General features: G+C 57.7%; 4 protein-coding genes and 1 long non-coding RNA gene across 10 annotated transcripts; 3 read left to right on the top strand and 2 right to left on the bottom strand.

Annotated features, from left to right (window-relative positions):
• The first annotated feature begins 1,575 nt into the window (after positions 1 to 1,575).
• Cbarp (CACN subunit beta associated regulatory protein) lies at positions 1,576 to 10,745 on the top strand. Its single transcript, XM_052165875.1, has 10 exons — positions 1,576 to 1,848; positions 3,488 to 3,587; positions 3,693 to 3,832; positions 3,932 to 3,996; positions 4,379 to 4,523; positions 5,653 to 5,824; positions 5,953 to 6,081; positions 6,429 to 6,636; positions 8,011 to 8,191; positions 8,943 to 10,745. The coding sequence occupies exons 2-10, from the start codon at positions 3,495 to 3,497 to the stop codon at positions 9,907 to 9,909; spliced, it is 2,100 nt and encodes a 699-aa protein (XP_052021835.1). The 5' UTR covers positions 1,576 to 1,848; positions 3,488 to 3,494; the 3' UTR covers positions 9,910 to 10,745.
• On the bottom strand, positions 10,490 to 25,815 carry Stk11 (serine/threonine kinase 11). Of its 3 annotated transcripts, none has more exons than XM_052165876.1 (10): positions 24,686 to 25,814; positions 16,143 to 16,226; positions 15,549 to 15,638; positions 14,969 to 15,101; positions 14,765 to 14,901; positions 14,355 to 14,482; positions 14,027 to 14,084; positions 13,076 to 13,272; positions 11,163 to 11,367; positions 10,490 to 10,939 (listed from the first exon to the last, which is right to left on the bottom strand). In XM_052165876.1, exons 1-9 carry the CDS (start codon positions 24,973 to 24,975, stop codon positions 11,174 to 11,176), a joined length of 1,311 nt encoding a protein of 436 aa, XP_052021836.1. In that variant the 5' UTR covers positions 24,976 to 25,814; the 3' UTR covers positions 10,490 to 10,939; positions 11,163 to 11,173. The 3 variants fall into 3 exon arrangements, with proteins under 3 accessions (XP_052021836.1, XP_052021838.1, XP_052021837.1); XM_052165878.1 differs by having other exon boundaries at positions 24,837 to 24,919; XM_052165877.1 differs by lacking the exons at positions 10,490 to 10,939; positions 11,163 to 11,367 and adding an exon at positions 12,615 to 12,803 and having other exon boundaries at positions 24,686 to 25,815.
• A 15,664-nt stretch (positions 25,816 to 41,479) lies between these two features.
• On the top strand, positions 41,480 to 87,681 carry Sbno2 (strawberry notch homolog 2). Of its 4 annotated transcripts, none has more exons than XM_052165862.1 (33): positions 41,480 to 41,596; positions 57,988 to 58,158; positions 59,726 to 59,799; positions 61,523 to 61,634; positions 64,632 to 64,802; positions 72,464 to 72,625; positions 74,956 to 75,039; positions 75,232 to 75,328; positions 75,487 to 75,641; positions 75,733 to 75,866; positions 75,952 to 76,042; positions 76,253 to 76,396; positions 77,595 to 77,712; positions 78,045 to 78,150; positions 78,378 to 78,531; positions 80,435 to 80,611; positions 80,694 to 80,791; positions 81,137 to 81,216; positions 82,234 to 82,434; positions 82,660 to 82,829; positions 83,310 to 83,441; positions 83,659 to 83,794; positions 83,878 to 83,990; positions 84,082 to 84,153; positions 84,237 to 84,345; positions 84,500 to 84,574; positions 84,659 to 84,802; positions 85,785 to 85,879; positions 85,951 to 86,046; positions 86,137 to 86,268; positions 86,348 to 86,424; positions 86,537 to 86,727; positions 86,819 to 87,681. In XM_052165862.1, exons 2-33 carry the CDS (start codon positions 58,078 to 58,080, stop codon positions 87,265 to 87,267), a joined length of 4,230 nt encoding a protein of 1,409 aa, XP_052021822.1. In that variant the 5' UTR covers positions 41,480 to 41,596; positions 57,988 to 58,077; the 3' UTR covers positions 87,268 to 87,681. The 4 variants fall into 4 exon arrangements, with proteins under 4 accessions (XP_052021822.1, XP_052021823.1, XP_052021824.1 ...); XM_052165863.1 differs by having other exon boundaries at positions 85,954 to 86,046; XM_052165864.1 differs by lacking the exon at positions 64,632 to 64,802.
• LOC127671175 (uncharacterized) lies at positions 66,262 to 72,267 on the top strand. The gene is made up of 2 exons (XR_007974679.1): positions 66,262 to 69,632; positions 70,762 to 72,267. It is a non-coding gene; the product is annotated as an uncharacterized LOC127671175 (long non-coding RNA).
• A 725-nt stretch (positions 87,682 to 88,406) lies between the features above and the next one.
• On the bottom strand, positions 88,407 to 91,474 carry Gpx4 (glutathione peroxidase 4). Its single transcript, XM_052165881.1, has 7 exons — positions 91,358 to 91,474; positions 90,462 to 90,556; positions 90,228 to 90,372; positions 89,805 to 89,956; positions 88,685 to 88,709; positions 88,540 to 88,599; positions 88,407 to 88,463 (listed from the first exon to the last, which is right to left on the bottom strand). The coding sequence occupies exons 1-7, from the start codon at positions 91,439 to 91,441 to the stop codon at positions 88,431 to 88,433; spliced, it is 594 nt and encodes a 197-aa protein (XP_052021841.1). The 5' UTR covers positions 91,442 to 91,474; the 3' UTR covers positions 88,407 to 88,430.
• Between the last annotated feature and the right edge of the window lie 9,715 nt (positions 91,475 to 101,189).

Raw genomic sequence — 101,189 nt, forward strand, 5'->3', positions numbered from 1 at the left:
TTCAGACTAGAGACTCTGGAGCTCAGACCTGCTCCAAAGCCTTCAGTCCTGGCCTCAATCAATTTCTATTTGAGGCACCTTGTTCCCAGTCTCTATAACCTAGACAGTCTCTCTCTGGGCATTGGGCAACTAGAAACCTCATTCCCTTTCCTACTCCAGCTCTTAAACGCACATGTACACAGACACACACGCACACGCTACCCGGGATCCCATACCTACTCAAATGCTCCACGGAACAAGAACTCAAACCTAGAAAGCCCATGTTCGACCCGCGTTAAGGTCCTCATCCCACCCCATGGCCACTGTTTCTTACCAGACAAGTCTTTAAAAAACAAAAACAAAAAAAGCTTAGGGTGCTGGAGAGATGGTTCAGCGGTTAATAACGAGTGCTGTTCTTCCAGGGTACTTGAATTTTATTCCCAGTGCCCACGTGGGACAGCTAACAGCCTGCCTGTAGCTCCAGGTTCAGAACATCTGACGTCCTCCTCTAGCCTTCAGAGGCATGTGAATTCAGGACCCCTCCCACGACAAGAGAATATTTACTATTTGAGAAATCCAGGTATGCTGACAAACTCCTGAGCTTGAGGCCAAGCAAGTTGGAAAGTCTGTCCTGGAGGGGCGTGTGTTAACCCCTTCACTGAAGCAAAGAGGAGGATGGTGTCTTAGAGATCGGTGTAAACGACCCAGCCTCGCGATGACACTTTGCGATGACTGTGGCCGAACAGGGGAGAAGCAGGTAGGGCCCGGGAGCATAGGCCCTTATAATGGGACAGACCACAAGCACCAGTGGAAGAGAACTGCCCGTAAGGGAAAGGGGCCATCAGGTACGGATCGCTCCACAACACACCGCTATGGATGCAAGCTTCAGTGTCACTGCATTCATTTAGTTAGTGGGCAAGGGGACAGCAAATTTTTGGGTGTCAAAGGACAACGTTCAGAAGAGGTGCTCTTCTTGTCCAATACAGGGCCAAGGGATGAAACATGGGTGCTTGGGCTCGGTCGCAGGTACCGTGGCTTGCTCAGTCCTTTTACTACAGTTCTCTTGTTTGAGAAGGGGTCTCATGCTGCTCCAGCTGGCCGAGAATTCTGTGTAGCAGAGAATGACCTTGCTCTCCTGATCCACTCGATTTCACCTTCCAAATGCAGGTGTGCCCCATCACAGCCAGTTCTGACGCCAAGTTCTGAGTAGGTGGGACAGCATTGACTATCTAGTGGATCCATAAACAAACCCGCCAGAGAGCAGCATAGGAAGAACAGGCACTGCGGGGGTGGAGGGAGGTACCTAGATCTCACGGCTTGTAGACCAAGGGGATCTGCAAACTGGAATTGCACATCTGGAATGGTAGGTGACAAACGAGATAGTCCAGGGTTCCCAAGACCTGAGAGACCCTTGTTAGCTTAGGGGCGTAACGCGCCCCGCCCGCATCGGGTTCCAGGACACTGCAGCACCAGGTAGGCTGAGTCGCGAAGGGGTGAGAGGGGCGGGGCTGCGCGGCCGCGGGAGGGGGCGCGGGAGCTCAGGCTCCGCCCCCGCCCCCGCCGGAAGGGAAGGGGAGGCGGTGGCCATCGCTGTGCCAGCCAGACGCGGCGGCGAGAGCGGCGGGGGCGGTCAGGCTGCGGGATCGGGCGGTTACCGGGTGCACAGAGCCAGGGGCCGGAGCGGGCGCACCGCCAACGCGGTCACGTGCAAGGCCCCACCTCTCCTGCGCGCCTCCCCCGCGCGCTGCTCTCTCCATTCATAAATTCTCCGTCGGCTCCGCGGCCACCGAGCTCCAGAGCCAACCGGGAGAGCCGTGTATCTGCCGCCCGCCCTCCCGCCGCCCATGGGCCGCACGCCCCGGCGCTGAGGTAGGCGCGGCGGGCCCTGGCGCACGGGACCGGGCGGGGACGGGCGGGCGGATGCGCGCGGCCAGGGGATAGCGACCAGCTCCTGGGCCCGTCTGGCCCACCGGTCCTGTCGCGTGCGACTCCGGGAAGGGAGCGGAGCGTGGGAACGGCCCGAGCCGCCCTGCACCCGCCCACCGCCCGCAGCCCGGAGAGGGAGCCCGCCCATGCCTGCCCTTGGCCTCAGTTTACCCTAGTGACAGGGCGAGAGTGATGTCGCCTTGGCCTCCTGGATCCTCGCGAGCCTGGCATCGCGTTCTCTGCGCTTTTCCGCACCGTATCCTACTTGGGGGGCCTGGTGGAGGTTCTGTGGGGACTCCATGTCTAGGCTTGCGTTCTCGCTGGCCCTCATGACCCCGCCTTCCTCGCCTTGGGTCTCCAGCCATCTCCCTCCCCACCTCCATTACCATCCTCGCCATGCCCCACCCCCTCCAGCCTGAACTCATTTCCCGACCTACATATGCGCCCCTTGCCACCCACCAAAATTGATGTCCGATGTTCTCTGCCTGGGAGCACTGAGGAAACGTAGACTTCTGGGGAGGGGTACATCGTTTATTCAGGTTCCCCCCACACACAACTCCTCCACCATCCAGTCTGAAAAACCCTGGTGACGTTGGAGCCTGTAGGTTCTTCCATGGGAAAGGGGTTTGCATGCTCACGCTGGTGTGGGGACTAGGGGCGGATGGCCAGAGCGGCCTCTACTACTCCAGAACCATCTTCATTCCCGGACTGAGTTAGGTGCAATTTTAACAGCCCTTTCCTGAATCCACCCCACCCCATGATGTGCCCTAGCCTCAGTTTCTCCACGCTTCTGGCAGAGGCCTGGTGAGCAGCCATCTTGGCCAAGCCTTGGGGCGCCCCTGTGGGCGGCCTCCCCCGCGCCCCCGCCCGCCTCCCTCTGCCTGGCAACAGCCCCCCCTCCTCGCGCGGCCCTGCGCACTGTCGCCATGGGAACCAGATTTTTCAGGCCAGGAACAGATGAACGTCTTTTGTCCTTTTCACTCCCACCAGTGTGGGGAACAAGGACCTTTCCCTGTCGAGTCGTGACTGGGGGTGGGGAAGCATTGATACAGCCCCTCCCACACCTCAGGTGCACCACCTTCAATTCCTTTTCTGCACCATGAGACCCTGAGACCGAAGGACACCTGGGATGTTGCCTGAGTGTGCTGTGGAGGCGTTCCTCCAGGGTGCTTTCCCTTTCCTGAGCATGGCTGCGTTACCTTGCCGGTCCGGCCACTCCAGCCGGGCAGGGAGGTGGTTGGCATGTGGAAAAGCCACGCTTACACACACACACACACACACACACACACATACACAGACCTGCGCACGCGCGATGCCACCTTTTATATGATAAAGATGGCGAAAGAGAGGTCCTGGCGGGGGCGATGCCCTGGCTCCAGGCACCCCCGCGGGGATGGGGAGTGGAGGGGCGCTCACATTGTAAGCCTCGGCCCCACCTGTCCATGAGTCACCCCGGTGACGGCTGCTGCTGCTGCTGCTGCTGCTGCTGCACGGGGCCGATCGGGGCTGACTTGCAGGGGCTCCTGCAGGGAGGGGCAGGAGGCAGAGCTGAACCTGAGCTGGACCTCTGCCCTATTCGTAGCCTCAAAATGCAGCCCACGGCCACCATGGCCACTGCTGCCGCCACTACCGCCACCGTAGCCCTGACGACTGCGTGGGACAATGCCACCAGCCGCCCCACGGTGGGTTGGGTGACTCCTGGAGACCCGGGGTAGAGGTGGGATGGAAAGTCCACTCTGCGGTGGAGCCCTGACCCGCCCCGCCCTGTGCACCCAACCCCGACTCAGGCGGAGCCTGACCCCATCTTGGACAACTATGTGCTGCTGGTGGTGGTGATGTCGCTGTTCGTTGGAGGCACGCTGGTGGTGCTGTCTGGCGTTCTTCTGCTCTGCAAACGCTGCTGGGAGGTGCACCAGCGCTTCAACAGGTGCATGCCCTGGGAACCTCTTGCCACAAGCCCAGGTGCGCTTGCAGAGCCTCATAGCGGAGCGCGCCACCCTGCTCACCCCTTCCCTGTCTTCCCCAGGGCCATGGAGGAAGCAGAGAAGACCACCACTACATACCTGGACAACGGCACCCACCCTATACAAGGTGAGGGGCCCGCGCGGCCCGCAGCACCCCCTCGCTGCACTTGACCGTGCCTCCCGCCGCGCCCCCACCCCTCGGCCCCCTGCCCGCCCCCTCGGGCCGCCTGACGGTCTGTCTGTCTGTCTCCCCCACCAGACTGGGCGCAGTTCGAGTCCGACTCATCTCTGTTTCCTTAACGCCCAGGCGTAGGTGCGCACAGGCGCGTGCTGAGAGCGAGTGAGTGTGTGAGCGGATGAGCGAGTGCCCGCCGCCCCGCCCAGCCCGCCCCGTCCTGCCCTCACTCGGCCCCGTGCCCCCTGCCCAGCCCACCCCGCCCAGCGGCCCGCCTGGCAGCCAGACACGCGCGGCCCACCCCGGGCCCACCCTCTCTTGGCTCTCCTCACAGACCCCGACTGCAGGGGGGAAGACCCCGAGGGCCAGGACACAGAAACAGAGCGCTTCCTAGCCACCAGCTCCACCGGCCGCCGCGTGTCCTTCAACGAGGCCGCCCTGTTTGAACAGAGCCGCAAGGCTCAGGACAAGGGCCGCCGGTGAGGGAAGTCAGGGGGAGGTCACAGCTGCTTGCTGCAGAGGGCTGGGCACTCTGGCTCAGGTCTCTTGGTATGGGCTGGCAGGGTGGATGGTAGAGTAAGTATCGATATGGAGGGCTAAGCAGAGCTGAGGCAGGAGAATTACTAGAGTTACTTTTAAAGTTTTATCTGCATCTATATGTCTTTGTGTGTGGGGGGGGGGGGAGGGATGTCCATGGGAGTTCAAGTGGCCGCAGAGGCCAGAAGAGGGTGTCCGATCGATCTCTGGTTCTGAGCGCCTGGTATCGGTGCTGGGAACTCAACTCAGGTCCTTTGCAAGAGCTGTAGGTGCTCTTCACTCCTGAGCCCCGGCTCCAGCCTCAGTTGCTACAAATCTGAGACCCGCCTAGCATGCACAGAAAGTATACACTGAAGGTTCCAGGCCAGCCATTGATGTGTTTCAAAGATCTACCTTTAAAAAGAACCCCTGCAGCCGGGCGGTGGTGGCTCACGCCTTTAATCCCAGCACTTGGGAGGCAGAGGCAGGCGGATTTCTGGGTTCAAGGCCAGCCTGTTCTACAGAGTGAGTTCCAGGACAGCCAGGGCTACACAGAGAAACCCTGTCTCGAAAAACCAAATCAAAAAAAAAAGAGAGAGAGAGAGAACACCTGTGGGCTGGAGAGAGGGCTCGGCAGTTAAGAGCACTGCCTCACTGCCTGCTCTTCCGAAGGTCCAAATCCCAGTTCAAATCCCAGAAAACACATGATGGCTCACAACCATCCATAATGACATCTAATGCTTTCTTCCGGTGTGTCTGGAGACAGCTATATAATAATAAATAAATCTTTTTTTTAATTAAAAAAAAATAACACCTGCACACGGTGGGTAGAGCCAGAAAGACTGCTGCAAAGACCAAGGCCAAACCCAGTGAGACCTGGTCTCAAAACAACAACAACAACAACCACCACCCTGTTGGTCTTGGTGGGGGGCATAGAGGCAGGTGAGCATTCGGTGACTTCAAGGCCACCCTGGTCTCAGAAAATAAACAGAAACCTGTCACCTCAGCATTTGATAGGTGGAGGCAGGAGGATAGCGAGAGTCCTGTCAAGACAGGGCTGCCACAGGCTGACTGCTGGGGTCCCCACCATAGGTACACCCTGACAGAAGGGGATTTCCATCACCTCAAGAATGCCCGCCTCACTCACCTCCACCTGCCGCCCCTCAAAATCGCTACCATCCATGAGTGTGACTCGGGGGAGGCCAGCGCCGCGGCCACCCCCCGCCCAGCTACCACCCCCAAGGACAGCTTGGCTATTTTCCAGGTGAGGTCAAAGTGGCAGCTACCCGTGGTCCTCAGCAGGGTCCTGGCGGGCCGGGGTGGGAAGGCGGGTCCTCCCCTTACCTCCTTGTACTCCCTGCCCCTCCTCCCTCACCCACCTCTGTTTCACAGCCCCCTGGGAAGACCCTCACTGGCCTCTCAGTGGGCCCCAGCTCTGCCCTGCCAGGCGACTCCTACAACTCCGTGGACTTCTCGGAGATCAGCCCCTCAGCCTCCAGTGACTCTGGGGAGGGCACCTCGGTGAGGGTTCCCTCTGGTTTCCCTACAGCACCCCAAGAGCACAGTGCCTTCTTTCTCAGAACCACTCTGCTCCGACCACAGTGCCCCAGGATGCCCCTGTAAGAGTCAGGATGGTGGGAACAGTGACCAGCATCACCTCAGCCCAAGGAAGAGAACTTGTAGGCAGGGTCCTTCCCCCCATGAAAGGCGGGATTCAGGGCAGGACGGCAGAGCCGGCCTGAGAAAGGAGATTACCAGAATGGGACAGCCAAAGACACGCCTAACGGGGATCCAGGTATTGGGTCAGGGCCAGATGGAGAGGAGATCCGGTGCCTGCCTGACAATTACCCCTACCTCCGCCCCTCCAGTTAGATGCAGGTACCCGGGGTGCCAAGGCTGCTGGGCCTGAGGCGGTGCCTGGGGAGATGGGCACAGGCTCCTCCGGGCCGGGCACCGTTTTGCAATTCTTCACTCGGCTACGCCGCCATGCCAGCCTGGATGGAGCCAGCCCCTACTTCAAGGTCAAGAAATGGAAGCTGGAGCCCAGTCAGCGAGCATCCAGTCTGGACACCAGAGGTAAGGTGTCCCAGGGGGACGACCACCTCCGGGGGCCATCGTGATGGAGGCCTTGCAAGAGGCCGGGGATTCCCAGGGCCTGACTGTCTCTAGGAAAGCCGTCAGTGACTGGTGCCCTGTCTCCTAGGCGACGGCCATCCTGTCACTGCCACTACAAGGTGGGGTGCTCAGGGCTCGTGTGGTACCCCTCATCCATCAGCACACTGACCCCCCCAGCTATCCCGGACCTCCGCCTGGTCCTTTTGCCTGCACGGCTTTAAGTTGTTGGAACAAGTCGTGGGGGAGGGGGAGGGCCTCTCCAGCCTGCTTGAAGCCCTGGCTCTCTCTCCAGTGCTCCAGTGCATATTCCCAGTACGTGGGAGGGCAGAGGTTGGAGGACAGGAACTCATTGCCAGCCTCAGCTATGTAGGTTTGAGGCTAGCATTGACTACATGAGAGCCTATCTCCAAAAAAGAAAAAGGGAGCCTTGGACTAATTTTAGGATTGATGAATGCCTCTGGTTGTTTGGAGTTGTCTCACCATGTGACCCAAGTAGACCTTGAGCTTGTACCAACCCTCCAGAGGTCCTGGGATCAGCAGCAGACGCCATGCCCAGCTGATCCCCAAACACTTTTATCTGATAAGGCCCTGGACTGTAACAATTTGGATTTCTGTGGCCACACTGTCCCATCGCAGCTGTGGCTTTAGGAAGTGACTCCTATATGCAAATGAGTGTGGATTGTGCCCCCAAAGCAATTTATACAAATAGTTGGCAGCCTGCTGGCCCTGGGAAACAGGACTGCTTAACTGTAGATGGGGGTGGTGCCCTGGCCTTGCTTGGGACACTGTCACCTAGATACTGGCCTTCCTGGTGGGGGAGGTGGTAGAGGACACGGTGTGAGCACCAGGGAAAATCTGGGTGACAGAGGGCTCACCTCACCTCCTTTCTGGGGTACTCCTGTGGGAGGGGCAGTCCTGTTGACTGCCCTGGTGAGAATCTGGGTTCTGAGATGGAGTCGTGATGTGATTCCTGGTGCAGATTAACCGTAGCCACTGGTGCAGCTCAGAACTTGTTTGTCCGGTGACTCCCAGGCGCCTGGAGGCCTGCCCACTCTGTCGGTTTTATTTGGGGTGAGATCCTGGCTACTGGCCAGGAGCTGGGGGCACAGGTGGTGCAGTTCACCCACGCTTCCCAGGGCATGGTGCAGTGGCCTGAAGGTGGCATCTTCCTCCCTGCTGTGCAGGCTCCTAACAACCCCAACTTGCCTAGGCCATGGCTTCAGCAAGAGCTGGGCCATTGGAGCCACCTGGCATCCAGTCTCTGCACTGCTTCCCCTGAGGTCTTTCAGCACACGCACACCTAATCGCTGGTCCTGGCCTGATCCTCAACTACAGGCTCCCCTAAGAGGCACCACTTCCAACGGCAGCGGGCAGCCAGCGAGAGCATGGAGCAGGAGGGGGACGGCCCCCACGCCGACTTCATCCAGTACATTGCCAGCGCAGGCGCTTCGGTGGCCTTCCCACACCCCCGCCCCTTTCTGGCCAGCCCCACCAGCCCACCCCCCACTCTCGGCAGGTATTTTTCAGTAGATAGAGGTGCTAAGGGTGGGCCTGTGGGCCCCTGCCCTGCCCCGTCCCCCATAGGTGGCCCGGGGACTGCCCTCCTGGCCCTGTGGACACGAACTCGAGTCTCCCTGGCCACTTCATGGGGGCCGCCTCTCCAGCGCAGACCGGAGGAGGGAAGCAGGGAAAGATGGGGTAAGGGTAGGTGGGCAGTTGATGGTCCCAGGGTTTCCAAGATGAGACATCCACCACAGCAGGGCAGTGGGCTTGGGCCTACCATGGCCCTGCCGATTTGTGCCAGGCTCCGAGGCCTGAAGGGCTCCTCCGTGGTGCCGGCGTCCCTTCTGCCAGCCTGCACACCTGATGTCTGCTTGACCCCAATCAGGGAGCGGCCTTGGTAACAGCTGCTATCAGGAATAACCTCCCTCCCCAAGCCAAAAGAAAAACTCCCAAATGTTAAAACCACTGGGATACAGGCTGAGGCCTTGCAAACTTGGGGCTGGCCGTTAGCTTCATTGATTCACACCGGGCCGTATCAGCCCGTGACCAGTGTGGGTGAGGTAACCACCTAGGACAAGGGGTTGATGATTCGGTGTCTGGTTCAGGGCCGTCCTCTTGGTACGCTTGCAAATCAAGAGGATTACATAGGAGAGGCCCAGACTCCAAGAAGTCCCTCCGTGTCCATAGTCCCTAAAGCACCAACGTGTGGCCGGCAGGGCAGGGCAATGCCTGCAGGCTCTGACCACGTGGGCCTGGCCTTGCAGGCTAGAGGCAGCTGAGGCGTCGGGAGGAGCGAGCCCCGAGACTCCTCCGGAGCATGGCATCAGTTTGGGGCCCGAGCATGCGCAGCAGCAGGACCCGCAACAAGAGCAGGACGCCGAGCATGCACAGTGCAGCTACCGTGACCTGTGGAGCCTTCGTGCTTCGCTCGAGCTCCACGCAGCCACTGCATCGGACCACAGCAGCAGTGGCAATGACCGCGACTCAGTGCGCAGCGGCGATAGCTCGGGCTCGGGCTCCGGAGGTGGAGGTGCAGCCCCTGCCTTCCCACCCCCTCCCGAGTCTCCACCTGCTCTGCGACCTAAGGACGGTGAAGCCCGCCGCCTTCTACAGATGGACAGTGGCTACGCGAGCATCGAGGGGCGCGGAGCGGGTGACGAAGTTTCAGAACTTCCTGCTCCAGCCCGCAGCCCCCCACGCAGCCCACGAGCCTGGCCACGCAGGCCGCGCCGCGATTACAGCATCGATGAGAAGACGGACGCTCTTTTCCACGAGTTCCTGCGCCACGACCCTCATTTTGACGATGCACCGCGTCACCGCGCACGTGCGCATCCTCACACTCATGCTCGGAAGCAGTGGCAACAGAGAGGCCGGCAGCACAGTGACCCAGGTGGTGCACGCGCGGCCACGCCCCCCGGAGCGGCCCGCCCTACACGCGCGCCCTTACGGCGTGGCGACAGCGTGGATTGTCCTCCTGAAGGCCGTGCGCTGCCGATCGCGGGTGATGACCCATCCATCCCTGTCATCGAGGAGGAGCCTGGTGGTGGAGGCGGTGGTTGCCCAGGCTCTGGGTTGTGCGTTGAGCCCGCCGGGGCACTGCTGGACAAGCTGGCAGCCAGCCTCGACGAGAGACTCTTCACTCCCGGCCTTGTTGCGGAGCCAGTTGCCTCATCCCAGGTGCTGATCGTCGCTGCTGCTGCTCCTACATCCCCTGACCACAGCCCGGCCTAAGCTCTACGTGCTGGACCTGCCTCTCGGCTGCTGCTCTGGCAGCACATGGGACTGCCGTGGGAATGGTGGCGACAGTGGGGGCAACCTGAGGTTGCCGTGCATGGGTCCACGGCCCCCAAATCCCAAGTGTGCACATATAGTGTCCCCTGGGCACTTAGCAGGACGCAGTGGCCTCTGGAAGCACGAGGCTCCAGGACCCAGGCTCAACTGCAGGGAGGACGAAGAGCTTGGACTCTCCGGTCCGTATCCGGTTGACCCCGGCCCCCAGCCTCTGGCCGCAGATGCAGATGGAGCAGGTTCTGAGGTGCATGTCCAGCCTCCCTCCAGGATCAGCCGAACCACTCATGGGCTGGCTCGTGCTGGCGGTGAAGTGACTGGGGCACTGGGATCAGAGAGGAGCGTGCCGCCCCAAATCCCCAGTCTATTCCCCGGCCGTCCCGTATGCGCTCTGTAGCAGCTGTCCCTCCTCTCTGAGCAATAACCCTCGCACCCGCTCTCTGCATGTCACAGGCTCCCGTCCCAGTCCTCCCTAAGAGCCTTGGGCTTTGGACACACGGACAGAACAGCCCAGGTGGCAGCGTCAAGTTTCCCAAGCTTTATTTATTGCCAAAAGATAGGGCGGCCTCACCATGAGTGCCCGCCCACTCCCCGCCCTGTGCCCTCTGTGGTTGGTCGTGTTGTCTGGTTGATCATAAATGTCTCTGCATATTTGTCTGCTCTGGGTTTTCTCCGCAGGCCACCCTGTGCACCGCCTGCTCCATATTTCCAAACACCCTCATAGCCACAGCTCAAATCCACCTGTTTTATTAAAAAAAAAAAAAAAAAGAAAAGAAAAAGAAAAACCAACCCAAAGACAGCGAGGCTCGCAGGGCGGCATGCAGGCGAGGCCGGCCAGTGGTCTCGACATAAAGTGCTTCTGGGGTGGCAGGTCCGCCCTCTGCTTCAACGTCCCAGTCCCAAAGTGTGTGGACAGGTAGGCCCGGAAACCACAGCCTTGCAAGGACACCTGCCCAGAGATTCTGGCGACACACTGTTGGTACAATAGGCAGTCTCTTAGTACCAGGCTCCAGGCACTGGCCACCCCAGAACAGAAAGGTCCTTTGTATGCATATACACATACATACATACACACATACATGTATGACCTCAGCCACCAGACCTCCCGCAGCCGTAGCCCCGCCCTAAGGGAGGAGCTAGGAGCAGATACCCACTGTGAACACCCCCAGGGCTCTGGGTCCTGGCCACATGCCCACCTGGAGGCCCGTCACTGCTGCTTGCAGGCTGAGAGCCGGCGGATCTTGTTGCTGGAGCACACCTTGCGCACAGGGTTGGCGGTGCCAGGCCTGCCTTCTGGCTTCACTTTGCTGCTGAGCTGGGGCTCTGTGCCATTCACACAGACAGCCTTGGGCAGGCTGTGGCTCTGTCCATTCTGACCCACTTCCTCTTCCAGGACCTGTCCTGTGGGAAGGTGGCAAGCACAGGTTGAGCAAAGGGGCAGGCGGCTCAAAGTCCCCGGGCCCAGCCAGCCCAACTGCGCCCGAGGCTGGGCAGGCTTATGCCTTCTAGCCTCTGGGGCCGCCCCTCACTGGCTCCAAGGCCACCGGCCCACTGCTTCCAGTGGCCTGCCCCGCCCCCTGCAGCAGGCCCATGCTCACCTGCCTGTCTAGCCTGGACAGCCCCGCAGCAGCTCACAGAGCTCTCCAGGGGCCAGGCTCTAGACCCTCAGACAGGCACAGGAGATGAAGCGCTCGGCCTGGGGCCTACTAGCTTCGTTGAGCATGGGATGGAGACCATGCAGCCGAGGTCTGCAGGCCCAGCTTGCTCTGCTGGCCCACCCTCACGGTGGGGCAGAGGTGACCTCTTCCGAAGCTTCACAGGCTCCAGTGGCCAGTGTCTACACTGCCCACGCTCCTGGATCCACATCTCTCTCCCAGACCCTCAGACTCAGCCGCACTAGCAGCTCCCAGTCTGGCTCTCACTCTGGACCGGCCTTAGGCATGGGGTCAGGTGACTCAGGAGGCGTCTGTCCCATCCTCCACACAAGGCACTGAGTAGAAAGCCCCTGTCCTGACGCTGCAGACTCCAGCCCTCAGGCCAGGTACAGAGGGTCACGCTAACCTCAGAGCACTGCCACTTCACTCTGCAACACGACCCCAGTTGACAAATGGGCCCCATGGCCACCCAGTGTGCCCAGACCCTTGCCTTCCTTCAAACCACAGCAGCCTTGAGGGTCCCTCATGCAACCAGCACCTAAGTGCTCCTCCTCCCTCGGGAGCCAGAGGAGGCAGAAGCGCAGCCTGTGGGACAGTCCAGGCTAAGGGCTCCAGTAACAGGGTGACAGGGCGGAAGCCACTCTCCCCACACCGGTGCGCCGGACCCCAGGACCGGCTGTGCCCAAGGCCCACGCTGGACACCACATGTACCCCTCCCTGACCTTGTGGGTCCCACCGGGCACCAGCAGCCATCAGAACTCTCAATGGCTACAGGGAACACAGTAGCCAAGGTCCTTCTCCTTCCCCCGAGCTATCTGAAAGGCCAAGAGCTGAGTGGGGCTGGCCTGAGGGGCACAGGGACAAAGGCCCCAAGAGCCCTGGTGCTGAGAGCCTGGCTCAGGCCCTGGACCCAGGCGTGTTCTCTGAAACCCTGGTGGGAAGCCTGTCGGGGCAGTGGCGGGAGGGCAGTCGCGGCAAGCATCCACCTGCAGACACAGTGGACAAAGCTTTATGGAGGACATGTGGTGGCCACGGGGGTGGGGCGGGGCAGCAGACAGAGCTACACTAAAGCCCCGAAGCCCTCCTCGGGCTCCTCTCCAGGAAGGCCTGCGCCCTGGCTCTTCCACACGCATGTGTCGCATGCGTCCTCGCTAAGCCCTGCCTCGGCCGCCTCCTCGACACCTGGGGAAGAAGGCGATAAGGTCAGGCATGGCCACGACTGAGGGTCACTGGACCCTCCCTCAGGTGGCTCAGGGTCCTACCCACTGCCCTCCAGGGTCCCACTCCTCCTAGATGCAGCCAGAGAGGCCGTGAGGAGCCATGGCCCCGGGTGAAGTGCCACAGCCCCAGGATGACTTCCTGGTGGATTGTGTCAGCTGGAGCCTTGGGCAGAGGACGGCCCCAGAGTGCACAGGGGCACTGGCTCCAGCGTGAACCGTGTCCAGCTAGCTCACCAGGCACTGTGAAGTCCTGGGTGTAGATGATGCCGTCCTCAATGTCAAACAGGTCCCCGTCATCATCGTCCTCCGCGCGGCCATGCAGGTCCTCCAGGTAGGGCACGACCGTCATGCTGCGCCACCGGTCCTTAGTGTCCGGGCTCGGTGGGATCGGCACGGGCGCCTCAGCCAGAGGGTGTTTCTTCCGGAACCAGCTGTAGAAGCCCAAGTGCAGTGGTCACAGCCGGACAAGATCCTCTGAGCCCATGCCACAGCTGCCCTTGTAACAGGCAAGGCCTCAGTGCTCGGGCTGCAGGCTTGAGGGAGTCTAACACCCACAACGCTGACACACCCAAACCGCCCCCCACTGATGGCAGCCACAGCACCCTGGACTGGGGTGGGCAGTCAGATCCCTGCACCTAGATTCCCACCCGTCTTGAACACAGGTAAGCTAGAAGCCCTCCCTGGGGGACACTCAGCTGAGCCGGTCTCAGTCTAGAATAGAGGTCCGGACCCGAGGGCTCTGACCAGCTAGTAAATGAACAAAGGAAGGGCAGAGGCCCCAGTGCCACAGAGAAGACTCTAACCTCAGGTGAGGAACGACACCAAGCCTCACACTTTCTGCTGCATCCCTAGACACTCCCACGTCCAGATGACCAAGGACCAGTGGGGGTCGAGTGACACTTCCCCTCTATTCCCTCCCCATCACAAGAGGATCCACCTTTAACTCTAGGCCCTGAATCTCCAGCCTCTCGGCCACACAGCTGCCTGAGCTCCTGAACAGAAAGATAAAGGTAGGGAAGCCTGGAAGGACTTCGTACCCCTGTCCTGCACTGGGCACCCCCTTTATAACCCAAGTTCACGCACAGCCCTCCCAGGACATGAGCGCACACAGCACAGCCTTTCTCTCCTGCTATGGACAAGCTGGCGTCGCTGCCCCTCAGCAGGCTGACGGCCGGCCACGCTCACCTGTGCTGCCTAATCTGTCGGATGGAGAACCGCTTGGCCGGCTCGTACTCCAGCATCCCTGCAAGACAGAAGGGATGTGTGAGAGAGTGCAGCAGGCGCCTGCTTGTGTCACAACCCTACCCCATCCATCTCGTTGGTGTTCCTAGGCCCCAGTGAGATAGCAACAGGAAGCAGGGATATGGCACTGAGACCCCACCAGCCCTCCCACCCCCGAGAGGGGGGAAACAATCTCAGAAACTCCCATCCTGGCAGTCGGGTCAGACCCCCTCCACAGACCGGGGCTCTGTCCCTAGCTGTCCTGACATTTGGGTGATCTAGAGATGCCCACCTCGGAGTAGGTCAGAGAGTGGTGGACCGCAGTCACAAGGAATGGTGAAGTCCCCTCTCCCAATGTTCTCAAAGAGCTTGTAGATATTGTCCCCTTCAAATGGGTACAGGCCTGTGGTGATGTTGTAGCTTCACACAGGAAAAGACCGTTAGTGCTGGCTACACTTGAGACCAGAGACCAGGCGCCCCAACTCCCAGACAGGACACATGTCAGTTGTAGATGTGCAGCCATGGTACCCCACACATGCAGGTAAGCAAAACCCTGTACGGTGGGGTGTGGAGGGGAACTACACCCACAGACCTGGAATGTCCAACCTGCTAGCCACACCCTGTGGGTCAAAAGGCCCAAGAACACTAGAAAAAAAAATCCACAGTCCCCCATCTGCTACGGGGGACATACAAGACACTCACAGTGTGACCCCAGCCGACCAGATGTCCACCTTGAAACCTGAAAAGGTGTCCAGTCCATTGGCAATCTCCGGAGGCTGGAAGGCCGGGGAGCCCTGGCTTGTCCGGCAGGTGTCGTCCACAGCGAAAGGGTGCAGGGCCTGCAGGGCAGTGAGAGTCAGGGCAGCTCAGGAGAAGCGGCCCACGGTCCCTGCACAAGGCGCCTACCTCGGCAACCCCGAGGTCGGAGATCTTGAGCGTGCCGTTGGTGGTGAGCAGCAGGTTGCCCGGCTTGATGTCCTTGTGAACAATGCCCTGGCTGTGCAGGTACTCCAGGCCGTCGATCAGCTGGCGGAAGTACCTGAACGGGTGGGACGGGCTCAGCCCACGGGGTCTCAGCCCACACCACGGTGCTACTGAAGTCTGCTAGACGCTTGGGAGACTCAGGAGGCCTAGCCCACAGGTGAGAGGTGTTTAGAGCTCAGGCAAACAGACTTGCAAGTCCGAGGGCCAGTGCCACCAACAGTTATACAGGGCAACTAACAGTTACGGCTGTTCAGGCCCAGGGAGCCAGGCCTCCCCTCTGTCTTCATTTCCTCTCCTTCCCTTCATCCTGTTAACCTGGGATGTGACTCTGCTGCACCTGGGAGGCTTGACCAGACTTCAAAGACACTACAGCTCTGCGGGGCAGTGGGCCCGTGGCCTACCAAGAGGGTAACCCCAGCACATTGGCTGGCTAAAACCTGGGGCCCAGAAGCATCTGGGTGTCCTGACAATGCCTCTCCTCCTGCACCCAGCGGACACTCACCCGTGAGCTTGGCACACAGGGAAGCGCTTCTCTGGCACACTGTCCAGCATCTCCTGCATGCCACACACGCAGTACTCCATCACCATATACGTAGGGCGCTAAGGAAAGCAGCACACAGGCCAGGAGCCCTGCTCCTAGCAACGTGGTCTGGAGGGCCCCGCTGCGCGAGCAGATCACCACGCTCACTTCCGGCCAGGTTGCGCTCCCTATCAGTGCTCACAGGGCCCACTCGCTGCCTCGGGCCACAGGGAGGGAGCGCGGCCAATGGCAGGGTGCTAGGCTCAGCATGCTCCCAGGATTGCCCAGATGCAACATATGCTGTGCAAGCTCTACCTCTGGGAAGGGACAGCATGAAAAACTCAAGAACCGGGGCACTGTCAGTGCACATAGGCCCACGTACCGAGGCCAGGCCCAGTTCCAGCTGCTCTGGTCACAGCAGGCTAGCACAGGCAGAAAGAAGCCCCCTGCTCGCTCACCCTGCCTGCCTGCCCAGTTGACAAGGTGGTACGCAGCACTCAACGGCAGCCTGAGGTCTTGCAGAGGGCCGCCACCCGCTAACACGGGACCTCCCCCGCCCACGCCATCCCAGGATATATCTTCTGCTTCTCCTCATTGTACAGCACGTCCACCAGCTGGATCACATTCCGATGCCGCAGCCGCCGCAGCAGCTGAATCTCCCTGCAACAGAGGACATCGCTCAGCTGACCTGCCTGCTGTGCGAGGCTACATCTAGTCATGGCGGAGATGCCCATCTGGGGGGACACTGGGCCATGGGGAAGGTGGGTGTGGAGCCTGTGACACCTGGCTTAATCCCAGGGAGCAGACCGTCACATGGGCTATGGTGGTCTCAGGATATGGTGGAGAGGACCCACCAGGATGCTAAAACTGCTTCATAAAAGCAAAGCTCTGGGAGGCGGCACAGGTCCTGCACCTGCTGTGCCTGGAGCGAGACGAAGAGGGTCAGGGGCTTCCCCCAAACACCGTGCCACCTCACAACCCAGAAACAAACCACTGAGGAAGGAGAGCCACTGTGGCAGGTTGATGGGGCCATGGGCCTACCAGAGGCTTCCCTTAGCTTAGGTCCGATACCCAGGTAATAACCCAGGTATCACCCCAATATCAAAGCTTGAAGACACGCACAGCCTCAGTGCAGAAGGCACCCAGCTGTTAAAGGGACATGCACTGACACGGACAGACACTGCGACATGACCCACCTACATAAGGAAAGAAAGGATCCCACAGGTGTGAACAGGAACAAGGCTCTGGCACTTGTCATGGCCTAGAGGGACCCTGAAGACATCTCAGCAAGGTGAGACACCCAGACACAAAAAGGTCACGCAATGTGGGCCTCCGTGATAGCAAATGTCCAGAACACGGGAATCCAGAGATGGAAGGGTTCCCTGGGGCACAGGCTGTGGCTGCAGTGGACAGCCCACAGGGGCTTTGCCACTCACCGAAAGCTCAGCTGGGCAGACGGTGCCCTCCCTGGCCTGCCTCACCACCTCGGACCCCCTTCTTCCTGTCGCCCTGAGCACAGTCCACTGGGCATCCATCCTGTACTCTGAGCGGTCTTCTCCTGGCCTGGTCACAGGCTTGGTGTGGAGGGGCTGCGGGAGCAGGGTCACTCCGGGGTCCGGTCAACAGTGGCCCCCGGCCTCGGAACATGGCATTATGGAGTAGTCTACACTGGGACAGACAGCCACCTTCCCTCAGTGTGTCGAGTAACGGAGGACTTCCAGCTTAACCCTAGTTCGCTTTCTGTCCCCAGGAGCCACAACCACAAAAGGAAACAGCAGGAAACAGGCTGCACACACACTCACTTGTGTCTTGGAGTTGGGGTTCTTGGAAAGCCAGCCCAGAGATGCCTGGACCAGTGCTCAGATGCAGCACGACCCAACCCCCAGCCCCTACCAGCCCCCTTCTTCCACAATGACTTTCAGGAGTTACTGTAAAAACCAAGGCTCCCATCCTGACAGCCCCACATCACCGTGGGACTGTCACCAAGGAGGGCTTGAAGCCTAGTGGGGGGGGGCTGAGGCAGCTGCCACACCAGCTGACGTCATGGTGGCAGAGACCAATGCTAATGCCAATACAGATGCCAATCCAGGCAGAGGGGTCATGAGTGAGTCAGCCGACAGCTGTGCCCACAGAGGCGCAGCTAAACAAGTAACTGAATGCCTAGAGCCGGCCACGGTGGCCACGCCTTAATCTCCACTCAGAGGGCAGAGGCAACAGATCTGAGTTCAAAGCCAGCCTGGTCTACACAGTAAGTGCCAGGACAGCCAGTACCATGTAGAGAAACCATGTCAAGAAAAGAAAGTAAGCCGGGTAGTAGTGGCGCACGCCTTTAATCCCAGCACTTGGGAGGCAGAGGCTGGCGGATTTCTGAGTTCGAGGCCAGCCTGGTCTACAAAGTGAGTTCCAGGACAGCCAGGGCTACACAGAGAAACCCTGTCTAGAGGGGAAAAAAAAAAGATACACCGCAGCTGTTTTCAGACACCCCAGAAGAGGGCGTCAGATCTCATTACAGATGGTTGTGAGCCACCATGTGGTTGCTGGGAATTGAACTCTGAACCTCTGGAAGAGCAATCGGTGCTCTTAACCGCTAAGCCATCTTTCCAGTCCCCATTTCCATGTTTTTTAAAGAAACCAAAATTCCAGCATTCTTAAAAATGTCACGACCCTCCTTGGCCGCGGTGTAAGCAATGAAGGCTGTGGAGCTGAGCGGCACAGACAACTGACAGCAGCCGACTCCCTGGAAGAGACTCAGAACAACCAAGCCGCCTGGAGGGCCACTCTCCAGCCTGTCAGTCACACTGCCTGCAGGCTGTGCAGTGCGTTCCAGGTTCCCAGCTTTGGGAGCCATCGCCCATGCTGGCCTTGGGATGCAGCTGCCTCCAAGTCATCTCTGCCCCTCCCTCTAAGTAAACCCAATAAACCTCACTGGTTAGCAGGGCAGTGGTGGTGCACACCTTTAATCCCAGCACAGAGGCAAGTGGATTTCTGACTTCCAGGTCAGCCTGGCTTACAGAGTGAGTTCCAGGAAAGCCAGGACTATACAGAGAAACCCTGTTTTGAAAAACCAAAAAAACCCAAAAACCTCCTCACTGGTTCACCACACTGGACCATACTTTGGTGGGCTACGTAATTTGGTCTGCTGTGGGCTCCCAGCCTACCTGGGCTGAGCAGACAGTGTGCAGAGTCTCCCCAGAAGAAGTTATACAGCAGATGACGTGGTGGTTGATGGTGATCACCTCTACAGGCAGTGGCCAAGTCTGAGGGAGTCTCCAGATTAGACTGAGCAAGAACATAGTCTTTCCCCCAAAAATGGGTTGAGGGGGAGTCTGCCTCCTGCCTGAAGATATGATGTGATGTCATCAGGTGCTGCCCAGTTCTGCCAACAGGGAGGAACTCTGCCTGCAATCGCTTCCTTCCTAAGTGGCCTCAGTCAGGTGTTAGGTGACAGCAAGGAGACAAGTGTATGAGACAGTATCACAGCATCCTGTAGTCCAACACTCAGAAAGCTGAAGCAGGAGGATCATGAGTTTGAGGTTAACCTGGGCTGCTGGCTCAACAGTTAAGAGCTCTTCCAGATGACCCAGGTTCAATTCCCAGCACTCAGACGATGGCTTACAACTATTTGCAACTCCACTTCCAGGGTTTCTGATTCTAGTTCCCCTGGTATGTTTGGAGCACAGTATACATGAAGTTTTCATAAAAACAAACAGAGAAAATCACCTTACTGAAGCCCCATCATGCAATTCTCCCCCATGGGAAAGTGCTTGAGGGAGCCCAGGCAGGTTCAGTCCCAGGAAGAGCCCCAACCACCTGACTTCAGAGCTTTTTTCCATCCTCCTGTGTCAGGATTTCTTATAGGTAACTAAGAAAAGCAGGCGAAGCCGGGCGGTGGTGGCGCACGCCTGTAATCCTAGCACTTGGGAGGCAGAGGCAGGTGGATTTCTGAGTTCAAGGCCAGCCTGGTCTACAGAGTGAGTTTCAGGACAGCCATGCTACACAGAGAAACCTTGTCTCGAAAAACCAAAAAAAAAAAAAAAAAAAAAAAAAAAAAAAAGAAAGAAAGAAAAGAAAAGCAGGTGAGGGGCTGGGGAGATGGCTCAGTGGTTAAGAACACTGACTGCTCTTCCAGAGGTCCTGAGTTCAATTCCCAGCAACCACATGGTGGCTCACAGCCATCTGTAATGGGATCTGATGCCCTCTTCTGGTGTGTATGAAGACATCAACAGTGTGCTCATATAAATAAAAATTCAAAACAAGAAAGAGAAAGACAGAAAAGCAGGTGAGAAGGAACCCTTGTGGTGCTGTGCACGTTGTCTTTTCCGTTACAATAAAACAGACCCAGCCTAGCCTGGGCTACAGAGCAGCCCCTCCCTTCCCCTCCCTTCAGAATCAACAGAAGATGATGCTTGGGTAAGCTGGCTGCACACTGGTGCGAGAGGAAGCAGGAAGCCAGCTCAGCAGCCCAGAGCCCTGCGGGCAGAGGAGGAAGCCCCTTCCACAGACACCCACCCAAGCTCCTCATGGCCTCACAGTTAAGGCCCAGGCAGGGTGCACAGTCCTGTTCTCTGGCCAACTACACAAAGCTGAGACCACAGACCCGCTGGAGCTGACAAACACCAGGCTCTCAGCCACAGGCATCCCACATCCCAAACAGACCCTAACTTAGGCGAGGGGACACTCCAACTCACTTCTCAAGGCAGCGGGGCAGTCCCAGGGTGCCTGCCTTGCACATGCCAGCCCCTGGCAATAGAAAAGGAAACGGAAAAGGGAAAGTATGGCCCACGGCTGATGCAGAGTCGTGAATTCTGCCCGCAGAGCAAATGCTAGACATCTCACGACGGTCCAAGGTGCGGGCTTCCTGCTCTAGACTGTGCACCAAGGTGGTTCTGTCATGGAAGCATTTCTCTCCTGCTAACCAAGGAGACCAGCTGACAGTGGACTGGGGAGACAGCAAGCAGGAGAACCTGAGTTTGATCTCCCAATACCCATAAAAATCCGATTGTGGGGCTGGAGAGAGGGCTCAGCGGTGAAGAGCACTGTTCTTTCAAAGGTCTTGAGTTCAATTCCAAGCAACCACATGGTGGCTCACAACCATCTGTAATGAGATCTGACACCCTCTTCAGCTGTCTGAAGACAGCTACAGTGTACTCACATATAATAAGTAAATCTTAAAAAAAAAAACAAAAACTGAGTTCAAGGCCAGCCTGGTCTACAGAGTGAGTTCCAGGTCAGCCAGGGTTACACAGAGAAACCCTGTTTCGAAGAAACCAAAGAAACAAAACAAAACAAAAAAATCTGACTGTGGTGGTGCACACCTGTGAGCCCTGTCACTTCCTTTAGTCACAGGTTCCAGGTCCCTGAGAGGTGACTCGCGAGGCTGACCTCTAGATATCACAGGCACACACACAACAGGAAGGAGGCCATGGCATAGGTGTGGCACCAGGGCCGCCCGCCTCCCCCCACTGCCCCTCAGGCAGGCAGCAGGTCTGCTTTGGATGGTCTGTGAGCTGAGGGCTGAAAACTGACAAAGTCCAGGCCCTGCTTCCCACAGCTCACTAATGTCCCAGCTATGCACAGTCCACATCACACAGCCTGCCAGTCACCATGGTATGGCCTCCAGCTGTCCCTGGAGAGCTGCCAGCATCTCCCATGGCCCCAGCAACCCAGACATGGCTGTAACACCCAGCGTTGCCACACGGCCTTCCCTCCCTGTCTCAGTGGCTGTGGCCATCCGGCACAGCCGCTCTCCCCAGGCAGGTGCTCCCTGTCCCTAAGGGAGATGGTGGCCAGCACGCTGCAAAGGACAGGCAACTCAGCTAAGCACAGGACACACGGCCAGGACCCAGCTCTGGACAGCAGGGCCTGCAACCCTGGCCTGCCTAGAGGGCGGGGCAACCATGGAGGGTGACAAGCGAGGGCAAGCGGGGGCCACCACCTCATGGGTCAGACAGCACAGGCACGGCTGGCACCCAGCAAAGAGCAAGCAAACAGGTGAGGCTGCCACGGTGGCCTTGGCACGCAGAAGAGAGGCCCGGACAGCTCAAGGGCAAGCACCATAACAAGACCCTAACGCACAGAAGACAGCTAAATGCCTTACAAGATGGCAGCCACCACCCACCGCTCAGGAGATACTGGATCAGCCATCACTGCAGAGCAAACTTGAGACTGGCCTAGGGTTAAATGAGACAGGTCTAAGCACCGGCGCAGGGATTCAGAGTTCCCAGTACCATGTTAGTCAGCTCAGCAGTGCAGCTCAGCTCCAGGAGACCCTGCCCTCTGAGCCTCCATAAGCCCCGTGCCTGCCCACCCATGGCACCCACCCCTGTACCACGGACAAAAGCAACTCCAAACGGCCAGGCAGTGGGGCTGAACTCCTGTCATCCCAACACTCAGGAGGCAGGGGGAAGTGGATCTCATAAGTTCAAAGCCAGCCTGATCTACAGAGTGAGTTCCAGGACAGCCAGGGCTACACAGAGAAACCCCGAGTGGGTGGGTGGAATATAAAATAATGAAGACATCAACAACAAAAACCAAAAGACACAAGAAAACAAAACATGAACAAGAAGCAAGCATGCAAAGCCTCCTCCCGGCAGTGGGGAGGGCATCACAGGCATTGAGGGTACTGGCCAGACAGGCCCCTGGCTCCCACTGTCCATACAGACAACGCAAGGCGGGAGAGCCTCATCCCTGCCATACTCTGGGGTGTCTCTGCCAACCTGTCCCATCTGGGGATCTCAGAAATATACCTACGCACAAGCAAGAGGCAACCAGGCCCATGCACCCAGGTGGTTCACAAGGGGCCTTAAGCACAGGAAGCCCCGCAGGTAAGGCAGGGCAGGACAACCATAGTGCACTTCAGGAGTCAGGGGCTTTATCGCCATAGAGCCGCAGAGCAGGCTGGTCGTTAGCAATTCCCTCAACTCTCCCCTCAGCTGGTACTTGAGGCTGGAGAGATGGATGCGTGGCTAAGAGCACTTGGCTGCTCTTCCAGAGGCCCTGGGTTCAATTTACAGCACCCACGGGGCAGCTCAGAACTGTCCCTAAGTTTGTTCCAGGGGATCCAATACAAATGCACATGCAGGCAAAACAACAATGTATATTTAAAAATAAACATTGGGGGGAAAAGATCTTGCTACTTCTCACAGTGGGGCTGACAGTAGCCAAGGGCATAGGTCCCTGCAGCCTTCCCAGGAACGAAGGCACCACACTAGGCACCACACTATGCGACGCTTTGGCGAGCAGCCACAGCATGGTACTGAAGGAGAAAGCTGTGTGCACACTGGAGGACCAGAGACCAGAGGCTCGCCCGGAAGGTTCCAGACACTTCACCATGAGAGAGACAACACGAGTGCAGTCTATTCAGCTCCTGCAGACAAAGGAGTCTTTCTGCCTGCACCAGCTGTCACCAAGCTGTCCCTTCCAGGCTGTGGCTCTGTGCGTGTGGTCACAGTAGCAGGTGCTGCAGCCTTAGGGTTTGCACTGCAGGAGCCACTCGGGCACCAGCACTCCCTGGGGACACCTGCCATTCAAGGACCTCAGTGCAGGGCAGTTTGCCAGTCTGCAGCTTTTGCCTCAGTTTCTCCTCCTGGCTTTTATCTTGTGTGTGTGTACATGTGCCACAGCACACACATGGAAGCAAGCCAACTTGTGGAGCTATTCCTGCTCTCCTTGCGGGTCCTGGGGCCTTCACCCACCGAGTAACCTACCAAACCGTTTTCCTTATAAACCAGGGTTTCCCACGCACCCCAGCTAGTCTAGAAGCAGAAGCATCCTCCTTCCTCAGTCTCGAGCACTGCGATGACAGGCGTGTGCCTACTTGCCCAGACCAACTCCTGTCTGAGGAGCAGTGCCTGAGTGTATAGGAGCTAGTGACCTCCGGTGCACTGTGTCCAGAGTCCCCTCACACATAACACCTGTCACTCCTGTACCTCCCCACTAACTCAGGTGGGGCCACTTCAGAATCTAGGGACCAATTTCTCTCAGCTGAACCTGCCTGGCTGTCTCTGCAAGCCACACCCCGACCTGGCAATATGAAGTAGAGATGGCACGAAGCCTAAAGCAGCAGGTGAGGACTAGGAAGTCGCAGGCAGGCGCACACAGGCTTGCCATGTGCACATGAGTGCTGCTGACCCAAGCCAGGATGCAGGCCTGGGCAGCCAGCCAGCCAGCCACAGTGGGCTTCCAAGGAACATGACCCTGAAGCCGAGGGGCCCTGCCTTGGAGACCAGCAGGCAAAACCCAGAGATGAGGAGCCTATGGCGCCTCCCTCCTAAGACAATGATTTCAAACCAGGGTTTCCCAGCTCAGACCTCTGGATTCCCCTGCAGGAACAACGGATGCTAGGTGCCCAGGTTCCCCGGTGCAAGGCTGACCTAGGACCACTCCTACAAACAAGGCCACGCCGGTCCTGAGGCTGGCTAGCCTGGGCCAGCAGCCTGCCCTGCTCCAGCGCTGAGTCCACACATCTGCTCCTGGGAATACGCTACCTTCCTGTGGGTACCACTCAGCTGGCAAACAAGAAGCTGCCAGCCTTTCCTGGGACAGGACCACAGGCAAGGTCAGTTAGGCAGAGCGTCACCGGTGCTAGCGCCAAAGATAAGGCCCCTTCTTGGAAGCCGATAGAAGTTTCCCAAGTTCCGCCAAGCCGGGCAGGCGATAAAGACCCCACTGGCCAAAGATGCCAACTACGCAGGGCACCGCAGGGACCCACCCCCCTTTACCCCAAGTCTCTCTTCACCATTATTTTTGGCCCCACCAGTTCCCTCTAGTTGCGTAAACAAACTAGCCACCCGCCTGGCAACGCCCGCCAAAGAAGCCAGGCGCGACTAGCGCCAGGACCTGGCCCAAAGGGGAGGGCTGGAGGCAGGCGCAGTCGGCCACACGACCTCCCCCTAGGACAGCCTGCAGGCTGCCCCAGCACACTGACCCACGAGGTGACGCTCGGGGATTAGATGGGGTAGATAAGATGGCGAAAGGAAAGGGAGAGGAAAAGGAGGAAGGAAACGAGAAGAGAAAGAAGGCTCAAGGCAAGAGAAGAGGCAGAAAGTAGAGGAGGAAGGGCTGCCTGCCCAAGGAGCTCAAGGCAGCGCCCGCGTCGGCCCCAGGCCCTTGGCACCTACTTCTTGACGTTGGCCTCGCCATTGGGGATCCTGCGCAGCTTTTTCTTCTTGAGGATCTTGACCGCCCTGCGGCACAAGGTCTCGGAGTCCAGCACCTCCTTCACCTTGCCGTACGAGCCCTCCCCGAGCAGGTCCCCCATCAGGTACTTGCCGATGAGCTTGGCGCGCTTGCGGCGCGGCTGGTAGATCACCTCGGTGGAGTCGATGCGGTGGATGAAGGTGTCCATGCCCACCGACATCAGCTCGCCCTCGGGGAACAGGCCCAACGGCTGGGGGTCCGCCACGTCCATCCTGGCCCACTCTTTGTCCTCGTCCCCTTCGGGAGCGCCAAGTCTTTTCAAGTTCGAATTTCCCCCCACCCGCTTCTTCCAAATGTTCAAGGAGGGGGGTTAAAAAAAAAAAAAGGAAGGGGGAGTAAAAAGGAACGACCTCCGCGACCCTCCCGGTCCCCACAACCGGGTCCACGTCCGCTTCCTGGGCGCCAATTCTTCACTTTTGATTTTTCCCCTTTTCTTCTAGGTGCTCGGGGAGGAAAAAAAATGAAAATAAGAATGGAAAAAAAAAAGCAATGAGCCCCCCCAACCCTCGCGTCCCCCCGATTCGGGTCCCCGGGGACGCTGCTTCCGACGGAGGCGACGGTCCGCCGTCGCGGCGCGCGGGCCGCTAGGTCATGGTCGCCACTCGGGCCCCGCGCTCAGGGGCCCAGGCGGCCGCGTCGAGGCCGGTCCGCGCCGTCCATGTCCGGCCCGCGCCGACACGGCGCGCGGACCCTTAGTTCCACGACTTCTCGGGCCGCAGACTCCACCCGGACGCGGGACACCGGGACACCCGCAAGACGCGGGCACGAAGTCCGAAAAGGAAATATTCCGGGGACCGAGGGGGGAAAAAACACACCCCGGGCGGCGCGTCCCCCTCGCCGCCTAGCCGCCGCGCGACAGGCAGGAGGCCGGAGCGGCGAGGGGGGAATCGAACTCCAGGCAGAGAGATGCTGCCCGCGAGAGAAAACTCTACGCCGGCGCCGCCCTCGGCGGCTCGCGCCTCACTCGCGGACGCCGTGAGCCGCCTCCCCTTTCCTAGACCGACACGCCGCCGCCATCTTGTTTACCGCCCTGCGCCGCGCCGTCGTCGCACGTCGCAACGGCGAACACGCCCCCTCGCGGAGCTGACGTGCGCGGCAATTGGCTGCAGCTTTAAACCCACCCCACAATCACCAACGCGGATTGGGTTATTTGGATCTGGGTGGGCGCCCGAGCTGACATTGGACAGCTCAAGTTCCACCTGAGAAGGCGTGATCTATGTTCTCATTGGTTGTCTCAGACGCCCGTCAATGGGACTTGGACTAAGCAGGCGACAGCTAGGGAGCGGCCGGAGGGGGGAGGCTGTGGCCTCAAGCCCCGCCCCTCAGTGGTTGGCGCTGTGCTGTGTAGGGGCGGGACTTTATCTGTCAGTGGCTGTCGCAGACGCCCGTCAGCAAGCGCGACGAGCGTCTTGGCCTGGCGGTGGTGACCTCGGAGTTTCGGGTTAGAGTTCGCGCGCGTCAACGTCCTCCGGGGAACGGCCGCGGCTGGAGGCGTGGGGGAGGGTGGAGAGAGAGGCTCTTGGATCCCGAAAGCGACCCGACCCGGCCGCGCTTGCTGTTAACGGCCTTGGGGGCGGGGTCAAAGGTCGAAAAGTAGCCCAAAGTTGACACCTCCCAACCTGAAGCCTTCACGTCGCGCCGCTGAGATCAGGGGTGGGATAGACTCTCGGGCCGAGCGCAGCTGGTCCCGTAGAGGGGAGCGGCGTTTCGTGTGCAAAAGAGCAGCTGAGCTGGTGAGAGGGCTCCGCGGTGGCGGGCTGACTTCACGGGTTCGATCCCCGTAAATTCACAAGGTGAACGGAGAGAAATGCCTCCTGCAGGTAGTCTCTGAGCCTGAGGGCTCCGTGGCAGGTGCGCGCGCGCACACACAGACACAAAGCAGAGTGTTAAATAACAGTTGTCAAAAACAAAAAAAACAAAAAAAACAACAACTGGGTAAGATCGACGTCTCCGCTGGCCTCGACTCACCTGCGCTGCAGTGTTTTGGGTGATTTGGGGTTGGTGTGTGTGTGTGTGTGTGTGTGTGTGTGTGTGGTTTTTTTTTTTTTTGTCATTTTCTTTTTGGTATTCTTAATTTACTTAGTTGTACATGCGTACCTTTTCTTTTTCTTTTTTAACTGAACGTATGAAAAATAAGGGTTGGGGGATGACTGAGGGGCGAATGCTCTCCCCGCGCGTGCCTCCCCTCCACGCGCAGGTTACAAGGCCCGTGGATCGGAGAGCTTCCGGTTCCCTCTGGGGACGCTAGGGGGCGGGGTGGACTGCCAGGAGAGACCAGGGGCAGGGAGACCTGGGGCAGGGAGAGACCAGGGGCAGGGAGAGACCTGGGGCAGGGAGAGACCAGGGGCAGGGAGAGACCAGGGGCAGGGAGAGACCAGGGGCAGGGAGAGACCAGGGGCAGGGAGAGACCAGGGGCAGGGAGAGACCAGGGGCAGGGAGAGACCTGGGGCAGGGAGAGACCTGGGGCAGGGAGAGACCAGGGGCAGGGAGACCTGGGGCAGGGAGAGACCAGGGGCAGGGAGAGACCTGGGGCAGGGAGAGACCAGGGGCAGGGAGAGACCTGGGGCAGGGAGAGACCAGGGGCAGGGAGAGACCAGGGGCAGGGAGAGACCAGGGGCAGGGAGAGACCTGGGGCAGGGAGAGACCTGGGGCAGGGAGAGACCAGGGGCAGGGAGAGACCTGGGGCAGGGAGAGACCTGGGGCAGGGAGAGACCAGGGGCAGGGAGAGACCTGGGGCAGGGAGAGACCAGGGGCAGGGAGAGACCTGGGGCAGGGAGAGACCAGGGGCAGGGAGAGACCTGGGGCAGGGAGAGACAAGGGGCAGGGAGAGACCAGGGGCAGGGAGAGACCTGGGGCAGGGAGAGACCAGGGGCAGGGAGAGACCAGGGGCAGGGAGAGACCAGGGGCAGGGAGAGACCAGGGGCAGGGAGAGACCTGGGGCAGGGAGAGACCAGGGGCAGGGAGAGACCTGGGGCAGGGAGAGACCTGGGGCAGGGAGAGACCAGGGGCAGGGAGAGACCTGGGGCAGGGAGAGACCTGGGGCAGGGAGAGACCTGGGGCAGGGAGACCAGGAGCAGGGAGAGACCTGGGGCAGGGAGAGACCAGGGGCAGGGAGAGACCAGGGGCAGGGAGAGACCTGGGGCAGGGAGAGACCAGGGGCAGGGAGAGACCAGGGGCAGGGAGAGACCTGGGGCAGGGAGAGACCTGGGGCAGGGAGAGACCTGGGGCAGGGAGAGACCAGGGGCAGGGAGAGACCTGGGGCAGGGAGAGACCTGGGGCAGGGAGAGACCTGGGGCAGGGAGAGACCAGGGGCAGGGAGAGACCTGGGGCAGGGAGAGACCAGGGGCAGGGAGAGACCAGGGGCAGGGAGAGACCAGGGGGAGGGAGAGACCAGGGGCAGGGAGACCAGGAGCAGGGAGAGACCAGGGGCAGGGAGAGACCTGGGGCAGGGAGAGACCTGGGGCAGGGAGAGACCTGGGGCAGGGAGAGACCAGGGGCAGGGAGAGACCAGGGGGAGGGAGAGACCAGGGGCAGGGAGACCAGGAGCAGGGAGAGACCAGGGGCAGGGAGAGACCTGGGGCAGGGAGAGACCTGGGGCAGGGAGAGACCTGGGGCAGGGAGAGACCTGGGGCAGGGAGAGACCAGGGGCAGGGAGAGACCTGGGGCAGGGAGAGACCAGGGGCAGGGAGAGACCAGGGGCAGGGAGAGACCTGGGGCAGGGAGAGACCTGGGGCAGGGAGAGACCTGGGGCAGGGAGAGACCAGGGGCAGGGAGAGACCAGGGGCAGGGAGAGACCAGGGGCAGGGAGAGACCTGGGGCAGGGAGAGACCTGGGGCAGGGAGAGACCTGGGGCAGGGAGAGACCAGGGGCAGGGAGAGACCAGGGGCAGGGAGAGACCTGGGGCAGGGAGAGACCTGGGGCAGGGAGAGACCTGGGGCAGGGAGAGACCAGGGGCAGGGAGAGACCTGGGGCAGGGAGAGACCAGGGGCAGGGAGAGACCAGGGGCAGGGAGAGACCAGGGGGAGGGAGAGACCAGGGGCAGGGAGACCAGGAGCAGGGAGAGACCAGGGGCAGGGAGAGACCTGGGGCAGGGAGAGACCTGGGGCAGGGAGAGACCTGGGGCAGGGAGAGACCAGGGGCAGGGAGAGACCAGGGGGAGGGAGAGACCAGGGGCAGGGAGACCAGGAGCAGGGAGAGACCAGGGGCAGGGAGAGACCTGGGGCAGGGAGAGACCTGGGGCAGGGAGAGACCTGGGGCAGGGAGAGACCTGGGGCAGGGAGAGACCAGGGGCAGGGAGAGACCTGGGGCAGGGAGAGACCAGGGGCAGGGAGAGACCAGGGGCAGGGAGAGACCTGGGGCAGGGAGAGACCTGGGGCAGGGAGAGACCTGGGGCAGGGAGAGACCAGGGGCAGGGAGAGACCTGGGGCAGGGAGAGACCAGGGGCAGGGAGAGACCAGGGGCAGGGAGAGACCTGGGGCAGGGAGAGACCAGGGGCAGGGAGACCAGGAGCAGGGAGAGACCTGGGGCAGGGAGAGACCAGGGGCAGGGAGAGACCTGGGGCAGGGAGAGACCAGGGGCAGGGAGAGACCAGGGGCAGGGAGAGACCAGGGGCAGGGAGACCAGGAGCAGGGAGAGACCTGGGGCAGGGAGAGACCAGGAGCAGGGAGAGACCTGGGGCAGGGAGAGACCTGGGGCAGGGAGAGACCAGGGGCAGGGAGAGACCAGGGGCAGGGAGAGACCTGGGGCAGGGAGAGACCTGGGGCAGGGAGAGACCTGGGGCAGGGAGAGACCAGGGGCAGGGAGAGACCTGGGGCAGGGAGAGACCTGGGGCAGGGAGAGACCAGGGGCAGGGAGAGACCAGGGGCAGGGAGAGACCTGGGGCAGGGAGAGACCAGGGGCAGGGAGACCAGGAGCAGGGAGAGACCTGGGGCAGGGAGAGACCAGGGGCAGGGAGAGACCTGGGGCAGGGAGAGACCAGGGGCAGGGAGAGACCAGGGGCAGGGAGAGACCAGGGGCAGGGAGACCAGGAGCAGGGAGAGACCTGGGGCAGGGAGAGACCAGGAGCAGGGAGAGACCTGGGGCAGGGAGAGACCTGGGGCAGGGAGAGACCTGGGGCAGGGAGAGACCTGGGGCAGGGAGAGACCTGGGGCAGGGAGAGACCTGGGGCAGGGAGAGACCAGGGGCAGGGAGAGACCAGGAGCAGGGAGAGACCTGGGGCAGGGAGAGACCTGGGGCAGGGAGAGACCTGGGGCAGGGAGACCAGGAGCGCTTGCTGTCAAACTCTACCTGTTCAACCCTGGGACCTGCTTGGAGGAGAGAACTGACCTTCGCAAGTGCATAGATTAAGTAAGAATATGGGAGGGGGGGGGGGAGACTGGAGAGATGGCTCAGCGGTTAAGAGCGCCGACTGCTCTTCCGAAGGTCCTGAGTTCAAATCCCAGCAACCACATGGCTCACAACCATCCTTAATGAGATCTGAAGCTTTCTTCTGTAGTGTCTGAAGACAGCTACAGTGTACTTACATATAAATAAGTAAATAAATCTTAAAAAAAAGAAAAAGAAAAGAATATCGGAGAAACAGATCCGACTACAGAAGTTGAGGGAAAACACAGGCTGCACAGACAGGTCAGAGGTGAGGGAGGAGCCAGCACCCACCCACGCGTTGGCTCCCCGCTGTAAATCCACTTCCGGTGGACTCAGTGCCTTCCTGTGGCCTCCGAAGGCTCGAGGTGCTCACACATACACGCAGCCAAAGCAGTCATACACACGGGAAAGTAAAATAACAAATTAACGAAAAAGGCAGGGGAGACAGATGAGGCACACGGCTAGGCTAGAGGAAGTGTGGCCCCCCACCCGGCTGCCGAGCCGCGGCCCACGCGGCCCCTGACAGGGAGACTCTGCGTTTTCACCTTGCATCTCTGTGGCTCTGGCACTGCCTCAAAGTACGGCAGCAATAGGTGAATCTCACACCTCCTCCTCCACCCTTCCAGACAGACACCAAGGGCACTAAGCAGCATCCTGGTCCCCACCATTCTGTACCTGGAGCTCTCCTGAGTCTCAGCCTCGAGTGTCCCCACGATGTTACTGTATTCTCTAAGGGGAAGAATTAACAGTCTGCTGAGATAACAGGAATAGTGTGTGTGTGTTAAAGTTGCGACTGGCCACGTGAGAGTGCTGGGAACCGAGCCTGCGACTTCCAGTAGAGCAGCCACTCTGTAGATGTGGGAGCTCAGTACCACTTCAATAAAGTGAACTATCCCCGAGAAGCCGCAGATTCCAGACCATTGAAGACCATGAGGAATGCGCTGGGAGCAAAAACTTCATTAAAGATGAAGCCCACAGCCGGGTGGTGGTGGCGCAAGCCTGTAATCCCAGCACTCTGGGAGGCAGAGGCAGGCGGATTTCTGAGTTCGAGGCCAGCCTGGTCTACAGAGTGAGTTCCAGGACAGCCAGGGCTACACAGAGAAACCCTGTCTCAAAAAAAAAAAAAAAAGATGAAGCCCACTGTCGCTCAGTGGCAGAGGACAGGATTCCTGCTTCCATCCCTGTCACCTCATAAATCAGACTCTCAGGAGGTGGCAGGAAAGAGTTCCAGGCCAGCCTGTGCTACTTAGTGATACTACTGTGTATTAGTCAGGGTTCCCTAGAGTCACGGAACTTCTGGGCAGTCTCGGTATAGTAAGGGAATTTGTTGTAATGACTTACAGTCTGTAGTCCGACTCAGCAATGGTCAGCAGTGAATGGAGTCCAAGGACATAGCAGTCCCTCAGTCCCACAAGGTCAATAGATTCCAACAGAACCATGCGTGCTGGCGAAATAAACGCAAACCAGCAACCGCAAACCAGCAACGGAGCCAATCCCCTTCTCCCAATAGGGCTCCAGCAGAAGGTGTGGCTCAGATTAAAGGTGCGTCCCACCCCGCCTGGATCTGGGACTTGTTTTGTCCCAGATGACCTTGAACTCAGAGATCTCCTTGCCTCAGTCTCCTGGGATTCATGAGCACTATGCCTCAAGATTTCCATGCCAAGATCCAGGTCAGAATCTTGTATCTCCCACCCTCAAGATCTGGATCACAGGTGAGCCTTCCAATTCTGGATTGTAGTATATTCCCGATATAGTCGACATTATTGTTTTTTTTTTTCTTTTTTGATTTGGTTTTTTTTGAAACAGGGTTTCTCTGTGTAGCCCTGGCTATCCTGGAACTCACTCTGTAGACCAGGCTGGCCTCGAACTCAAGAACTCAGAAATCTGCCTCCCAGAGTGCTGGGATTAAAGGCGTGCGCCACCGCAGGCCTATTGGTTTTCTTTTTTTTTTTTAGGTTTTTTTTGGATTTGTTTTTTTTTTTTTTTTTGAGACAGGGTTTCTCTGTGTAGCCCTGGCTGTCCTGGAGCTCACTCTGTAGACCAGGCTGTCCTCGAACTCAGAAATCTGCCTGCCTCTGCCTCCCAAGTGCTGGGATTAAAGGCGTGTGCCACCACCTCCCGGCGTAGTGAACACTTTTAATTCCAACAATGGTGAGGCAGAGGCAGGTGGGTCTCTGTGAATTTGGGGTGACTCACAACTACCTGTAACTCCAGCTTGAAGTGGGGTGTGGCTCTGACTCTCTCTCCCTGCCTCCACCATCAACCACCCACACATCATGTGCACTTTCCATACGTTATGTTCAGTACATCAAAACAAAGGGGTTTTGGTTTTTTTAAGATTTAATTATTTATGTGAGCACACTGTCGCTGTCTTCAGATACACCAGAAGAGGGCATCAGATCCCATGACAGATGGTTGTGAGCCACCATGTGGTTGCCAGAAATTGAACTCAGGACCTCTGGAAGAGCAGTCAGTGCTCGTAACAGGTGACCCATCTTTCCAGCCTCAAAACAAATGGTTTATGGAGCTGAAGAGAAGGCTCAGAGGTTGCAGGATTCAGGTTCAGTTCACAGCACCAGCATGATGACTTACAACCCAACCATACCTCAGGTCCCAGGGGATCGACACCCTCTTGCTTACCTCAGAAGTGCACGCAAGTGGTACACACACATGCTAGCCAAACCCTTATAGATACGAAAGAAGATAAATAGAATTTCAACAAGTCAAAAGGGTCAGGATACAACTCGGAAGCAGATGGATTCGCTGAGGTATGTGGCCAGGCCAGGGTACAGCCTCAGCACCACAACATGGATAAATTAGTGACATTAAAATAGGTGTGGTGGCAGGACCAGCTCAAGGTCATCCCACACTGCATGAAGAGCTGGATTATGTGGGGTCCTTGTATGTCTCTACTGTCCTATGCAGGGTCACATGCAGCTCAACCTGCCACCCCAGGCCCTTTGCATAGGCTGTGCCTGGGTTTTTCGCCCCATCACCTGACCTCATATGGTTCACTAATGCTTGGTATTCTTGACATGAACTAAATAATGAATGAGTGAAGATTGTGGTGAATGAATGACTCAGTCAATTGGCGAATGAATGAATGAGTGAACCTGCCAGGCAAGCAGCCTGGTGACAGGCAGCCTAGCAACCCACTGCGTTGGCCAAAATGCTTGCCTGCCTGCTGTTTGGGGGCCATAGCCTGACACAAACTGAACGGTCGATATGACCAGGACCCGGGTTCTGTTCCTCCCTGGGGTCCGTGAGGGAAATCTGTCTTACCTTGTGAGAGTGGGTCCCGTCAGAACTGTCACAGGGGCCTTGGAGAGCTGTCGCTCTGCCTGTGGCAGCGCGGGAGTCTGGGCTAGGAGACTCAGGACGGAGCTTCCATCCTCCGGTTGCTGAAGCAAAGGAGAAGGCTGCGCTGGGGAGAGTGGAAGGGCCAAGCCTGCTCCCAGTCCATAGCCAGCCCCCTGCCTCAGCTGCCTGATGTGGGTCCTGGGATCTCAGTTACCTGATATGCATCTTTTCCTTGGCCTAATTTCACTTCTAAGAGCAGGACTTTCTCTTCCAGGCCTCTGAGTGTTCGGCCCCACCCCACCCTGGCTACAAGCTGGTGCAGCAATCTTAGCTCACAGGGCAGAGACACACACCACACATGTGCAGGGAAGACCTTCATGGCTGCTTCAGTGTTTGCTTGTTTTGAGACAGCGTCACCTCCAGTAGCCCAGGCTGGCTCGAACTTGTAATGTAGTCAAGGATGACCCCCGCCCCCCACAACTCCACCTCCAGTGCTCAGATGACAGACTTACACCTTGTTAGCATTTTTTTCTCTTTTTGCTTTTCGTCCCTTCCCGTCTGTCCCTCCCTCCCTCCCTCCCTCTTGCTTCTTCCCTCCCCCTTCCCTCCCCCCCTCCCCTTCCCTTCCTTTTCTCTTTTCCTCTCTCTAAAATCTACCTGTTTGGCACAGGCTAACCTCAAACTTTCCCGGCTTCCTCCTCAGAAAACACAAAATGTCAGTGGCGTTCCTGAGTGGCCCGGGCTTCGTCCACACTGGGCGGGAGTGGCCCTGGCCCACTCTGCCTCACGTGTACTGAAGTGTCCACACACCTCTCTGCAAGAGGCACTGTGTGTCCCAAGCTTTGCTGCAGTCAGGTGGCGGGAAGACGACGTGGTCGGTCCCGTGCTTGCAAACACGCAGTATGAGCTCCGCCATGGAACCAGCATAGCTAACGCCAGGCATGCGGGACGCCTTTGTCCTGGCCCTCCTGAGGCAGAGGCAGGCAGACCTGTGTAAATTCAAGAAACCCTGCTTTGCACAGGGAGTCCCAGGCTAGCCAGGGCCACACAGTGAGAGCGCGTGATGATGAGTAGGGGCTGGGGAGATAATTTGTAGTCCGGGCACTTGTTCCTTACGACTGAACTCCAGTCCCAGCTCCCACACCACCCACAGCTCCACTTCCAGGGGATCCGATGGGTCCTTCTGATGGCCGTGGCCCCGGGCTGGGCTTCTGTGTGGTGCACACACATTCATACACATCAAACAAATGACTGACATGAACACAAACACTGCATTCTGCTGTGCCCCTCACAGTGGACTCCATCCTGAGAGCTTTGCAACCCAGGAGCAAGCATTACCAGCAGGATGGCTGGGCTCTCGTGAGTCTCCAGTCCTGGCCTGCCCTTCGTTACAGCCTGAGCGGAGAGTCCAACTGTACAGACTGTGCTAATCCGGGGGACAGTGACGAACATTTACACCAACTTCACTGCCATTTGCTACACAGCTGTGGCTAACGGACGCAGACTGGAAACTGGAACACAACCAACGAAGGCTATGCCTCCAGCTATCTACCGCACATCCTGAATACCTCTCTCTCTCTCTCTCTCTTGGTGGTGGTGGGGGTTGAGGATTGTGGTCCTGGCTGTTCTGGAACTCTATAGACTAGGCTAGCCTATAACTCAGGGATCCACCTACCTCTGCCTCCCGAATACTCGGGCTGTCAATGGTTTACCACTCTAGTTATCACAGTTTATTCTTACTCCATGTTTGAAGACAGAATGCCCTTGAATTAACAATAATCCTCCTGTCTCAGTCCCTGAGTGCTAGCATGACAGCCCAGTGCCTTCATGCCTGCTCTGCATGTGTTTATTGCGTTACTGTGTCTAACTCAAGCCTCTCACATGTATTAGACAAGCACTCTGTCCTTGAGCCGCATGCCCCATGTAGCCCAGACTGGCCTTGAGCTTGATTCCTCTGTCTCTGTAGAGATAGCCCGAGTGCTGGGTCACAAGCACATGGATCTCACCCACAGTTTCAGGGTCCCTCTCTCCAGTCACCTCCTCTCGTGGCGCCCCACCCTGGTCTTTTGTGTCCTCAACATTCCTCCATGTTTGGCTTGATTCAGAGGCGCTTTCCTCTTCAGGGTCACAGTCTGTGCACCTGGGGCTCCCCAACCCCTTGCCGCAGGGACTCACCCTCCAGTTTACTCATTCCTTACTGGAAATTTGTCACTGTAAGGCTGGACATATAGCACATAGCTTGGTGGCAAAACACTTGCCTACCACACTGGAGGATCCTGGTTCCATCCCCAGCTCCAAAAGTACAACAATGTGGGCTGGAGAGACCACTCAGCGGTTAAGAGCACCTTCTGTTCTTCCAGAGGTCCTGAGTTCATTTCCAGCAACCACAACCACGTGGTGGCTCACAACCATCTGTAATGAGATCTGACGCTGCCTTCTGAGGTGTCTGAAGACAGCTACAGTGTATTCATAAGCATAAAGTAAATAACTCTTTTTTTTAAGTACAACAATGTTTCCATCTTTATAAAACACAAGGCTACACTCCTTGGTGTCTATATAAACTCCTACACAACTCCTCTGAGTTGCTGACATGACTTTTTTTCTTTCTTTCTCTCATTCTCTTTCTTTTTTCCCCTTTTTTCTTTCTTTCTTTCTTTTTTTTGGGGGAGGGGGAGATAGTTCCTTTGTGTAGCCCAGGCTGGCCTTGAACTCACAGAGATCCTCCTGCCTCTGTCTCTGAGTGCTAGGATTGAAGGTATGCACTACCACTACCGGGTGAGATGACATTCAATTTTTTTTTCTTTTGAAATGGGAAGGGGGCTGGGGAGATGGCTCAGTGGTTAAGAGCACCGACTGCTCTTCCAAAGGTCCTGAGTTCAAATCCCACCAACCACATGGTGGCTCACAACCATCTGTAATGGGATCTGATGCCCTCTTCTGGTGTGTCTGAAGACAGCCACAGTGTACTCATATAAATAAATTAAATTAAATGATTTTTTTTTTTTTTTTGGTTTTTCGAGACAGGGTTTCTCTGTAGTCTTGGCTGTCCTGGAACTCACTCTGTAGTCCAGGTTGGCCTTGAACTCAGAAATCTGCCTGCCTCTGCCTCCCAAGTGCTGGAATTACAGGCGTGTGCCACCACTACAAGGCTAAATGATTTTTTTTTTAAAGTGGATTTTCCCACTGTTTTTTAAAAGATTTATTTATTATATGTAAGTACATGTACATATAATGTGGTTGCTGGGAATGAACTCAGGGCCTCTGGAAGAGCAGACAGTGCTCTTAACTGCTGAGCGATCTCTCCAGCCTGAGGACACTCATTTTAAAGATGGTCAGTATGGTATAACTGGACCCATCCTTGCCTGGGTCTCTTAGTAGCATGCAGAAGAGTTCCACGATCCTTGCTGTCGCTGGAGATCAGAGATCAGAGATGACTCATAACACAGATACCACCTGGGACGGTCCTCAGCCTTCCCTCAGACTGAGGAGTCACCAACCCTGGACACCAGTGGGGGTGCAGCTGAGCTGAGAGTCAGATTCCTGGCTGGATTCCACGCCCTTCTCCAATGCCCCTGTCCCACCAGGATGGGGAGTGGAGTGAGTCAGCCTTCCTGGAATCTCCCTTGGGCTGGGTGGCAACTCCCAGGCCAGGATCCAGGAATCCCCTGCTCGGGGCTAGTTATTACCACTTTTAGGACCATAGGGAGTAGCAGGAGGTGGCTTTGCCACCTCCAGGGACCCCTGAGGCCAATAGCCAGGGATTCTGCAGTTTCTCTCCTATTCTGTGCTGAGGATCCCAGTGCTGGACCTGGGGCCTGGGATAAAAAACCCAAATTCACCTCTGTCTGTTGGCAGCCTCTCTCCTATTCTACAGACCCCCGAGCTCTGAGCCCTAGCCTCAGGACCTACTATCCTTAACTGCTCCTCCCCTCTCTGCCCCCAACTCCTCTGCCCCTCCTGCTCCATGGTCCCTATTTCTCAGGAATGGAACCAAAACTCTAGACATGACATGGGAGGCCCTAAGTCCAGTCATGGTTTGGTACAAGGCTGGGGGCCCCTGAGGGTTCCTCTCTCCCCCACTTTATTACACATGTCTCCCTACTGGTGCTGGGTGGTATAGCCTCTAGCACTGGACTCCCTTCTCCAGGTGTGTCACTAGCTGAGCCTTTCAGTTTTAGTGTGTATGTATGTATGTATGTATGTGTGTGTGTTTATTTGTGTGCGAATGTGCATATATGTGCATATGTGTATGAATATGTGAATATGTGTATGAATATGTGAATATGTGTATTTATATGTGTATGTGTGTTTGTGTGTACACAAGTATACATATGTATGTGTACATGTGTGTGTGTACACATGTATGTGTATGTATGTTGACATCTGTGTGGGTGTCTATGTGTGTCCCAGGCTTTCAGTCCCTCACAATGGTGCTCGATGCATCAGCTCCACTTGGAAGCCGAGAGTCCGGAGCCCTCTTGACTTGAGAAACTTTTGTGTGAGCTGGGAGGTGGTGGTACACGCCTGTAATCCCAGCACTTGGGAGGCAGAGGCAGGCAGATTTCTGAGTTCAAGGCCAGCCTGGTCTACAGAGTGAGTTCCAGGACAGCCAGGGCTACACAGAGAAACCCTGTCTTGAACAAACCAAAAACCAACCAACCAACCAACCAAACAAACAAACAAAAAAAACAAAAAAACCTTTTGTGTGTATGAGTATTTAGCCCACATGTCTGTGTGGCTGCGACGGTGGGGGAGGGTCTGACCCCAGGGCCTCTGCAGGGGCAGCCAGTGCTCTTGGTTTCCTCTCCTTCATGGTTTAACGCCACTTAGGTTTATGTTTTAAATTACTTAGGCTGGCTTTGAACTCACAGTGTCCCCGCCTCATCCATCTCCAGTGTCCCGGGATAACACAGTACTATGCCACTGTGCGTGCATAGCTTCGGCTGACTTCCGTTTCTTCCCAGGCTGTACCCTGTCCCTTTCTCCACAGCCCTCACGGCTTCCCGTTGCCCCCAGCCCCCCAGTGAGTGCCATCATCCAGTCCTTCCCCTGTCCGCACGCCGGTGTCTCATTCCCCTGTTAGGATTCCCATCATTCTTTTACTGTCCAGCCTGCAGTTCCCCAACCTCAGGACCCACTGGAGACAAAGTGGAGGTGTGCGGATGAGCGTTTCCATGGAGGCCCCTGGTCCCTCAGCCGCTCCCTGTAGAGGAGGAAGGCCTGGGCTGGGTGGATCTCAAACTTGTCAGGCAGGTTTGCTCTTCCCCGAAGCCTTGGCATGGACTGCGGCCCTAGCAGGATCTGGCCGGCCGCATGTCCTGGGGCAGAGAGTTGGGCGCCCCAGGTCCTGGGACAGTGGCCTATAGACACCTGGGGACACCAAGGAGCTGGTTCCTGCAGGTGGGTCAGGCTCTGGAGGAGGAGGATGGAGGGTGTCCGCCCTGGGCTGTGCGCTGGCTGTGGGGTGAGGTTGCTGTGAGGAGAGAGACAGGGCGATGAGGAGGGGAGTAGATATGACCTTCTGCAGCTGCTCCTGCCTCAGTGTCCCCTTCTGCCCTGAGGAAAACCCAGCTAGCGCTTGAGGAAGGGAGATGGAAGGGTGGTGGAGGTGGAGGGGAAGAGGTGGTGCCAGACTGGGGGCCCCCACCAGGGGAAGTGGGTATAGAAAAGAGAAGTGGCCAGGGGGACCATGAGGAGGGGAAGCTTCGGTGGCAGCCTGGGAACACCGGGGCTTTCCAGAGTGTAGGGAAACAGGAAGTGAATGCCTGGGTTCAGCCTGGCTGGCCAGGCTGCCTCACCTGCTGCTCTGTACCTGCTGAGGTTGGGGACCTGGGAGGGAGCGCTGGCTGGCTGGCTGCTGGCTGAGTGGGAGATGGGCAGGGCAGATGTCAACAGCTGTCACTGAGGTGCGTCCAGTCTGAGAAGCCAGGGCTTCAGAAAGTCCTTAGGTCTGGCAGGGCTCTCAGTCCTTTGGTGATGACGTGGGCTGGCACAGCTGTTCAGTGCCGGGCGCTTTCTTATTCAGCCTGAGGTGCTGGGCTTTACCCCTCCCTCAGTATCTGCCCCCCACCCCTCTACACTAAAACCAGGTGGGGCTCTGAGGGTAGAATACCCAGCATGCTCCAAGCCCCGGGCTCCATCCCCAGCACCACATAAACCAGACATCGTGGCACATGCCTGTCACCCCCAGCACTTGGAAGGTAGAGGCCGGGCAGGGATCAGGAGTTCAAGGTCATTGCTGGTTACATTTTGAGTTTGGAGTTGGCCTGAGTGCCTGAGACTGTTCTCAGAACCAAAGAACCCGCACTTTGTCAGTGCAGTCGGTGGAACCACCTAGCCATGTAACTCATTAGTTTAAAGGCTCAGAGGAGTCAGGTGCCTTTCCTGGGGTCACACAGCCAGTCTTTGCTGCTGCTTCTTTAAAACTGGGCCATGAGCTTATAGCCAGGTCCCTGCTGCTCCCCGGCTGACTCCTAGATTTCCTTGGAAATCCCCAAATCTGACTAATTCCCCAACCGTCCCCAGCTTGGCAGACTCCCTCAGGCTGACGGGGCTGGATACACCCTGGGCTGGGCAAATTGCCCCCATTCGAGGCACGATCACCCATAGTGACCTCATGGCTTCCCGTGCCGGACGTGTCAGAGGTCACATCCTTGCCTTTCCTTAGGTGACCTGGGGCTAACGTCTGGATAGTCCTCTGCCTCCATTTCTTCCCCTGGGGAAGGGCGGGTGACACCCGTCTCCGAGGACTGAGGTGAGAAGAAACTGGATTTATGGGTGTGGGTCTCACACTTCCAAACTCTTTTATTCTGTGTGTGTGTGTGTGTGTGTGTGTGTAGTGTGTGTGTGGTCAGAAGTTAACCCTGAAAGGTCCTTCCCAGGAACCACCTGTATGGCTCCCTGAGACTTGGTCCCTCACGGACTTGGAACGTGCCCACTAGGCAAGGCTGGCCAGCCAGGGAGCTGGAGGAACCTCCTGTCTCTGCCTCCCTAGCACTGGGATGATACTATAGCTTGTGCCACCACACCTGGGTTTGGGGGAGAGAGCTCAGGTCCTTGGCATTTTACCCCAAGCTGTCTGCCCAACCCACTATACCAGGCTTTTTTTTTTTTTTTTTATTGTTGTTTGGTTTTCAAAACATTGTTTCTCTGTGTAGCCCCCGCTGGCTTTGAACTCACAGAGATCGCCTGTTTCTGCCTCCCCAGGGCTGAGGTTAAATTATAGGTGTCTGTCACCAGTGCCTGGCTCTATACCTGGCTTTTAAACAGCTTTTCTTTCACCTAGACTGTCTTTCCTTTTGGTTTATGTGACAAACTCCTGCTTAAACTTAACACCCGAGTTTCTGTAGCCTTACTGCATAAGATCCCCAGTGGTATCCTTATCATTATGCAGGGCTCCCTGCCTGGGTCCCCTTCCCTGAGGGCCTATGTGAGGATGTATAGTCCTGTTTTCCTGTCCCCTAGACAGGGTTTTTCTAGGGGCACAATAAAGAACCAGGTTCTCATTCTGGGATGGTGGCACATGCCTTCAATTTCAACACTCAGGAGGCAGAGGGAGTAAGACCTCTGAGTCCAAGGCCAGCCTGGTATACAGAGGGAGTTCCAGGACAGCCAGTTACATGGAGATAAAACAGCTTTATCCCCACTGAGGCCAGTGCCCTAGGCCTGGACTGAGAAGGAGACACATGAATTAGGTCTATAGTGGGGTTAAGACACTGGACAAGGCGTGACGGTTTATGCTTTTCACATCAGCACTTGCAGAGTACTGGTGTGGCTCTTTGTGAGTTCTAGGTCAGACAAGGCCACATAGTGAGACTGTAAAAGAAAAAGCAAAAGGAGCTTCTGGATCGTTTTCAGGGAGCTGAGGATGGCGAGGACGTAAGAGGTTGGTGGGGTCTGATGTTGCAAGTGTGCGAGGGCATGTGCAAAGACCTGAACGGGAAACTGAGGATCACACAGCCCAGCAGGGGCCAGTGAAGGGGTCCAGTTCCCCGAAGTGGCAAGATCCTGGCCCCGCCCCAAGAAGCCCCGCCCCCAAGGCCGCGCCCCCTCGCAGAAGCGGAAGTGCGCGCCGCCGCCAAGATGGCGGCCAGAACCCGGAAGTGAGCGGCGGCCGCTGAGAGGCTCCGGGAAACTGAGGCGTCGCGGGCTCAGCGACCAGATCTGAGGTGAGGCGCCGGCCCGAGACTCCACTGTGACCCTTCCGCGATCCCCACGCGACTCATGCTGTCAGGCCCTGGTTCCGGGGTTCTCGCGTTCGTTCTGGGGCTGCGGGGCGGGAGCGAACGCGGAGGAGAGCGAGCGCCGCACCGCGACCTCTGACCCTGCCCGCGACCCCCTGACTCCGCCTCCGGTCACGACCCCTGATCGCCCCTTCTCTCTCCGGGAGATGAGACCCCCACCTTCCGCGTGGACCTCAGACTCGGTCTTGCCCCGCGAGTCCTGACCCCACGTCCAGCCGCGACCCCTGACCCTTCCCCCCGGCGGCAAGCCCGTGGGAACCTGAACCCCTCCATCCTCGCGGACCTCTCACTCCGGCTTTGACCCTTCTCCCTGCAAATCCTGACTCCTAAAGCAGCCTCCATTGTCCATCTTTGACACTGACCCCAGTTTCCTATGACCCCCCCACCCCCTTCCTTCTGGCTGACTCGGATTCCTGCCTCTGGGGATGAGAACCCTTCCTTCCCTGGAAATCTTGACCACAGCCTGTCACTCCTGGCCTTGATCCTGGTATTGGGTCCTAGGGGGAGGTACCCCTTATTTCCTGAACCTCGAATCCCCGACCACCTACTCTGAACCTTGACCCTAACTGACCACTACCCTCTGTCTACAGGTGAGCCTTTCACCCTGGGAACCCCTGTTTTCCTCGTGAACCTTCACTTCACCTTGGGACCCCTGTTCTCCTGGTGAACCTTAACCTCACCCATGGGGACCCTGTTCTCCTAGTGACCTAGACCTTCCCTCCCCTGAGACTCTGGTTGCTCCCTGGGGGGAACCTTGAGCACTGCCTTCCTTCCCCATGACTCCTGCCCTTGACCCTGGTCCTGGGAGGGAACCCCAGCCCCCACCTTGTGCCATGATCTTTTGACCCCAGGCTCAGTTCCGACCTCTAACTGTTCTCTTCTGTTGTTTTCTATCAACTCCTATTCAGTGTTCTTTTTGACCCCTTTCTTTTTCTGGTGGTCTTTGACCCTGGCACCCGCTGAGGTATATTTGTCCCTTCCTACCACCCACTCTGCAGCCTCAGCACTGGGGGTTCTCAGGACCCCTGGCTATCCAGGAGTCTCCTCCCTGGGTTTCCTGGTTGGACGCTTAGGTCTGGCCCCACCGCTGGTCCCAGCCACGTCCCTCACGTCCCTGCTTTTCTGGTTTGGGGGAATGTGTCGAGAGTGACTTTGAAACTTAGCCAGGGAGCTAAGAGGGAGAGAGTGGATGCCACAACCCCCAGTACTGGAGGTGCACAAGAACTAGCCTGGTGGTGAGGTAGGGACCTCGGGTGTCTCCTTGGATGTCATGATTAATGCTCTGAAAAGTTAAAAAAAAAAAAAAAAAGCCTGAGTGTGTCAAGTGGCTGGGACAGCCCCGGGCTGCGCTTCCCGGAATGCCTGAGCGTCCCGCCTTGCTCAGCTCGGGAGCTGCCTTCCTGCCCTGGCTGTCTGGTACCAGCTACTGCACACTGTGAGTGGGGAGCCACCGGGGGCCTGGCCTTGGGGGTGGCACGGCTGCTGGCAGTTTGGCGAGTGGAGTGGTGAGTTCTCCAGTGTGGTGAAGGGCCCTGAGGTACTCAGCTGAGCTGGGACCCCAGTGAACCCCTGTTAGATGAGGCGTTGCCCGGAACCTGGCATGACTGGGATTAGCGCTCCTGTGTGGGACTGAGGCTTTTCTGAGTGGCAGCTGGTAGCAGGGGCCTGCACCGGTTTCCCTCCTGTGATTGGCCGTGCTAGGGACCTGATTCAATAGCAGTTGATGGCTGGAGTCTGTATCTGGGAGGCCTGACTGGCTGAGCCCCCAACCTCTCCTCGCCCCTCTCCAGAGGTGCCCAGCTTTGGATTTTCCCGGGGACTGGGGATGGGCTGCTGAGCCTCTTTCCGGTTGGGAATGATGAAGACAGGGACCCGCCAGCCCAGTCCTGTGTGTGACAGCCATAGAGAGGCTCTTCTGTGGCCATCGGTCGATCCCGGCAGACTTCTGCGCCCACAGAGAAACTAGGACACACACTGGAATGGGCAGCCTGGCCCTACCAGTGGCAGCTTCTCTGGGCTCGGGAGTGCAGGTAGTGTCCGTCCCTGGGTGGAAGTCGTTGCAGGCATAAGAGGGAACTGAGGCACTGAGAGCTCGCATGCCTGCTGTGCAGTCTGGACTTTACATACCAGGGCCCCATGGGCAGGGCCAGCAGGAAACACTGGCCCTGCTGCCTCCCCCAGGCCCCAGAGTGAGACTGACGGCTTCTCTGCTAGGGATGTGTGACATAATCTGAAATTATGACAGTGGGGAGGCTTGAATGCGGCTGAAGGGCCACATCATACGTTGGCAACGCGGCCCCAGCCCTGTGTCAATATGTGCCATGCACTGGATTGTGTGAGCACAGTCAAGTCTGTGCTGTGTGCATGTGTGTGCTTGCATGCCAGGTGTCCTCACTCACGTGTGAGTGAGGTTCACATGTTTGTGCAGTCTGAAGCTCCACTCACGGCTTCCATAGTAACTGAGGAACTATGGTAACAAGGTGGGGCACGGGGTCCGTCTGTCCTGACCTGTCCCCTGCACACTCCCAGCTGGAACTACCCCCACTCCCACCCCTGGAGTGCCGTGTCTACAGCCTGCAAGGGCTTGGGGGGGGGGTGCTGACTTCCTTGGGACCCTGTTGACAGTGGCTGCCACCTCTCTGGTGCCCTGCCTTCTCCCTGGGGGAGGCGGGCACCTGTCTTGGCTGTGGTTTAGGGATTGCAGAACCAGGGCTCCAGCTGAGGCGTTCGTCCTCGTGCTTAGGACAGTGTGGAGACCTCAAGGACATCATGTTCAGAGATCCAGACACAGAAGGCCACACATTCCCCAGGAGGGGACGATGCAGAGACAGGAGCAGGCTTTGTAGGGCCTGGGGCAGGGAGGTGGGATGAGGTGACTGCTGTGTGGACAGGCCTTCCTGTGGACAGGAAGGGGTGTGTGTGTGACATGTTCTGGAGCTACATAGAGGTAATATTTGAATGACTTAGTGTGTTGGAAACTCTGCAGATGAACTTGATACGTGGGCATTGTTTTCCAAAGCAAGGCAGGCTGTGAACCTCCGAAGCCCATGGGTGTGATTGCAGGGTTGGGAATGGGCCATAGGTCTGGCCCCTTGCCAGCTCACATCAGGAACACTGGAGAATGGCTGGAAACCTTGTCCTGGGCCCCTTGGACAAAGACAGGCACAGTGGCCCATATGGCCGCAGCTCAGCTCCTTCTTCAGAGGGCAGCTTCCGGGAGCCAGACACAGATGCTGTGGTGGGAACTGTGTGCTGGCAGTTGTGAAGGCGCACTGTGCCGACAGTGGTTAGCGGTAGCCCTGGTGTCAGCTGTTGGCCTGCCCTCTTGCTCCCAGTGGGGGATCCTATGTGGTCAAAGGGACAGAGGTGGTCCCACTGGTCTATGAAGAACAGCCAACCATGCCTGGGGCTGTGTGCTGAGGGTCTGGGGACAGCAGAGATGTCCTGTGTGCTGGGGAAGACATTGGCTTGGCCACTATGTGTCCTCCCTTCGCCCTATCTCTTGTCCCTAGACCTGGCTGCCTTGTCGCCGCACACACCTGTCGGCTGCTGCCTCTAGACTTGCCCCACCCACATCCATGTGCTGCTGGGCTATGGTAGGCAGACTTGAAGGCCTCTCTCAGACTGGCCCCATCCTGTCCCCAGTGGAAATCCAGTACGGAGTGAAACCGAAAGGGGCAGTGGCCTGGATGGGGCAAGGTCTTGCCACATTTCGAAAGTGACAGCTCAGGATCTGGAGGAAAGCTGCTCCTGTGCTTTTCCCGGAAGTCCCCACCCATGGAGGGTCAAAGACTGCAGATCCAGGCTGGGCAGGCTGAGGGTCCTGGGAGGGCGGCAGGTCTAGGTCTTTATGGTGGTGACTCATCATGACAAGGGTGGGGTCACTGTACTGGGCGTGCCAGTAGGTCAGAGAGAAAGTCCCTGATGCCAGAACAGCAGCCACGTACCCCAGTTGCTCTCGGACCATTCTGTAGCCCAGGGTGGCCTTCTGCACATCAGGTGAACCAAAGGCAGTGCGGTCCCCTTACTCTTCTGTCTCTGCAGTGTGTGGCGAGGGCCGTGTCTCTGGTATTTGCTACTTTTCCTACCCTTTATCTCCTCACCCCACTCCCCTGTTTCACTCCTTATCACCAGATAGGAGAGAAAGAAGAGAGAGGGAGGTCCCTGAATCTAATCTTTCCTTGGAGCATGACTACTAACAACCCTCCCCCCCCACCCCGAACGGCCACCAACCACCAACCCTGCCTCTCGGGGCACTAGCATGTATGCACCCTCTGAAAAGTTCCCAGAATCCCAAACATCACACACTCCCAGAAGCTGTCTGCAGCTGGCAGAACCACACCTCTGCTACAGCACGAGGCAAATCATAGTCAGCGGCTGTGGACAGTCCAAAGCAGCCACATCCCACACCTGGGGTTAAAACAAAAACACATTCTTTTAATACTTCTGTGTTTTATTTTGTTTTGTTTTTAAAGAAACTAGAATTCCACAATTCTCTGTATAGGGTGGGTGTGGTTTGGGCTATGAGTCCTGGGGAGTGGACACTGGGGGAAGGGGGTCTCATATACCTGCTGGGGACCCGAGGCCCCAGGTGGTGGCAAATGGTTGAGATCACCCAGAATGTTGGGTTGGGCTCTGCATGTGTCCCAAGTGCAGTGAACTGTAGTATCTGAACCCCTGTGTCCTGCCGTGTTCATGTCTAAGCCTGGTAGAGGCCAGCTGGGGAAACCTGTCCGTGTCACAGGCTTCCTGGGGGAGCCAGGGAGATGGCCTCTTCCATTCTGAAGCTTGGCCTTCTGAGCCCCAGGTAGAGGTTGGGGACTCAGGGATGCCATTAGGGGTGTCCCGGAGTTGACATTTCTACTCTGGCTTTATGGGAACCTGGTAGCACTCAGCATCAGGAGCTGGGTGTGATGCCCAGTTTCTCTCGCTTTAGATCGTCAGGGGCTGCCACCCCCAAACTCCAGTCCAGAGCTTCTCCGGAAAAACCAGCCTGTCTGGATGCTGAGCCACATTCCTTTCTCCTGCCCCCTCCTGCCGAGCCTAGGCCTCTCCTGTGGGCCTCACCCGCCAGCTTCCTCCCACTGAAGGGCGGGGCTAGGGAAAGAGCCCCCGAGAAGCCGTGGGACTCCAGACGCGCCAGCATCTGACACTGTGTCCTTGGAGCCCTGCTGGTCACTCAAGAGCCTCAGTCTGGGAACATATGGGTGGCCTGTGTAGCGTTAGGGTCCCAGGTGTGGCCTGGAGAGTCATCAGAATAACCGGCCCTGTGGGCATGCTGACTGGCTTCTCAGGTTTGGTAAGAATCCTGGGTGAGGGGCTGCAGCTCCAGGGACAGAGCTCTTGCCAGGCATGCATGCAGAAAGCCCTGGGTTCCACTGCTGCCACAGATAAAGCTCGTGTGACGGTTCACACTGTCATCCCAGCACTCTGGAGTTCTACTGCCAAAGGAGCTCAGGGTCAAGACTGTCCTGGGTGTAGGTGGGCAGCCACGGTGCCCCAGGTCCTCTCAGGCGGAGGCCTGTTTCCTTCACTTGCCGGCAGATGCCAGCTCAGGCCACTTAGTGCTGCCCTGCAGGCTGGAAATGGGCATTGCAGGAATCAGTCCTCTGGACCCAAGGCCTGCCCACTGACAGCACTGCAGGGGTGAGGCTTGCACTGACCACCAGCCTAGAGCCTACCTTGTAGGCCTGTGGGAACCAGCTGGGGCCCAGGCCCCTGAGCTTAGGTTGCGGGACCTGCGTTCTCACCATAGTGGAGAGAGATGGTGTCCCTGGGCCTACGTGGCCTGGCACGGAGTGCGGGCTCTCACTCACAGACACTGCTCCTGCGCCCACAGGAAACCCCAGGCTGGAGCTAGCTAGCCTCCTCTCCTCTGGACGTTAGAGAACCCTCATGCTGGGGTGAAGTTCCCTGTGCTGGCCCTGAGGCTGGACCCCAAGGGCAGTGGTCTCCAGCCTCAGCCACCATTCCGGTTCTCCACAGGCTCTGCGCTTCAGGTGGGATGGCAGCAAGTTCTCCATGGACCACGGCCGTGCCAGGTCCTCTGAGTGTCACAGGAGCAGCCAGGAAGCCAGCCCGGGTAGACAGTGGCCTAACAGGGTGACTTGGGAAGCAGAGATCGGAGCTCAGCACTGAAAGTCTCGCAAAGACCAGGCTAAAGCTTGAGACCCAAACTGGCGCCTCCCAGGGCTGGAGCGGCCCGGGGGACCCACTGAGGCTCTGTCGTGCTTCTGGGACAGGCAGCTGGAAAGCTATGCCCCCGTGCTTCTACAGGAAGCCAGCTCCTCAGATGCTGCACAGAGGTTCCTCCAGGTGTGCCTTCAGCATGAGCAGACCCTGCCCGAGGCGCCCCATTACTAACTTTTGTATTTTTAAATCATATATAGGCAAGGGGTGGACTAATGAAGGACTGGGGTGTAAGTAAAGGTTGCCTTCAGAAAATCTCTTCTCTTAATGTGATTATTTGTTACTTTAAAAGAGAATTACCTAGAAATACCTTTGTTGTAGAAAAAAAAAGCTAGGAGATACGGATGGCTGTGTACCCAAAATCGGGCACTGGGACTTTTCGTCTGAGCTTGGCCTCCTTCTTAGTCCTTTGGAACTGACATGGCCTGGGTGCCTTGCTTCCTGAGACTCTGCCTCGCCCTCCAGCCCGGAGAGGGTGTGTGAGCTCATGGGCTCTAGAAAGCCAGTTGACACCTCCAGCAGGGGCTGAGTCCTCCTCTGTGTGAGGAGGTGAGGGGGGTGATTGTCCTGGCCCTGGTGGCACCTGTGGGACTGGCGTCTCAGATGAGGTTCTCTTCCTGGCGGTGGTAGCCTCTACAGGACACTGTCTGCGAAGGACACCTGCTGTCCCAGAATTTGGAGGCTAAGTCAGGAGGACGGGTCCCAGGCCAGCCCGTGGTAACTGAGGCTGTCCCAAATGACAGAAGGCATAGCAGGTTAGCTTGTGCCCCACCCTGGCTCTGTGAGGGTGAGGGTTGCTGGCAGTTCTGTCGTTGACCTTGACTGTGCCTCTGCCCCCACTGGCCTCCAGTCCTGCGTGTACTCCCGGGGTCAAGCCATGGGACAGCAGCTAGTGCCCTCTCCTGTGAGCAGGGCTATGGGGTCTCCATGCTGAGCAGCCCCCACTCCCGCCTCTAGCATACAGCTGACACTCCATCCCAGCACGTGGGCCCTGGACCAGGCCTCTGTCCAGCTAGACCAGAAAGTTTTGCAAAAGAGGGTGGGCAGTTCAGACTCCGGCTCCTCCCTGCCTCCGGCATTCTTGTCTTCTAATGCTCCCCCCTGCCAGTCTCTGTCTCTCAAAAGGTCCTGGAAGGCAAAGGTGCTGAACCTCCGCACTGTGACCTGAGTAACCCTGGAAAGGGCCGTGATGGCCCTTTGACCATTGTCCCCAGGGCCCAGGAGTGAGGGCTTTCCAAGCGACGCTAGAGCCAAGCTCAGCAGCTATACTTTGTTTTTTTCCTAGATGCGGGGAGGAGGGTTTCTCTGTGGGAGCCCTGGCTGTGCTGGAACTCACTCTGTAGACCAGGCTGGCCCTGAACTCAGAGATCTGCCTGCCTCTGCCTCCCAGTTGCTGGGATTAGAGGTGTGCACCAGCACTGGCCACCGCCCCCACACTTTGTCTAAGGGGATCACATGAGATTGGTGGAGGGGCACCCTGGGATGAGGCTCTGCAGGCCACCCATGGCTGAGGTGTTAGCTGAGGGTCAGAACTAAAATGTGAAGTACAGCCCACATCCAGACCCCTGCGTCCTGACTTCTCTCCCGGCACGCTGTCCTCATTACACAGTGAGGCTCCTCCCACCAGCCTGTCATACACCCTTTGCCCGCGTCCAGAAGGACCTGGGGTTAGGGTAGCCGTGGCCTCTGCCTATGGTTGGCATCCCCATCGTTGTGTTCTAGAGGCCTCCAGGGAATGCTGGAAGCTCAAGGTCACAGCCAGGGCCTTCATATTCAGCCCTGGGAGTCAGCACAGGTCAGAGCTGCCTCGGGCACAGCGTGGGTGCCTTGTGAGTCTCCCAGGGCATAGAGACTTCCAGCCTGGGTAGTTTTTAACCATAGAAATAGAGAATCCTGAATTCTGGTGGCCCTGATGCCTCAGGCTGACATGCTGTCATCTCCAAGGCCAGAACCCTGAACTTGGGAGTGTCACCTAAACTGCACAAATCATTGTGCTTGGGATCAGCTCCTGGATGATCTCAGGATCATCCATTGCGTGCTCACAGACTATCTCCACATGCGGCTCCCGGTGCTGCCTCGGCCTGCTCCGCTGGCAGCGTAGACGCCCTGCCTTCTTCAGACCTAACCACAGTCGTCTGCGTACAGGGCAGTGGAGGGCATAGGCTGGTGCTGTCCTACCCCATCCTCCATGTAAGGAGAGGCCAGCCTGAGTCCCCTGTGTGTCAGGTGGAAGATTGACTCTGGGGTCCCTGTCGGGTGAGCTGAGGCCTGACCGTCAGGTTCTTACTTACCTGTTACACTCATTACTTTGCGGGGGACACGTGCACCCCAGCGTGCACGGAGAGTCAGAGCGCAGCTCGTGGCAGTGGGTTCGCGCCCAGGCGTCTGGGCCCCGGGGGTCTCTCGCAGGCCACCAGGCTGCTGGCCAGCGCCGTCTCTGAGCCATCATGCTAGCTGACCTCACTTGTCCGCCGGGATCCGCTGCTTGAGGGTGGGCGATGGGCTTAGGGCCTCTGTCTGGGCCACTGTACCAAGCCCCACAGACGCCTTGGGCGTCCTGGCTGTGATGGGGAGGAGACACGCGTGTGGGATCCTGTGGCCACCGGCACCGTCCCTGCCTTCTCTGGCCCTGACCAATGATTAAGACAGTTCTCAGCAGCCTCCGCCAGTGCTTCTTGCAATCACAGAGGGGAGAACAGACCTCAGGTCTTACCGAAAAAAGGAAGGCTCTGCTGTTCTCCCTCTGGGCTCTCCAGAGCCACTGCTGCCCAAGGTCATGTCTGGTTTACAAGAAACTCGCAGGCCTTGGAGACACCCAGGCTAACTGTCATGGAGGCGTGGGGGAAAGAGACGCAGCTGGCCTTGGGGAGTAAGTGGGTGCTGAGCTCCCGAGAGGGGCTCCTGGACAGCGTTTGCTGTTGCCTGAGTATCCTGGCATGCTGGGGCATTCTCTGCAACACAGCCTCTCCCACAGCCAGGCTGACCTCTGCAGAGGTGGTCCTGGGTTCTTGGCACCCAGGCTCACCTGGCCATTGGGAGCATGCCAGGGTGGCCTGGCTGGGCCAGACTGCAGGGCTGCTGTCCTTGGCCACGTAAAGACTTTGAGCTCTGGAGACGCAGCGCTGAGACTTGCAGCTCACGGCCAGCCCCGTGCAGGGGCCCAAGGTGACAACATGGCGCACGAGCTGTGAGGCAGGGCTGCTGTGGGGGGCCGGGTACTATGCCATGCTTGTTCTGCGGACACGTGAAGAGTGGCGAGTGTGGGGGACACAGCCTTCTGCCCCTCATGTCAGCTGTGCAGACATGAACCTGTGTGTCAGCCCTCTCTGGGCTCCGAGTGCTGGCTTGTTCCGGCTTTTTTCTTTTTCTTTTTGATTTTTTCGAGACAGGGTTTCTCTGTGTAGCCCTGGCTGACCTGGAACTCACAGAGATCCACCTGCCTCTGCCTCCCCTGGGATGAAAGGTGTAGGCCGATATGCTTGGCTAGTATTATTTTTTTAACTTTACCTCCTGTTTTTATTAAAGTTTTATAGATTTATGTTATTTTTACTTTATAAGTGTTTTGCCTGATGCCCATTGATGTCAGAATAGAGTGTCAGGTCTCCTTGAACTGGAGCTGGGGATGGTTCTGAGCCGCCATGTGGTCTCCAGGAACTGAACTCTGTAGGAACTGTCGGTGCGCTAACCACTGACTCTCCAGCCTCATTACAGTATTCTCAAAGAAGAGGGAGAGAAAGCAGCGAGGACGGCACAGGTCTTTGTTCCCAACACCTCATGAGACAAAACCAGGAAAATTACAAGTGTAAGGTCAGCCTGGGCAAGGTAGTGAGACATATTATCTTCAAAAAACCATTACTTTCGGTTAGTGTGCATGCACGCATGCGTGCTCGTGTGCATAGCCTGGGGCATGGGGGAGCAGAGTGTCAGACACGGGTAGGAGGCCGGCCTGCAGGAGTCATTCTCTTCCGCTGTGTGGGTCGTCAGCCTTGGCGGTAAATGCTTTACCTGCTGAAGCTTATCAGCGACGCTTTAAAAGCCAGGTTATGGCGGTGGTCAGACAGTCTAGAGCTCCCAGTGAGGGGCTGGGGGAGGCTCAGGAGTGGAGCCCGCCTAACACCTCCTGTTCCCCGGGCCCGTGCTCACTATCAGTGGGTTGTAGACTTCAACACACCCCGCCAAACCCCGGTGGGAGTCCAGCCATCTCAGCTGGGCCACTTCCATCCGTGAATGGACACACCTCTAAATATGTCTGCAGTTGGCACCTGTTCCAGCAAGCTCCCAACCGTTTAGACTCTTCCCCATGTATCTGGCTCCAAAGGTCCCAAAGAAGCCATTATCTGTCCAGAGGAAGGGCTACCTGACCCTAGTCTCTGTGAGCAAATGGTGAGTCTCTAGGACCCGGGAGTGACCGTGACATTCTCCGCACTAGACAGCGCTAGCTGGACAAGTCGGAACTTAGCTAGGCATCTGAACGGCCTAAGACTCCACCTCTCTGAGCTAAGCCTTGGGAACCTACCAGCCTCCTGCTGCCTGGTGAGGTCCCAGGGCCATGCACTCACTGGATGTGGGACCGTGAGGCCAGCCATCCTGACCCAGAGGAGGTCTGTGGGTCAGTCATGGTGAAGGGCGAGCACTACGGCTCTGCACTTCCTGTCTGCCAGGCCTGCTCCTGCCCCTGCACTGTCCCTGCTAGACAGCAGATCCCAGGCATCACTTCAGTGGGTGACGACAGAGACAGTAGCTAGCTCACAGCCGAAGCACCACCCAGAGGCACTGAGGCCCCTGGAGGGCCCGCAGCGGCTGCACAGCATCCAGGCCGGAGGGGCCGTTAGCGGCAGGAGGTTCTTGGCTGCTTAGGGTTGCGCTTTGTTTTCTGTTTTCTGTTTATCTGCTCTTGAGTAGCCCATGCTGGCCCACACTTACTCACGGAGATCTCCTTGGCTCTGCCTCCCAGGTAGTACGATTAAATGGGTGTGCCGCCACACCTTCCCAGCTCCTTGAATTCTTGGTCCCTTTGCTGGAATGTCAGGTGTGCACCACCATTGTGTCAAACCCGAAGCTTCACACACGCCAAACGGGGCTCTTCACACTGAGCCCTAGCCCCTGTCTGTCTGTCTGTCTGTCTGTCTTTGTTTTTTTTTTTTTAAGATTTATTTATTTATTATATGTAAGACACTGTAGCTGTCTTCAGACACTCCAGAAGAGGGCATTGGATCCCATTACAGATGGTTGTGAGCCACCATGCGGGTGCTAGGATTTGAACTCAGGACCTCTGGGAGAGCAGTCGGTGCTCTAAACCACTGAGCCCTCTCCCCAGCCCTCTTTATTTCTTATTTATGTTGATGCAGAGTCTCTATCTGAAGCTCAGGCTGTCTGAGAACTGGGGGCTCCCCCTGCCTCAGCTCCCTGAGTGCTGACCTGGGGGCTCCCCCTGCCTCAGCTCCCTGAGTGCTGACCTGGGGGCTCCCCCTGCCTCAGCTCCCTGAGTGCTGACCTGGGGGCTCCCCCTGCCTCAGCTCCCTGAGTGCTGACCTGGGGGCTCCCCCTGCCTCAGCTCCCTGAGTGCTGACCTGGAGGCTCCCCCTGCCTCAGCTCCCTGAGTGCTGACCTGGGGGCTCCTCCTGCCTCAGCTCCCTGAGTGCTGACCTGGGGGCTCCCCCTGCCTCAGCTCCCTGAGTGCTGACCTGGAGGCTCCCCCTGCCTCAGCTCCCTGAGTGCTGACCTGGGGGCTCCTCCTGCCTCAGCTCCCTGAGTGCTGACCTGGGGGCTCCCCCTGCCTCAGCTCCCTGAGTGCTGACCTGGAGGCTCCCCCTGCCTCAGCTCCCTGAGTGCTGACCTGGGGGCTCCTCCTGCCTCAGCTCCCTGAGTGCTGACCTGCAGGCACATTTTGCTGCCCTTTGACCAGGCTTCCGAGAACAGAAGAAGGGCCTGGCCTGGCCTCCTTGAAGCCCTGTGTCTTCAGCACCCTGGAGGTGCCGGGAGGCTGCATGTGGGTGCGTGGGTGGGACCCCCACATCCTCCCCACGTGTACCCCTGAGTCGGGCTGGGAAACGGGAGGAGCAAGGCAGGGCCGCCCCACCCCGTGTCCTCCGGGGCTGCCCCCTCACCTCTGCTTTGCCATCCTCCTCAGCTCCCTAGGTCACTGTTCCAGCTCTGGAAGGCGGTGGCAGGAGGAAGCCATGTGCTCCTGCAGACTGACTGGGGACAGGGCCTACCTAGCCTGTACCCCTCCTAACTGTCCACACGACAGGCCGCCGTCAGGAGGCGCTTCTGTGCCCTCGGACCCCAGGTGCTGTGTGGTGCCCTACCTGATTCTGGAATTTGCTTTCTTACATATGTTTAGTGTGTGCATCTACATGCACATGTGCAAAAGACTGTTCTTTGGGTCCAGATGGTTCAGTGGGGTGTGACAGCACAGCCTATAATCCCAGCATTTGGAGACAGATGTAGGTGGCGCTCTGTGAGTTCAAGGCCAGCCTGTTCGACATAGACACTGTCCATAAAAAGTCTTTACCCACTAAGCCATCTTGCCAGCCCCCACCTGAGTGTATTCTGGTAGTGTGTGCGGTTGACCGATGCCCTGTGATACATACGTTCAAGGCAGGAAACAGCTTAAGTGGGGGACAGACTGCAGAGAGAGCAAGTCGGTGTGGGGCGGGGTGCTGGGAGGATGGACGGCGTGGTGCCTGCTATGGCTGGTGCACTGCGCTGTGAGGGTGGCCGGAGGGGAGCGTGGCTGTGAGCAGCAGGTACCTCTGTCTCCTGCACGCCTAGCACTGAGGAATCAGCTCTGTGTCTGGATTTACCTGTTCTAGAGCCTTTTTAAATTCTTACTTATTAGTGTGTGTGTGTGTGTGTGTGTGTGTGTGCGTGTGCATGTATGTGTGTGTGCGTGTGTGTGTATGTCTGTGCATGCCTGTGTATGTGTACGCATGTGTGCATGTGTGCGTGTGCGTGTATGTGTGTGCGTGTGTGTGCGAGCGCGCGCGTGTGTGCATGCGTGCATACGTATGTGCGTGTGCATGTATGCATGCGTGTGTGTGTGTGTGTGTGTGTGTGTGTGTGCGCACGCGCGCGCAGCGTGCGTGAGCATGTGTGTGTGTGTGTGTGCGTGCGCCATGGCATGGGGCATGCATGGAGGTCGGAGGCCGGCTTGCAGGAACTCTGTCTTTGCGCTATCTCTTCTCATGGAGTCCCACGCTGTCTGTGTCGGGTTCTCTCCCCGAGTGGCCCTGTTCATGGCTGTATGTGGGTGGCACACACTGTGTGCATCATCCATCCGTGGAGCCTGGGCCGTGTGTATGGTGAGGCTCTGACTTTCACGCAGAGTTTGTGGGGACCTTAGCTTTGGGCACACAGCTAAAAGCGGAATTGTTGGGCCTTGTAACAGCTCTGTTTAACCCTTACGGAACCACCAGACTGTTCCTAGGGCTTTGCCATATTGCTGGCTTGTCTCTGTTGTGAGTGCCGGGCTTCTTCCTCTACAATCCATGGTGCTCAGTAACTGCCTGGGCAGGTACCCATGTTGTCCCCATTCCTACTGCAGGTCCCCGTGTGAGCCCTTTGCCTGGTCAGAGGAGCCAGTGAGGATTAGGGTTACAGAGCACAGACCCTCAGCTCCCCCTTGTTCCTGACAGACCAAGCATGGCCCCTGCCTTCCAGGACTGCCACTCAGGACAGGAGGGAGCACCAGCGCTCCACTCAGGACAGGAGGGGGCAGCAGTGCTCCACTCAGGACGGGAGAGGGAACCAGTGCTCCACTCAGGACGGGAGGGAGCACCAGCGCTCCACTCAGGACAGGAGGGGGCAGCAGTGCTCCACTCAGGACAGGAGGGGGCAGCAGTGCTCCACTCAGAATGGGAGGGAGCACCAGTGCTCTACTCAGGACGTGAGGGAGCACCAGTGCTCCCTGGTGGGAGAGGAAGACGCAGCACAGTGGGGCCCAGCCTGCTGCTGCGGGGTCCTAAGGACTGCCCGAGAGAGCCAATCTCTCCACATTCTAAGACAGCAGCCCGCAGCCCAGCACACATCCAGGGGTGGGATGGTCTCCTGGGAGCCTATGAGGACGCCACAGGGCTGGGCTCAGGATAAAGGAGGGTCTTCCCCACTTATCCTCAGGGAGTGTGGGGCTACACAGAGAGACCGTGTCTCGAAAACCAAACCAGCCAGGCAGTGGTGGCACATGCCTGTAATCCCAGCACTCTGGGAGGCAGAGGCAGGCGGATTTCTGAGTTCGAGGCCAGCCTGGTCTACAGAGTGAGTTCCAGGACAGCCAGGGCTACACAGAGAAACCCTGTCTCAAAAAAAAAAACAAAACAAAACAAAACAAAAACCCAAATCCAAACAAAACAGAATAAAACACAACAGTCTCTCAGGCTGAAGATACAGCCCAGTGGTTAGGAGCACTGTCTGCCCTTGCAGAGGACCCACATTTAATTCCCTGCACCGACATGACAGCTCACACCATCTGTAACGCCAGTTCTAGGGGATGCAGTGCCCTCTCTGGCTCTGCGGGGACCAGACACACACACGGTGCACAGACAGATGCAGGCAATGCTCATACACATAGAATTAAAATAAATATTTGGAACATGGTTTCATGTAGCACAGGCTAATCGTTCAGCTTGCTATGTTGTTGAGGGTGACCTCAGACTCCTGAGCATCCTGTGTCAGCCTGCCTAGTGCTGGGATGACAGGTGTGCACAACACCCTTGTGTCTGGTAGGCCGAGACTGCCACTGAGTCACAGTCCCCGTGTTTCCCTGAACCCAGAGGTTGCCATTGGTAGCATCTGCTGCAGTCACTGCTGGGGCTGGAAGTTTGTACCTGTGGGTGCGGTCATGCCCATGGCCACCAGGGCTCCAAGTCTGCGCGGTGAGCACTCCAGCCTGGGAGGCCACTTCTCTAGGTCCTTTTTGTTTCTGAGACATGGCTTCATGTAGCTCAGGCTGGCCTCTAATTTCCCATGGAGCCCAGGATGATCTTGACCTCCCAAGTCCCCTGCTTCCACCTTCCTAGTACTGGGATGACAGGTGTGTGACACTACAGCTTGTTTATGGGGTGCCAGGGTCAAATCCAAGGCTTCCTTTGCGCCTGGCGAATACCCAAGCCACAGCCCCATAGCTGATGTTTATTTTCGAGGCAGTCATACTCTATAGCCCAGGCTGGTCTTGAACTTGTTACTTTGCTGCCTCAGTTTCCCAAGTGCCATGGTGACAGGTTTGCAGAACTCAAGGCCACCTGGCTAGGCAAACATTCATCACTGAGCCACATCCCCAGTTGATCCCAAAATAGGAGGTCAACCCAGATCACATAGTATCCATCCATCATGAGCCTGTGAGTGCCATCTAGTTGTGACCAGACTCACAGGCCTGGGCTTGCCAGGCTGATGGCCTTCAGAGCTGGGACTGGTGGACAGCAGGACTTCTGGCCTCCCTGGCGGGCTTGCCTCTGGCGTTGGCCCGCCCCCCCCTGCCACCATCCCCAGGCGGGCGGGCCCTTCCCCTGCCTGGGTTACACAAGCCACTCTCTGCCTGCCACTGCGGCCTGGGCTGTGGGCAGTTACTGGAAGGCCCAGCTCTGCTCCAGGGCTTGGCTGGGCGGCGTCCATCTCCCCTTCCTGCCTCTGGTGACTAACCTTATGTGCTGCCTGCCTGAGTTCCACCACCCTCCTGGATGGTCTGGGGCTCTGCTCTAGGCTGGTGGGGAACCTGGGGACCTTGATGTGCTCCAGTCGGTCACAGACCTGGGACAGGGCATAGTTGTCTTGTGTCTGACCATATTGGGCTTAGGGTTCACCAACCTCCAGCCAGGGACAGACGACAGACACCCTGGGAAGGCTTTCCAGAGTCTGACCCAGAGGGAACTTGGGGTTCTTATGAGGTATTTAGGTCTCCTGATAGGCTCTGGGCATCTGTAGTGTCTTTGGAAGTCCTGCCTGACCCTCCCCATCGGGTCACAGTGCCAGCCTTAGTCTGTGTTACTTCAGCGGCTTGGCCCAATGGGCAGCAGCCATGCTGTGACCAGTGCTTATGGCCACGGCGGGCAGGAGCCACACTTCCCAGAGAGGAGCAGCAGGGCTTGGGGAACCCACACAGTCCTTTCATGATGGCCTCCTCTCCACCACAGGATATGACACTACAGCTGCTGCTGCCAGCACCACAGAGCAGGCAGCCCAGATAGCCGCCACCCGAGGGTCGCGGAGCCTCCAGCTGCCTGATGCTGGCAGTGGGGCCTGCCATGGACGGGGACGTCCCTGCACATGAGCTCCCACCCCCTGGAGGTGGCATCCAGCTACAGGTGAGACTTGCCCTTGATCTTGAAACCACCCAGGGGATGTAACCAATATCCCGAGGGCACTTGGACCGTGACAACACTTCCAGACCCCAGTTCCCAGCTCCCCCGAGACCCTGGACATGGTGTCCCCTGAGTAAAGAAGAGGGTTGACCTCCGGGTTGGTTTTGGCCCACAGCATCTTCCCCTCAAGTCTCCTGCCTCACAGTTTGCCATGGAAGGGATTTTGTTGGTCTTATTGATGGTTTTGGTTTTTTGTTTTGCTTTGTTTTTTGATGCTGGGTTTCCTGTAACCCAGGCTGGCCTCAAGTTTGTGTGTATGGGAAAATGATCCCGGACTCCATCTTCCGAAGGCCGGGTGACAGGCAGTACCCCCCGCTCCTGTGTGGGGCTAGGGACTGAGCCCAGGGCTCGTGTGCTGTACACCGAGCCCCTGCTCTAGAATGCAGGGTCTCGGTCTGTAACCCAGACTGGCCTGGAATTCATGGTCATCCTCCTGCCTCAGCTTCCTGAGTGCTCTTCAGGAACTAGCATCCTCTGCCTCTCTGTCTTCTCGTGCTGTCACAGGCCCTGAGGATGCAGGACGCCCACATTGTGCCAGGACACAGGAAGTGGGTGGTCAGACAGGATGAGGGTGAGCCCGAGCCGTGCTGTAGTGCAGTCCTAGGGACAAGGTGGGGTGCCCCAGCGCCTGCTCCTGTGGGGGAGCATGGAGGAGGAAGTATCATTAGTGGGGCTTCCAGATCTCAGGGTAGGGGGAGCAACCACGACCAGTACACAGAACATCACTCACAACTCAGAAGCCCTGGCCAGCATCCAGGACCTGCGGCCAGCGGCGAGCAGGCCATGCCCAGCTCCTGTTCTCTCTGCTTGGCCCTCTCTGTTCCCCGCCTACTGTTCCGTCATCCACAGCCCATAATTTACTTAATTATTTCCCTATTGTCGGGCCTTGGGAGAGAGTCCAGTTTCCTCTGCTATAAATAGTGCTGCCTCTCCAGCCATACCATGGTGTGATTTCACAGGATTCCAGAGACAGGACCGGGGTGGTCGACTGTCCGTGGACTGAGCTGGGAACACAGCGTGTGCCTTATGGTGACATTCCAGTGATGTGCACTTAAGGCAGGGCCAAAGCTGCGTTAGGATAGGGATATGTCCCTGTTGAGAGGTTGTAGGTGAACCTCAGCTTTTACCAGGGTACACTTTGGGCCCCAGAGCCTGGAGCCACACCCCCAGCCTAATGCACCCCAACCCCTCATTGGGGGATTCTAGACAGGGGCTCCATCCCTGAGCCCCACCCCTATCTTCTCACTGGGTAATTGAGGGGGAGGCTGGCTCTGCCACTGAGCTGTGTCCCCAGCCCCGCCCCGCAGTCTCTGGGCTGTCACCGGAAGGCCCGCACCCACACTCGCCTGTCTTCCTCTCCCGTCCACCTTCTCAGCTGTCCCCCATGGCGTCCTCATGTACATGGTGTCCTCAAGCTGCTGGCTGATGCCCCGGCTCTCCAGGACCCCTGCCCCTTGCACCCCATGCTCTGCTGTCCCCTCCCCTGATGCCCATGTTTCTGTGTTTTCAGAACCGACTCCTGCACTGTCCTTGGTGGGGCAGTTTCTCACCGCCATTGTACCCCACCTTCTCCAATGAAAACCAGTAAGTGTTGCTGTGCTGCGGGGCCTCAGCCCGGCTCTCCATGAGCCCTGCGTCTCCTCAGCAGCAGGTTGGAAGCGGAAGCGGCTGCTGATGGATGGGCTCCAGGGTACCCAGCGCCCGGGGTTTTAAAGGCTGGGAAGGAGTTTGCCTGAAGAGATGCCCCATGCAGACATCACAGTGCAGCTGTGTGTGTGCGCACCTGTGTGTGTGCACGCCTGTGTGTGCACGTCTGTGTGTGTGTGTGCATGTCTGTGTGTGTGCACGCCTGTGTGTGTGTGCATGTCTGTGTGTGTGCACGCCTGTGTGTGCGCACGTCTGTGTGTGTGCACGCCTGTGTGTGTGTGTGCATGTCTGTGTGTGTGCACGCCTGTGTGTGTGTGTGTGCATGTCTGTGTGTGTGCACACCTGTGTGTGCACACGTCTGTGTGTGTGCACGCCTGTGTGTGTGTGTGCACGTCTGTGTGTGTGCACGCCTGTGTGTGCACGTCTGTGTGTGTGCACGCCTGTGTGTGCACACGTCTGTGTGTGTGCACGCCTGTGTGTGCACACGTCTGTGTGTGTGCACTGGCACATGTGGAGCCAGAGGAGAGTTGCCTATGTAGTCCAGGCTGGCATGGAACTCACAGATCCTCTGCCTCTGCCTCCTGACTGCTAGGGTTAAAGGGGGACTGTCACATCCAGCTCATTTATAGGTACTTTGACGCACATGTGTACTGCACATATGTACATGCATGTACATAACATGCATGCCACAGAGGCATTGGATCTCCTCGGCTTGGTGTTTATGGATGGCTGTCAGCTGCTGTGTGGACAACAGCCAGTACTCTTAGCCACTTAGCCATTTCTAGAGCCCTATGCACCTTGGTCTTTTGTTACTTTGTTGTTGGGTTTTTTGTTTTGTTTCGTTTTGGAGAAGAGGTTCTTTGGTTTTTGACTGAGGGTTTCTCTCTGTAACAGAGCCCTGACTGTCCTGGAACTTGCTCTGTAGACCAGGTTGGCCCAAACTCACAGAGATCCACCTGCCTCTGCCTCCTTAAAGGTGTGGGCAGCAGTGCCTGACCTGCATCTTTCACGAGACCTAGAGCCCAGCACTTTTGGTTGTCTTTCCTCTCCCAGTGCTGTTAGAGGAACATGTGGCCACACCCTGCTCCTCAGGGTTCAGGTCCTCTGCCGCATGGGGCTGGCTCCCCCCAGGCTCTGGCATGTACTCTGTAAACTCAGCCTTCACATTAATCTTAGCAAACCTCTTCAGGTGAGAGGTAGAGGCCACTGCCCCAGGACCCAAGGAGGACGAGGCGTTGGAGCTCTGAGCAGAGGCTCTGTCCCCTCCCCCATCCAGGCGAGGCACAGCCAGTGGGTCCAGCCCTTCCCCTGCAGGACATCATGCCTCAGGTGGGACTCACTGGCCTGCCCTCTGGCCACGCCCTGCACACTATTCTTGGCCATGGAGAAATGGGGCAAGGTGCAGTTGGGCAGGGAGAGGGCCCAGGGTCTTAGGTTGTGCTTGTCTGTCTGTCCTGGAGTCTGATGGGCCGTGTCGGAAGGGCTGCTTGGCGGACCCTTTCAAGCCTGGCCCAGGATGCCCTGAGCTGTGTGTCTGGAGTACTGGGCTGGATGGTGACTGCCCTGCCCGCGACTGAGCGCCCAGCAGTTGGGAGAAGTGCTTCGCCCCTCTGTCCCTGCCTCGCCCGGCCGTAGTCACCTTCCTTACTTCTTCTTGCAGACAGTTTGCGGCTTCCACCCCATTCCTTGGTGGCCAGGCTTGCCCTGAAACCAGCTACCCCACCACAGCCACCGTCTCCAGCTTCTTCTCCAAGAGCAGCGACTTTCCTCAGGTAATGGTCACCTCTGGGCTCGCAGCGTGGGGCCCTGAGCTGTCACTGTGGCCACGGGTCTTCGGTGGGGCTGGCTGGGACAGGGATTTGAGGCTACTTTGGACAGGGAAGATCAAGCCAGCCAGACTGGCTGTGGCATCCTGGGATTGAGGTCTGTCCCTGGCCTCTGGGACTTTGCCTCAGGGTCTTGTCAGAGCTGTATGAGGAAGGCTGAGGGCTCCTGGAGTCTTTGCCCACTGCTAGGCCATCCTTGCCAGAGCCATGGGGTCTCAGGCCTGCCTCACACCCTCACACCGGCACTGTGGCGGGATCTTCCCACGGGCTCCACACAAGTGTTTGTGCTCTGTGCAGCATCTGCAGCCGAAAAGCTCACCCACAGGTCACAGGAAAGAGTTTGAATTCTATTCCCCATGGGGCACCAGGATGGCCGCCCCACCAGTCCCTCTCATGCCACCCAGGGACCTGTACCAGGGAACTGTCCAGAGGTCTCTGCTCAGCAACCAGACAGTGGCATCATCTTGTCTCTAGAAGTGTAGAGAGGCTCCTTAGACCACTGCAAGGAAGCCACGCCTGCCAGCCCCATCTCACTGTCCTGTCCGCCTGTGTCGCTGTTCTCTGTGTGTTAGATTTCTAAAGGACTAGAATTGATGAACGAATGTATGTAGTATGTATCACACACATACACATAGATACAACACGTGTAGGCACTGGTAGAGCGGCCTATGGTCTGTGCTCTGGGTGGTTCATCAGAGGTTGTCTTTAGTAACTGCTCAGTCCTTGAAGCCGGATGTCCCAGCAGTCTCGATTCAGTACTGGAGTCCTGTAGGACTCCTACGGAGTGCTGATCTTCGGTCTGCATTGGAATCCTAAAGAACGGGGGTGTGTGGGGTTCTGACACCAGCGGGCGAGTGCCTCAGCAGCAGAGTAGATGAACCTGCCAGTGAGAGTGAGGGCAAGCAGGCAAAAAGCAAAAGCTAAACTCCTTCCGTGCCCCCTCATGTGGGCTGCCACCGGAAGGTGTGGCCCAGGTTTGGGGTGGGTCCAGACATCACACACACACACACTCACACACTCACACACACATATGCACACACACACTCACATACTCACACACACACTCACACACACACATATGCACTCACACACTCACACACACATTCACACACACTCACACACCATATGCACACACACACTCACACACACATATGCACACACACACACACTCACACACACACTCACACACTCACACACACACATATGCACACACACACTCACACACACACTCACACACACACTCACACACACTCACACACACACTCACACACACTCACACACACACTCACTCACACACTCACACAGACATATGCACACACACACACACTCACACACACACACACACTCACACACACACACTCACACACACACTCACACACACATATGCACACACACACACTCACACACACACTCACTCACACACTCACACAGACATATGCACACACACACACTCACACACACACTCACACACACACACTCACACACACTCTCTCACACACACACTCACACACTCACTCACACACACACACACTCACACACACACACACACACACACACACACACACACACACGCACGCGCGTGCGTGTGTCCAGCGGCTTGGGTGAGTTGATTCCAGCTGTAAAGCTGGCGCCCAGGATCACCTAATCAGGCTGTGTTTCCGTGTGTGTCTCCCTGTCTGTCTCTGCCCTCTGCCTTGGTGTCTGTTGTCTCCATTTCTCTTCTGACGCCAGAGGCCCACAGCGGCCTCCTTGTTGTCAAAACTCCCAGAGGTGAGCTCCCCCAACCCCCTCCTGCCAGCTGTGCTCACATGATCTGCTTGTTTGAACCCCATTTGTCCCACACATCTGGCAATGTGGTGGCTCCCTGTTATCTTTGATTGGCAGATGGGCATCACCGTCCACTGGGTGAGCGGTTACTGAACAGTTGGTGTCTGTGTGTCCTGCACTTACTGCCCCCAGAATGCCTCTGGAGGTCCTCCCCTCATGCCTGTCCACAGAAGGCTGGACCAGGGGGTTCTATTAGTGCCTCTGGCTGTGGGGCCCGAGGTTGTCACCTGCTTCACCTCCCTATCGCCTCAGGCCATGGGTGGCCTCGATTCCACAGAACAAGGAGAAGCCAGACCGGAGCCAAGCCTCACGACAGGGCAGAAGGGACCTGAACTGGGGACATCTCCCTGTGGCCCTGAGTGAGGCAGGACAATGAGTCAGAGACCAGAGGCCGAGCCGTGCTACCCGGAGATGCTGGCCGGGGCGCCAGCCACCCCTGCTGGGCGGGGCAGGATCCATACTAGCTTCAGGACACAGTCCCCCCAGTTTGTTCCTGTGGCATGAAAAGCCAGTACCCCAACCCTTGCTCCTCCGTGCTCTGTGTGGACATAGTGCCTACCATGGTGTGAACCAAGAGTCAAAAGCCACCTCTGCTTGGACGCAGAACTAGGAAGTCAGCATGAGCCCCGAGTTTTCTGGCAGAAGGAGCAAAAAGAGAACCGAGTCACGTGCCTGGCGGACAGGAAGCAAGCCTGTGGAAGGTTCCCGCTGCTCTCACACTCCACCCAGGCCACCAGGCAGGAGGAAGGAGCCTGTAGGTGCTCCTGGGTTATACCTTGAGAGGCTGCCTCAAAGCAGCAAGAAAACTAACGGAAAGAAATAGAAGAAACCAAGTATCGTCTGCCATTCTGTCCGGTCCCTGTGGGTAGGAGCACCCTGTGCGCTTGCATCTTGGAAGTCGCCTCTGTCGTCTGCCATCTTCTGCTCTTCGTCCCTCTGCTGTGAACTGTGGGAGTCCCCTCCCCCAACACGCATTTCCCACGGTGCTGCATAACTTTGACCATTGGGGTCTCAGTAGCTGCTGACTGGACCTGACAGCACACGCTGGTCACTTCGGGATCCCAGGGTGTGTCTTGAGTCCTGGCAGCGTCCCTGGAGCCCCGCCTTCCTTTGCAGCCGCCCCAGCCCTCTGCCTGCTCCTACGGCATGGTAACAGGGAGAGGCCCGTGCACTCCTGCTCAGTCCGCTTCTCCAGGTGGCATGGAGCCTCCCCAGGCTCTGATAGCCTGCTCGGTGACCGGAACAGCACCACAGTCCCCTGTGGGAATGCCCACCCTGGGCGAGCAGGTGCGTGGCTGCCCCACACCTGCTCTTGTCTCCATTCTTGAGTTTTTTTAGTTGAGACATCATGTGACTCCCAAGCCACCATGTCACCCATCCCATGAACTGCCTGCCATCTCCCCCTCAGTCCCCAGCACCCAAGAATCCTTGTCCCGACTCGGGTTCTCCCGCTCTGGACATTCCCTGTTACGGCGTCCCACACAGTGTGGCCTTTGTGTCTGGGCCTCACTGTCCTGACGCCCCTCTGCACCCTGGCCTGTGTCTCCACCTCTATGGCTGAGTAGCACCGTGTGTGCTGCCCGCCGCCCATCTTCTGCAGACCTTGTTTATCTGTCTGACCGTCGAGGGTGGCAAGAGTGTCTGTGGGGAGTCTCTGTGCTTCTTGGGCGCATACGAGTTGGAGTGGGGGTGGGGACAGGGTTTCTCTGTCCTGGAACTCACTCTGTAGACCAGGCTGGACTTGAACTTAGAAATCCACCTGTCTCTGCCTCCCAAGTGCTGGGATTACAGTGAAAGCTTTTGTGTACTGGGTGAGGGAGGCGTTGGCTCCTACCTCAGCAGGGCGGGTGCAGCTTGGGGCAAGGCCTGTGTCAGTAGAGAGGGTGCCAGAGCCTGTGGGAAGGACCTGCCACCTAGGGCCATCTCTTCTGCGTTCGTTCTCCTCAGGCCTCCTGTGACCTGTCCCCTCCTGGAACACCCTGTGACTCCTCAGTGTCCCCAGGGCTCACCAAGCTCTGCTGCACCTCCCCTGAGGCAAAGCCATGCAGAGCCCACACTCTCAGCCATGGTCCTGCCCCATTACCCCCAGCCCCTGTGCAGGGAGGGCAGCCTCCAGGACCCCAGCATACACAGGCCTGCACCCCAGGCCCCCCACTCCCCTCCAGGTCCGTGTGTCCCGTAACACGCTCCCTTGGCCGGCTGCTGGGAAAGTGGATGAGCTCACGCTCAGGAAGCAGCAGTGCCCGCCCCCCCCAGCGGCTGCATCGACTGCTCCGCAAATGACGTTCAGGATCAGAGGTCTGGCCGCTGCCTGCCCAGCAGTTTACCGGCATCGGGAAAAGGGAGCCAGAGAGGGGCGCTAGCTTACAGGAAGCCACAGCAGCGGCGGCTGCTGCTGCTGCGCATACAGAGGCGGCCAGTGGGGACCCTGACATGGAATTCCACACACACTGTGGCCCAGGCAGTCTGCACAGTGCACCCCTGGCCACTCCTACCATCCAAGGCTCCCGTGGACCCCTGAGACTGTCTCCAGCTGCGCATCACCCCTCCTCTGTGTCTGCTTCTCACTCTTGTAGGGATGGATACTCCTGTAGTTCAGTAACAATTCACCCTGATCCTGTGGGACCTCACAGTAGCTCAGTATTTCTGCAACGATGTTCTTAGGAGCTGGGGCCACACATAGGCAGGGCATTTTATTTATTTATTTATTTATTTATTTATTTTTACCTTTTTTTTTTTTTTTTTTTTTTTGAGATAGGGTCTCATGTAGTGCAGGCTAGCCCTGAACTCATTATGTAGCTGAGAATGACCTTGAACTCCTGATCAGACCAGGCTGGCCTCAAACTCAGAAATCTGCTTGCCTCTGCCTTGCAAGTGCTGGGATTAAAGGCTTGCGCACCACTGCCCGGCTCAGTCCTTTTTTTTTTTTTTTTTTTAAGATTTATTTATTTATTATTATTTGTAAGTACACTGTAGCTGTCTTCAGACACCCCAGAAGAGGGCGTCAGATCTCTTTATGGATGGTTGTGAGCCACCATGTGGTTGCTGGGATTTGAACTCAGGACCTTCAGAAGAGCAGTCGGTGCTCTTAACGGCTGAGCCATCTCTCCAGCCCTCCTTTTTTTTTTTAATTTTTTTTTTTGTTTTTCAAGACAGGGTTTCTCTGTGTAGCCCTGGCTGTCCTGGAACTCACTCTGTAGATCAGGCTGGCCTCGAACTCAGAAATCCGCCTGCCTCTGCCTCCCAAGTGCTGGGATTACAGGCGTGCGCCACCACACCCGGCTTCTTTTTTTAATTTAATTTTATTTTTAATTGTTTTTTGGGACCGGCTGCCTTCCATTCCTGGTTTATCGGTGTCTGGGATGAAGCCCCAGGCTCTCTGCAGGCTGGGCACATCTGCCCACCAAGCTATGCGCCAGTTCCGAGGTTATCTCTGTTTGTTTTGTTTTTGAGAAAGGGTCTCTCTATAGTCCTGACGGTCCTAGAACTCATTATTTAGACCAGGCTGGCTTTGAACTCGCACTGATCTGCCTCCCAAGTGCTGAGATTAAAGACATGTGCTGTCGGGCCTGACTTATTTAATCTTTCTTAAGACAAAAGACTTATGTAGCCCAGGCTAGCCTTGACCTGGTGACGAGGCTCCCGCCTCAGCGTCCTGAGTGTTGGGATCACATGAGCTACTTTGTGACTTCAGTGGTTGGAGTGACCGGCCTGCTGGCTGCCTCACCTGTCCAGGCCAGGCCTGTCTCTCTGCACAGGTGCCTCACATGTTAGGCTAGTGGCCCGCCCCACCCCGCCCCGCCCTGCTCTGTCCCCTCGCTGTGGCAGGGAACCCTCTGCTGTTCCCAGCCTGGCCACACAGCCCTATGCTGTGGACAGGACGGGGGCCAAGGCAGAGGAGATGCTGCGGGGAGTCACCCCCAGCTCTGATAGTGCAGGCTGTCCCTCTGAGGGATGCCACCTCCTCTGTCTCTGCCAGATCCAAAGACCGGCCTGGGAGTCATAGGCGCCCACAACACTCACCCTGGCCATTGGCCACATCAGCCAATGTCCCACATCAGGCCTTGTGCCGTAGCTCAGCCCCATCCATCAGGGTCAGCACTGGCCACACACATGACTTCTGCTGAAGTCCTCGCTCAGGTCCCTCTTTCTAACGTCCCCAGCTCTCCCTCATCCCAGGCTAAGTGCTCCCAGCCGCTCTGAGTCCCTGGCTTGTGTCCTCTTGGCCCCTAGCTCTCCCTTGCCTGACAGCTCACGTGTCCGGCCTCCAGGGGCTGAGGGGCAGAGTGACCCCACATCTATGACCAGAGACCCCTCCTGCCATGCATGGGTGCTGTCTCCTCGCACCTACTGGACCTGACCCCGGGCCGCCCTCACTGCTGGGCTGTGATGGAACTTCAGTTCTTCATACTGGTTTCATCAACCCCTGTACACCCCCACCCCCCAAGACAGGTCTCTCTGTGCAGCCCTGGCTGTCCTGGAATCACTCTGTAGACCAGGCTGGCCTCTGCCTCGCAAGTCCTAGGATTAAAGTCATGTGCTACCAGCACACGGCCTTCAGTTCTCAAAATTCAGGCAGCTTAAAGATTGTCCCTTCCAAGTACATTCAGCACCCATGGGAAAATCAGGAGCTAGAGATTAGCCCTGGCTGCATAGTCTGTAGACGCAGGCAGCCCGCACCTCTGTCTAGAACATTCTGTCTCCTTAGGAAGATGTATCCATCCCGGGACATGGTAGATTATTCCATCTCCCCCACTGCCCGGAGCCCAGGCCGGGCTCTTGCGTTTGGCTCTCTAAGGCCTGGCTTGAGGTCCTTCCGTGCTGTTGTCCTGCTGGAGTCTCTCTCTTGTTCATGGCTGTGTGATACTCCTGCTATGGACACAGTGTGCTGTGTGCCCTGGCGGACACTCTGGTGTGGCGACTCGCTGCTGCGGGTGCTCCTAGTTTCCCTTCGCGTGTTTTGGAAACGCATTTGTAGAGTCTAATGGAAGCCAGAGCTTTGCTGTCTGGGACGCTCACTGCCTGCTTCCGCACAGGCCGCGCCTTCAGCCCGCACAGCCTCGCCACAGCTGCTCCTGCTGGCTTTTGCCGGCTTTTGAGTCAAGCCAGCCTCGGTGGTATCCTGCTCTGATTTCTGTTTTGAGTTTTTTGACAGGGTTTTGCAGTGTAGCCCTGGCTGTTCTCACAGTCCTCCTGCCTCAGCCTCTCAAGGGCTGTGTCAACAAGGATGCACCTCAGTGCCCGTGCCTGTCTGCACTACACGGGCCCCTGGATAGGAGGCAGGATGTTGCCTGAGTGCATAAGGGCAGCTCCAGCGGCTGGGTCTGGGGCGTTGTTCTGGGCTGCCAGGGGTGTGTGAGTCTAGTGGACCCTGCCCTCCTGAGAGGAGGCCAAGCCCTAAGAGAGCCCTGTGTGGGAGCAGAGCCCTGTGCTGCTGCCTGCCTCCAGGGAAAGAGCCTTCTCCCATCTCTCCAGCAGCTCGGCTTACTTGAGGATGCCAGGAATGAGCACTTGGGGCCCTGCTATGAGGAAACTGGAGCCTGTGGTCTGACGAAGGGAGATCCAGAAGGGCACCCAGGCCCCAGTTCCCCAGCCCAGCTTCTCCCAGATGGTGCCTCCCACCCTGATCCCTCGGGTGGGGGCAGGGTGGAGTCTGAAGGGGGCAGGCGCACACCGCAGAGCTTGGTGCTTCAGAGGCCCAGGGAAGCTTTGTCTTCTTCTCCCAAGGGGTGTCCCGGAGAAGTGGGGTCAACCAGGCTCTCGGCCCAGCAGGGTGCGCCGTTGTTGACAGCCCTTCTGGGCTGATCCGCCCCCTACAGTAATTCTCTGCGCTCTGCCAGTAACTGCCCTGACTTACCAGGCAGGCATCATTTCCTGAAACCCAGCCCAGCCTTAGGGGAAGTCGGAGCCGGTGACTAACCCTCATGCAAATGGGGCCGGCAAGATCGCTTCTGCCTCTGTCCCCCACGGAGCCGCTGAGCCTGCGGCTACCGTGGTCATGAGGCTGGTGCTCCCCGGTAGCTCTTCCAGGGGGACCCGACAGCCACCGCTCAGCGCCCCCGCACCCCGGCCATGTCACAGCTGCGCTTCTGGCTGCAGTTCGCCGCGCTCAACAAGGTAACCAGCCAGGGAGAAGCAGGGCCACCCAGAGCCACCTGTGGCGCCCCTGAGTTCCCACAGGTGGCAGGGCTGTGGCATGGGACACCCCCAGCCCTGCCCACTCTGTACTTTTCTCGGCAAGTCACAGTGGACGTGCCAGAATTTTTAAGCTGGAGCCTTGAGGCTCAGCACAGTGGTCGGCGTGGAGGACGGCTGTAGGAGGGAGCCTCAGGTGCAGGTGCCCAGAGCTGGCCCAGCTGCTCTGTGTGGGCAAGGGCGGGACTCGATCTCAGCATGGTCTGATGGAATAGGTAGAGCAGGAGCCGTCTTTCCTCTGGGTTTTCAGTCCAGAAGGGGTGGAAGGCGGCTGTGTTTCTGTGGTCTTTTCTGGGTTTGTCCTCCTGCTCTGGGGAGATGTCTGCCGTATGACCTGGGACAATCTAGGGCGAGTCCTGCCGGGTCCCTTCCACCTGGCAGGGCTGTCACCCAGTAACCACAGTGGAGACCCTTGCAACCTCACTGTGTGCCACCTAGTGCGCCCATGCTATCCCTGGAGGTGCAGTGAGGAGTTGTTACAGGGTATAGACCTACCTTAGAGGGACTTCACTGGGAACCCCATCCTCAGAGCATCGATCAGGGGAAGCCCAGGGCCTACAAGGGTCCAGGCGCCTAGCTGGGACTGTGTAGTTAGCTGGTGACAACTGAGTTGAGCCCTGAATTGTCCTGGAGCATTGCCAAATGCAGGGTCAGGCCTGGGCACTCCGGTGTGCCAGATGGAGCGTTGCCTCAGTGCCCGTGGGTGGCTGGACTATAAGGTCAGGAAGTTTATCCCCACTGGCCTGGTTGGTAAAAGTTTTAGACTAGCATTGAAGGTTCCAGGGGAGGTGCTTGCCTGCCACCCCAGCACTAAAGGTGGCGGAGGGAGGATTAGGAGCTCAAGGCCAGTCAGAGCGATGTGACTGCCTCAGAAAATTAGAGTCCCAGGGTTGCACAATGCAATCCTCCAGGTTCTCACTTCCTGTCCCTTTGTCATGCCTATCATATCGAGTGAGGGGCCTACCCTCCATGGTACCCTCAACCATAGTGGCCTGCTGTTTCCAGTACCTCAGTTTCCCCTTCCTTCCTTTCTCTGTCTATGACCCCTTAGGACATCAGCCACCCTCTCCCTTCAGGCCATCTCCCTGGGCCAGCTGTGACTGACATTGTCCCATCTTGGGCTGAGACCAGCGTGGGAGTCATTGGGTTTGCCTCCTGCAGCCACAGTTGTGGGGACCATCACTGGTAGCTGGGGCCATTGTGGGAGGGTGCTGGGCCCCAGGGAGCCTGAGACATGGAGCGCCAGTGTTCCAGGGCTTCTCACAACTCCTCTGCCTTCTCGCTTGTCCAGAGCTGGGTTCCCTCGGGATTTTCTCACCATTCGAGAGACCAAGGATCGCAGAGCTGTCCTATGCTGCCCGTCCAGGGTCTAGACTAGGTGTTTTGCTGGGGACAGGGCACAAGCTGTGACTGTCCAAGTCTGCTCCTTGTATACAATGGGGAAACAGGACTCGAGAGTCCTTTCCTGTCCCCCACCCCCCCATGCAGGCTGCCGCCTCAGCAGCAGGGTCATAGCCCTGTGAGGCAGGGATTGTAAAACCCAGCCCCATGACAGCCCAGGGTTCCCTGGGAAGTCACTAGGTTCTCAGACCATTGCCTCCCCTTCCCTGGGTCAGATCAGATGGCTCGGCATGATAACCCTCAGAGAAGGTGGGCAGTTCCCAGGACCAAGACTCTGGAGTCTAAGGAGATAAACCCTAGAGAGCGGCCTCATGCCGGGCTGGGTAGGCTGGGGGCCATACTCAGGGCTCTTCTCTCCCTCCCAACCTTGAGGCCTTGAAACCCTGTTGCCAAGTCACTTAGCCTTCCTGTCTCCTGGGAAAGAGAGACCTGTCACAGGTCCCCAGGTTCAGGGGCAGCCCCTTCCTTCAGCCTGGCCCCGTCCTCCCTGGGCTCGAAGCCCCCGATCTCCACGGCGGCTCAGCCTGGCGCCTGTTGTGCACCTTGAGTGCTCACTGTCACAGCAGGGACAGGATGTGTAAGGGACATCCAGCAGATCACAGCTGGCTCTGCTTATACCGCTAGAGGAGCTCCCGGCCTCCTGTCCCGCCCCACCCCGCCCCGCCAGGGAGATGCTCCCTGATGCCTCCTAGCAGGTCAGCAGGATTCTCTAGCTGGCTGATACTGTCTGAAGGGTGCTGGGCTGGGGCTGCTGGTCGCAGTGGAGCACGGGCAGGCACTGCGGACAGTGATGCTGCCCAGGCCTTCAGGGACATCACTCAGGCCTCCAGGCCCTTATGCAGCAGGATTGGGACATGGAAACTCCCAGCCCACGGGTGCACTCAGGGTGGAGACAGCACTCCTGTCTCTCCCGCATGGTGGCTCCTACCTGTCCTCTCAGGAGGCTGAGATTGCTGTGAATCTGAGGCCAGCCTGAGCTACGGAGTAAACAGACACTATTCAGTTTCATCCATCTTCCATATAGTTCACTCATTTGAACTGTACATTTCTGTGGTTTTAATGTAGTCGTGGCTGTATATTTATGACTTTTAGAACATTCCATCCCATTAAAAAGAATCCTGTCACCCCACCCTTCCCCAGCTCTGGAAACCCTGAACCACTTGCCATCACTGTGTTTTGTAGTCTGGACATTTTCTGTTATGGAGTCCCTGCTGTGGCCTTGTGTGTCTTGCTCTTACTGAGCACTGTGTTGTCATGGTCACACCATGCTGTGGTGTCCTGTTCCTACTGTGTGACACTCGAAACACACAACTGCTCACCTGGACACTGAGTCACCACTGCCTGTCTCCTAGGACCCCTCGTGCCTCGAGGACCTCTCCAATGCCTCCGTCTTCTCCTCATCTGTGGACTCCCTGTCAGACATCCCTGACACACCCGACTTCCCGCAGGCCGAAAGCCTCAGTGAGGTGCCCACCATCTGGGACGTCAGCACCGCCCCAGCCGCCCATGACAAGGTCAGCTTCAGGGCCTCCAGGGCCACTCTGGCGACACAGGCGGACAAGGGGGGCTGGCAGGGCTTGAGAATGGTGACAGTGTGATCAGGCGTCCTATCCGCCAGGCTGCGGGCCAATCCCCACAGCCCTAGAGGCCCCACAACCCTGCGCTGGGTCCCAGCTGTGGTCTGCCCGCCGGGACACAGCCTGTCCTAGAGAGATTGGAAAGCAGGGTGTCACATAGCCCAGGCTAGCCTCAACTGTGCTCTGTAGCCAAGGCTGTCCTTGAGCTACTGATCCACCTGTCTCAGCCCCAGAGTCCTGGGGTGACAGGTGTGCGCCAGCGGGTCTGACTCCAAAGGCAATTGGGGTCATGAGTTCTCACCCCAAGAACTCCGCCCTCGGTGGACCTCAGATGGTATCTGGAGACAGACTTGGGTGACTGTTGCAGCAGGGGTACGCAGCTCCTGGCCCAGAGTGGGTGATCCGCAGAGACCCCGCTAAGCTGCCTTCGTGGCCCAGGATGCCTCACAGGGAGCACTTGGCCTCGTGGCGGGGAGGAAGGGACACCTAGCCAATTGATGGTTTAATGCTGGCTCTGCTCCCCGACTCCACATTGAGGCAAGCAGTGTCTCTCGGGGACCCTGACTTCTCTCTGTCCACACACTCAGTAGACAGGTGGCTGTGGGCCAGAGGCTTCCGGGCATGTAGGACTCTGACCTAGGGGATCTTGGCCAGTGGTGATTTTGCCCCCAGGGGACGTTAATAGTGCCTGGGAGACTGTATGGTTAGTCCGGCCTCGGGAGGAGCTCCTGGCATGGATAAAGCCTCTGGGCCTGACCTGGTTCCCAATCCCAGTGATGCAAGGGCACCCTGCCCAGTGCCAGTGTCTTCCAGACGGAAGCGTCTAGGCTTTGAGAGTGTAAATTAGGAATGCTCCCAGGAGTCCCCAGGAAGGAGGCCTTGGTGCCATACAGCTCTCTCTGAGTTAAAGGCTGACAGTGCTGTTGGAGCAGAGCCAGCAGGACAGGCAGTCCCTGTGTGACCCCACCCCCTGTTGTGTGGAGCCTTGAGATCAAGGCCACTGGGTGCTGCCTACCCTGCCCAGAGCCCCAGGCTGCCATATCTGAAACCTGACACCCAACTCTGCTGCAGCCCGGAACATGACTCAGCCTTCCAGGAACCTCCACAGTCTGTTTGGGTTTGTGTTAATTTAAGAAAGAAAACAAAAAGGCTGGAGGGTTGAGTGTGGACTTGTTGAGTGTGGACGTGTGACCCTCCCAAGCTTCCTCTGGCCCCGTGCCCTGCAGAGCAAGGGACACGTGACAGTGACTGTGCCTGCCGTGCTCCAGGGATTCCTGTCCTCCCTCAAGGATGCTGCATCTCAGGCCAGCCCTGCAGGTTAGGGCTGCAGGCCGTGTTGTCTCATGACAGTGCAGTGGCCAGCACGGCCCAGCACGGCCTGGCTCGGCTGTTGAGCAGCTGCTCCCCATTCTGCTCTGCCGGTGCTCAGAGGGTAGAGCGCTTCCCAGTACGGTACACTCTGGGGAGCCCTGGCCCAGGTGCGGTGTTGTCCCTGTAATCCCAGCACTTAGAAGGTAGAGGAGGCAGGAGGACTGGGACTTCAGGGTCGTCCTTGACTACTTAGGGAGTTTGAGGCCAGGCTGGGCTATATGACCCTGGTCTAAAAAAACAAAACAAAAACCCCCAGGGCTATGATGCCTTTACAGAGGACACAAGCTATCCCCAGCATCTCCATGGTTCAGGGGTCTGGCACCTTCTTCTGGTCTCCGTAGGCACTGCCTTCACACAGTGTACTTTACATACATGTAAGGAACACACCCATACACACAAAATAAATAAATCTTTAAAATATATTTCCATGCCTCTAGATTGAGGAGTTGAGTCAGTGGTCGAGGGGAGCCATGACGCCTGCGTGGCCTCAGACTCAACACGTGGCCTGGCCACGTCTCCTACAGAGGAACATCTGGGGTCTGGTCACAGCCTTGGGGACATTCTCACCCTGTCAGCTCCCACCACAGGTGGTAGCGCTGTCCCTTAGCCCGGACTCTCAGTCACTCCCAAGGACGTTTGCCCAGCCCTCAGGCTCCAGTCCGCATCCTGAGACTTACCTGGCCGGCTTTCGTCCGCTTTTCCCTGGACAGGCTTCCATTTTGAAGTCTCCCGTGTCCCACAGGGGCACAAGCTGTTGTCGGCCCTCCCCACCAGGGTCGCCAGGTCCCAGGACAAGTCAGGCAGGGCTGTGACCCTGAGACTGAGCAGTCCTCTGTAAGGACACAGACACTCCAGAGAAGACCCTGGCTCACACCCTGCCCTGCTGTCCCCTGCAGTTGTTCCTACCTGGTGGGCCGTTCCCGACTCTGGAGGACCCGGTGACCTCACTCCCCAGCACTCCGCTTCTCATCAGCTATCAGGTAACCTGTGTGGCCAGCAGAGAGGCTCCAAAGGCTTCCCAGACAGCCTCAGGGCTAAGGGCGAAGCCACACCCAGCCCAGCCCACCCCAGTGTGTGTGTGTGGGGGGGGTACTTTGTGCAGCATCCCTGCTGCCCTCGGGCATGCTGGGTCACTGCAATGTGGACTAGACCCCTGAACTGTCCCCCCACAGTCACACAGCCAGCCTGAGGAGGAGGAAGGGGAGGAAGAGGAGGAGACTGAAGAACTGGGCCATGCTGAGACCTATGCCGACTATGTGCCGTCCAAGTGTGAGTGTCTGGGCCAGGGTGGGATAGACACGCCCACCAAGAAGGCAGAGGTGGAGTGCCTCCTCTACAGTGTGGTGGCCTCGGGAGCAGGCGGATGACCGCTGGCCACTCGTCCTTTGTCACATGCCAACTCTGCCCGCCCTCTGTCCGCTCACCAGCCAAGATTGGAAAGCAGCACCCAGACCGCGTTGTGGAGACCAGTACCCTGTCCAGCGTCCCACCCCCAGACATCACCTACACCCTGGCACTGCCCACCTCAGACAACGGGACCCTGTCTGCCCTACAGCTGGAAGCCATCACCTATGCCTGCCAGGTAGCTGGCCGTGCCCCCCGCCGCCTCCCAGGCTCACAAGGAGGGTGCCAGGCACACAGGCCTGACCTACCTCTCTTCACACTCACCACAGCAACACGAGGTCCTGCTGCCCAGTGGGCAGCGTGCCGGTTTCCTGATTGGGGATGGGGCCGGCGTGGGCAAGGGCCGCACAGTGGCTGGCATCATAGTGGAGAACTACCTACGGGGACGCAAGAAGGCTCTGTGGTGAGTGCCTGCTAGACCTAGTGGAGCAGGTAGGTGGCACGGGGTGGGACAGGGACAGGCATTCCTGACCAGGTGTCTCCTGTAGGTTCAGTGCCTCCAATGACCTCAAGTATGATGCAGAGCGGGACCTAAGAGACATCGAGGCCCCAGGCATTGCGGTGCATGCGCTGAGCAAGGTAAGCCAGGCATCGACGGCCTGCTGAACCCAGACCCGTTAGTAAGGACAGCTGAGGCAGGGGAGTGGCCCAGCTGTACCAGGTTTCCTTTATCAGGGGGAAAACAGAGGCTTGTGGGTGACTGGGCTATGCCAAGGAATCTTTCCCAAGAGGGAGACTAAGGCAGGAGAAACCCTGAACACATCCCTGTGTCTGAACCTGTGTCCACAGATCAAGTACGGTGACAACACTACCTCAGAGGGTGTCCTCTTTGCCACCTACTCTGCCCTGATTGGAGAAAGCCAGGCGGGTGGGCAGCATCGCACACGCCTACGCCAGATCCTGCAGTGGTGTGGTGAAGCCTTCGATGGTGTGGTATCCTGTTGCCAAGGATGGATGGATGTGGGTGGGTGGACGGACAGATGGATGGATGAATGGGTAGTGGTTGGATGGATGGATGGATGGATGGGTGGATGGATGTGTAGTTAGGTGGATGGAGGGTGGGTGGAGGGTGGGTGGAGGGTGGGTGGGTGGAGGGTGGGTGGAGGGTGGGAGGGTGGGCATGGAGAAGGACAGAGCTAAAGGAGTAGGGATGTTGAGTGGGTGTTGAGTGTGAGGGGCTCAGTTTGGGAGGAGCCCAAGAGCAGACAGAGGCTTTGGCGAGCACTGACCAGCGGGGAGTACCACATCATACTAGGCCTGTGTCTCACCCGTGCCTGGCACAGCCCCTTTCAGAGCCATTCTGATATTGGGGACAGAGCGTAGAGCAGGACTCGCAAGTTAACCCAAATCATCCTGGCCTGCTTCCAGTCAGCCTGTGGGCTGTGGGCACCCAGGTTCCCTGCAGTGTTAGGAGTGACTGTTGGAAACATTGCGGCCACTGTGCACACCCAAGGCCAGCAGGAGCTTGTCCACGCTGGGCTCCTTGACCCAATGTGGGCAGCCCACAGACCCAGAGCGGTCTGTGCCTATGGCGTGGCCCTCCAGGGATACGCCCAGGGACCCAGGGAGGTGGGCAGTGAGGCCGCAGAGAGTGTGGCCGGAACCTCAGCACAGCACTCTTGTATCTGCCCTTCTTGGCCCTCTGGCCTTGGGTCTGGAGAGTCTTTCTATGTCATCTAAGCTGCCTCCCTCCTTGGCGCCTGCCCCTCTTTTGAGACAGACTCTGTCACAGCAGGGTCTGTCATGGCATGGTGGCCACCAGGTCAGACTTATGTAGTGCTGAGGATGGAACACAGAGGTTTGTGCATGGTAAGCATGCCTGACGCTGAGCACCATGCCCCCCCACCCAGCAGCCCCTTTTTTGTGGTTTTTCAAGACAGGGTTTCTCTGTGTAGCCCTGGCTGTCCTGGAACTCACTCTGTAGACCAGGCTGGCCTCGAACTCAGAAATCCGCCTGCCTCTGCCTCCCAAGTGCTGGGATTAAAGGCGTGCGCCACCACTGCCCAGTATTGAGTGGTCCTCAAACTCCAAGTCCCCCACATTTTCCCAGTTCCCTTTGCTGCATTGTGGGATATTTGATTAGGGATACGTTCTGTGATTCTGAAACATTCCTTAACCCAGAGTGTCTCAGATTGTGTTTGATGAGTGTCACAAAGCCAAGAATGCCAGCTCCACCAAGATGGGCAAGGCTGTGCTGGACCTGCAGAGCAAGCTGCCCCAGGCTAGGGTGGTGTATGCCAGTGCCACAGGTGAGCTGTGGGGCGGCGGCTGGGCAGGCTGGGCACCTACACAGGGGTGCGGGGTGTCCTGCCGCACTAGATTAGACCTGTACCCTGTTTTTGCTTGGTACCTGGGGCAACCATGGAGCCTGCTGTCTCTCAGCCAGCCTCCCCTTGCTGATGGCCTCTGGCTGACCTTGATGGCACCCTTGGACATCTGCCTCAGAGCCTCAGTCCCTTCCCTAGGGCCCAAGTCCCTGGGACTGTGGTGGCAGTGGACCCCACTCGGCCCCTGCGTGACCCGCAGCACTCCCAGTTGCATGGTGAGCTGCTGGCCTCAGTTTCCTGCTTCCAATCCCTAGGTGCGTCCGAGCCCCGCAACATGATATACATGAGCCGCCTGGGCATCTGGGGCGAGGGCACACCCTTCCGGACCTTCGAGGAGTTCCTGCACGCCATTGAGAAGAGGTGGGTCCCATCTCTGCCTCTGGCTATCCTTGCCAGGTCTCCAAAGGCCCCGTGTCTCCCAGCACCTCCTGTCCCCTCAGAAAGATGAGCTCTTCTCCTCACAGTCCCTCTGCTCTGCTCCTCTCTGGCCTCAGCCGGCTTCCTCCCGACATGGGGCCTGTGCGTGCGCATGTGTGCTGCCCCGGGCTCCCACGGGACGGGGTGTCAGGGGCTCTGTCTGTCTGCAGGGGCGTGGGCGCCATGGAGATCGTGGCCATGGACATGAAGGTCAGCGGCATGTACATCGCGCGCCAGCTCAGTTTCTCGGGGGTCACCTTCCGAATCGAGGAGATCCCATTGTCCCCCGCCTTCGAGCAGGTCTACAACCGGGCAGCCCGGCTGGTAAGCTGGGGCAGTTGTCTGCAGGGACCCCGCTCCTCATTGGCACGTGTCACACAGTCACACTGTGGGGTGTGTGGTAGGGAGCGGGAGCTCCTGGGGTCACGTCAGCGCTACGTCAGCGCTACGTCAGCATCAGGTTACCTCAAGCCAGTCTTTGGGGCTTTTTGTCTCTCATTTTATTTTGCATTTGTTTGTTTGGTTTCTCAGTGTAGCTCTGCCTGTGCCCTCTGTTGCCAGGCTGGCCTCGAACTCACAGAGGTCTGCCAGCTGGGACTAGAGGCATAGGTCACCACTGCCTGGCAATCTTTTTTGTTTAAAAAAAGAAAAAAAGCCAGGCGGTGGTGGCACACGCCTGTAATCCCAGCACTCTGGGAGGCAGAGGCAGGCGGATTTCTGAGTTCAAGGCCAGCCTGGTCTACAGAGTGAGTTCCAGGACAGCCAGGGCTACACAGAGAAACCCTGTCTCTAAAAAACAAATCTAAAAAAACAAAAAACAACAACAGCAAAGCATTATGTATTCTTTTTTAGGGGGTGGGGTGCAGCGAAGTTTTATTCCCCGCCTGTTGTTATGGGGGTTTATGTGTTCTTATTCTGTGTTCATCAGTGTTTTGCCTGCATGTGTGTCTGTGAAGTGTCTGAGTTCTTGGAACTAAAGTTACAGACGGTCGTTTTCTGTCATGTGGGAATTGAACCTGGATTCTCTGGAAGAGCATCTCTCCAGCACCCATCACTTTTACTTTTATTTCTGAGACTATCTTATCTCACTATAAGTTAGTTGCCCAGACTTCTGGCAATCCTCCTGCCTCAGTCACCCATGTGCTATGTATAGTCAGAGGCATGTACCAGAACTCCTGGCCTCTGCTTGAAGGAGTCACGGCTATGACACTGGCAGTCCTGCTCGCGTTCGAGGACTCCCAGGCATGTTGCCTAGACAGTGACATGGGGTAGTGACCGTGTCCAGCCTCCCTGTGTGGACAGGCTCCTGTTCCCACACTGGCTCAGCAATAGGCTCTCTCCCCTGGCCCCGCCCTGGCCCCTCTGCCTCTAGTTCCAGGTGCCGACACAAGTGTGCACCATCACCCCAGTTCGGCCGCTGTGTGTGTGCTAGGCCTGAGTGTGATCCCAGCACTACAGACTATGAAAGAACAAGCTGGAGGTGCTAACCCGGTGCTGTCACCCAGGCACTCGGGAATCATGGGCCAGCTACAAGGAAAACCCTGCGTGAAAACAACAAAATGAAAGGCCAGCATGGTCAGCAGGGACACCTACAGTGCCTGCCCTGTGGCCTCCAGTGGCCATTCATCTCGGGGGACAAATGTGGCTGCCCTGCTAGAGACCTCCTGTCAGCCTGTGGCGGCCAGGGTGCTGCTCAGGACCGTGCGGAGCCTCGGGGTGGGCCGGTGCCCGTCATGCCCAGGAGGCCTTGAGTCTGGCTGCCCTGTGGAAACTCTGAAGCTAGGTGTGGGGACTAGCATCTGTCACTGCAGCACGTGGGAGGTAGAAGCGGGAGAGTTAGAGATTGGAGGTTATCGTAGGCTCCACATCCAGCTCAGGCCGGCCCTCTTCCCCAGTAAAGTCAGACCTAGAGTGCACATCTGTGGTCTCAGTGTCCAGGAGGCTGGAAGACTGGAGCAAGGGCTCAGGACTTCAAGGCCAGCCTGGGCTACCAGGGATGCTTAATCACATGACAACAACGGCCCTCCTCCAGCCTGGTGCTCTTTGACAATGTGTGTATGAACGCAGCGTGGCTGTCCTGCATCCACCTGCTACCTGCAGGACACCTGCTTTGGCTCTGTCACCCTCATTGTGCACCCCTCCCTCACCGGTCCTCACCCCACATTCCGCAACCCGAGTCCCCGCCACAGGCTGGCTGGTACCCTCACCATGGGCCTTGCTTTTGCAGTGGGCTGAGGCCCTGAGCGTGTTCCAGCAGGCAGCCGACTGGATCGGCCTGGAGTCTCGCAAGTCCCTGTGGGGTCAGTTCTGGTCCGCGCACCAGCGCTTCTTTAAGTACCTGTGCATTGCGGCGAAGGTGCACCGGCTGGTGGAGCTGGCGCAGCAGGAGCTGGGCAGGGGCAAGGTGAGTGTGCACACAAGCCCGGGGAGGGGCAGTCACCCGGGAGCCCACGTGGCATTCACACACCCATCCCCCATCCCCGCAGTGCGTGGTCATCGGGCTGCAGTCCACAGGGGAGGCGCGAACCCGAGAGGTGCTGGATGAGAATGAGGGTCACCTGGACTGCTTCGTCTCCGCGGCAGAGTGAGTGACTCCCCTGGCTGTGCCCATTGCTGCCCTGTGCCCCTCAGCAGCTGGGGAGGAGCCACCAGGGGGCAGGGCCAGACAGGAATCTCATGGGTCTGAAGGCCACATGGGTTTTGATCCTGGGACCTCAAAAGGAGACTTGTGGACATCTGCCACGACACACAGTGGTGCTATCCCAACACAGTCCCATGGGCTTCTCAGGAGCCACCGCAGTTCACCCCAGCGAGACTCCTGCCTGATCCCACCCAGGGACCCCAACCTGGGGGCCACTGTGCCCCCTCCATCCCCCTGAAGCTGCTTGGCCATGACCTGCCTGTGTGCTGAGCCCTCTCTCCCCTGCAGAGGTGTCTTCCTGTCCCTGATCCAGAAGCACTTCCCTTCCACCAGGAGGAGGCGTGACCGGGGAGGAGGAAAGAGGAAACGTATGCCCACCCAGCCCCTCCTCTGCTTTACTCTGACCCCCTCTCCCTCCAGACCTGCCTGAGGTCTGTCCCCACTCTAGCGTCATGTCCTGCACCAGCGGCTGGGAGTTTTCACATGGGCACCCCCGGCAGTGCAAGTGTAGATCTGGCCATTCCCCTGCAGGGTGCTCAGAGAAGAGCTGGGGCAAAACCCTGGCAGACTCTAACCTCAGGATGCCTGCCTGTCAGCCCAGCACCCACTGCCCAAGGCCCTGGGGACCCCAGCAGGACCGTAGACCCCAGCTTCAGCCCCACGGGTTGGCAGGCAGGCAGGCAGGCGGACAGACAGACAGACAGGCAGTCAGGCGGGTGGGCACCACACACAGGCGGGTGGGCAGACAGGTGGGCGGGAGGGTGGGTGGACCGACAGGTAGGCCGACGGGCAGGCAGGCAGGTGGGCAGACAGACAGACAGACAGGCAGGCGGGCTGACAGACAGACAGACAGGCAGGCAGGCTTGCCTTTGGAGCTGCGCAGCCAAGGCTGCTCAGGGCAGTGTGTGCGGCCACCTACCCTCCAGCTCAGACTTCCCAAGCCAGACTCAGAGAAGCCAGATCCCTCCCCCGCAGACACACAGCCTGGGAAGGACAGCCTCGGCTCCTCCGCTCCCCAGACACGCGGGCCTTCCCCCTCCACACATGCTGCCTGGCAACCAACAGCACTGTCACTCGAGGAGATGGACTTGTCCTTTGAGGAGGCTCTGACATCTCCAGTCATGAAGCCGTCAGGGGTGGGGATGGGGACATGGTACCCCAGGTCGCCTCGCCCTGCCCAAAGAGGGGCTGAAGGGCTTCCTGGAGGGCATAGAAGCCACACCCAAACAGAAGAGGCCAGCCATCTTAGACAGGAGCCTGGGTGGCTCCACCCCAGAGTCAGGCCCCTCCTGGCCTCAGCGCTTCCTGCTCTCTACCCTCCTCCCAAGCTCCACCCACTCTGCAGCCTCCACTTCCCAAAGCTGACCAGGGACTCCTCCCTGCAGGGCGGCCACGGGGTCGTGGCCCCAAGGCTTCCAGACTGGCACTGGAGACAGCAGGCGTCATCCGTATTAGTGATGGCAGCAGCACAGAGTCAGATGCTGGGGATGCTGGCCTGGACAGCGACTTCAATTCATCCCCAGAGTCCCTGGTGGACGACGACGTGGTCATCGTAGACGCCCCCACATTGCCCACAGATGACCGAGGTGAGCCTCCGCCATCCAGGCAGCAGACATAGCTACATGAGGGCCTGTCCACCACATACCCTTGCTACAGATGGGGAAACTGAGGCACATGGCCAAGATCAGGGCCTTGCTATCAGTCACAGCAGAGTGACTGCTGTTATATCCATGGGCCTCCATTCCCCTCCTGTGAGACCCCTCATCCTGGTCCTGCAAGGCCACCTCACTGACCCTCTGCCCCACCCCCAGGTCCCCTGTACCCACTTCAGAGAGACCTGCAGGGTCCTGGTGTCCTGGACCGGGTAGAACGGCTGAAACAGGGCCTGCTGGCCAAGGTGCGAGCGCTGGGCCGGGAGCTGCCAGTGAACACGTTGGACCAGCTCATCCACCAGCTAGGGGGCCCCGAGCGCGTGGCTGAGGTGAGCCTGTCCTGTCAGTTCCAACATGGGCAGAAGCTGGCTGCGGACTGTCCTCCCGTCCCCACCCCCATTGGCCAGCCTGGACTACGTGAGATCCTGTCTCAAAAAAGGGAAAGGGCTGGAGAGGGCTCGCCAGATGAGCGCATTTCCAGATGGACCTGAGGGCACCAGCACATCCGGGCCACACTCATACACACACTCACACGCATACACACACTCACACGCATACACACACTCACACGCACACACTCATACACACACGCACACTCATATACATAAAACAAAAATAAGTACCGAAAAGAAAGGAAGGGAAGCCTGTGGTAGTGGCAGGAATCCTCGTGGCTGCTGAGGCCACACTGGAAACCAGGGTCTCAGCGGAGCCACCTTGTACCTCAAACATGGACACAGTGCACTGGGTCTCCGGACCACCACACTGACACCCACCCTGTTGGGGACGTCCCCCACCCCTGTCAACCACAGATGACTGGCAGGAAAGGCCGAGTGATATCGAGGCCCGACGGGTCAGTGGTCTTTGAGTCCAGGGCAGAGCAGGGCCTGTCCATCGACCACGTGAACCTCAGAGAGAAACAGCGCTTCATGAGCGGCGAGAAGGTGGGCGCTGAGTGGGTGGGGCGGGGCGGGGCAGCTGGGGAGGGGCGGGGCAGCTGGGGCGGGGCGGCTTCCAGCGCCGCTCAGAGAATGAATGGCTGAAGGTGGGGCGGGGTGCGCTGCTTCCTGAAGGACTCTTACTCTCTCCCTGGGTACCCAGAGTTGAGCAGTGAGGAGGCGGGGCCCCCAAGCATCCTGACCATCTCGCCCCCACCTCCAGCTCGTGGCCATTATCTCTGAGGCCTCCAGCTCTGGCGTCTCCCTCCAAGCCGACCGCCGAGTCCAGAACCAGCGGCGCCGGGTACACATGACCCTGGAGCTGCCTTGGAGCGCAGACCGCGCCATTCAGCAGTTTGGTGAGGCCCCTGTCCCCGGCCCGGGGAAGCCCTTCCCCTAGCGTAGCCCCTTACCCGGTCTCTTAGAGCCTCTCTGCCCCCAGGCCGCACCCACAGGTCCAACCAGGTCTCCGCGCCCGAGTACGTCTTCCTCATCTCCGAGCTGGCAGGGGAGCGGAGGTTCGCCTCCATCGTGGCCAAGCGGCTGGAGAGCCTGGTGAGCGGGCCGGGCCTGAGGCAGGGGCCGGGCCAGGTAACTGGGGTATGCTGGAGCCTGAGTCACAGACCGCCCTTCGCTTCCCTCACAGGGCGCCCTGACCCACGGAGATCGCCGCGCCACGGAGTCCCGAGACCTGAGCAAGTACAACTTCGAGAACAAGGTAAGTCGCGAGTGGGAGGCTGCCACGCATGCGCACAAAGGCTGCGCGCCACCAAGGCCTCACTCGCCTGCTCTGTCCCACAGTACGGCGCCCGTGCGCTCAGCCGTGTCCTTGCTACAATCATGGGTCAGACGGACAACAGGGTGCCCCTGCCCCAGGGCTATCCAGGAGGGGATGCCGCCTTCTTTCGGGGTGAGCCAGGGCTCCTGAGTGTGCCTGAGAGGTGTGGGGACTACGGCGGGGCTGCTTTCATCAGGATTTGGGGACAGAATATGGCTGGGTTTCTAGGGAGAGGGCAGGGCAGTGTCCTGGGATCTCAGGGTCAGCGTCAGGTTTTCCTTTGCAGACATGAAGCAGGGCCTGCTGTCTGTGGGCATCGGCAGCCGGGAGTCGCGCTCAGGCAGCTTGGATGTGGAGAAGGGTGAGTCCTGGAAGTGCCGGGAAGGTGGTTCAGGGGCAGTTGGGAGGCTGACGCCAGCGGCCTGAGGCCCAGCTCTACCCACAGACTGCTCCATCACCAAGTTCTTGAACCGCATCCTTGGGCTGGAGGTGCACAAGCAGAATGCTCTGTTCCAGTATTTCTCCGACACGTTCGACCACCTCATCGAGATCGACAAGAAGGAGGGCAGATACGACATGGGCATCCTGGGTAAGCCTCTAGAGCAGGCCGTGCCCAGGATCCACGGGAGCCCTGGTGGCATCTGAGGCCCCTTGTGTCTGTTCGGTGAAGCCCATCATTGAGTGGCTACAGTTGAGGGCCAGCTGACCCGGGCAGGCTCACCCTGTGTGAGACTCACACAGTGCAGTTACGAAAAACAGAGCAAAAGGAATCTCAGTGCTCTGGGAATCTCATGTCTTCTTGTCAGGCTGCGCTGAGAGGCAGCTTCGCTGCATGCGGGCCGCAGGGTGGACTCACTGGGCACATGCTGCCAACCTAGGCTAAGGCTTTAGACCCCAAGGACATGCGGTCCTTGTAAATGTGGCAGCGCTTCCTCCCAACCCTGCACTCAGAGAGGCAGGAGGAGCGGAAGTTCAGGCTCACCCTGGAAAACTGAAGAGTAGCCTGAGCCACCTGGATCCTGTCCAGGCTGGAGAGAGCTCAACTGTAAACTCACTTGCCGCTCTTCCAGAGGACAGAGTCATGTGCCACCCTGCCTCAGCTGCCTGTCACCCCTGCCCCAGCGGACCTGACCCCCTCTTCCGCGTGCACATGTGCAGAGACACAAATATGTTTTTTTTAGAAATGTATTTTTTAAAAAGACAGACTGGGGCTGGAGAGATGCCTCAGTGGTTAAGAGCACTGTCTGCTCTTCCAGGGGTCCTGAGTTCAATTCCCAGCAACCGCATGGTGGCTCACAACCATCTGTAATGGGATCTGATGCCCTCTTCTGGCACACAGAACACTCATATGCATAAAATAAATAAATCTTTTTAAAAGTACCCACAATCCCTCTGGATAGCTATGCACAGCAGGGCACAGGGGACCCCAGGCCAGAGGGTTACTGACACCCCCCACGGGACATCTGACCTCGTGGCTTTTGATTCCTCTGCTCAGTGATGGGGTAGTCACCTTGTGGGGTAGATCAGAAGAAACTCCCTCGCTGGCCCCTGACCTCCTGCCCTCTCCGCAGACCTGGCCCCCGGCATCAACGAGATCCACGAGGAAAGCCAGCAGGTGTTCCTGGCGCCTGGGCACCCACAGGATGGGCAGGTGGTCTTCTACAAGGTGAGCAGGAGCCACCCAGCCCCAGCCCTAGCTCCAGTCCCCAAACTCGCTAATACCTCCACTTGCCACAGCAGATTAGCGTGGACCGCGGCATGAAGTGGGAGGAGGCGGTCACTAGGTCGCTGGAGCTGAAAGGCCCCTATGATGGCTTCTACCTCTCCTACAAGGTGAGTAGGCCCCCTCCTGATGGCAGGCGCCCCACCAGCCGCCTACCCAGAGGTCCTGGTGGCCGCTGACCTCACCACTCTCGCTCCTAGGTACGAGGCAGCAAGACGAGCTGCCTCCTGGCAGAACAGAACCGCGGCGAGTATTTCACTGTGTACAAGCCAAACATCGGCAGGCAGAGCCAGCTGGAGACCCTGGACAGCCTGTGCCGGAAGTTCCACCGGGTAGGGAGGACCTGCCTCTCAAGGCGCTGGGAATGCACGGGAGCTCCTCCCCTGCTAACTTGTAGGCTTGCGTCCCCAGGTCACTGTGGAAGAGGCTCGGGAACACTGGGAGAGCAGCTATGCCCTGTCACTGGAGCACTGCAGCCACACCACCTGGTGAGGCCCGGGCGGGAAGCCACCAGGAGGGCGGAGCTGGGCGCCCAGTGTCCCAGGGCCTTGTGGGCTGGGAAAGCGCGCTCTGCGGGCTGACCGCGGTCCCCTGGTGCAGGAACCAGCGCTGCCGACTGGCCCAGGAGGGCAAGTGCTGCGCCCAGGGTCTGCGCCTCCGCCACCACTACATGCTGTGTGGGGCGCTGCTGCGCGTGTGGGGCCGCATCGCCGCCGTCATGGCGGATGTCAGCAGTAGCAGCTACCTACAGATCGTGCGCCTCAAGACCAAGGACAAGAAGAAGCAAGTGGGTGAGTGTGGCAGCGGGTGTGGGGTCCCTGGAGGAAGGGTCCCCAAGTATGTCCCCCAGGCGGACCTGACAGCGTGTCCACGCCGCCACAGGCATCAAGATCCCCGAGGGATGCGTTCACCGCGTACTGCAAGAACTGCAGCTGATGGATGCAGAAGTGAAGCGCCGCAGTACCCGTGGGTTGGCGGCGCGCCCACCCACTCCACGCGCCATTACGCTCCCTTGCGGTCCTGGGGAGGTGCTGGACCTGACCTACAGTCCCCCAGCCGAGGCTTTCCCAGCGCCTCCACGCTTCGCCTTCCCGTCGCTGCCGCCCCCAGACCCCAGCTCTCTGATGCTGGGTGCCAGAGACCCTGCCACCAACCCTGTGGAGCTGGCGCACCAGGGCTGCGACATCAACTTCAGGGAAGTGTTGGAAGACATGCTCCGCTCCTTGCGTGCAGGGCCCACCGAAACCCCTGCGCCTCTGGTGGGTGTGGGTGGCGGAGGCACAGAGCGGCAGAGCGTCATCCACTTCAGCCCGCCCTTCCCAAACTCTTAGGCTGCTATTTCAGCCTCTGGATTACAACTGTACTGGGCAGCGAGGCCTGTGGGCTCCTCTGCAAGCGGAGGTTCCCGTGACTACTGAGGTGTCTGGCCACAGTGCCTTCCCAGCCAGTGTGGAGCGGGGCCTCTGTGTCCCCGCTACAGCCGTGCGCAGCCTAGAAGCCGTGGGGCTTGCTTGTCCCAGAGAGCTGGTAACTCAGGAAATCGGTGCTCGGGCCCCGCTGGCTATGGGGGCTCCACGGGGCAGACCCCGTTAATATATGCAATCCCCTGCCCCTAAATTATTGTCACCCGCCCCTCCCCAGCCTGGCTCTGTGGGCAGCTGGCGGACCCTGGTTTCTATGTATTTATAATGAACCGTGTACATATGTAAAGATCTTTTTTAAAATATATGTGCCTTTCGCTTCTACTTCCCAGTGTGCTGTGGCCGACGGATCAGTGAGGAGACCGGAGGATCCCAGGGCTGAGGCTACCGCCCACTAGAGTAGAGCGAACCCAGGTTGGCTGGGGAGGCAGGGAAGACCAGAGGGCAGCCTCTCTGCAAGCACAGCGCTCAGAGTTCCACAGGGAGGGAGGCCAGTAGCTCAGGAGGCTGGGGGATTCTCAGACAACAGTAGGCAGTCACTCCACAATCCCCAGAGACTGACGCGCGCGCGCACACACACACACACACACACACACACACACACACACACACGTGCCCCAGACTCAGGCCTGTGGCAACCCTGACTCAGCATCCCAGACCTTAGGCCCAGCAGGTTCCCACCCTCCTATAAGAGCCCTGTGCACAGCACAGCACATCCTGGGCCTTCCAGCTGGCCTGGGCGGAGCCAGGGGATCAGCAGGGACCCGTGAGCAGCTGACCCCGATCCATCTGCAGTCTGCGCCTGCAGAGTCCTGGTCCCCAGCGCGCTCAGTTCCTGACCCAAGAACACACGCAGCACATGTCTACATTTTATTCCCACAAGGCAGCCATGGTGACGCTCGAGCCCGAGGCCACAGGCCTCTGGACCTTCCTCCGGCGGGGATGCACGCCAGGTCCTCGGGGCTGCCCCACCAGCGGGCTGGTTTTCAGGCAGACCGTCATGAGTGCCGGGGTGGAAGGCTCCAGGGGCCACGGGGCAGGGGGGCTCGGTGTGGGCGCACATACTTGTAGGGCTAGAGATAGCACGGCAGGTCCTTCTCTATCACCTGGGAAGGGAGACAACCTAGTCAGCCCCGCCCCGCCCCCTGCAACTGCATCGGCTGCTGTCGCAAAGCCCTTTACCTGGGGCTCCTCCATGGGACCATAGCGCTTCACCACGCAGCCGTTCTTATCAATGAGAAACTGCAAGACAGAGAGGCGTGTGTTGACGGGGGGGGGGGGGGGGCGGGGGGGGCTGGGCCACACCTCTACACTATATGCCACTTACCTTGGTAAAGTTCCATTTGATGGCACTGTGAGGGGGGAGAAGAAAAGAAAAGGGTTTAGAAGTGGTACCTGCCAGGGCATGGGCACACCCTCAGCACCAGCCTAGGCGGGCCACCAGGGACACTCGACAATACCCTGCCTCAAGCCGGGCGGGGCCTCACTCAGAGGTTAGAAGAATGCACTGTTCTCCTGGACAATAGGCTACACTGCCAGCACCCATATCACAGGCTGCCTCAGAGTCTACTAACTCCAACTCCAGGAAATCACAGGCTGTCCCCTGGCCTGTGAGGGCTTCAAGCATGCGCGGACTACAAGGACTTGCATGCAGACAAAACGCATAGACAAAATGAAAATCATCTGGAGGAGTGGTGGGGGTGGTCTGGCCGGCCAGCGACTGTGAGCACTGGCTGCTCTTATTTTCCTTCCTTTCTTTGTTCTTTTTTTTTTTTTTTTGGATTTGGTTTTTGTAGCCCTGTCTGTCCTGGAACTCACTCTGTAGACCAGGCTGGCCTCAAACTCAGAAATCCGCCTGCCTCTGCCTCCCAGAGTGCTGGGATTACAGGTGTGCGCCACCACCGCCCAACTGGTTGCTCTTAAAGGGCACTCTAGCCAGGAGGTGGTGGCAGGCAGTGGTGGCGCACGCCTTTAGTCCCAGTACTCCAGAGGCAGAGGCAGCCTGAGTTCCAGACCAGCCTGATGTATAGAGTGAGTTCCAGGACAGCCAGGGCTACACAGAGAAACTGTCTGGGGGTGGTGGGGGGAGGGGAGGAAGCACTCAAGCTCCGCCCCCAAGCCGCACTACCAACCCCACCAACCCAGCCTCAAGAGATTCCATGCCCTCTTCTGGCCTCTGCAGGCACTGTACCTACACCTATGTGGTACACATAAATATACTCAAGCAAGAACACCCATACACATAAAATACAAACAAATTCATCTCTGAGGTCTGGCCAGGTGGTGCACACCTTTAATCCAGGCACTTTCACAGGGCAGGCAGATCTTGAGTTCTGGGCCATCTAGAACTGTACTCAGTGAGACAACCCCCCCTCAAAGCAAACTAAAAACTTGACACTCGCTCTCCACCCAGGCCCAGAGTCCCTCCCTCCCCCAGGGCCACTCACTTTCCCAGCATGCCCCTGCCCTTGGGCTGGACTTTCATCCATTTCCACAGTGGGTGGGCATCGTCCCCATTTACACAGATCTTGCTGTACATGTCAAACTTGACATTGTAGCCGGCTGCAAACTCCTTGATTTCTTGATTACTTCCTGGCTCCTGTGGGCAGCAACATTTACTTGGAAGATGCACTACATTTCATCCGGATGCACACTAAGACAGACAAACATACACGCACACACACACACACAGCCCCCCCCCCCCCCGCCCTCCAGTTGCGGGGACATTGCTTGGGAACAGCTAAGAACCTGCCTCCAGACACAGGCGCGCACTCACACACACACACACACACACACTCACACACACAAACACACGTGCGTGCGCACCCCCCCACCCCCCGGGGGGGCGTTGCCTGGGAACAGCTACGCACCTGCCTCCCGAACTGGTTGCAGGGGAAGGCCAGGATCCGTAAACCACACTCAGCGTATCGGGCATGCAGATCGACTAGCTGAGTGTAGTTTACGTCGGTTTTGCCTCATTGCGAGGCCACGTTGGTGACGATGCACACGAAACCCCTGGGGGAGGGAAAGAGTGGGAAAGAAGCCAGTCAGGAGAGCCCCATTTTCAGACCAGCCGTGCACCGCCCACATAACCAGAAACCCACCTGTACTTATCCAGGCAAACCATGTGCCCGTCGATGTCCTTGGCTGAGAATTCGTGCATGGAGCGCGCACAGCGCCAATCATCGCGGGATGCGCACTGTAAAACAGGGAAACTGAGTGTCCTACCCCAGGTACCCCAGGGGAGAACCCGGCGCCAAGGAAAAGAAAGTCCTGGGGCACTGGGTGGAGGAGTCTCAAGGTTCCTCCTTCTTCCATCAAGTACGCCCCTTTCAGGATGTCCTGAAAACTCTGTGGACACCCCTAGAACATGCTACCAGGGAAGAGGACGGCAGGGGCATCCCTGGCCGCACACCAAGCCCAGGAGCTCGGAGCTGTTGCAGTTCTGGGGAGGCTCCTGCAGTAGAGGCCCGGGGTTGAAAGGTACAGGCATGGGCTCCACCCGGCGAGGGCGCGCCCTCCTGCGGCGGCGGGCGCGAGCCTTCCTCCTCCGAGGCCCCGGGCGCTTCCTAGGACTTTGGCGGCCAGGTTCGCGGCGTCGCCGGCCTCCCGGGGACCCGCCGCGCTGCCTGCAGCGTCCCCGCTTGCGGGAGGCCGCGCGGCCCATGCCCGCCCGTCTGTGCGTCCCAAGCACAGCGCGGGGACAAAGAGCCGGTAGCCAAGGAGCCGCCGACTGTGACGCACCAGGCCGGGCGGGGCGCGTGACCAAGTCAGAGCCCGCTATGGGGACCCCGACACCGGTTCCCACCCCCCAGGGACCTTCCCCGCCCTGGCCTGGCCTTGTTCGGCCCCGGGGATGCCTATTGGATTCCGCTTTCCCACCTAGGTGACCCCTACTCTAGCTAACCGATCCCACGACTCCCGACCCCCACCCTGGATACGGTGACCCGACACGGAACCGTGCTCCCACCCGCGATCCCCCAGGTCCCCAGTAGCCCACCATGGTGCCAGCCAGGCCAGGCGCAGCCAGAGCCCCGCACAGCAGTGCTGGCTTCAATAAGCGGCTCAGACGGCCCCAGCTCATCTCGGCGGCTGGAGCCAGCGGCTCCTCCCCTCACGCAGCCGACCAATGGACGCGCGAGGCCAAGTCTGGCTTGCCCGCCCTCGGCCACGCCCACTGACGTCTCTTATTGGCCGGATGCGCTTGCGCAGAAGACGCGAGGCCCCTGCAGCCAATGGGAAGCCTGAATGGAGGGGCGGATTGGGCGGGGCTGGGCTTAAGAGTTTGTTGTTGTCAGCAACTGCGCATGCTCAGTGATGGGGACGCCGGAGAAACGGGAGTCGCGTCCACGCGGGCTACGCGTTGGAGGACTATGGACAGTTATCCGCGAGGTTGCATGCAGGGGAGCAGGGTGCCAGGCCGCTTTGGGGAACTCCTGGGAATAGAAAGCGTGGCAAAGTCATCCCCCTAAACATCCCCTTTGAGTACAGGAGTCCCCTTTTTTCTACTGGAAGCAGACTCTCATGTAGCCCAGGCTAGCCTTGAACTATCTATGCAGCAGAGGATGACCTTGAACCCCTGGACCTCCAGCCTCAGCGTCCTGAGTGCTGAGATTGCTGTGTCTGCCAATCCCTACATCCCTTCCATTTCTATTTCCTTTCTCATGTAGCTCAGGCTAGCCTAAACAGTTGTGTAGCCAGTACAACTTTAAACTCCTGATCCTCCTGCCTCTACCTCCTAAGAGTTGGAATGGCAAAAGTGCGCGGCCATGCAGGGTAGGGATGGAACCCAGAACCTGGAGCATGTGAGCGGGAGCTCTCAACCCACTGAGTCCGGAACCCCAGATGTAGTTTTTCCCCTAATTTTACAGTTCAGCCTGGCTTAAAGCTCAAAGCAATCCTCCTGCCTTAGACTCCTGGGTACTAGGATGGCAGGTCGGTGACACCAGGCCCGATCCTGTGCCCTGCAGATCCTGACTTGTGCCGGAGATGACTGAGGCGTGATATGAGGGCTTGGTGAGGAAGCCATTGCCGACACACAAGCGTCGAGATGGCCGCGCCCGCGCAGAGTGGCGCACAAGGATGCGCTTGTCATTCCAGAACCTGGGATTCCGAGGCTGGAGCCCTGGGACTAAGTCAGGTCAGCCAGACACTTGTGGTCAGTGGGAGAACCTGCCTCAAAACCAAGATGGAGCCCGGCCTAGTGGCTGCCCTCTTAGCCCCAGCCCTAGGAGGTAAGCAAGGCCCAGGTCAGCCAGGGCGACCTAGCAAACCCTGTTATCAGAAACACAAGGTGGCACGAGACACAGTTACTGCTGACCTCAGAGGTCCCTGTCCACATAAAAGAAGCCAGGGGCCTGAGGGCCTAAGTGAGAAGCTAAAGGCCCCACAGCTCCTCCCACAACCCCACACTGCTCAGCCCTTTGTCCTTGCTGTGTCACAGGAGTGACTCAGTACATTCCTCAGCCCAGCTGCCTGCCCACAGTCCTCCCTTGGACTCTAATCCCTTCAATCCTCCCTGTTTTTCTGAGCCCTGAAGGAGGCCTTCTGCTGACGCAGGGCCCCTCCTCCTGATTCGGTCCCAGGAGCACCATGGGCAGACCCCAGAAGCAAAGTTAGTGTGACCGTGACCTGGGTCGTCAAGATACATTTCTGCACCATCCTGTTCTATGTTCTCAGTGGCCCCTCCCACCTCAGGAAGTCAGCTGTTTCCTCCCAGCCCCCAGACCGGGTGGCTAAGGGTCACTGAGGGGCCTGTGAGAGCTCTTTAGTGAAGTTGTAAATACCATTGCCCAAAGTCTTAGAGCCACACCCTCACAGGGCACCTCAAAAGCCCGCCACCGCCACCCCTGCTTCAGGGTTAGTGTTAACTGTGATAAAGGCAGGACTGGAAAAGAGACCCAGGGCTAGGGCCAAAGGCTGCCACTCGAGGACCACAGCCCCAAGCTATGGGAGGGACTTGTACTGGGAGGAGGGCCTGCCTCTCCCAAGTGACCCAACTTCACCCACTTCAGCCACTTGGGAAACAAAGGTCTGGGCCATCACAGGAAGTTGTTTGGTGGCTCCTGAGACATTACCAGCTCCAAGAAGGACCAAGACAGAGGCTTTTACCTCTTTGTTATTTTCAAGACAAAGTCTCTCACGTAGCCCAGGCTGGCCTGAAACTCACTTTCTAGCCAAGGATAACCTTGAACTCCTGAACCACCTCAACCTCCTGAGTGCTGGGGTGACAGGGTTGTTCATGCCTGTTTATGGGGTGCTGGGTGTGACCCCCAGGTTTTGGACATACCAAGAGAGGCCTTAAGCCCCACTCTTTGTCTCTAATTTCCTTTGTTTTCTGAGACAGGCCTTTCCTTTCCCCAGGCTGCCCTCAGCTCCTTGGAGCCTCTGCCTCCCAAGCATTCGAAAGACAGAGGCACAGCCACCAACAGGGCACCCTGGGAATAAGAAACTGATGTCACGGATGACCTGCTAAAAGGATTTAGGAAAGATTAAGTTATGCAAAGTGGAATTTAGCCAAGGGAATGCTCCCAGCTGAGCAGCCTGGCCGGGGCCAAGGAAGAACTGGAGGCCAGAGAACAGCCTAGGTTGGCGGGTAGGATTAGCCAGGTAAGCTCCAGCTGGCCAGTAACGCGGTGCCCATATCAAAGCCCTGGGGTTCAAAGGCCCCCGCGGCGGAGTCCTGCCGCCAGTCCATCTCATCTTTCCTCAGTGCTGCTCTCAGGAAGGGTGGGATTCTGTCAAGCAACAGAACCCCCGGTCTGTGACCAAATGGCTGAAATTCTATTTAAACCACCATAAATCTCCTCCTCCGTCCAAACAGCACTGGGGTTTCAGCCTCTGTCAGACATGTTTAACTGATCAAATAAGTCGGGTCGAGACCCCTTTGGGGACTCGCAGAGGCTCTTCCCTATCAGATCATCTGCACACTAGATATTTACAATACAATTCATTGACAGTCACAAAATTACAGTAGCAATGAAAATATTTGGGGGGGGGGGCCTGGGGGTCAAAACAACATGAGGAACTGGGTTAAAGGGTCGCAGCATCAGGAAGGCTGAGAACCAGTGAGCTAAGAGGATGTTGTTGCTGGCTGGACGCTTTGTGCTTTGCCCAGACCTGGTCAGGTGCTCTCGGGACTCCCTTCAGTGATCTGTGTTAGAAAGACCTCGCACTGTGCAAGCCTTGGCAGGGAGCCAGATCAGCCCTAGGCTCTCTCAGAAGGACAAAGGGAATGCTAGCTCTGTGCCCTGGTCTAGGGGCACACACCACGGCAAGGTCCAGCCTGGGGTCGGGGCTGGAGCCTCAAGAGTTAAGGTTTTGTTCCCCAAGAACCCAGGTTTCTCCCCTGAAGGGCTGTGATGCTTGGTCCTAAGGCAAGACATGTCTGAGATGTCCCAAGAGCTCTTTGCAAATAGTGTCTGTCTTAGTCAGGGTTTCTATTCCTGCACGAACATCATGACCAAGAAGCGAGTTGTGGAGAAAGGGTTTATTCAGCCTACACTTCCACACTGCTGTTCATCACTAAAGGAAGTCAGGACTGGAACTCAAGCAGGTCAGGAAGCAGGAGCTGATGCAGAGGCCGTGGAGGGATGTTTCTTACTGGCTTGCTTCCCTGGCTTGCTCAGGCTGTTCTTATAGAACCCAAGACCACCAGCCCAGGGATGGCTCCACCCACAAGGGCCCTTCCTCCTTGATCACTAATTGAGAAAATGCCCCACAGCTGGATCTCATGGAGGCACTTCCCCAACTGAAGCTCCCTTCTCTGTGATAACTCCAGCCTGTGTCAGGTTGACACACAAAACCCGCCAGTACATTATCTGATTTAACTCTGCTGCCTTAGACCCTTCCCCACCTGCAAATAGGATGCTGGATTTCCAAAGTCTGTGTGAGACAGAGTTTTCCTATGAAGCCCAGGATGGCCTCAAACTCACCGAGCCTCTCCTGCCTCTGCCTCCAGAATCAAAGGTGTGCCGCTACTGCACGGAGGGCGGAGGACGGAGGACTGAGGACGATGTTCTCTTTAATAAACTTGCTTGGCCTGCGTCATCAGCTCTTGCAAGAGCTCTGAGGCCCAGCTGCTGCTGTAGCCTTTAGTCTTCAATCCCCACTCCTCCCACATACCTCACTCTTGTGTCTGAGACCCGTAGTCCTTTGCGCTTGGGTCATGAAGGCATGTTAATTTTTGAAGCACACGCACCCAGGGTAACTCCTTTCCCTTTAAACATTTATGGAGTTGATTCACATTTATTTGTTTGTGTATGAGTGTTTGTGTATGAATGTTTGTGTTTGTGTATGAGTGTTTGTGCTGAGTGTTTTGTCTGCATATATCTGTATACTATGTGTGTGTCTAGTGTCTACAGAGGTCAGAAGTGGACATGGGGGCGCTGGGGAGATAGTTCAGTGGTTAAGAGCACTGACTGCTCTTCCAAAGGTCCTGAGTTCAAATCCCAGCAACCACATGGTGGCTCAAAACCATCTGTAGCGGGATTTGGCGGCCTCTTCTGGAGTGTCTGAATATAGCTACAGTGTACTTACATAGAATAATAAATGAAGGGGGCTTAAAAAGAGAGAATGGGGGGTTTAGAGTGTGGCACGGCGGTGTGGGGGAAGGGGGTGCCTAGGTGGTCGCATGCCCAGGCACCTCTTCCCCCTGGGGGATGACACGCACACAGACATGGTATAGAATAGAGTTTATTCAGGGCAGACGATGGGAGTTACTGGTATAGTGGAGGTAGAGAAAGGCATAGGGAGAGAGAGAGCAAGAGTAGATAAGTAGAGGCCAGCCATGGCTATGAGGGTGAGGGGGGGGAGGAGAGCCCAAGAGGGGCAGAGAGGTGAGAGTGGGATGAGAGAGAGAGGAGGGGCAAGCAGCCCCTTTTATAGTGGGCCAGGTCTGTGGGGCGGGGCATACCTGGCTATGGTCATGGATCCTCTGGAACTGGAGTTCTGGATGATTAGGAGCCACTCTGTGGGCACTGGAAATGTAACATAGGTCCTGTGCAAGTGTCCTAACCAAAGACCGTCTCTCCGGCCTGCCTGCGTGTCTCTCTCTCTCTCTCTCTCTCTCTCAATCTCTGCCTTTCTCATCATGCAGATCAGACTGACCTCTTTCCTCCAGTGCTGGAGAGAATTCTGGAATTTTGGGGGTTTTTTGTTTTTCAGATTTGGTTTTTTCAAGACAGGGTTTCTCTGTGTAGCCCTGCTGTCCTGGAACTCACTCTGTAGACCAGGCTGGCCTCGAACTCAGAAATCCACCTGCCTCTGCCTCCCAGAGTGCTGGGATTACAGGCGTGCGCCACCACCACCCAGCCCAGAATTTTGGTTTCTTAAAAAAATTTAAAAAAAAAATTATAAGAATGTGTTTTTGTTTTAACCCCAGGTGTGGGATGTGGGCTGCGTTGGACTGTCCGCGGTAGCAGACTATGATTTGCCTCGTGCTCCAGCAGAGATGTGGTTTTGCCAGCTGCAGACAGTTTCTGAGTCTCTGGGAGTGTGTGAGGAATGGAAGGCTGACAGCTTCTCAGAGACTATGTAACTGCTAGGGCTCTGGGCGGCGGGGCTGGTGGTGGCTCCGGGGGCTTGGCTGCAGTTTGGTAGTAGTTGTGCTCAAAGAAGAAACAAGAAATTAGATTCAGAGATCTCTCTCCTCTCTCTGTCTCTGTCTCTCTTCAGAGTTAGATGAATCCAAAGGAATAAATGGTGGGAAATAGAGGAACCCACACAGCAGTCAAGGTCCAAGACCTTGCTGTCACCATGCTTGCCATATGATCTTTTTAAAAGAACTAAGGAGCTGGGCAGTGGTGGCACACGCTTTTAATCCACTTGGCAGAGGCAGGCAGATTTCTGAGTTCGAGGCCAGCCTGGTCTACAGAGTGAGTTCCAGGACAGCCAGTGCTACACAGAGAAACCCTGTCTCAAAACAAAACAAAACAAAAACCAAAAACCAAAAAACTTGGGCTGTGAGTTCAGTGGAGAAAGCTCACCTCCCACCCTCACATGCCAAAGACCCGGGTTCTGAGCCCGGCAAAGAAGGGACAGTGTGCACCAACTGTCATCCTAGAACGCCAACACTGAAGGCAGGAGGCCATCCTGGGTGACACAAGACCCTGTACCAAAACCAAATAAGGATAAGAAAAGGCCAGACTGGCGTCTCCTGAGACCTCACGCCACCACCTGGTTCCGCGGAGGCGGCTCTGGCTCTCAGACAGTGGCGCCTTTGTGTGCTTAGTCAGGGCAGGGCAGGCCCAGCCTGAGAGGGCCCTGGCTTAGAAGACAGCCTCAGCCACACCTCCATGTCTTCCTCAGACGGTGCTGGCACCGGAATCCAGTCAGTCGCCCTGGCTTCTGTGACACAGAAAACAGCATGGCAGGTGGCTTTGGTTTTGAGTGCATTTGGTGTTTTGTTTGCGTGTATGTGTGTGAGGGTGTCAGGTCCCCTGGAACTGGAGTTATAGGCAGAATGCTGTACACATAGACCCTGAGCTGAACCTGGGTCCTCTGATAGAGCGTCCAGTACTCTAACCACTGAACCATCTCTCCAGTCCTTTTTAAAGATTTATTTATTATATGTTAAGTGCACTGTAGCTGTCTTCAGACACCCAAGAAGAGGGCGTCACGTCTCATTAAAGATGATTGTGAGCCACCATGTGGTTGCTGGGATTTGAACTAATGACCTTTGGAAGAGCAGTTGACACTCTTAACTGCAGTCTTTTTTTTTTTTTTTTTTTTTTTTTTTGAGACAGGGTTTCTCTGTGTAGCCCTGGCTGTCCTGGAACTCACTCTGAAGACCAGGCTGGCCTTAAACTCAGAAACCTGCCTGCCTCTGCCTCCCAGAGTGCTGGGATTACAGGCGTGCGTCACCACCGCCCGGCTTTAATGTTTTTTTTTTTTAAAGATTTATTTATATGTGAGTACACAGTAGCTGTCTTCGGACACACCAGAAGAGGGCGGCAGATCCCATTATTGATAGATAGGAGCCACCGTGTAGTTACTGGGATTTGAACTCATGACCTTTGGAAGAGCAGCCAGTGCTCTTAACCGCTGAGCCATCTCTCCAGCCGCCGCCCCCCCCCCAGTCCTTTTTTTTTTTAAAGGGGAGTCCACTCTGTAGACCAAGCTGAGCTTGAAGTCACAGACTCCTCCTGCAGAGTTCCTGGGATTAAAGTGTGTGCTCCCAAGGGTTTATGTTTTCACTTTCCCACGCTGAGCCTGCGTTCTCCTGGGCTGCTCCTACAATGGAATCATTACACACTACAGTAATTGTTCAGCCTTCAGCCGCATTCCCCTCCCCCTCCTCCTCTGTACATGGACGACAGAGTCCGGTCCCCCGCACTGAGCCACCACACGGGTGCGGGAACCCGACTCCAGTTCCCACTACAACTGCACAGACACTGCTCTCCATGGACGGGCTCTCCAGCCCCTGATCATTCAAAGCACCGCGCAGTCTTCACTCCCTCCAGCCCTTTGTCGTTTCTGGTCCCTGTCTGCTCAGTGAGTCCCTGTGCTAAGGCCCCAGGGCCCGAGTTGTCGCCCAGGGCCGGGGACCCACGTGCTCCAGACACCTATTTTTCCTCCAGCTGCTGTGGCCGTCACTGCCCCAGCAGCCGCACTGCCCCTGCAGCCAACCCTGTCAGCCTGCCACCCACGCCAGGCCCTTACGCTGATCACGGGTCACCCCCTCACCCGGCCCAGGACCCCCTCCTCAGGCCCCCTCCACTCCCCTCTCCTCCCTGCTGCTCCCCTCTGCGGCCTGCCTGCCCAGTCTTCCCACCTCCGCTGCCTTTCCTTCCTGCCCTGATATCCTGCCTGGGCCGGCTTAGGCCTCAGGTCCCCAGTCGCCTCTGGTCTTGTTCCTAAGTCATGGCAACCTTGTCCAAGTTGGCAGTGGCAGGCTCCCGTGCCTCCAGACACCTGGTTGCCAAGGCACCTGGCTCCTCTTTCTTGCCTTTTGTGGTAGTTCAGAAGCGCTATGGCTGCAGCTTGGTCTGGGAATGCATGATCATCTGTGCAGACCCAGCGCAGCCGCAGACCCAGCGCAGCTGCAGGGGACACTTCCTTTCCCTGGTGTGCAGGGCAGGGGAGGAACCAGAGAAGAGGCAGAAGGACACTCAGCAAGACCTGAACCCAGGGGACCTGCAAACCTGTGGGCCACCCAGAACAGCAGCTCCTCACTGGCCCTGGCGTAGATTCCAGCAGAGCCTCAGGCACCCCGGGAAGAGCCCCACCCTGACCCTCCCTAAGGCGCCCCAGGGCGGGCAGCCCCAATTACAAATGGCCACAAAGAAACCACGCACAGTTATTTGGTTGTGTTTGTTTTCTTTTGTAACGCTTTACCTCTGTAGACCTGGTAGGTCTAGAACTCAACACCTAGCCTACACTGGCCAAAAAGTTAAAGCAACCCTTCTGCCTCAGTGTACTGGCGGGTTCTGTGTGTCCACTTGACCCAGGCTGGAGTTATCACAGAGAAAGGAGCTTCAGTTGGGGAAGTGCCTCCATGAGATCCAGCTGTGGGGCATTTTCTCAATTAGTGATCAAGGGGGGAGGGCCCCTTGCGGGTGGAGCCATCCCTGGGCTGGTGTTCTTGGGTTCTGTCAGAGAGCAGGCTGAGCAAGCCAGGGGAAGCAAGCCAGTAAGAAACATCCCTCCATGGCCTCTGCATCAGCTTCTGCTTCCTGACCTGCTTGAGTTCCAGTCCTGACTTCCTTTTGTGATGAATAGCAAGCAGCGTGGAAGTGTAAGCTGAATAAAACCCTTTCCTCCCCAACTTGCTTCTTGATCGTGATGTTTGTGCAGGAATAGAACCCCTGACTAAGACACTCAGCTTCTGGGTTCTGGGATGACAATCAGGTACGCCTCGCATCCCTGGTTCATGTGGAGCTGGGGCTGGAACCCAGGACTTCAGGTAGATGCTACTATAGTGATCTACCCACTGAGCCCCGACCACACCTCTGATGATGATGAGGTTTTGTGTTGTTTTATTGAGACAGGGTCTGTCTTAGTGAGGGTTTTACCGCTGTGAACAGACACCATGACCAAGGCAACTCTTGTAAGGATAACATTTACAGTACTTGGGAGGCAGAGGCAGGCAGATTTCTGAGTTCAAGGCCAGCCTGGTCTACAGAGTGAGTTCCAGGACAGCCAGGGCTATACAGAGAAACCCTGTCTCAAAAAAACCAAAAAAAAAACCCAAAAAAACAAAAAAACAAACAAAAAAAAAACCAGTTAACAGCTAATTGGGCTTGGCTTCCAGGCTAAGCCGTTCAGTCCATTGTCATCACGGCAGGAGCACAGCAGCGTCCAGGCAGGCGAGGTGCAGGAGAGGCTGAGAGTTCTGCATCTTCATCTGAAGGCTGGCTTCCAGGCAGCTAGGGTGAGGGTCTTAAAGCCCAAGCCCACAGTGACATACCCACGCCAACAGGGCCACACCTAATAGCGCCACTCCCCAGGCCAAGCACATACAAACCATCACAAGGTCTCACTATGTAGTCCTGGTTGGACTGGATCTTGCTATGTAGACTAGGCTGGCCTCAGACTGAGATCTGCCTGCTTCTGCCTCCTAAGTGTTTATTGATTTATACTGCTTTTAATTATGTCTTTGTGTGTATCTGCATGTGTGTTTATGATGTGTGTTCAGGTACACGTGCAACTCAGAGGCCTTGGACCCCACTGAAGCTCGAGTTAGAGGCGGCTGTAGTCACCTGACACAGGTCTTGACAGTGTAAGCACACAGGGCTGGAGAGATGGCTCAGCGGTTAAGAGCACCAACTGCTCTTCAGAAGGTTCTGAGTTCAAATCCCAGCACCCACATGGTGGCTCACAACCATTTGTAT

The sequence above is a fragment of the Apodemus sylvaticus genome, chromosome 20 (genome assembly GCF_947179515.1).
Source record: "Apodemus sylvaticus chromosome 20, mApoSyl1.1, whole genome shotgun sequence".
In the NCBI taxonomy this organism is placed as follows: domain Eukaryota; kingdom Metazoa; phylum Chordata; class Mammalia; order Rodentia; family Muridae; genus Apodemus; species Apodemus sylvaticus.

Coding starts and splice junctions, on each gene's coding strand:
- Cbarp (XM_052165875.1), top strand. CDS start 3,495: ATGCAGCCCACGGCCACCATGGCCACTGCTGCCGCCACTACCGCCACC. Junction 3,997..4,378: donor CGGCACCCACCCTATACAAG/GTGAGGGGCCCG, acceptor CTCTCCTCACAG/ACCCCGACTGCAGGGGGGAA. Junction 6,637..8,010: donor ATCCAGTCTGGACACCAGAG/GTAAGGTGTCCC, acceptor CCTCAACTACAG/GCTCCCCTAAGAGGCACCAC.
- Sbno2 (XM_052165862.1), top strand. CDS start 58,078: ATGCTGGCAGTGGGGCCTGCCATGGACGGGGACGTCCCTGCACATGAG. Junction 82,435..82,659: donor ATTGCCCACAGATGACCGAG/GTGAGCCTCCGC, acceptor CCCCACCCCCAG/GTCCCCTGTACCCACTTCAG. Junction 84,154..84,236: donor AGTACAACTTCGAGAACAAG/GTAAGTCGCGAG, acceptor TCTGTCCCACAG/TACGGCGCCCGTGCGCTCAG.
- Stk11 (XM_052165876.1), bottom strand. CDS start 24,975: ATGGACGTGGCGGACCCCCAGCCGTTGGGCCTGTTCCCCGAGGGCGAG. Junction 15,102..15,548: donor CCTGTGTGCCAAGCTCACGG/GTGAGTGTCCGC, acceptor CCACCCGTTCAG/GTACTTCCGCCAGCTGATCG. Junction 14,085..14,354: donor ACTCTCTGACCTACTCCGAG/GTGGGCATCTCT, acceptor TCTGTCTTGCAG/GGATGCTGGAGTACGAGCCG.